Consider the following 144,179-nt stretch of genomic DNA (forward strand, 5'->3'; position numbering starts at 1 on the left):
TTTTGTAAAACCAACTCTTAGTTTTATTTATTAATTCAATAGGTTTTTTTACTTTCAATTTTATTAATTTCTCCTTTTATTGAGATGATCATATGGTTTTTGTAAATTTGGTTATTGATATAGTCAAGTATGCTAATAGTTTTTCTAACATTGAACCAGCCCTGCATTCCTGGTACAAATCCTACTTGGTCATGGTGTATTATCCATGGTGTATCTGTAATGGTTTTGCTAGTATTTTATTTAAGATTTTTGCATCAATGTTCATTAGGGAGATTGGTCTATAATTTCTTTATCTGTTTTTGTCTTACCTGGTTTAGGTATCACTACCATATCTGTGTCATAAAAAGAATTTGGTAGGACTTCTTCAATCCCTAATTTTTCAAATAATTTATATAGCATTGAAGTTAATTGTTCTTTAAATGTTTGGTAGAATTCACATGTAAATCCATCTGGTCCTGGGGATTTTTTTCTTAAGGAGTTGATTAATAGCTTATTCTATTTCTTTTTCTAAAACAGGACTGTTTAACCAATTTGTTTCTTCCTCTGTTCATCTGGGCAAACTATGAAGGTATTCATCCATTTTATTTAAGTTATCGAATTTATTGGCATAAAGTTGGGCAAAGTAACTCCTTATTATTGCTCTAACTTCCTCTTCATTAGTGGAGAGTTCTCCCTTTTCATTTTTAAGAATATGATTCTTAAACAATTTGATTTTCCTCTTTCCTTTTTCTATTCAAATTTACCAAAGGTTTATCTATTTTGTTGGGGTTTTTTGTAAAACCAACTCTTAGTTTTATTTATTAATTCAATAGGTTTTTTTACTTTCAATTTTATTAATTTCTCCTTTTATTTTTAGAATTTCAAGTTTAGTATTTGATTGGGAGTTTTTAATTTGCTCTTTTTCTAGCTTTTTAAGGTGCAAGCCCAATTCATTGACCTCTCTATTTTATGCAAGTAGGCCTCTAGAGATATGAAATTTCCCCTTATTACCACTTTGGCCGCATCCCACAAATTTTGGTATGTTGTCTCATTATTGTCAATCTCTTGGGTGAAATTATTGTGTTTATGATTTGCTGTTTCATCCAATTATTCTTTAGGATAAGATTATTTAGTTTCCATTTACTTTTTGGTCTATTTTCCCCTGGCTTTTTGTTGAATGTAATTTTTATTGCATCGTGATCTGAAAAGAATGCATTTGCTATTTCTGCCTTTCTGCATTTAATTTTGAGGTCTTTATGTCCTAATATATGATCAATTTTTGTATAGGGTCCATGAACTGCTGAGAAGAAAGTGTACTCCTTTCTGTCTACATTCAGTTTTCTCCAAAGATCTATCATACCTAATTTTCTAATATTCTATTTAACTTCTTTCTTGTTTTGTGGTTTGATTTATCTAATTCTGAGAGTGAAAGATTGAGATCTATTATAGTTTTGCTGTCTATTTCTTCTTGCAACTCTCTTAACTTCTCATTTAGGAAGTTAGATGCTACACCACTTGGTGCATATATATTCAGTATATTGATATTGCTTCATTGTTTATGCTACTCTTTAGCAATAGTTTCCTTCCTTATCTCTTTTAATTTTTGCTTGATCTGAGATAAGGATGGCTAAATGTAGCCTTCTTTGTTCAAAGAACCTTATCCCCTATTATGGGTGTGTGAGAAAGAGAGAGGGAAGGAAGAAGGATGGAAAAGAGGGAAGGAGAGAGAGAGAGAGAGAGAGAGAGAGAGAGAGATGGATGTAAAGAGAGAAAAGGAGAACTGGGAAACTAGTTTCTTGCAACATGAAGATTTTCCATATTAATTAAACTTCAAAGTCCTCCATTGTTTCCAGAATTATGTTCTCAGTTTGACTTTTAAAGCTTTTTACTCTCCGATCTCAATCCATCTTCCCAACCTCATTGTATAATACTCTTCCTTCTACATTCCAACTTTCTCTCTGTTCCATCTCCCATTTCTGTGTCTTGGTAAACATTGTGATCTGTGGCTGGAATGTCTAAGAGAATTCCTTTCTTCTTTGAAGATGAAGCTCAAGTCCCATTCTTTACATTAAGTTTTTCTGATATCTCAAATTACGTTGCAGTTAACTTTATATTCATTCAGCTTATATTTATGTGTTGTTATCATAGCCATTAGAATACAATCTCCTTGAGGGTAAAGATTCTTTCATTGTATTTGTATGCCAAATGTATACCATGGTTTTTGTGCTTAATAGGTGCTTAATTTGGTGCATAGTAGGTGCTTAATACTTGGTTGATTGAAATAATGAAGAATGAACTATGTAGAACTAAAACAGCAACGTAAACAATAATATAATTGAAGGGACAATGACTTGAGTAACTGGAAAATCAATTGTAGTCCTATAGATGAAGGTATGAAGGAAGCAGGATATTTCTTTCTCAAGCAAGAATGGGGAAGACTTTTGGGGAAATGAATTCAGTTTGGGATATGTTGACTTTCATATGTCTATGAGACATAGTTTGAGGATTTCAAGCAGTTCAATGATTCCTAAATTATCTTTTTTTTTTTTTCAGGTCAGTTGTTAAAGCTATATCTTAAATTTTCTTTATTTCTTTGGTTTTTTGCCTTTACTATTTCATGCCTTTATGAAACATTGACTTCTATTTGGTCCATTTAAATCTTCATAAGACTTTGTTGCTTAGATGGATTTTGTACCTGCTAATTATATTTCCAATTCTTTTTTTCCATAGCTCTTATTTCTTTTCCACTCCCCCTCCCCATCCTTGCACTATTTCATTTATTTAAAAATTTAAAATTTTAAACTTTAAACATTTGCTTTATCTCTTTCAAGAATTCCAGTTGAACTTGTGCCTAAAATGTATTTTTCTTTTGAGACTTGGCTTGTGGTTGTTTTTGAATAATTCTCTTCCCAGGTTTGTGTTTTGAGTGATGGTCACAATAATTTACGGTGCAATTTTTTTTTTTTTTTTAATTGGCTCATTCTCCCAAACGACTTCCTAACTTTGTTAGGGTCAGGTTCTGTGCACTTCTAGAGAGAACGGACTGAGCTTGAGCTCTCTTTTGGTCCTGCTGTTTTCCTGGGATACAGATTATCACAGGTAGGTAATATTGCAGGATGTCAGACACAAATCAGAGACCTGGAAGCATTCAGTGTTCCCAAAGTGGTTTCATCCAGAGCCAAGCGCTACCCTTCTGAACTGTTCCAAAAAACCCTGATGTGTTTGGATCTGAGCAACACACCTGTAACACTACTTCCTCTTGAAATCCTTCAACAGGCTGCCCGCCAGAATGCACAGACCTCACGGGAGCACGCTTCATTCAGCAGACATCCGATTTTATCTACCACATCCCCAAGGTTAGCTGTGTGGGAAGCCGAGTCACAGGTCCAGCTGTCTTCCCATCTGCAAAGGCTGCCCAAGGTTCCCGGTACCACTGTCCATCTTACACCATGAAACCCCAAAGCTTCCTGGTGGAGGCAACTTGCAATGGGCTGGATCTGATCAGTGGATTTCTCCTGAAATTTCACATCGGTAAAATTCCAGCACACTTTGATCCATCTCCAGCCTTAATAAGGATAGCCTCCGAAAAGCCAAAATTCAGATGCCATATCTAACAGGATTCACCTTCTCCTCTGGGTAAGGAAGTGTGGGCTCCCACCTCCAGTCTGTGCAGGTAAACAGGTGGTCCGAGCCCTTCTCCTAAAGGAAGGTCAGATCTGTGCATGGTGACCAATCTCTCTTTCAGTTGGGCTGAGTGATAGCCTCCAGGCCCATGCCCAGGAACGGAGATCTTAGGAATCAGGACCGAAACGACCCTGTTGAAGCCCTGCTCTTGTCCCAGTTTCACATCTCTCCCTGCTTTGGGGATGGAGAAAGGAAGGGCTGAGCCGTGGCTTCCAGACTGGCGGGCCAGTGTCTGGCAGAGCCGCCTATCACTACTTCCTCCCATTCCACCACCTTGGCTGCTGGTCTCCCCCAGCATAATGCCTCTTCTGTGGTTATCTATTTACTTAATCCTGTTAATCCAGACTCCTGACTTCTTTACATTGATCTTTTATTGCTCAAGCATGATTTAAAATGCATAGAAAAGAAATAATGGAAAACCAGAAGGAAAAACAAACAGGATAGCTTTGAAAGTTACAGGTTGAATTTATTATACACTCAAAGGAAAAACAAGTGGTAATAAGTTTGTAGTTTCAAGTACAAGCTTCATTTACTGCTCTCCTTTATGTGGAAATGTTCAGTTTAAAGTGTTAAGTTCAGAATTAAAAAAAAAAAATCCAAAAATGGGGTATCTTTGACCTAGACAGGCTCATCTCCCTGCTTGTATTTTCACTCATGCCATTATCTTCCAGGTCCATTCCATTTCATTCAAGACTAAATTCACCAATTCTTTTCCTACTTTTCTAGAATTAAATCTTACTCTGTGATCTAGCAACAATGACTGTCTTGCACTTCTTTGCACAACACACTTCACCTCCTAACTCCAGGCATTTTCACCAGCTGTCCCCATGCCTGAAATTCTTATCCTCATCTACACTATCTTGGCTTCCCAATTAAAATCCTACCCTCTATCAGTCTTTTTCAATTCCCCTTAATACTAACTAGTGCTTTACATATAGTGGGTGTTTAATAAATGTTTGGCACCTATTCCCTTCTACACCCAAGCATCCCTTAATTAGCTGTAAGCCTTCTCCTACCTATCCTTTAACTTTATTCTATCTGTACCATCTTATCTACTCTTATACTTAATAACCTAGGTGATCTAAATTAATGATAGACATTTTTCCATAGGATTTGTAAAGTACTGAGGGCAGAGAGAGCATACACTAAATGCTTTCTTAAGTTACCATCTCTCGTGGTTACTCATTCTGGGGCAAAGGTTATTGTTACCTGCAATGCAATACAAAGTGAGAGACACAAATAAGACACTCATTGCTCTAAAAGTTTATATTCTAGTTAAAGAGATGACTCTGGCTAAGCCAATGAACATTCTGCAACTAGTTTCCCAACTCAAATAAACAATCACACTTCAAAGTAGAACGTAAAAATGCAATAAAATCACTTCCAAGGTCTCATCAACTTTACAATATAAGTATAAACATTATGTTCGAGAACAGAATAATTTATGCTTATCCTGAAAACCTAAATAATCAGGAAAAGACTAAATTGAGCTCAATACACTCTAAGTCAGGAAAATATGGAATACATTTTACAAATAACTACTCCCATATTTTTTTTAAAAAAATAAAAAAGGACATTTAAATCAGGGAAATTAATTGATGTGAACAGCTTATTCCCTGTTTGATAAATGTGCCATTACTATATTTTTATAACTTCATATTTAGCAAGTATGATCACTTTGATACCCATTCAAAAGTAACATTCTAAGTAGGCTGGTAATAAGCTGTCTCCCTTTATCCTCCCAACTGATAACAAACACTGACTGGCTAGTTTATGTGTCATATAACTGGGCCTTGGCAAAATATGACAGATATTCCCAGATGAGAAAAATCTGAGTTGACTTGACCAAAAAAAAAAAAATGTTTTAACAAAATAAATATCCATTTTGAGAGAACTACTTAAAATGTAGGTCTCAAAAATTCTGAGCTGACCAAAGGTTAACAGTTAAGATTCAATGCAGAAAATAAACAGTCACCTCATACCCAAACTAAACACCATGATATTAAAAAACAAGTGAAACTACTAGAGGTGGACAATGTCACGTACCAAGTTAGGACAGATACTCAGGTGATTATTACCCTAATAGACCAATTAGTCTAACCCATGAAGAAATCTTTGACACCACAGGTCCAAAGAAATGGATAAAGTACAGTCATTTTCTGAAAACAGGACACTAAATGTTACCACGATGACTCACAAGATTGTCAGTCAAGAAAATTCTTTAAGACACAGCAATCACAGAAAGATCCTTAGCAATAAACAACAAACACAAGTAGGTGCTGTTAAATATACAGTAGCAACATTTATTTCAACACTTGTATGTAAAAGATGTTTCTCCAGGCCAGATGATTTGATATAAAAATCAAACCCATCATACTCCCCCTCCCACACCTCCCCCCACCCCCAACAGTCCTTTCTACATCAAGTGCAATCAGAAATTTGTACAACATGAATATCTGCTTCTGAAACAAAGTTACAAATTAAGTGATAACAAAATACATAAAATCAACTGGACCCTAAATGAATTCTTAATGAATTCTTCTCCTGATCACCTGGAGCTTTTCTCTTCAGCCTCTTTCCGTTCTTTTTCTTTTTGCCTGGCCATGAATTTCTGTTTTAAAAAAAAAAAATTCATTAGAATTTCTTTCCCTTCCCCCTTGGAATCCATCCAAACAAAGATATATATATTTAAGCTTAGACCAACAACTTACACATATTACACAAAGCAGGCTAAATGTATGTGTGATCACTATATATGTCATTCCCCAAAATATTAAATGGTCAAAAGACATAAACAGTTCTCAGTAACGCACTACTAACAACCACATGAATGAATGCTCCCGATCATTAACAATATTAATGCCAACACTGGCAGGATTTGGGGAAGATACACACTATATAACATTCCTGTGGGAAACAATCAGCAGACTATTTTGAAAAGTAATTTTGAATTACTCAAATGTTCATGTTCATATCCTATGACCCAGAGATTACTAGGCCTATGCCCTATTATTAGTAGTAAGAAAGCCCTCATATATATCAAAATGCAAATAGAAGCACTTTCTTTTTGTTCCTTAGTTTTCTTTTATTCTTTTTTTTTTTTTTTTTAAATTTAGGCCTCTCCCCTTCCCTGAGATGGTAAGCAATCAGATATAGGTTATACATTTGCAATTACATGAAACATTTCCATAGTCATTAGACTCAAATAAAAGGAAAAAAAAAGGAAAGAAATAGCATGTTTTAAACTGTATTCAAATAATATCACTTCTTTCTCTGGAAGCAGATAGTATGTTTCTTCATTAGTCCTTTGGGATAGTCTTGGAACATTGTATTGCTGAGAAGAACTAAGTCATTCACATTCTTCACCAAATAATATGGCTGTTACTGTATGTTTTCCTTCTGTTCACTAAGCATCGATTCATAAGTCTGTCTAGGTTTTTCTAAAACCAGTTTGTCATTTTTGATAGCACAATAATATTCCATTACAATCCTTCACACCACAGCTTGTTTAGTTATTCCCCCTCCCAAAAAAATGATGGGCATCCCTTCAATTTCCAATTCTTAGCCACCACAAATATACACACACACATCCCAAAACATGCAGACCTAAGAAAGCAAATGTTGCAAAATTGCAAATAACAAAAGCAGGGTTCAAAATATGACGTATGAAAACATAGCTCTACCCAATGCCTTTGAAAACATGTAAAATCCATGATTACTACATATACTGGGCAGATTTTCAGACTTCCTATAGATTATTGTTATACAATAGAATTTTTAGACACTCATCAAATTTTTTTCCCCTTTCTTTTGCTGTCATCTGGGATGGCTTTCTGAGAGGGAGAAGATTTTGAAGAAAACTACAGTGAAGTTAAAAAGAAATTAATTTAAAACTTTTCCAAAAAATATGCAACTGTAAACCTCCCTCTCAGAGGTTACTGATTGTCAGTCTTGCCTAATCCCAGGCCTTCCGAGATCTCTGGCCACTGCCTTTTTGAGCAGTGGTTCTAGGATCAACAGAAGGCCCGAACACAGCGGCTTGTGAGCTTAGGTTTTTATTCCATGTGATGACATCCTGCACTTCTCCTGCACTCTCCCGTACTCCCTGGTCCCTACTACTTATATAGGGTCTATGAGGTCACATGCACAGCCAATAAGAGGAGACATCTCCCATTGATGCATTCTCAATGCGACCAGAATTCCCACTCACCAGCAATTTTTACTAGCTGCAGAGATCACACCCGGGGGCCTCAGGCATCAAAGCCTCTTCACTTCCTCTTATATTATGTAAGGTTCCTCTCCGACCCTTACAACTCTCTATGCTTGTTTAGTGGGGACCGCTCATCACATCAAACTAACTTTAACATCAACAATAGATTGCTTAATTAATGAGATTACAAGGTATATAAAAATAAAACAAAGGCAAACAAAAGTAAAGTTCTAAGAACTAGGTCCAACAGGGGCCAAAACCAAGAGAAGATAACATAGCGTTCAAACCACTAGTTTAAAGGCCTCATCTACAAGTGGAAAACAGGGCAAAACCTCTTCCCAGGCCACCATATGAATAGTGGGAGGCCGAGGGAGAAGCACCCAAGTCCATTGTCCAGTTCTGTCCGTCTCTAGGTGTCCGTGCATCAACCAGAGCAGTCCCAATTCAGCTGCTACACTGATGTTGTGTTCACTGTCTTTACTGGTGATTTGTTCACCATTTCCTACTGGTGTTTCATTCACCATTTTTATTGGTGGTGTGCTCACCGTTTTCACTGGTGTGTTCACCATTTCTATTGGTTTTGTGTTCACCGTCTTTACTGCTGTTTTGTTCACCTTCTTTTTTGGTGTTGTGTTCACCATCTTTACTGGTATTTTGTTCACTATCTTTACTGGTGTTTTGTTTACCGTCTTTACTGGTGTTTTCATTGTTTCTACTGGAGTTGTGTTCACCATTTTTACTGGTGTGTTCACCATCTTTACTGGTGTTTTCATTGTTTCTACTGGTGTGTTCACCGTTTTTACTGATGTTTTGTTCGTTTCTACTGGTGTGTTCACCATTTCTATTGGTATTGTGTTCACCGTTTTTACTGGTGTTGTGTTCATTGTTTCTACTGGTGTGTTCATCATTTCTACTGGTGTTGTGTTCACCGTTTTTGGTGTCATAGTCAGGAGGGACATGGCTTTTATCAGCGTCTCAAGAGCTGCTGACATCGGGCCTTTTTTTCTGGGCCATCGCTGATGCCTTCATCCGCTCTTTTTCTTTTTGATTCCCCAGGTCACAGATGTTCCTGGTTGGGCTCCCTTCCTCAGCCGTTGGATCTGCATCTGGAATGACAAGAGCATACCGGGGTCCCCAAACCCTGACCCAATCTGGGCTCTTCAAGAGACCATCTAAGCCCTTCCACATCACTGTGGAGAAAGGGCTATTGAGCCTGCGTGAGTCAGGTGGAGGGTTGTCCGAACCCCAACACACTCTTTTCTTGTTTAGACAGGAGCGTCTTTAGGGTATGAATAGCCAATAATGGCTTGACCTGTGGAGTTATATGAGATGCCAGTGGAATGGGCAATGCCAAATTCTAAGCAGAAGGACCAAAAGGCAGAAACTATATAAGCTGGTTCATTAACTGTCTTAAGTGCACTTAGGACTCTAGCAATGGAAAAACAATGATAGCTGATCACATGCCTGTTACCCCAGATTGTAGTTAAGCCATGAGGAATTGAGAATATGTATCCATGGTTACATGGATGCTCTGCCTCTTAACATGAGTAACGTCCATTTGCCAAATTTCATTGGGTCTCAAACCGTGAGGGTTCTTCCCTGTAGGAAGGGTAGGAGCGTAGAAAGGAAGGCAAGCTATACAGGCTTTTATCATGCTCCCAGTTTCCTCTTCTGTTATCCCAAATTGCACATGTAAAGCTCGAGCAGCTTGATAATAAAAAATAGGACCTGGGAGTCCACTATGAGAGTGGACATGCAAGATATAAATTTTACCTGGATGCTTTCTCACTTGCTCTTAAAGTTCCTTAAAGAGCTGATATATATTAAAAGCTATAAATTTTATTTGGGCTGTGGCAATTCTTTGTACCACACTTACTGAATAGACTGAATCAGATATTATATTTAATCTCCTAGATAATAAAAGCTATAATGATTACATACAATTCATTCTGCTGAGTGGACTGAAAAGGAATTCTGATTACTCTCTTTTTAGTTAAGTTACGAGCGTATACAGCACAAATATTTTCTTTGGATGCGTCTGTAAAGATAGTTGGTCCTTTAAGAGGAACCTTAGAAACCTTTTCTTCAAAAATCCATTGCCAATTATGTAATAGCCAGGTTATCTTTAATGGAGACCCATGTGTAAAATTTGGAACTGTGGCCAAAAAAATTTGTCACTCTGGGATGGTTTCACAGCACGCACTAGTATAAAAGGTGTACATTTTGTCAGGTCTTATCCCAGATAACTGTCCTAATCTCTTAATGACCTATAAGATTCTAGCCATAAACACTGGGTAAGGAGTAAGGCTTTGTTCTGGTTGTGCTGGGAAGTCCACCCACTCTATCACACAGGCTCCTTGATGAAGGACTGCTGTGGATGCCTCTTTTGTAGCAAAAACTTATTTCCAAGGCTTTTTGAATGACTGACTCAACCACATTGGATAAAGCCAGGTCAATTTCTCTCAAAGCCTCTTGAGCTTCTTTTGTAAACTGGTATGGTGAGTCCAAAGCATTGGCTCCCCTTAAAATGTCATACAAAGATTGTAAGCGATAGGTAGTTAAGCCCAATACTAGACATATCCATTGGATATCTCTTATGTTTTCTGAAAGTCATTTAAGGTGTCCAACTTCTCTGTTCTTAAAGAAAGTTTTTGTACTGTAAGTACCTTAGTGTATACTTCATACCCTAAATATAATAAGGAGAATACCCTTGAATTTTTTCTTGGGCTGTATACAATTGGTAGTTCCTTAATGTTTCTATGGTCTTTTGTAGATATGCTTCTAATATTTGCTCCTCAGGTGCACATCCCAATATATCATCCGTGTAATGTGACATTACTTTTGGAAATGCTTTTCTTACTGGAGTAAGGGCAGCATCCACATACAGTTGACACTTAGTAGGGCTATTTTTCACTCCCTGTGACAAAACTGTCCATTTATATATTTTATAAAGCTCAGCTAAATTAATGTTAGGCACTGAAAAGGCAAAGCTTTTCATATCCTCCTTATCTAGAGGAATAGAATAGAAACAATCCTTAATTCAAAGAGACCATTCCCTAGGCAACTGAGCAGAAGATAGAAGCCCAAACTGAAGAACTCCCATTGTCTCCACCTGTTCATTTACTTTTCTCAAATCAGTCAATATCCTCCATTTTCCAGATTTCTTTCTTACAACAAATACAGGGGAATTCCAAGGACTTAGAAAAGACTGTAAATGTCCTTTGTCAAATTGCTCTTGTACTATATCTAATGCCAGAATTTTTTGACTTTGTAAGATTTCTCTTCCCCAAATTGATGGGGATTTTTTTTTAAACTATAAAAGGAGTAAAAATTCCTGTTTCGCCTTCAAAAGTCCATCTCAAAGGGGTAGCACTAACTTCAGCTGCTATTGATTCTCTTACACCAGACATGTAGGTATCTGCCTTAATCTTGGGCCAGTGACTGGGCCAACTGGCACCTCTAATGACTGTACATTCTGCACCTGTACCTACCAACCTTTTCAATGGTAGGCCATTTACATAGACAAGTTAGCATATGTTGGTTAGCTGTAGCAGCTGCAGTTTAGAATATTCCTAGATTCTGTTGCTGAGAGTCCAAATCTGGATAAATATCACCAAATTGCATTTCAGGAGTGTAAATTAGTAAACCTGATGCTACTCCTCCTCCTGGGTCATAGATCACCCATTGTCTACCTATATTAGTAATGAGACAATAGCTACACATTCCTCAGTTTCCCAAATCAGTATATGGATAGATATTGTTTTGTAAGTACTCTCAGAAAATTAATTGGTCAAGCTGACTATGTGTGGAGGCAAAGGATCTATAGGCAGAACAGGAACAGATTTCAACTCTCCAGGAGATATCTCAATAGGTCCCAGCAGCATACAGCTCTACTCTCCCTAAATGCAATCCCCTTCCCCCACAGGTTTGCTTAAAGATTCTCTGGGTATATTAGCTGCCACCAAGCCACAAGTATTTTTTTATCTGAAACAGAGCTCCACCTCTTGTAATAAGGATATAGGGGGTGGGCAAAACTGCTTCATAGGTGGTACTGATGGTGTCATCACTTCTCCCACCCAATAGGCAGAATTGAGGGAGGAGAGTCAAGACAGAGAATATCCTAAGAGTGCATACTCTGTGGTAGGCAGAATTGGAACAGAAAGAGCTTTGCATGTGAAAAACACCAGACCCCTTCTCTTCTGCAAGGTTCTTGACACACCTAATTCTTTTTCTGTCTAGCTCACCATGGTAATTAAGATACTTAACTCTTATCGAGAAATGGCTAAACCTTGCAGATCTCCTAGAGCAGTAACAGGTAAAATAAATCAGTAAAATGCTAAAAAAGATTTCTTTAACTATGTTCCACATGCTGTACTCTCTGAGGCTACAGCCACCAACACTGTTTGCTTTTGTCCTGATACTTCCTTGTTTGGTTGCCCAAGTTAAAATCTTTCCTAGTTTTAAAACTTGTGGGATTTCTTTACCCATTGTATCCAGTTAGTTCTCCCATTATTAACTGCTGTAAAAAGTAGTTTTTTGCTCCTTCTCTGCCTCAGCCTGCAGGCCAAACTCTTGTACTTTTTATTCTAACTGCTGTAAAATAACTTTTCGTTTCTTCTCTAACTAAACCTGTAACTCTTGCACTTCTTGTTCTAATTATTGTAATCTTTTGTTTCTTCTCTTCCTCAGCCTGGAGGCAGAGTTCTTGTACTTTTAGTTCTAACTGCTGTAAAGTAACTTCTCGGTTCTTCTCTTTCTCTTGATTTTTTTCTCAATGGGTGTGGGAATAAACGCCTTGGAGCCCGGGAGCAGGCCCCCTACTCCTTCCTCATCAGCCATGTTCTCTGCTATAGAATCACCTACCTGGCTCTCTAACTTAATATACTTGAGCTGTGTGCACAGCTGTGTCATAGGGCATGTTCACAGGTAAACTTAAGACCCAGATCCATTATGCTTCTCTGCCTTCTCAGCTCTCGATGAGGCTGTTCAACCTTCGGGTCCTGACAACTCTGAAAGCGCTGCCCCCACATTGGCCTGCCACTTGTAGCCTCCCCCTCAGAGGTTACCGACTGTTAGTTTTGCCTAATCCCAGGCCTTCAGAAATCCCTGGCCATTGCCTCTTTGAGCAGTGATTCTTTACTGTTTACCTAGTCCTAGGTCTTTAGAGAACTCTGGCTACTTTCTCACAGTAGTGGTTCTCTCATCCAACAGAGCGCCCAGCATCTTGCAAGCTCAGATCTTTATTGTACAGGATCACATCCTGTATCACTCCTACACTCTCCTGCATTCCCACTCAACTCCACCTATTTCCTGGTCCCTAATACTAATATTGGGTCTATGAGGTCACAAGCACAGCCAATAAGAGAAGGAGGCATCTCCCATTGATGATGCCTTGCGACTTGAGTTCCCATGAGAGATGGTCCCTTTTAGCTGCAGAGATCACATCCGGGTGCCTCAGGCATCAAAGCTTCTTTACTTCCTCATTATATTATGCAAGGTTCCTCTTGGACATGCAACAGACAATGAGGTGATTCCAACAGACTTGTGATGCAAAATGCCATTCAAATCCAGAGAAAGAACTAAGGAGACTGAATGTGGATCGAAGCATAATATTTACACTTTTTGTTATTTGCTTGATTTCCCCCCCCTTTCTTGAGGGCTCCCCCTCCCCACACTTTAGTCTGCTCTTTTTTTGGGTGGGGCGCAGCATGACAAATGATGGAAATATGTTTAAAAGAATTACACATGTTTAACCTATATTAGTTTGCTTGTGGTATTGGAGAGGAAAGGAGAAAAATTTGTACAAAGTTTTGCAAAGGTGAATAAAAACTATCTTTGGAGGCAGCTAGATACAAAATTTCTCTCCTCTTGCTGGATTTTGCTGTTAAAATATAGTAATACTAATGATTTATATGGAGTTTTTTAATATCCTACAACTTTTCCAAAATTAATTGTCTTCAATTTCAAGTACTTTCTAGGGTTCTCTTACATAAACCATGGCTGAGTTTTGCATGACTATATATGTATAGCCTATATAAGATTGCATGTTATCTTGGGAAGAAGGAAGAGAAAAAGGGAGAAAAATTTGGAACCCAGAATCTTACAAAAATGAATGTTGAAAACAATCTTTATAAATGTTTTCTCCTTTTTCTTTTTTTGCTGAGGCAATTGGGGTTAAATGACTTGCAAAGAGTCCCACAGCTAGGAAATATTAACTGCCTGAGGCCAGATTTGAACTCAGGTCTTCCTGACTTCAGAGCTGGTGCTCTATCCACTGTGCCATCTAGCTGCCCATGTTTAGATATAATTGGAAAAAAAATAAAATATTGAGTGAAAAAAGAAAATGAGTATTTCTTCTTTACCTATGTTCATTCTACCAGTAACCTATTTGTCTTATTGCTATAGCTAGCAGTTCTAGTGCTACACTGAATAGTAATGATGATCAAAGACACTCTGGCTTTATTCCTAATCTCACTAGAAAGTTGGCTGTTTATCCTCATCTATTTATTCTCATTAGAGAGAATATTGCTTCTTGGTTTTATCAAAGTTATCAATCATATCATATATTATTCCTATGTTTTCTATCATTTCTTAATATTAAGTATCATAGCAAAAGTTTCTTCTCTATTGATAGAAATCATTTTTGTTGCTATTGCTATTAAAATACTGCCAATTGTGTTTATACCTTTCCTGATATTGAACCAGGTACAAATCAAGCACAGTAATATAATACAGTCTGTCATATATTACTAAAGTCTCCTTGATAACTGATATTTTTATACAGATATTTCTTAGGAGTGGTTGATAGTTTATTCCTTGGTTCAGTTATCAAGATCATACTTGTATCTTTTAGGAATTTGATAGAAAACCTTTCCTATTGTTCCTATTGGTTTTCCCCCAAACAATTTGAATAGTTCTTTAAATGTTTGATATAATATACTTGTAAATGCATAGGTCCTAGGTTCTTTTCCTTTTATGACTTTTTTCAGTTTTATTGTCATATAAATTGTGTGTAACAGTTCCTACTAATTTATTCCTCATTGGTTATGCTTTTATCAATTAGTGTAATGGACTGAGGCTCAAGTTGATGCACCAAGGCCCCAAGCACGTGAGGCTAAATAATAATTGGACCATACTCTATTAATATATATTTTTGGAGAAAGAATGGCCCCCACCTACTTTGTGTAAGTCCTGATGTGTTGTATAGGAAATGACGATTTTGGTGGGTGGAGGCAGGGGGGCGGAGAGGGAAGCTGAAAGAGAGACTGTTGGCTGGCATCTTGACACAGCTGCTCACATTGCTAATCCCCCTTCACCTCCACTAAGAATAAAGATTGACGATTTTCCCCTAACCTGAATTCCTGGTTCTGGCTGATTTTAAATACGCAGTCATCACAGATTAGGAATGTTCTGATTTCCCAAACAAAAGGCCAAAGAGATTGCTGTATTAAATCTTTTAAGGACATTGATTACACAGTGTCCCTAATCCATCAGGCAGGTAGACTCTGGATGAGGCCTCAAAGTTGACATATGTTGGAGGAAAGAGGGAATCACATAACGCATGAAGTGAAATGAAATTCTCATTAGATTTAGAGTGATAGTGTCCTTTTTCCATGGAGGCCTACGGAGATTAAATGATTTGACTAAAGTCACCCAGACAGTAAACAGCCCAGCTGGGGACTGAACTCTGTGACTTCTCAGTTTGCCATTCTTGTAATAATTCTATGCAACTCCACAAAGGAGCCCATCAACAGAATAGAAACTAAAGGGAAAGCACAAATCATAAGAACTTGAAACTAAGATATAATCTCAAAAAGGGACTGGGGGAGTGGATGAGAATGCTAAAAGACTCAAGGATGGATGAGCCAAAAAGTTACCTCTGTATTCTGCTTGTGGCGCGCACTCTTGCAATGATTTGCCATTGTTTTCTGATCGGAGTAGAAGAGGGAACAAATAGGACAGAAGAAACCGGCCTTCGGTATAAGAAAATCTAAATCTGGAAGACAAGACAACAAGGAAGACAGAAGATGTGTGTGTGCATACTGACTCTAATTTGACATTGTAATATTCCACAACCTTCACTGGGCACCAAGATGATCTGGCAGCCTGGTTATGATGCCTCCAGATAATTCGTAGAAAAGTTTAGGGTCTCAATATATTACGAAGGGCCAAGAAATTCTCCAACCTCATGAGGACTTCAACCTACTTGGAAATACAGCAGGTCACATGAAAAGCTGGATTTGTCATCAGTTATCTCCAGGGCTTAGCTTTGTCACTACCATGACAATGACCTTGAGGCCATGAGAAAACATGCCATCAAGTACCATACCACAGACTCTCATATATTTATGGTAAATATGGTATTTACTCCAAAGAGCAAAAGGAGAGAAGGGTATTCAAATGACAGTCCCATTAACAGTTCAACATCAAGAAAGGAATAAGGCTAATACTATTATAGTTGTACCCAGTCTAATAACCCACCTACTCCCCAAAAAGGGCAAATATTGAATTGTGGCACTTTCAACAACAATTCCAATATATTTCCTCAATTTTCTAGCCAAAATACTGTTGTGGCTGAAAAACTGTATATGATGAGAAAAGATTCATATGCTCTTTCTCCCCAAAGTATATTAGCAGATGACTTTGACTTCTGAGCTCACAAGGCTCTCTTATTGTCCCTCATGAGCTTCCATGTCATCAATTACTTGTATATATGCTATATATCCTTAGTATCATGCCAACAGCTGCACAAAGATTTGGATAAAATGTTTTGTTGTTGATGTTGGACTGGTCTGAAGTTACTTGCCTAATGAAGACTCTTCATCTTTCTTTCTCTTTTTCTCAGGTTCTGCATCTTCTGATCCAGATTCTTCAACTAAAATTACAATTGAGTTTAAAGAAAAACAAACAAACAAACAAACAAACTCCCCACCAGATCTAGAGGCAAGCATTTTTCCAATCTCCCAAATAGTGTTCTCCCCTAAAGACCCAAACATCTGAAATCTAAAGTCTGCCAAAGACCTTTTCTAATTCTCATTGCACTCTATTTTCTCATCAACAGACATCATGTTTTCTCCTATAATTATTAGGAAGTTTTTAAAGTAGACAATGCGCAGTGAAATAAAATTCATTTTTGACCCCTTTGTGGGACCTAGTAGCCCAGGGTTGGGATGACTAAGAAGTTGAATAAAAGAAGGTCAAATAATGATTTCTTTTCTATGATCTGTATGCTGGAATGATAGATAACATTTACTGCTTCTGTCTGTTGAAAGTTAAAAGTGTTAACACCCTGAGATAGCATAGCAGCACCTGCAGATTTACAGACCAGAAATTGGAGCTCTGAATTGGTACTGCCATAAGAACAAGTGGAGTATGAGGAAAACCTTGAAATTGTAAAATTTCCATTACAAGAGACTTCAAAATAAGAATTTTTAACTTCAGGGTCATAGATCCTTTTCAGCAATCTAGTGCAATCTAAGAAAGAGCTTGTTCTCAGAATATTTTTAAATGCTTTAAATAAAAAACCTAAGATTAACAAATTCTATGGAAATAGTTATAATTTTAAAAACAAGTCCACAGTTACCAGGTTAAGAACAAAACCCTGACAATTCCTCACCTACAATTTACCTTAACAAATATTCACAGGATCAAAGTCTAGAGTTGAAAAGGACCCCTGAGAACATCTTGCTCAAGCCCCAGTGCCCCTCTTTTTATAGGTACAGAAAATATAGAGCAATAAGAGAGCAAGACTAAACCCTGTGCACTAGTACTCAAACATCTGAAGACCATGAGTATGGCCTCTCTAGGCTGGGTGTTGTCAGGGACTCTGGGAAACCCCGGGCTCTCCTCTTACTGTCTTCCAGCTTGTCAACATCCTTGCTCCAAAATTATAAATGGTGGGACCAGGAGGCGCTGCCACATCTTTGCTTGTTAACTTCACTGCTGTCTAATCACCCTGATAAAATTTCTACTAGGTTTGCAGTTCATTAAAACTCCCGATCTCTTGCAAACAGATTAGCTATGGGCTGATCATGTTTCTTCCTTTCTGTTGTTATAAGAAGTTTATGTCTGGTAACTGTGTTAGGTTTCATGTTGATGTCTACTGAATTTTATCTTAAATTCAGTACAATGTCAGTTATCAATCTCTTTTTGGTCCTTCTTTATCATCTAGTATGCAGGGGCTTTGTCATCTGCAATTCAGACTATGATATCACCTATCCTTTTAACATTTTAATCTGTGAGTAGAACAAATCTTATACAGCCCTTTACAGCTTCCTGGAGCACTCCCCTAGCACACTAAAACTTCAAATTTCATCAGACATCTTATAGAAGTTAATTAGTCCTACTTGCTCACTCTTGATTTGTAAGCTATTTTTCTCTGGCTGTTGGTCAATTTAAGAAGTTTTGCAAATGAATGTGTTTTTTGGATGAAGTGATTAAATGACAACTTGAGGCTTCTCCTAAGCACCTCACTTCAAAGTTGTTGTTTCATTTTTACTGTTGGCTAAATATGAAAAGACCTTCTGAATATTTCTTTTTCGATGAATCAACTGGTCTAAGTTGTATGAATAGGTTTAGCTTGGAGGGAAGACTGGGCCAAGTGGAGGCACATGGACAGTTAGGTGAGCTGCCTCCTCAAGTTGCTGAAACACTGCCCCATGGAAGAAGGATGAGGCTTGTTGTCTGGTCCCACAAGAAAGAAGCAGCAGCAATAGAAATTAAAGTAAAGCAGATCTAGGTCTGATCCTAATTAAGTATTCAATTAGGAGAATGACTTGCCTAAGCTCGACTCCCTGAGAATCTTTAGCACTGAACCTGACTTGTTTGGCTGTGGCTCCCTTCTAACTTCTGACTAAGTTTGCCCCTGTACAAACTGGACCTTCACTTGCATAGAACCCAGCTTTACCTGTATTCAAGGCTTCTTCCAGTTTGGGCTGTTCTGAGGTATCAGATGTCTCAGAGGACGGCATTTTCTTGCTTCGACTCCTTTTAGCTGAAGTTTTAGCTTTAAAAAGAAGTGACAAAACGAATAAAACTCATGTTGTACTAGCAAATCCCTAGATTTCCAAAAGGAAGAAAATCTGATATGTATTATATATTGTTCCATTCAGTTCCAGAAACCCAAAGTGGACATTTTTCTTTCTTTCCTTTTTTTTTTTTTTCCTGTGTATGCACAGGGAATGGGGAAAGGTAAAGAAGAGAACATTGTTCAGGAAAAACTTCCTGATCCTGAAGGTGGATTGAGGGATGGAAGCATGGGAGAGACATGAGGGGGAAAAGAGGAGAAGGAGAAGAGAACAAAACAAAAAAGGAGAGTTGCCTTAGATGTATGAGAGAAAAGGGGTCTGGCCAAACAATTGTGGTTAATGAAAGACTACCATGCTATACAAGACAATTAAAGACGTTAAGACTTGGGAAACTGAATCTGATGCAGACAAACAGGAAGACAACCATGGGAACAAAGATTTTTAAGAAAAATCATTTTGAAAGACTGAAGAACTCTGATCAAACGAAGCAAGCATAAGGACACAGCCAATGTGTGAATTCAGTCATGAACATGACTGCACTTATCTAATCATTCAGATGGTTCTTTTTTATTCCTCCTTTTGGCTTTCGATGCCAAGAGGGTGAGAGAAGAGAACAAAGTAACAAGATTTATGGCAAAAAAACCAAAAGAAATCCATAGTAACTTCTTTAAAGACACAGAACAGGAGGGAAGAATGAAATGGTTAAAAAAGGAAGAATAGGAATGAGATAGAAAAAAGAAACGGTAGGAATGGAATACCAAAATCAGCGAGAAAAATAAATTGGTGCGAGTTTGTCATTGGCCCTGAAAGCGAAGCAGTTAAAGCCGTTTTACCTCAAAAATGGTTGAGGCAAAACTATATAATATGACAGTACCTCTGCACAAAGATTTGCCTGGGAATAGTGGCAAGGTAGGGGTGAGTGAGCCCCCAGAAAGGCCAGGCGTTTCTCAGGGATTGTTTTGGAATGGGTGGCAGACTGAAAAAGTAACACAAACTCCATTAGTACCTAACAGTGCTTCCTAGTTTACAAAGCATTTTACAGAAGTTATTTCGTTAAATGATGGAATTTGAGCAGTTATGGCCATGGAAGACAAATCAAATGTGCATTATGTCCCTGGCACAGGGAATTCAAAGACAAAACAAAACCAAAAAAACCCTTTGCTTCCTTTCTTCCAGGGAGATGTTAGCAGGCCAAGAGTGAACATTAACATCCCAGATAAGAGTAGTAAAGTAAGTCTTTACAAAGAAAGATACTAAGGCCCACAGAGCTGGATATGTCAATGGACCCATCTACCAAAAGAAGTCTTTTGGACAGTTATGAAAAAGAACTAAGAACTACATCTGGAGTCTTAGTTGTACTGGAACTACACTCCCAAGTTTCTGCTGGCCTGTCATGTCTTTGGATATTTGTTCTTTCTTTGTTGCTTACATGTATCTTGATAAATGGAGAGAAGGGACTGATAGGCTTTTTGTTCTAAGTCAAGTGAAAGGCTACTTCATTTTGCTCTAATTCCTACCTGTGTGTTCTTGCTTGGTCTCTGGCTTTATCCCCTTGTCTTGAGGTGAAGCAACATGGGACATGCTTTGCTCTGAAATTTAAGCAAATTGGAAGTATCTTTAATATATTTAATCAGGTCAGACAAATAACTCATGGTCTTCCTAGGCTCCTTTTACCACTTGGCCAAAATACTATTCAAATAGCATGCCAACACTTTTTTTTTTACTTAAATTTTTTTTTATTAAAATATTTTAAAAGTGTATTTGTTAAAATAGCAATTATACCTCAAACTCAAAGTTATTTTGAAATTATTAAAGATCTCTTCTGCCTAAAACAAATTCCAGTGCAGGGTGATGAATGAGATTTAATTTAAAAAGCTACAATTTACAAAAGAGACACAAAACTTCCAATTCAGAGACAAAATGGCAGAAATAACTTTTAGGAGATTCACTTCAGAGAATGTTATAACAGAAAAAAACGAGAGAACAAGCATTTAATTCACTGCTTTCTGTGACAAAATTTTTATCTTTAAAAAAGAGTAATGGAGTTGAGAGAGAGAGAGAGAGAGAGAGACAGACCCAGTGTTACTTAAGTTCCTACCTGCTAAATGTCGTTCAGCCATAGTTTTGGGGTCTTTTTCTACAATCTCCTCACTAATCTGGCCCATTTGATGCAAAGCTTTAGGCTTCTCCTGCTTGGTGATTATAGTTTTCTTCTTGATGCCTCCTGTTTTAGCCATAAGGCAAACATCTTTCCTAGTTGTCTCAATTTTTAAGTCATTCTCTCCCTCTTCCTCTTCTCCAACTTCATCCACAGTAACAAAATTCAGTTCCTCTTTAAGGTTGTTAAAGTCTGCCAAAGACTCTTCATCTTCTTCTGTCACTTCATCTAAAGTCACTAAATGAACATCACTGCTATCATCCTGTATTTCATCTACTGTGACTAAAGTAGTTGGGTCTTCGGGGACCTGAGAAGAGATAAAACCAATAGACTCCCTTACAGCTCTTTCTTCTTCCTTGGGATTTATAGGAGCAAAATTTATGTCTGCCGATTCATTTAAAGGTAGCTCTTCTACTTCCCCAATTTCATCCACAGTTACTAGAGGTTCTCTCTTCAAAAGATCCCGCTCTTCATCTACTGACAAAATAGTGACATCTTTAGGTTCCCCATGGGAAGTGCAATCATCTTGCTCAATTATCTCATCTAAAGTAAGAAGGGAATTTGCATTTTTCACCATTTCTTCCACATTTAGCTCCTCTTCATCATTAACTTCATCCACAGTGACCAGAGCTTTAGTTTCTAAGTTAGACTCTATGGTCAGGTGAGCAGCTGCATCTTCTTCTTCACCGATCTCATCCAAGGTCACAAAAGATAACTCACTCTCTGCAACACAGGACACTGAGCTTTTCCCCTTCCTTTTTTTTAAGTTCATTTCAGAGGAAGGAGGATTCTTAATAAGTTCTTTCTTTTTCCCTTTTGGTGTATTCTGCTTGACTTGAGAAGGATCCACCTCTTCTATAACTTCATCCACGGTAACAAACTCATCCAAATTAAATGGGAAAAGCTCTTCTTCCTAAAAAACCAAAAGTAAATAGTTATAAACTACAACTAGCTATTAATTGTGTGGGATACATTTGATTCCAATAAGAATAAATAGCTAACATTTATGTAGTGCTTTAAATATAATTTTATTTGATTTTCACAACAATAAATAACACATGCTTCTATTTATATCATTTCAAAATATAAACCTGGGGAGTTAAAGGCTTTCAGAGGATTGACAAAACAAGCTAACTGTAATTTATATTCCACTGATAAGGTATTTATAATGGCAATCTTGCTCCATGATTACCACTCCAATGAACCTTCCTATATATGATGAAAGGAATCTCATATTATAAAAACCTCTAATTCAGACAAAAAGCTGTTCAAAAAAGTCATCTATTATTTTATGTGGTTATAAAGTTGCAAGCCACATTGGACTAAATATATTAGCTAATTATTTTTAAAAGTTTTATACATAAAGCATCACTCAAAGATGCTTTTATGTACATCTTTAAGATCCTGCAATAAAATCAATTATCTCAATATGTTAACTATCAAAATTATTTCTGAATCAATATATTCAATTATGCCTAGAAAAATAAAATGACAAAAGATTTGAATCTTAACACTAATTACTGATTCAAAGGTTAAAACTTTACATTCAGAAATACAATGAATTTTTATAGTCTTTTTCCAAATAAAATTATCTAATTTAGGATTCAAGTAGCTGTGCTAAATGCCTACTTAGTATATGGAGGAAAGGCAATGTGTTAAGCATTATATGATACAAAGGTAGAAGGGGACTATCAGCACAGAATGTTGCAGATTGTTTGACATTGTGTGGCACACATTTCATTGTTGGAATTTTGCTCAAATTTTTGTCATAGGATTGGATTCAATGATGAGAGATTGTGACGTTTAAAAAAAAAATTAAGAGAAGTTGTTAAATGGTGAGAACCTAGTACCTGGCCTCAACAGATCATTCAATTGATAGACATGTGAATACAGGATAATGTGAATCTTAAGAGAACATTTAACAACTGAAGGAAAAGGCTGGGAGGAGGGGGGGACCCTAACCATATTTATTGGCAATTGAGCTGAGCCTTATTAATAAGCTCTAAGATGTGAAGGGGAGGAAGGAGAGCAGCCCATGGAAAGGCAAGAAGGCGAAATGTTCAGAGAACAGCTTAGTAGCCCATTTTAGCTGGCATACACAAGAGTAATAAAAAAGTTGTTAGAAGCTATATGATGAAGAGTTTTAAATAGACTAGCAAGAAACAAAAAATCAGAAAATACACTCCTCCCTCCCCTAACTCTACAATTGGGGGACTATAGTAAGGAATAGCATTTATATCAGGCACAGCTAACATTTTCACTGATTTTGCTGAACTGACTTTTACTTTTTCAATCTCTATTACTACAGATATCTACTGAGCAGGGAATGAGAGAGGGATCTTATCTAGAAATGAGGGTGATATGAAAACAATATAAATAAGAAAACAGTTTTAAAGAACAATGACACACAATTCATTTTCTTTGTAAATAAAGAGACAGTCTGAGGCATTTGTCCAGGAATTGACAAAAAGCCATACAGAGTTTTCATGAGGGAAGTTCCCTTTGTAAGCCTGCTTTAGCAATATTATTTTGGAAGCTCTATAAAGAAGGGATTCAAGGAGGAGAAAGCAGGTTCTCATTCCACAAGGGATTCCCTTGAATTACTGGTCCATTTAACAATGGCACTAGAACCTAACAAGTACTGTTACTGTCTCTTCCCTGGGGTGACATGTTCTGTCTTCCCCATCCTAAAACTTTAAGACTGACCAGGTCTGCTACAGTGGACAGAGAGGCAATGTGTCCTACAATGAACAAAATATTTCAAGTAAAGGGAACAGATTCTCAACCCCAATCTGCCACGAACTGGCTAGATTAACCATTCATGTCTCCCAATCTGTGTGTGAATTGAATTAAAAAATTTCCAAGGTCTCTCCTTATTCAAACTAAGCAAGATCTATATATTTGCTAAGAAGGGAGGTTTTAATGAAAAAAAAAAAAAGAAAAAATACAACTAAGTTACATTTAACTTAGATTTGTATTACTAAGTTAATTGGATGAATTGATTTTTCCTTGTTTTTTTTTTTAAAAGCCCCAAAATTTTCTTAGTCTGTACTTAATTTTAGATATTTATAATATCTATTTATTTATATCTAAAAATATTATATTTGTATTTTATACTTAAACCACTTTATATTTAAATCCTAAGTATCTCCCCACTTAAACCAACTCAATATTTAGTCCTTTAAAAAAAAGAACAAAGTGAAAGGAAATAGGCATAGGAAAATGTGCTTTAAATGATTAAAATACAGAACCTCAAAGTAAAAAGGTACATGAAGATAAGGAATTATCCTATGAAATTAAAATCACACTATAGTATTATTCATTAATTCCTATTATATGCAAATCAAAGGACATGAATGAAACTGATTTCTTTATAAGAAATCACCCTATCACCGATTCCACTCTATCTGCAGAGATAGCCATGTACCTCACACATTGTTTCACTTGTCCCTCTTCTACTCTTATAATAACACTTTTATACAGATTGTTCTGTTTGCCCTAAAATATATATATATATATATATATATATATATATATATATATATTTTTTCCCCCCTTCAAAACTACTAAAGATTATGCATGGTGTAATCCGGCTATCATCAGTCAACTGGAAGACCCCTGGCAGATAGCTCTCTTGAGCGCAGAAGTTCTAAGCTACCAAAATCATCTAAGCTAGTGTCTACACTAAGTCTGGCATCAATATGGTGAGCCCCCAGGAACAGGGACTTGCAAAAAATCCTAAGTAAAAACAGAAGAGACTAAAGCTTGCATGCTGATCACAGTGAGACTTGTATATCCTCTAAACTTCCAAGCTGGACAAGATAGGAAGACCACAACTTACTTTAATTTTTAAAGGGAGAGAAAAAAAGGATAAATCAGGAATAGCTCAATTAAATTGATTATACTTTCCTATGGTGTCATGGTCTTATTAAGACTGATAATAAGTAATTTAAGATTCATGATTCTTTCCTATGGTCCTCAAAAGGTCTGATTTAAGAGCGTTAAGCTACCAATGTAAGTCCAGTTCTCCTTATTCACAGTCCCTCCTGTTTTCCCCCACATAGTCTTTCACATAGAATCCTCCAAAGGAGGGAAAGGGGTGAGAGGGAAGGGTCAGTCCTTACCTCTCTAGGTTTGGCAGTTTTACCAGAGCTGCCTTTAGGGTTCTTAGTGTTCTGCCCAGCAGAAGTCTGAAAGATTAGACAAGGGATGAAGGAACACAGGACACACAGTCAGGCAGTGAATCTTCTTTAAAGATCCAAAACATTACATCAAGTGCAAGTAACATGGTCACAGTGGACTCAATTAATTGTCTAAATACTTAAAATGTATAAAACTAAGCCATCAATCACTTAATATGGACAAAGTCTCTGAAACAAAGTCATCATCAATATCAAATTAAAAATCTCTGCTTGAAACCAATCCCTGTCTAGAGTGATCAGTGATTTGATAAAAAAGAAAGCTACAATTGACACAAGGAGACAAAAACTGTTTTCCCCCCAATCAAGAGGCAAACTGGCAGAAATAACATTTAGGAAAGTCACTAGAATTTTTAAAAAAGAAAATGTGTCCTCTCTGACAGAACCTTATCCATATAATACTTTTCAAACCTGTTACTTCAATGATGTACCAAAGCTGTTAGGAACGCAAATGAACAAATTACCTGTTGTGCTGATAGTCCCATGCTGCTTTTGGCCTAAAACCAGCAATTCTGAAGGAAAAGGAATAGGAGCTTGGGGAAGGGAACGTGATAGCACATTTACACAGTCTACTCCATAGCTGGAGCAGCAGAGTTAGTTACTTGACAACTACACCGAGCCGGCCTTCCTGCCTTTTCTCACCTTATTGCCGCTGTCATCCCGTTTCATGGTGGAAGGTCTAGTCTCTGTTTCTTGAGACTGTTTTGCTAGAGCCCTGTAATCCTTGTCTTGTGGAACTGAGGTCCGCCCACTGCCTCCTCTGGCTACGCCGCTGGGGGAAGCTTTAGATTTGCTGCTTTCACCCAGGGAGGACCTGGCAATGGCAGGTCTAAGAGAGCCCATGTCTTTGGCCATGAGCTTCTTATCCATGCTTGCTTGGCTCTTGGGCAGAAGCTTTGAGCAAGTCCTCTGATCTTCCGTTTTTACTTCACTTTTCTGACCGGTCACCTTTGTCTTAAGTGTATTCGGGGTGGAAGCCCCAGGCCTGGAGCTCAGTTTGCTGCAGGAGGCATTTGACACCACCTGAACACTGGTTTTACTCGTTTCGTCGGGCTTACTAGCTTGGGTCACTCCTTTATTCACGTGTTCCCTGATCACAGTATTTTCCGCCATTTTCTCCCTTGTCACTATGACAATCCTTTCAGGCTTCTCCACACCCAATGCATCCTCGGCCGTGTTTCTGTCAGGCTCCTTCTCTGGTCCTATTTCCAGCGCAGTTTTCGGCTCAGTTCTAGCGTCCTTAAAGTCAATCACCTTGTCCTCCTTTTCCTCCAGGGTGTCTTTATCATAGATTCCCTCTTTGCTTACTGTCAACTTCTCACTCCCAGTGTAAACTCCCTGGGTTGTGACCATGGGAGAAATAGGAGGGACCACCTCTGAAGCAGCTTCAAGTAGTTCCATATCTCCTGCTGCCACTCCAACAGACCCTGAAAAAGCATTTCCAGCCTTCTCCACGCTGTGGGCATCTTCGGTCTCGGGGAAGCACTCTTCTACTTTTTGCTTATTGTCCCTTTCTTCTCTACCTGGCCCACTAGGGGGACCTGATGATAGATCAGCTTCCTTCTCCAGATCAATCACATTGTCCTGCGGAGCAAAAGTGGAATTCTCTGTGCTTTCTTGTGCTTCTTCTGTCTTGGCCAGGGCAGAGGTGCCATCAGGATTCTTCAACTCTGTCTCCTCCACCTGTTTTTCCACCTCCACCTTGCCAGGAGCCAAGTCAGAATCACACACTGCTCCTCTCTGAATTTCTCCCTTGGAAGTTTCTTCCTGCAATGTGGAAGGCTCCATTTGGAAGGCGGGATTTGGGATGGTCTCTTCCTTGATTTCACTAGGCTTAACTGAGGAACTATCAGCTGCTGTTTGCACCTCACTTTCATCAACTGGATTGTTTTTCAAGTCAGGGCTAAAGGTATTTAAAAACAAAAAACACAAACAAAAAACAAACAAAAATCAAACTATGATGAGAATTCAACCATTATAAATAACCCTCTTGACGCCAAAGGTTAAGATTTCCTAATGCATTAGTTAATTAGCATTGGGAAATCTAGCCTATCAGCGTTAAAATGGTTAAAAAATATTTGAGGCAAATCAGTGAACAACTTAATTAAAAAAAAAAAAAAGAAATCCTCCTTAGAACGGAAAGCTTCCTTATAATTCAAAGGAAATTACTTGTACAAGTAAGACTGTTCTGATCATTATTTTTGTTTTTTTAACAAGGGCTTTGACCCAGGAGCAATTTTTCCCCCCCAAGATCAAGTTGGCATCTGATTTTAGGAGGTTGGACACGTGTATAAGATAGGCGCATAAAACATTACCCTCCCCCTCCATCAAAAACATTTCAATTTACTATAAAGAGCCCATTTCCCCCAAAATGGCGACCTAAAGCTCTAGTTTCTCGACCAACCTTGCATAAAGAATGTGTCATTTGACTAGACCACATCTAAAAAGATACAACTGAAAACTGGTGAGAGGAGGGGAGAAAAGTGACATGTAATAAATACTCCTTCAGGCCCAAACATATCACCCTTCTTTCAAGGTGAGGGTGATCAGAATGACTGAGTTTCTATTCAGTTTTCAAGACTGTGAAGATAAAGAATTTTTTTTTGTTTTCTTCTTTGTTTTTAAAGAATATGTCAAAGAACACTTTCACTGGAAGTTAGATTTCCCTATAAAGACAGACAAGTGAAGACAAAAATTTGTGAAATATTAGATTACCATAATGTGAGAATAAAACAATGTAAACTGAAGGAAGAGTCTTCAGCTATATATGGGAAGGAAAATGGAAGGCAAAGACTTCCTTAAAATTCTATGAACCAGTATTTTCCTTTTTGCGTCAATGCTTTTTTAATGCCTTCTTCTCTGATTCTGTCTTGGAGATAAGAGATCCAATGAACTATCTTTTTATTAATATCCACAGATCATAGATTATCTTGTATACCCAACATGCTATGAAAAATATAGTGGTATGTATTCACATATCATTAAAAGCAGCAATCAGAGAAAATGTGTACCCAAAAGCAAAAAGTAGTCAGATGGGTATGATTATTAAGCAGAAAGGAACATTCCTTCCCTTCTAAGTTTAAAGAAAAGATGAAAGGATTTATGACGTACATCTCAGGCTTTTCAGAGAAGATTAAGTTGTCAAAGCTCCTGAAATTTCCATAGCTCAGGTAACAAACTACTTTCCCCAATATTTTCCTGAGGTAATGAAGCTGATAACCAAATGCTAATTAGGATTATCCTCCAAAAAACGTTTAGATACATCATAAAAAGCAAATGCTTACTGCTACCTGAGCATCCACTTGGTAGAACTGATGCATTGTCATCTTCTTCCCTAAAAGTGGCAGATTCAGACTTCAAAAAGAGACCAAGTTTCTTATGGATCAATGACCATATTCAAAAAAATCTTCTATTCTCTTGAAAAGCTGTAATGACCAATTAAGCTTTGGAAATTTAATTCCATGGTGCAAGTAGCATCTTGTTTATGTGTGAAACCCAGCTTTTTATCATTGGAAGAACAATTCAGCCCTTACAAACATCTGAGACTGAGGACAACAGCCCCAATTTGTGGAGACAAAGTCGCAATGAACTCATTTGCCAAGAAAAAATCCTGATAAAGTGGATGTCTGAAAACTAACTTTCTGAATTTATTTTCATTTTCAAATTGTGAGATTCACTTTTGTCATGGGTGCTCCATTCGATTTCTCATTTATAGGATTACATGTAAGCCCTAAGGAATTGGGGTAGGGGGAGGGAGGAAAGGAGAGAACTGCCTGTGGTTTACTGGATCCTATAGTCAGTGAAATACTGTTTTATTTCTTGATCCCAAGATCTTCTTTTATTTTCTTTCTCTATCTTCCAAGTTTTCATCTGTCATCTTTACAACACTGATAACCTTAAGCTCTACATTTTCAAAAGGGAAACACGGTTATACTATAAAAGCATATCAACCATTTGTGAAAATGGCCACCACCTTTCAATCTTTGTACTTAGATGTTGGGCTCCAAAGGTGCAAGTTTTCTTCCCAAAAATCAGACTGTTTCCAGTTTTCTGGGATACCTTAGGCATTTTAGGAGAAGTAGCTTCTTTAATGTTCCCAAAATATCTCAAAATCAATTGGTTTACAAAGGAAATCAAATTCCCATCTCTGTAACAATACAGTTCCAACAGCCTTGAATGTAGAAGAAAGTACAATAGGGTATCAAGAGTTCAGGTAGAAAAAAGCCAGGAGTACCCTATAGTAGTATACTGGCAGAGCACAGCAAGATGCCCCAAGAAGGACCTTGTTGGCAGCAACTCTTCACAGAATGCCACTGGCAGACCACCACTGCCTTCCCCCCCCACAGCCTTCCTGCAGTTCCTGCTAAGTCCAGCTTCTCAGGAAATAGTGCCTCACTTTCTCCCCATATTTAAACTTCACAACTGAATTCCCTTAAGAGCATGTGCCTATAGCAGAGTAAATGGGGAGCTTGAGCAAAGTCACAGCAGACACATCCCAAGTGGCTTTCAACTCAAATCTAACCTCTGATATTTTGGTCAACTCTCAAGTGACCCCAAAATATCATTAAGGAACTTTCAAGACTTGATCTTCCATCCTGCTTTGAAGTTTCAACCACACATGTCTAAGAAATCAGAAGAACGTGACTGATACTGAGTGGTAAAAAGTTGTGAAATTTTCTTTCTTCAGTTTGCAGCTATAATGATCAAATAGACCACATTCACACAGGTCCCTTGTTGTCAAAAGCGAAGATAATTCCAGCATTTCTTCAAGGTTAGCTCACTCAATCAAAAGCAAATTCAATCCACAATGGTCTCATCACATCCTCTGGCTCTCTTCTCCCATTCCTCAGCTTAGAAAACTCAATTGGGAATGGGAGGCAAAAAAGCTTGTTAACTAATGCAGGAAGAATTCCATGAAATCTAAGTTTATTTACTTGTAAATTTATTTCTAAAGCAGCTATAGCTGGGGGAAAGACAGAGGTGGAAGGGAGAACAGTCTAAGAAGCTAAGAAGAAAGATTACTCCAAACTCATGTCGGTAGCTCAGGCTGAAACGTGCAAAGAAATGTATTCACTTGTTTATCACTCACAGACCAAATGTGGACAAATTAACATTAACTGTGGCTCCTTCACTTTCCTTGGAACATTTTTGCTCTACAGTCTACCACTGTTTATTGCTCTCAACATTCAAAGATGCTGATGCTTTTCCTACTTTGACCTATTGGAGTGATTTTCAAAAGACAATGTATGACCCATATGGTATAGGAAATAAATTCAATTCTACTACTACTGGGCAGATAAAGTTCTCTTTGTATTTTCACTTAATTCACATCCACTAGTTCTAAACTATTGATTAAATTTTTTTCCCCCTAAAACATAAGAATTAAGAACCCATATAGTTTTCAGGGCTCCTCAAATTAGACAGTGGATCACCCAGGAGAATGAAGAATTGTCCATATTCTTAAAGAACATGTTCTCACTCCAAAACATGTATGATACTATAGAATAATTTAAATGTGAATGAATCACTGGAAAAATAAATACCTGATAAAAGACTAAGTCACAAACAGAATATGGCTTCCCATTGTATAAAATATAAAAACATCTTGGAATTATTCCCTTTGGTTTTTAATTAACTTCTGCCTACAAAATACAGATAGAAGTATCTAAAATTACACAAAGGTATTTGCCCTCTCAGCTTCTCTTCCCTTAGGGAAGGAAGAGATTTAAAAGCAATTGTCATTATAAAAATGAGTCATTAATACTAAGATTTTGTATTTTTTAATGTGTTTTAAATAACCAACCAAGATAAAGAAGTGACAAAATTTGGATAACTGATTGTTATTTTTGTTTGTTTTAAGCCAATGATAATAAAATAGATAAAAGTTATTGCTATTCTTAATTTGAAATATGTGTGGATATTTAAAGCATCAAAAGAACATATATATTAGACCACTGATTAAATTACTTTAAATCAATTTAGCAATATGTCATTTTAAACTAAGACACTATATTTGCATAGTTGAATTAAAGCATATCTATGCATTCATGTAATTTTAAAAAATAAATGTAAACAGCAAATTCGGAACAAAGAAAAGAGAACCATAGCAACTTGCACATACATTAATTAAGAAACCTCAAATCAGAGGTTAATGTCATTTCTGGCTACATATACACATCAGGTCTTTATGTTAAAAGGCAGAAGACTCTATGAATACATGTATATTGGAATAGTAATCAAATGTTAGACAACTAAAACATACCTCTCTTTTCCTGGTTCTGGATCTCTCTCAGTTTCAACCTGAAATATAATTTCATTCATTTAATTTGGAAGATCCTATATGATATCGCTTATGGTCCAGACAATTCTGTTATGCAGTCTTAAGTTGAATTAAATTATTTTCATTTAAAAACCAAGACAATTAAAATATAACCATACTTTAAATAGCAAAAAATTCTCAACAACTTGTGACTATACCTTAAATACCAAGTTCCATTAAAAGGATCTCTTATTCTTATTAGAAGAAAATCTGTGCCAGCTTAATAAGTGACACATCAATTATCAAAGAAAAAATAGAGTAAACAAAAATAGTTAATCCTATTAACCTAGGTTTCATGAACTATTTTTAAAACCTATTTTGATAACTGTTATTTTAATAGTATTGGTTTCCTTTGTGAACCTGTTTTATTATATGTATTTAAAAACACTGAGACTTTTGAGTAGAGGTTCACAGATGTCATTGTTCTGCCAAAGGGGCGCCAGCACACAGGAAAACATTTAAAAACTTTTAGTATAAAACAGCCATAAACTTTGGGATTTACAAGCAAAAATATAAAAATTGTTGTTGAAATGCCAGCATCTTCATCGTAAGAATAATTTAAAACACTCTTTGGGGCAGCAATATTACTTTCTAGTCAAAAAGCCAGATCTCTATCCAATACACTATTCAGTATTATACATAAGCCTAAATTTTAAAAGAGTAAACACTAAAACCAACAAGAAAATGAGAGTGATGAAATGGTACCAACATCTCTACAATGTAAAAACTATTATAAATAACAGAGTAAGATCCAACTGAACAAAAGATGTCACAATTATTAGTCTTAATATATTCTTTAAAAAGAGAAATATTAAAAAATATTTCCTCAGCAAAAAATTGAAGAGGAAAATTTCAAAATAAAAAGCAAATAAATCTATAAGGAAAGATTCTAGATCACTTTTATATTAATTGAATCAAGTTCTATCAATCTAGGACCTACTACAATAATTAGCACATTTTATATAAAAGTTTGGCACAGAAAATTATTCTTAGGTTAAAAGTGTGTACCAAAAGCTAAAACAGAATCTTTCAAATTAAGGAAATTTTGACCCTATCTGTGGACTTCCCCATAAACACATTTATTTGATCCCTTATCCCTTTCTGAAATCAAAACTTTTTTAAAAAATAATTTTTTAGTCACGCTGATTAAGAGTTATACGATGCTATTTTCTACATGTCTTACACACTGTTAATGATTTTTTTTTTCAGAAAGCCAAATGACCTGAAATTTCTAAGTCAAATACACCATCTGAATTACTATCTAAGATTTGAATCACTATTGAGGCTCTATCATACTCCTGTAAGTAGATCCATCAATCCCAGGTCCTGGGGGGAAAAAAAAAAAAGGTAGGTCTTAAAGTAATCAAACTCTTAGGAAATGAATTAATGTGTAACCAACTTGAAAATGAAATAATGTGTCACATAAAATTTGATTTCTGGAGTCAATAAAAGGATGGAACACCCTGTCTGGTGCAGTTGAACAACTGCTTTTATTCCTTTTAATTTTGTTACAAAAAGTTATCACTGCCATTAATTTAAAAAAAAAAAAAAAACACAAGTCAAGGTGTAAAGCTTTAAAAATTAAATACAAATTGCTTCTCCATCTGTTTTTCAGACATAGGCCCGTCCAGAGGCTCCCAGAGTGAGTGGCTTATATGACCATCCTCAAGAGGAGAGTGTTGGCTCCAAATTCTGCTCTCTCCAAGTCCAAGAATTATGCTTACAAACTTACCAGTACATACCTTTCAGATGGGCTAAAATTGTCATTTTCTTGTCAGAAAAGATCATGTCAAATGTTGGAAGGAATGTGGAAAAACAGGGACATTGATACATTATTGGTGGAATTATGAATGGATCCAACCACTCTGGAAAGCAGTTTGGAAGTATGCTCAAATTATCAAAAACGGTGCATACCCTTTGATCCAGCAGTGCCTCTCCTGGGCTTAAATCCGAAATAGATCTTAAAGAAGGGAAAGGGACCTGTATGTGTAAGAATGTTTGTAGCAGACCTCTTTGTAATGGCCAGAAATTGGAAACTGAGTGGATGTCCATCAGTTGGGGAATCACTGAATAAATTAAGGTATATGAATATCATGAAATATTCTTCTTCTGTAAGAAATGACCAACAGGATGATTTCAGAGAGGCCTGGAGAGACTTACATAAACTGATGCTGAGTGAAATCAGCAGAACCAGGAGATCATTGTACATGGCAACAAGATTATGTGATGATCAATTCTGATGGACGTGGCTCTCTTCAACAATGAGATGATTCACGCCAGTTTCAATGATCTCATGATGAAGAGAGCCAGAGAGGGGACTGTGGGAATTGAATGTGGATCACAACATAATATTCTCCTTTTTGTTGTTCATTTGCTTTTTGTTTTCTTACTCACTGTCTTTTCTTTTTGATTGTTCTTGTGCAAGAAGGTAATTATACAAATATGTTTACATATATTGGATTTAACATATATTTTAACATGTATTGGACACCTGCCATCTAGGGGAGGCGGTGGAGGGAAGAAGGGGAAAACTTGGAACACAAGGCTAAGCAAGGATCAATGTGGAAAAATTATCCTTACATGTTTTGAAAATAAAAGGCTTTAATAAAAATAATAATAAACAACAAACATAAAAACAAAACAAAAACCAAACTTCTGTCTTACCTCAGGTGGCTCTGTCTTCAGAGACAATGTACAGGTCAATATATTTTCACCCAGGTTAAAAGGATTTTGCTTTAAGAAGCTATGCATTTTCTGAGCAGATTCAGGAGTATCTAACTGAAGAATTACCTGTAGGGATGGGGAGAGTAAGAAAGAAATAAGGAAAAAAAAAAAAAGGGGGGGGGGGGGAAAGAGGGTGCAATCATTTTTACCCCATATTTGAAAGCTTATCTATTTTCTAAAGAAAAAAGAAAAAAATGAGGACACAGAAGAAAAACAAAAGAAGGGTATATTATGGAAAAGATAAAATTAATAGGGTCTTTTTTTTTTTTAAAGATTTAGAGAATTGGAATATAGATTAAACACTAAATTAGCTCCATTCAAAATAGCAATAATGATCTTATCAAAAATATTTACCCCAAAGTTCCAATCAAATTAATGTGCCTTTGCTTTAATATGGCTATTAGTGTTTCCCTAATTGTGGCACTCAAATTTCCTAATCGGTCTAAGACACAAAAGGCAGAGCCTCCAGAAACAAACACTATCCAAGAAGTAAACTTGGATAACAAAGAATGAAAATGTCTTTTGTTTTTTTTCCCTTCTCTTGCAATTATCAACTTGACAAGCATACTTTGGAGCTAGAAGCAATCCCAAGCCATCTTCTTTATACCTCTGATTTCACAGGATAGTCAAAGGGAATTTAAAGACTTGGCCCTCACTCAGGGGCTGAGAATCTAACAGAGGGAGGCTTCCATGCTCTCTGAAGATTCAACAAGGCCTCACCCTTTTCTTGTTATGCTCTCCTACAAAAGGACAGGTTGGTCACCTTGTAGAGGGTCTGTTACAAGAAATGTCCTAAGGTTTAGTTAGCTGTAGTTGGTTTCTCATAAAGATTCAGATCTACCTTCTTTCTCTCTTCTGACAAAGTAGTAACCTTTGATCCCACATGTAGACTGGCTACATTACAAATGAACATACTCACTCGTCCCCCGACCTGGGCCTTCACTGCTACGCATCCTAATTCCTACTTTCACTTCTCACAGAATTTGTTCCAAGTCTTTTCTCCCTATTCAGATACCTCCTCTCTTCTGCCTTCTCCTCCACTGAATTTTTACTTCTTACAAAAAAGCTGAGGTGAGCACCTTCTTTTCTTAACCCTGGGACAATACCTTTCCATCTCTCCCCATGCCCCTTTTTTCTCTCAGAGGCTAACATCCCTAACAAAGACACCTGATCCACCTCTACTCTTCATCTCTCCAGTTAAGTAATCCTCAATTGCCCCAAATTTTCAACCTCCACTTATCAATTGGTTTGCTCGCCAGTCTGAAACCCACCAAGCTTTTGTGCTGGCCTTCTCCCCTTCTCAGCCAAACTAGAAAAAGAACAATCTCTAGTCACATAATTCTACACTTCCTCGGCCCTCAAACCATTTTAATCTGGTTTGGGACCTCATCAATCACCCACGACCTCTGAACTGTCCAAAATAGACTATCCTTCCCCAGGGTCAGTGCTTCTCCAAGCTGTGGGCTCCATGTGGGCCCAAGTTGACTGGTCTCAGCTCCAGATGCTCTTCCCTTCCCTCTTCCTTTGGTCCCTTCTTCTCGGCCTCCTCATGCACTTCCAATGAAGACCGTTCCCTCAGTTTGTCCTCATGCCTCTTCTCTTCTCCCTCCAGACCCTTGAAACTGTTCGTGCAAACAGCTCCAGAGACCCTCCTTCCAGCCAGGGTCACTCCCCTTCTTCCCCATCCCCCAATTTATGGGACAAATCCTAAACTCAACTACTCTAAGATAGAGTTCATTACAGGCACAAGTACCACCAAAACACTCCTGGGGCCAGCCTCAGCATCTACCTCCCTTATGCTCCTATGAGCTCCAGATTCTCCCAAGTCTCCCTTCATAAGCTCTCTCCTGGCTATTAGCCCTTATCTGTAGCTCTCCTTCCAGTCCCTCTCCTGCATTCTAAGCGCTGACCATGTCATAACTCCCTCTAGTAAAACATCTTCCTGCTGTGTCTAAGATCCAACACAGCCTCCTCCTGTAAGGCCGGGATAGCAGAGTGCCTCCCAGCCCTCTCCAGCACCCCTGGGTACCCTCCCTCCCCCAATTCTCTGCAACAGTCAAACACGTTTCCTCCTTTCCTTAGAGGACACTAGCATCAGTTCCCTATGCTACCTACCCTATCTGCAACACATTCCTTGCTCACTAGGATCTCAGACTCTCTCCCTTCCCTTTAAGGGGCAGCTCAGACAGCTTCAGAAACTTTTCCTGATTTTTCAATTGCTGGTGTTATTCCTCCCAACTACTTTTTGCAGATTTTTTTATCCACTCTTATTTTATAGTCAATTGTTTTCTCCATAAGGCCCTAAGTTCCCTGGGAACAGGAGATGATTTCATCCTTTGTTCTTTTATCAAAAGGCTTTACTCAGCACAGGACCCAGCATATAGTAGATAGTCAATGACTGAAATAAACTTTATTAATATTTTGCGAGATTTTAAGACTAAACTATTAATTCTATTGAGAATCTAAAATTTTGAAAATAAATATTCACCTTGTTTCTATTATTTATGAACACATAGCGATCCACTTTTCCAAATTGAAGTCCAACACAAACTACCTCATGTTCAGTGTATCCATCCTCCGGTAAGTTGCCAAGATGTACAAAGTGACTGTGAATTGTATCTAGATTGGCCTGTAGACATATACATGTTTATTTTCAAAGAAAATAATAAAAGATGATAGCAAACATGGAATACAAATTAAGTTCCCAAGAACAAATGACATAGCCCAGACCAAACTCTCTTCCTAGAGTAGGAAAATAATGACCCCATCAAAATTTAAGTTCTTATGTTTAAAACAGAATAAATGAAATGCTACAAAGCTTCATGTAAAATGTAATCTCTTAACTACTAACAACCATTAAGTCTCAAAAGCCTTAACTGTGGCAATGACTCAATTTTAATAATTAATATATAGTCCAATCATGGAGAATTCATGATGAACTAATCTATTTCTTATATTTGTCATAAAGAGAAATTTCAGGCAGTCTCTAGTGACTCCAGAAGGTGTGTCCTAGATTTTATGAAACAAAAATAACAGTTTTCTGATCTATTAAGCAAACAGGGAAATGAACAAATTAAAAACCAAAACTCACCTCAGGGGAAGATTCTTTAATCAAAGATGTGAATATAGCTTCCTAAAAAAATAAAAGTTGGAAAGCTAAAGATATATCCTCTTAAAGAATTACATATTTACCTTGTGATTTATTAAATATACAGCTAAAGCAGTTTTTAAGACAGGCACCTCTATTCCCCCAAAATCTCTTAACCACAGTCATAGATTTTATGGTTGGAAAGGATCTCAGAACTCACATTGTTCTTTGCACCCTACTTTACATATGAGCAAACTGATATTCACCAAAGTTAGGTGACTTGCCCAAGGCCACATGACCAGTTGTCAGGGAGCAGCCCCCAAATGTGTTGGATCAGATCACAGACGCCGCCTTTCATTTCTTTTTTACCTGGTCAACAATAAAACTTGTTGAATATAACTCCCTGATTTTCAAATGTGGTCTTCCTCTACCTATCCAACCTTAGTTTCCATCACTCTTCTAGTACACGTAGTGGGAAGTAAGGTTGGATAGGCAGGGGGAGACTAGCTGCTGGAGGGCCTTGACAGCCAGGCAGAGGAGTCTGAACGGGAGTCGGTGGAAGCCACCCCAGGCTCTCTAGGAGGGATGCCAGCTAAGACCTTGTCGTAAGGCAGGGAGGACAGTGGCAAGGCAAAGCTGCAAGTCACGTGACATTTCCAAGGAGACTCAAGAGGGGACAACACTATGTTAAATATGAAGGAAAAGAAAGAAGCAACAGTAACTGCACACTTCCTAGTTTGAAAGATAAGAAGGTTGTATGTCCAAGAGAAATGGGGAAGATATTCTGTGGTATACATGCCCAGAACACAAGTGGAAATCACACTCAAACAAAAAATAAAACTAATGATGGAAATTTCTAACTGTACAATTACAAAACATTCACCCCCAATAACTAACAGAGAAATATCCTTTTTGGTATATTTAGAACCTATTTGTATTTAAGGATTATGGTTCTGCGTTTGAACAGAAAAGTTTCCTAGTATTTAAATTCAAAAGAAATGACAGTCCATTGCTTACCTCATCCTTTAGATTAATATTTTCAGGAGCCATATTTATCAAAAGTTGATTTCCATCCATTGACATTGGGAAGCAGGTATAAAATTTTACCATAGAGTCTGCAGATTTTCTATTTATTTCCATGTATGCCTTTTAAAGTAGAAATTATAATACAAATAAAAATTAGATGTTTACATAGCCATCATAAAAAAGCATAAAAAAAATCTTTTTTCCAAAAACAACCCAACCTTCAAAAGTATTTCCCACACTGTTCTATAGTGGGCTAAAGTTCATCAGGATGTAAAGAGAAAATATTAAATAGAAGGTGGAATTTATTGCATGCAGCAGTTTGAAGACCATAACAATGGATTTAATTTCCTCAATTCTGCTCCCATTGCCCTGGCAATTCTTCCAATCCCTTAAATGCTGCATCATATATCCCCTAAATTGCATGACCACCAGCATTTATAGGACAAATTTTTGAAGCAAAAATTGTTCAAAAGAAAAATTTGTTTGAAAAAATACTATATGAGGTTATAAAGTACACTCTTCTGGTTTTATAGCTTTTCAATGCAATTACAAAACAACGTTTAACATAATCCAAGGCAACATACACCCAATCAAGCCTTTACGGGTTCTCAATTGTCAATACTCAATTCTTACTCAATGTAAGTTCTCATTCCCCTTCAGTCAACTCAGCCCCTTTCAATGTAAGTTCTCATTCCCCTTCAGTCAACTCAGCACCTTTCCTCAGGGCACCACCTTATACATGAGCACCTTGCCCTACACGAGGTTACCACATGATGTCAAACCCATAAAACAGGCCCTGAAATTTCACAGCTAAAAAGCTTTCTCTCATGTTTTAGAATCCTGCAGAATTCACTGTAGTTGAAATAAATAACTTCTCCTTTAGTTATTATTCCAACTATGCTATACGTCTGCCTTATATAAAAGGCTCTACTCATTGTGTTATACTAAATCTATACTTTAATATCGCTCTACATTTATCTGTCCTAAAGGACAAAATCCCTAAGTTTAATGAACCAATTCAACAACTAGCAAAACAACACATAAATATTGTTGTAATTTTAATGCAGGCCATTGATTTGAGGAACTGCAAATAACAAAAAATTGTCCCCCGATGTAGACTGACCTATTGTCAGGGGAAACTTGGGCTCACTGGGAAGCGTTAGAGGTAGGCCTTAAGCTGAGTTGGTCCTGACTTCACTCTCCCACACCACCTCTCCAATTAATGCAATTGGTCATTGAAAATAAAAACAACTTTCCAATAAGGATGAGGAAGTAGCCTTCCTTTTGATCAACCTAATGCTTTAAAGTGACTTATTTATCTCACAGAAAATGACACGTTCCAGTTAATCACTATCCCAGATTCTTGAGAATAAATTCTACCCAAGTGACTTTGATGAAAACGTATTTTTCCCGACACAAAGTGGTATAGGTAGCCTGACATCTGCTGAACAATTCCATTCCTACACTGTTGTACTTTTCCTGTACTGCCTAATATGGTAGTGAGAAAGTACAGCACACCAGGTCTCCAGCCCCTGACCAGGCTGGAAATATAACTGACCAACTCCTGAGTAGAGGCATCCTATCCCTTGCCACTTTAGCCCTTCTCAGATAGCTTGGTGTGACACTGTGACCCTGGTGGAACAGCCAGAAGCTGATGTCAGACTTCGTTGTAGGCACTCACTTGGCTTAGCTCACAACAATTCAGGGGAGCCAAAGGCCATAGCCTCCCCAATCAAAACTCAAAATCAAAAATTTTATTGGGGGAAAAAAAAACAGCTTGTTCTTTATCGTTCCAAAAGCACGATGGCCTCAATGGACGATATTCGGCTTCAAGGTGAGAAGCTGCAGACTCAAACCCTGCTTGTGACACTATGTGACTCTGGGCCCATTATTTAATCTTTATGCATTTAAGCACTGTGATCTTCTTGAGCAGAGGGATTTCACATTAATAAAAAACACAGATCCTTCATACATTCATATACAATAAAAGGAATATAAGACCTAACTTCAGGTTCATTAAATGTGAGTATAAACAAGAAAATTAAATAAACCGTGGTGAATCAGGATCAGTAAATATGGATATATAAATATAAAAATACATACACATACACACTCCTAAAAGATATAATCTCTTAAAAGCTACCATTTGTGATCTCTCCACTGCCAGTCTACTGATGCAGCTCATAACTTTCTTACAGTTCCTCCGTGGCTGTCCTAATGAATTAATGCAAAACTCCAAAAGAAACAGATCTATAAGAATATACACAAAGTAACCATGTGATAATTACTTTTATCTGTTCTCCAAGAGATATGAATATACACTGACATGATGGTAGTTTAGCATTACAAGTAAGCTATTTATATTATTTTCCTGTTTAAGCACACTATTTCCAAGTATTTTATTTTTAAATTGTGATTTTTTTTCTTTTTTTTTTTTGCTCAGGCAATTGGGGTTAAGTGACTTGCCCAAGGTCACATAGCCAAGAAGTGTTAAGTGTCTTGAGACTAGATTTGAACTCAGGTCCTCCCGACTTCAGGGCTGTTGCTCTATCTACTGCGCCACTTAGCTGTCCCTTTAAATTTTCACCTAGCAAGCAGAAAATGCTTATTTCAATGGCTAGGTCTGACATTCTTTTGATCCGACAGTTAAAATTCCTCACTAACTTACAAGGATCCATAAGAAAAAAAAAAGTAAACCAATGCTAAGAAGAACTACCTAAACTAACAAAAGCTTTAAATAGGGCCTGTAATATTGTGTGACTGTAAAACTACATCTACTAATTCTCATCATGAAATTCCTAGAAAAACAATGTTCAGGGCAAGAATTTTTTTTTTTTTAAACCTCAAATCTCTGCATTCAACGAACTGCACAATTAATACTTTGTTCCATTACACAAGCATTTTTTGGTATATTACATTAGTAACAAATATTATTTGCGTTTACTAAAGACCAAATTTTTAAAAATTTTGTCTCATTTCTAAATAACTAAAGGAAATTAATTTAATATTTTAAATCTCTACCTCCTAATTAAGCAAGTTACAGAAGTTTTTTGTTTTTTTTTTTTTTTAAAGAGAACCTATATAATCAAAGCTTTCCATATTGCAAAAGAAAACTCTTACCTTTTTTTTTTTTTTGTTTGGTTTTTTAAAATAACTTTTTATTGACAGAACCCATGCCAGGGTAATTTTTTTACAGCATTATCCCTTGCACTCACTTCTGTTCCGATTTTTCCCCTCCCTCCCTCCACTCCCTCCTCCAGATGGCAAGTAATCCTTTATATGTTAAATAGGTTATAGTATATCCTAGATACATTATATGTGTGCAGAATCGAACAGTTCTCTTCTTGCACAGGGAGAATTGGATTGAGAAGGTATAAATAACCCGGGAAGAAAAACAAAAATGCAAGCAGTTTATATTCATTTCCCAGTGTTCTTTCTTTGGGTGTACCTGCTTCTGTCCATTCTTGATCAATTGAAACTGAAATTCTTACCTTTTTATGAGATGATAAAATTAAAATATCCTTGAAACCACCAAATGGTTTTGCCAGATTGGAAACTTCTTCTGTAGAATATCCTTTATTTGGCAAATTTGAAATGAGGACAATGCACATTTCTTCAGTTTCCTTTAAATCAAGATTATGATAGTTATTTTCTTTTAGCTTTCCTATTATTGATTATTCTTCAAATACTTGTTTTTAAACATTTTAAAGTCAGGAATTTTAATTCTATGCAAAGAAAGAGGTATATGGGTATGGACACACATAAATGTGGATTGCTTTAAAACCCCTTAACTCTTCTCACTATTAAATTTTTTGCTACATGGAATGGCTTGGTAAGTGGGGGAAAGAATGTTTTCAGAATTTTATGATATTAAAAACGCTAGCAATAAAAATACTTTGTAAAAATGTAAATGTTGGTGTAAATCAATAAACTGCTTACTTAAGATTTCTTACAAAATCCTTTTTTACACTATTTTTACAATGATAAAGGGACTAGACTAGGCAAAGACAAATTCTCCAAATCTAAACTTCCCAAAATTATACAGAAATTTGTCATCATGACTGATATACTAAATTGTCAAGGAAAAAGGAATAGATTTATGGTATTCGCAGCTCACACTACCACAATTTCAATATTACAATACAAATTTACATTAAAATTGCTTCAATTCAAATATTTAAACCAACCTTGCTAACTGAATCCTCATTTTCAGTGATCCCTGAAAGATTCATGGAGACAAAAAAAAATTTTTTTAAGTCACGTATACAAACATCTAACAGACACAACTACACAGTTAAACAAAGACTAAATTAATTTTAGCTGTTTAGAATGATCAGTTTTATTCTTTTTAAGGATAGTTTTACAATGATGATGAAATAGGGAGAAAGGAAAAACTCTTCAATTTATAATATTTCTACAAGCTTTAACTACAGAATGAAAACCATATCACATTCCATATTTTACTGGGTCATAAATAAGATATCTAATTTTATTTAGTCAAAGTCATCACTTTGTTTACATGAGTAAGATTTGTCTTTTCACCTACCTGAAGCATTTTCTTTAGCAGTACCCTCAATGGTTTTGGTTTCAGGAATGCTCTTGGTTTCTGAAATGCTTCTTATTTCAATGTTTTCTGCATGAAAATTTTCATTTTAAAGCATCACAAAAGCAGGCTAATCATGATAAATAGAATAAATTTAAATAAGCCTACAAAGAGCCTACTGCTTGCTTACCTTTGTCAATTAAAGTCTTGGTAGGTTGATCTGATTCAGTCAATAATGGTATAAGTTTTTCTTAAAAAAAAAAAAAGTGTATCATGTATACTTCAAACAGTTTTGATTTTTTGAAAGTAAATATTAAAATTGTAGTCCAAATTTACCTGGCATTGTCACAGTCTTACTAGAGTCCTTAATTTGGGGATCTATAGGTTTTTTGTTTTCTACTGTCTTCTTTCCACTAGGTTTTGCTGTTGGAAATAGATTTAAAACAATTATTCCAACATATATAGCACAGCTTATTTAATTATATAGTTTTCTTTTATTCCTAGGTATATCCCCCCCTTCTTTTATTTCCTAGAAAAATTTGGAATTCAGCTTTTCTCTGACATTTTTCTTTCCTATTCACTCATTGGTCTTTTTTTTTTCTCATTATTATCATTTGATTAGCAATGAGAATTAAATTTATGACTATCAATCTTTCAAAAATTATTTTTATGTAAAGTATTGGACCTCATTTCACAGAACTGAGACTTAAATGGTAGTCAAAGGCCATTCTTTCCACCTTCTGCCTTACTCTGCTGGCAGAATCACTCACAGATTTAGATTCTGTGGCAGCTAAAATACTTTGTTTACAATAATATTGAATCTGAAAAATAGTATATTCCAAACCAGTGGTTCTCAAACTTTTGTTTTCAGTATCTTTATTCTATTAAAAATTATTGAGGATCTCTCTAGAGTTTTTATTTATCTGGATTATATTTATAGACATTTACCATATTGGAAATAAAAACTATTTTTGAATTTGTAGACCCTCTAAAAGGGTTTCAGAGATCTCCAGGATTCTCTAGAGCATACTTTTGAGAACCACTGTTCTAAACAGTCATCTTCAACCTCAGAGATAATTCAAAAGAACCTTAAATTTTTGGCAAACATTTGTATTGTTTTAAAAGACACTCAAAAACTATACACAGCAAGGAGGACACTGACAGTCCTAGGTGACAAAATACTTGTTAATTGCTGATCCAGAATGGTCTTTACCTAATGATTTAGATCTTCACACAAAAGCCTTTGTTAATAAAGAAAGAAGAGGAAGGGAGAAAGGGAGGGAGGAAGGGAGGGAAGAAAAAAAGGGAGGAGGGAGGGAAGGTTCAAATCTGCCCAACTATCTAGGGCCAAACCTAATAGATTTTTAAAAGCTGAATGTATTTGAGGAATATCAAGAATTTCAAATTTGTTTCAGATAATGTTCTCTACAGAGTCATTACGAACAGATTAAAACCTGCTTTCTGTTTCCAGCAGTCTTACCTGATTTGTTAGAAGTTTTATTACTTTTAGCACTTCCGGAAATCACAGACTTTTTATTAACTGACTTTCCTAAATTACAGAAATTAAGAGTCAAGACTGGTTCATTTTTTAAAACAAAACTTTGTATTCAGCTATCATTCATTCATTAAAGCAAAATTAAATTACTACTTTCTTAAAATAAAATTCTATCATTTTTATGGCATAAGTTATTCATGTTAATAAAGGACAGCTGGACAAGAAAATAAAGAAAATATTATTAGAAAAAGTAACTTACCTACTTCTTGGGAAATGTCACATTGCCCCCCAAGAAGTTACAAGAGTCAGGATGTCTAGACTCTTGGAATGCCATCAATTATGCTTTTCTAAATAGAGAGTCCAGGCAGCTCAGGGTCCTAGCTAATTTAACAGAATTTTGGAAACAACTCTCAGTAGCCCCACACCACCATCCCACAGAAATACTGAGCTTTTCTGACTCTTCACAGTGTCCAGATACCACAGCCTGCCACTCTAAAAGGCTACTTGAAATGAAGGTGCTCCCCACAGAACTACGGCTGAGAACATGAGGGTCCCTGCGTGGTCTTCAGGATGCTTGAAGTCTGTGTCTTCCTGAGCACTAACAAGTAATGAATAAACAGAGAATACCAAGATACCTCTGAGTGAGGAGACACAAATTCTAAAAGGAATCCTGCCTCTCCTGAATCTATCCTGAGGTACACTTAACCTGTGAGTTCCCAGGTTGAATGACACCCAGAGACAACTGAGGGTGGAGCACGTACGGCACCGAGCCAAAACGCCCCTGGGGCTGGCAATTCCCCTGTTGTCCTCTCAGGCAGCCTGGGCACCCATGCGTTTCTCCTCATCTGCCTACTGACCAGAAGGCCACCGTTCCTCTTCCTTATGGAGCTGTCTCAGGATACACTTCCTGCAGAGAGTCTAACCCAAATGTCGAGATACCAGGTGTAAGCTAGAACAACTCAAAGGCGGAGAAAAAATCATTCCGATAAATTCCATGAGTGGCAGGATCCTCCTGGATCTAGTTTTATTCCTGAGAACAACAGAATGTAGATCAAGTGCACCAATTCACCTCTTCCTGGGTTACAAAAGATTAAGAGGTATGTCCTGAGATCCAGCAAGTGGAGAAGAATATTAGGGAAGAGGAGCAAAATACTGATGGCAACTTGGAGAGTATCTATGATGGGTGATTAATCCTATAGACAAACTGCAGAAGTCCTATCTTGCCAATTTTACTAAACTAATTATAAATATGATCTCAGTCATAGAAGGGGCTGAACATACACTTATTATGAAAATCTGCTTTTTCCAATCATCATGTTTGGACTCCTAGAATTTATTTGAGCAATTATGTGTAAAGAAAAAACATCACATACTCAAATCAACCACATTTTCTGCAATTTCTGGATGGTCATGTGAACTTACATTCTTCATCAATGAGCATCACCCTTCCTATCACATGAAAAATCCAATACCACACTCTACTGTGCAGACATATTTTTGAATTCTCTAACACACTGAATGCATTCACCTGATCCACAATACACCAACAGCCTGAATCACTTTGGCTTTGACATTCAGGTTTTTGTTAAGATGGCTGAAGTAGCAAGAGGTATCCTTAAGTCTCAAATCACAAGTGTAGTTTTAACAAATGCAACCGAACCAAATTAACATTAATGATTTTGAAGAGACAACAAGAAATTTATCATTGTTATAAAAATATTATCAAATCAATGGCTATTGATTTGATGGCTATTTCTGGTAGTTAAGGATTCTGAATTCTAACATAAACCCAATAAAATGAGTTTCCGACAAACCAAGTTAGTATTTGGAGAAATGATCTAACAATCAGACCACTCAAGTATGATTTGTTACTTGACATCAAGAGCAAAACTGGGATAATTCTGGATAACTCAGAGAAAAGTAAATTACTATCAATCCTCAGAACTTCCTGCCTTGTCATTCTCCTTACACCTTTAGTATTCCTACCAAACACTTCTGCTTTTTATAGACTAGTCTTTGTTCCAAAGCAACCACCACCGCCACTGCCTCCATGTTGATCAAGACACAGATTTATAGACTCCCATCTCTAAACCAGACAAATTCCTATGATTCTAACATACAATCTCTATGTGTCTGCTCCTCCTTTCCAGCCCTTTTTCCAGTGTTCAGAAGAAGATTCTCTTATATCCTATAACAGTAAAAAAATTTTATAAGCACAGCCCATCTTCTTCCACTCAAAATAATCACTTCTTCTCAATTTCCTTTATCTTTCATTACCAAAAACCTTGTAACTGAACTTTCAAAGAAAATTACACTGAGTTTTTGGTTTTTTTTTTCCTGTTTTCAAAAGCCAGCTTGTCTCAATTGTGAATGTAGTTCAAAAGGATGGAGAGAAGGTATAGTAAAGAAAGTGGACCAAAAGTGAGAAGCAGACCCGAGTAGATACTAAATTAGAAGGAGCAGGACCTAGAAAAGTTCTCAATTCTCCAGATCCTGTTACCGCTCATCTATAAAATGAGGAGACCAGAGGAACACCCCTGAAGTCTCCCACCAGAAGTGAAGTCCTCCTCAAGTCTCTGACCCCAGACCAGGGCTCTGTACAGCAAAGCCAGGCAAGCCTCCTGCTCTCTCTCATGGTACGTGCTCTAGGTTACTAATGAGATTCTCTACCAAGCAATCATCTTGCCCAGGTAGGTCTAGTCTGTGGCCCTGACTTAGGCCTTAGATACTAGCTGATACACTTTCAGCAAAAACATTCCCCTCTTACTTGCCTTCCCTGCACATTTTACTTCTGCCTGACTTCTAAAATTCCAACTCCATATCCTGCAAAAGTCATTATCTATTAGTGGCAAGGCTTTGCATGAGCACTCCGGGGTCAAAAAGGTTTTTCCTACCAACTCCAGCCCCACCTCTGCTGTTATGCCTGAACAGGCCCCTACTACTCTATCTAATTATAGGAACACCAGTATTTGGACAATACAATGGGGATGCAGTCACCAGGCCTAGGGTCAGCCAAGACCTATCAAAAAGGACAAAGACTTCACTTATTTAATTCTCCCTTTCTCCATCTGTAAAATAAAATGATACCTGTACTACTTACCACAGGAAAATGTTTTCAAAGCTGTCAATCCTCTAAATAGATATTAACTTACTTGTGTCAGGTTTGCATATAACATTAACATACCTTTGATATGCAAGTGAACAAGCAGCACTAATATTTTATATTAATTTACTTGGATATCATTTTTCTTTCTTTCTTTCTTGCTGAGGCAAATAGGGTTAAGTTGATTTGCCTAGGGTCATATAGCTAGAAAGTGTTAAATGTCTGAGATCAAATTTGAACTCAGGTCCTCCTGACTTCAGGAATGATGCTCTATCCATTGCACCAACTACTGCCTCCTATCTAAATACTATGTATTTTCTAAATACTATATATATATATATATACACACACACATACACACACACACATACATACATATATATATGTATATATATGCATATATGTATGTATGTATGTATGTATGTATGTATAAATATAAATTCTTTACCAAAAGAATACCATGTCAATCTTTTCTTGAAAACTCAGGTTTGCCAAGATCAATATACCACCATACAGAACAAACACTCTAAGGAACTGACTATTCTTAGGCAAAATGGCCTCAAGACGTCTAGGTTTTGGGTTCTCCTAGAAAGCTTTGACTGTCCAGAAACTTCACAGCTCTTCTGAAAGGGCTCAGGCTTTGGTTACTGGCAAGCCCACCCTATCCTTCTAAAGCTTTTTCACTTCTACAAGGTAGATCTATTTAAAGAGGTGACTGTTTGTTTGTTTATGGTTTATGTTGTATTAAACTGTACTGGTTTCTTTCTCACATGCTCACACATGTTGCTGTTTTCTCACAAATATATTTAGTCCAAGAATTTTAACTATTCTCCTTACTTGTTTGCCTCTACATGTCTAGAGTTAAAGTTAGGAGAAAAACAACCAACAACAAAAAAAAAGCCCTAGTGCAGAAAAATCGACTTACCAGTGGTAGCTGCCATTACAGATTCAGCCTTTGAAGCATCTGTATCTTTTCTACAGAAACAAAGTAGAAAAGTTCATAAAACCAAGGAAATTTCAAAATTAAAGATGAAAATTATTCTTAATTTTAAAGAATTGTGACACCTAACCATCAAAAAGCACAATAACATTTTAAGACATCTTGTTTTAGAGTAGGAAGATCTGCTTGAATTAAAGTGTGTCAAGAGAAAATGCAGCTAATCCCAAATAACTGTGACAAATAATATGGATACAATGGAAGGGAAGAAGGCTCCTCTCTCCTTTGAGTAGACAAATGATAGGCCAAGGCAAAGGACAATACACTGTTAAACTGTCATTGTGTCTGTTTCAGTTCAAAGTTTTTTTTTTTTTGTTTTAAAAGGAAGGTTAATAGAGTGATGGGGAGGGGGAGGAGAAGAAATATTTTTAAAATAGCTTTTGTTAGAAATGAAAGGCATCAGGGCAGCTAGGTGGCACAGTGGATAGAGCACCAGCCCTGAAGTTGAGGACCTGAGTTTAAATCTGTAAAAAGCCGAACTCTGGAGAAGTATACTTGAAAAAGTGTTAACTCAGTGGAATTGATGAGAGATGATGGTTCTCTAGTTTCCATATATACTTAGTACTTAGCATGGTGATGTAATGGTTCTCTAGTTCACATATATTCAGTATGCTGTAATAATGTAATTATAATAGGGTATTTAAAATGAGGACAAAGTCAGATTGAAAGGGGAGACTGCTTGAGACTGGCAGACTGCTAGAGGAGACTAGGTCAGACTATGACAGATACAGATCTGTGTAAGAAATAATGAAGATTTGGGACTCTATTCTTGTCCATTCTCATGGTGTCTATCCTGATGAGACCGAGGCCCTTCTGGAGGATTTCCAGAAAGCTAGCCTGAACATTATATAAATCTGACCTCAGACACTTGATACTTTCTAGCTCGGTGACCCTGGGCAAGTCACTTAACCCCAATTGCCTTAATGCCCCCCCCCAAAAAAAAACCCATCAAATATTTTAAATTTAAAAGTAGGTTTTCCACAGTAAAATGAGCAACTCTTTAGAAGAAAGTCCCTTAGCTTAATATCCCACTCCCAAAACATAATCATAAGAACACTTACTTTGAAGTCGATGGTTTCTTTGTTTCTGAAACTATTTTTTTCCCATCTTTGTTCTAAAAATAAAAGGGATCCACTTTAAAATACCCAACTAACAGACTTAAGTCAAGTTACTATACAAAGAAAGATTTCAACAGTACTATTATTGATCGAATACCTTGTCTGGTATTGACCCAAAACCTCAGTTTGACAATCTATATCCAATAAATAAATTCCAGATAGGCTTCCTTAGGGCTGTGCCTGTGTTTCTCTCTCCCATGAGATACTATCCCCTCCTTTCACTAGAACTGGCCATCTCATCACTTACTATAACTCTTCTCTCCTTAGCCAGGATTTTTAAAAGTTATCTACACTCACTGCTGTCAAATTCCCTCCTCTCATTCACTCCCCAAGTGGGGTGATCTGGCTTCTGACACTATCACACAATTCAAACTGTTTTAACCCAGTTAGCAGGGATTCCAAAAGCCAAATTTGGTGCTCTTTTCTCGATCTTCTTCATTCTTAATTCATCTTTTGCATTTGACCTGGTGATGATCCTCTTCTGGAGACTCTCCTCTCTGAATTTTCATGACATCAACTATACCTAGTTTGCCTCCTATCTAACTCAGTACTCCTTTATCTCTCTTGCTGGTTCATCACATCCACAGCATAACTCCCACCTGTTGCTATTTCACCCCAAGGTAATTTCCTGGACTACATCCTTTCTCAATATTCTCTGTCTCTCTGTAACACCAATTCTCATGGGTTTAACTATCTACAGATCCTAGATTTACATATTCACCCTCAGTTTCTCTTTTGGGCTTCAATCACACATTATCAATTGTCGATTGGTAGGCATTTCTGATTGATATCCAAAAGATTTATTCTACTCTCTGTCTAAAACTCAGCCTAGACCCTCTTCCCCCTGTCCCCCCAACAACAGAGCTCATAGTCCCTAGACCAGGGATTCTCAACCAGATGTCAGGGAAATGGACTTAGAAATATAGAGGCAAGACATTTCAATATAATTGATTTTCTCTGTAACCTTAAACATTTCAAAACATAATTCTGAGAAGGGAAGGAAACTATAGGAATCACCTGGCTGCCAAAAGGATGGCCCATGGTTTCAGAATATCAAAAAAAATCCTTAGTCTAGAAATTGTTTTTAGGCAAAGTGCCTTACGTCAGCAGCTTTAATTCTATGATCATAACCTTTATTACCATCCTGAAGAGTAATTTATGAACCAAAAGACGAAATAACCTTTAAATGTTGATCCTCTAAGAAAATCAGCGCTTATGTTATTAATAACATAATTTTTTATGTTTTAGCCTTTCAGCCCCATTATATAAGAGCCTCTGATCCCTACTTTTAGTTTTAGGAAGTATATTTCAGGCACAATGGAAGATTTAAAATATCACTTTAAATTTTGTAACAAGTTTGAGGGGTGATGAATTGATTGTTGTGCAACACTGCTAGACGATGGGAATATAAATACAAAGAATGGAAACAGTCCCTACTTGCAGGTGAATTTATATTCTAATGGAGAGTATCTATAAAAATAGTGTCCCAAAACTCTTAAGTGCCATTTCAGCTTTAGTAGCTCAAATATTTAACTGCTGCTAAAGTTTGAAACAGCACTAAGATTTTTGAGACATATTGGAAATGAATATGAAATTAAATAATTTTTTATGCATCGGGCACACAAACATAAAATAGTTAAATACGAGGTACTATGGTGTGGTGTTTTTCTTCTTTAAAATAATAATGGTTCTCTCTGGGAGCAGGTTTCTTGGGAAGGTTTTCTGGAGGCAGCCTTAGTTTCAATTAAAAGTAATGATCACCCAAATGCAGCCAGGTGTTAAAACTTCTGATCTTTTATTGTCTCCAATATAGCCCGGTTAGTTTTCTTGGTGGCCTATCTCTCTGCTTGGTTCCAATAGCTCCCCCTCTGAATGTCTCCAAATCAAAGGTTTATCCTTCAGCCTCCAGCCAGCCAGATGGAAAATGGAATGAATCTCTCTTGCCTCCTTCACTTGGGGATCAGCTAGCTTTCTGGAGAGCCTTTCAGACCAGTTTGGTCTCAGTGGGGGAAGTGCAGAAGCCCAGCCACTACAGTGGTGTGAAGTGAATCTGGTTGAGCCTCCGAGAGAGGGCTTCTCCTGAACTGACTTGACGCTCCCCTCTCACGTCTTTTCAGCTGAACTCTCCCAGAGAGGCTCTGTCTGTTTCTTATATATGATCTCCTCTGAGAGAGAGTGGGATTATGGGTTTCTTCCAGAGTGCTCTCTGGCCCTGAGAGCTTCAAGGGAGGTGTGAATTCGAATATCTCACACTAAACCCTGAAATCTCCCAAACGTGTGAACTCCAATAAGTAAAGGTATGAACACAAACATTATTGTCTATCAGTTCTACTTAGTACTTTGTTTCTTCTGGCCTATAACATCTCCTTGTAGGATCAGATCAATAATACTGAACCATGCTAAATTAGATAATTATTGTCTCTATCAACTCTAATGACTTAACAGTTTGTAAAGATTCCAACACTATGGGAGGGAATCTATTAGCAGGTAGGGGAGCCAAGAAAAAACTCATGATGATTTAAGGACAGGAGGGATTTTATGAGCCAGAAATAGAGAAGAAGTATGTTTCAGACATGGGAGTCTGCTAATAAAAAAGCAAGAAAATGCAGTGTTGACAGTGAGAAGTAGAGAGAGCGCAAAAATGTGAGAATCATCTAATAAACATTTTTAATGTGCCAGGCACTGTGCTAAGCACTACTGGCAACATAAAGAAAGGAAGTAAAGCTCTCAAGGGACTATGAGCTCTGTACTCATTCATTCCTAGATTATAGATCATCTGCATGAGCAGCACAATGTGAAAATTAAAATGCTCAAGGACAGTATAATCCTTAGAAAACAGAATACTAAAACAGCAACAGTTCCAATAATGATTTTTCATCTTTTAAAAAACTTCAGAAACTTCTGGACTTGTAGACTTTGGAAAGCTGCATGGCCACAGTGAGATACTCAAGTTTGATGAGGAAGGAGTGGATGAACTTACCTGGACAGTGCTTGGTAATTTCTTTTTTCCCGCGGCGCTGATCTTCACCCTCTTCCCTTTCACCTGCACGGGGGTTGTTTCACAGTACTTCACAGCAGCAGCCACGGCCTCTTTAAACTTCATTTCCAAGTAGGCCTAGAAGAAATGGCAAGTTTATGCCTCATCTCCTTCAGATTTGTCCCTACTTAAGGTATCAGACATATAAATGGACTGCATGCTTCCCTCAGCGCTCTCTTCTCCTTGGCCCATTTTTCCTTTGATGCAGAGGGTGTCTAGGCCCTCTTCCCAAGCTCTCCACCTTGAATGCCCACAAGCTCTCTCTTAGCAGGTGGTTATGGGCACTCTACCTCCAGTTTGGGAAGCTGACTGAAGGCCCATCAAGTAGTCACCTCTGGAAAAAGTGGCCAAGCTGAGGCATCCCGTGGAAGAGATGGCTGAGAGTGGGCACAGCAGCAACATGAATCAACACAGAAGGGGCCTGTCTACAGACAGCATTATGGAGACTACTAGAGGTGGATATTCCTTCTTTATCTAGCCTGAATTTCATGATCGGCTCACATCAATGGGATGCTTCCTTCTTTTGTTGTTCAAAATAACAAGGAATCACTTCAGAAGTGAAAATTTACCCCACATCATGCTATAAAGACCTTGAATTAAAGTTTGTCTCACTGACTTCCTTTAGGTGTGGGGCTGCTCCCAGGCTCTGACTCCTCATCTGAAAAATGATGTTCATGACCACCGTATTCACAGAGTTTTTAGAATCAAACGAGAATACACGTTCTGTAAGTAGTATTCTGGAAACAGTTACTAGCCACGTCTACCTAGTGATACTAAAAAAGACCCAGCTGACGCTCAGAGACCTATTTTCAAACTGCATCAATTTAACAGAAAAATGCTGTATTCTTTCTTTGAATATGGCATTACATTATATTCATTCACAAATAATCAGTTATCCATACTTAAAAACAAAATCTTCAAAATTAAACAGCTGGCTTTAAAAACACATACAATTGGACAAAACTCTACCCATGGCAAATCCTGCCATTTAGCAATGATCCTGACTGCCTGAAGTCCAGATGGAAAAGAGCAGATGAGCAGGTCCTCATCTTCTCCTTCCTTCTGCTGGGGTGGGAAGGGAGAATGGAGAGCCAGGACTAGCAAGTCAGAATATGCAGCAAGTTAGTTGGTCAGTTGGTCACATGGAATGCATGAGTTGCAGGAGAATTTCTTACTGATTCATGGACTGAAGCTGTAGGATCAGACATTGCTTATTTTCAAATCTTATAAAATATCTTTGTCAAAACTAAGCTTTTCATAAGTGTTCTAATACATATAGATGGAAGCTTAAGACAGGCTCCTTTAGAAATCTCTTAAATCCCATTATCATTTCATTCAAGACTGAAATTCATCCAATCAAAATAAAAGGTAAGATCAGAGGCCACTTATGAGAGAAAAGAGGAAAACTGCTATATAAATCACAGCATAGAGATCCTAGCCAAGGGAAGGCAAAGTGCAGCAAATGAACAGAATAGAATCAGAAAATGCCCTTAGTATGTTTAAAATGTGATCTCAGTTTAAGAACTCCTATGAAAGCTAAAGATTCACTCACCTCTCAGGGAGGTTGGAGGAAGGCTGAGTTTGATGACAGTCCTACCCCCAGCTCTAGAGTATACAATTTTGTTTGAATCAACTTAACTCTTGACAACATTTGCCAGGTTTTTAGGTTTCATAACAAGAAGCTACCTGCCTTAACACAACTTCTACACTTAATTGCAAAATATTAAAAGTGTGTACTGAACAAGAAACCTAACACTATTTCCCAAAAACGCACAACCAATTGTAAAAGTAAAACTACACAAAAAAACACCATAAAGGAACAAGGACACATAAAGGAGAAAAGCCACGCAGTATACAAGCTGGAGAGAAGCAATCTTGGAAGGAGGAAGACCCATTTCTATAACCTACTGGCTGTGTGACCTGGGGGGGTGGGGGGTAAGTCACTTAACGTCGGACCGTCCCTGACAACTCCCTACACTATCAAAGTGCCAAACAGGTACTGAGCCAAGCTGTCTACATTAATGAAATTATAGGTCTGGTTTATAGTGGGATTGGGAGATAATGGATATAAGGGGATGGCCCAGGATACCTAGTAAAAATCAGTCATTTCTGAATTTGAAAAAGAAAAAAAAGCCAGTCATTTCCCATAAAATTATATCTCCTTCAAAAGTGCTGATTGAATTGCTTACCTCATTTCTAGATGGAACAATCAAGAGATCACTAACTTTTCCAAATGGTTGAACTATTTTTATAATATCTTGCTCAGTGTAGCCATCAGTTGGTAACTCTGATACATGAATAATTGTATCACAACGCAAGGATTCATCTTCCCACAGCTGTATGGGAGGAGGAAAAAAGTTATTTGGATTTCTAGCAATCCAAATAAGTCACTACACCCTCAAATTAACAATATTTCTAAAATTAAAGGAAAAAACACACTAACAAATCATGAATGTTTCAATTACCATGCTTATAATCAGTGTCCAAATTTTAGTGTACCAGACGCTGAAAAGCACTTTTAAAATGACACAAAGATATCGTATACTGTTCTTTGTAAACAAGAGGGACACAAGTAAATCACAATTATTAACACAAGTGCTTTGTTTTCCTTCCCTTAGTAATAGTGTTAACTTTTCAGTGGGCCAATCATACTTTCATATGGTATTCAATTTTACTCAAAGTAAGGGTTTGAAAATCAACCCAGCATGGCAGACAAACACATTGGTACACTGTTGATGAAGTTATGAGTTGGTTCAGCCATTTTGGAAAACAATTTGAAACCAAAACTAAAACTGAGCCTGCACTGTGACCCATTGGTGACACTATTGGGTCTATATTCCAAAGAGATTAAAAAAAAAAAAAAAAAAAAAAAAAAGGTCCAATAATGTGTAAAAATATTTATAGCAGATCTTTTTTTATTGTAGAAAATAAAAGAAAAAAACAACAAAAACAAATAAAAGAATGTGCTCATCAACTGGGGAATGGCTGAACAAATAATTTTTGAACATAATGTAGTATTGTTGCACTGTAAAAAAAATGATAAAGGGAAAGTTTCTAAGAAACAGGAAGACATTGTGTGAAGCAATGCAAATTAAAGTGAGCAAAATCAGGAAAACTGGTATGCAACAACACTGTAAAGAAAAACAATTCTGATAGACTTCAGAATGCTTAATCAATAAAAAGATTAATACTGATAACGAAGCTTTCTGACCACCCCTTGGATAGGAATTGCCATTTCTAGCTCCACCTTTGACCCCTTTTTTGCAATCACACAGCTACCAATTTAACTGAGACCTCATCAGCTCATACCTATGTCATTGTAAAAGACGAAAAATTTGGACTCCTGGCCTCAGGTCTCAATCCCAACCTGAGAGAACAAAGTGATTTTCCTTAAAGTAGCTCTTCTCCAATCCTAGTTACTCCTGAGGTCCTCCAGCTTGTAAATTCCTTCATGATTTAGGTCCCCCCTCCATCGTACTTCATTCTGCCTTCTAACCACTAGTGTGCCACCTCCCTAGACATCACAGTTTTTTTTTCTTTATGTATGTCTCTTCATTAAATTAAGTTTTCCTTCAGAGAATGTTTTATTTTACAGTTTCCATTTGTATCCCCAAGACCTCGAATACAGCAGGTTTTTTATAAATGTTACAGCACTTAACCTTATGGTGGAGACTTTGAGAGTGTCATTCACAAACTGGAGCAGCACCGAGAGAATCTCATAGCATTCTCATGAAAACACAAGCAGACAGCTTCCACAACAATGCTCTACTTTAGGGCATACATACACACTCCTGCCTCATCTGGATTGATGAGAGTTCCATGGCATTCTCTGTTGCGTCTTTCAAGAAACCTGGCATAATTTTAGAATAAGCACTCTTCAATTAAGTACGTGATCATATTTTCTTCTGCCTTTCCAACAACTGCAGCCCCCTACAAACAGGAGTCTGCTAAAATAAAAATATCATTTGCAAAAGCTTGCCTATCTCCAATTCCATCAAAATGCCTCTTCCTTAGTAAATATAAGTAAATATTCTTTTGTACCAGTTTTAAAAAAAAAGCTAAACAGAGGAACTGATATTTGATTCAAGACAACAGGGAGTCAATGAAAACTGAGTAGAAGAATGACATTGCTTGATTTTAAGAAAAATCCATTTAGTGGCTCTATATGAAAGATATAGCAAAACAAGTGACATGGAGAGAACTCCCTTTCTCCCCAGTCCTTCAGTTTGTAGTGTAACAACTGTCCTGTGAGGGGTGGGCACTTTTATGGACAAAAGGGGTACATACTCCAGAAAATAAACAGGAGTAAAGAGGTTCCATCTGCACCCCAGCTCTAGATACTTAATCTTCTAGCCTCCAACTGCCCTTCTTTCTAACTTTGTATTGTGGAGCCTTAAGCATCTACTAGGTTGTTAAGCTTGACCCTATCCAGCTATTCTAACTTTTGTTCACACCAGATATTCCATCAGTTATTCAATCTTGTTTCTCTTCCCAAACATCTCTTAAAATCTTTCTCCTTTTCTCTACAACTGGAAAGTTACCACCATTTGCATTCAAGCCATCACCTCGGGCTTGAAGCATTGCTATGACCACAACTGGTCTCCCTGTCAAAAGCCTCTTCCCATTACAGTTTCTTCTGTACACATTACAGGTGTGATCACACTCAATCCAGAGCACCTTCCCCTTCTAATGCCAAGAGTTCCCTATTCTCACCCTGGCATTTATAATTCTTCACACAGCCTCAGACAGTTAACACTTCCTAACTGTGTGACCCTAGGCAAGTCTTTTAATCCCAATTGCCTCAGTAAAAAAATAAAATAAAATTCTTCACAACTGTTCCCATTCTTTTACTCTTCTTCCACTTAAAAACACAATGAAAATCCTCAAATGTGAAGAGGTACTTTAAGCATATTTATAACTTTAAACATAACCAAAGTAAATGAAAAGTATTGCTTTTGAAAACTTTCTGCTGAATTGAAATCAATTCATTAGGCTGTCTATATCCTGTATGGTGACAAATTATAACCACAGAAACAAGACTCCAGTTATGACCTATTTAGGTGGCACAATGGAAAGAGTACAATGGGTCCAGAATCAAGAATGCTGCTACACTCATTAGCCGTATGACCTTGGACAACTCACTTAACCATTGTCTGCTTCAGTTTCCCCATCTATAATATGGGGATAACAGCAGGGTTGTTGTAAAGATCAAATCAGATAATAATTGTAAAGCACTTAGCACAGTGCTTGACCTACACAATACATAATTCTATATATGTTAGTTATTGTTATAAAAATATTAAGAAAAAAATCTTTTAAAAATTTGGTCAACTATAATGACCAAGTTAGTTGAATAATTACTAATAATTATTATTTACAAATACAACCTGCTCCCTAGGACATATATACAGGGCATTAAAAAATAATAATAATAATGCTTAATTCAAATACACTGTGAATTAAAGCCAAGACAAAGAAGTATAATGTTAATGAACTTTTAAAACATTATGATCACATTGATAAATTTAAAATGTCTGTCCTATAATATACCTAACATATTTATTGTAGAGTAATAATATATCCACAAAATGGAGCAGTTAAACGGTGCAGTGGGCAGAGCACTGGACCTGAAATCAGAAAGACCCAGGCAAGTCATTTAACCCTGTTTACCTCAGATTCTTCATCTGTAAAATTAGCTGGAGAAGGAAATGGTGAAACCCTCCAGCATCTTTGTCCCCTCCCCCCACCAAAAAAAAGCCCAAATTGGGATCATGAGAGTTGGGTTAGAGTTTAAACAATTATATATATATATGGAAAATACACATATTTTGAGGTTATGTAATAAAATGTTATTTTGCTGAGGGGGCATTATCCGTCCAGTCACCATCATCTAATGGACACCAGAGCAGGCTACTTGCTTCCTAAATGAGTTTAGTTTGCTTGGTTAAATTTATGTTTTAACTCTACCACCATTTTCATATATGAGGCCTTCATAAATACCTAGAATGATCTGACAATACAATTCATCAACTACCAGGACCTACATTTTCAAACTCTAAGCCAACTAGAGAAAGGGTCACTAGTGAGCTAATTGTGCTACTCTCTAAATGCTGAAAATTCCTCTCTTAATTCTTTCTCACTCCTAAAACTGTTACTTTCTTGATGCTATGCAATCACTCTTTCCTATTCTATGAATCCCTTATTCCCACTATGGCTTCCAAATATACAGGAGAGCTAATATTTGCTAAATACTACTGGAAAAAACAAGAAAACAGGAAGGGGGTGGAGGCAAAATAGAGGAGAGTAGACAGGTCTTTATTTGAGTTCTTCCTGGTGTCCCTCAGAACACTAGATCAAGCCTCTGAACTAGTTTTGGAGTGACAGAACCTATTTGGAGTGCAACAAATTTCCAGCAGAACATATTTTAGAAGAAGTTCAGAAAAAGTGTGTTTCAACTGGTGGGGGAGGAGGACGCAGTAGAGAGGAGTGGGTGGCCCAACGCAGTGTGGCTTCCACATGTAGATTCTACTGGGAGGCTCTCAGCCAAAATACAGCAGCATTGGCTATCAGCAAATCAGCTCTGAGACATCCAATGTAAATAGAAAAAGCAAACAGAATAACACAGGACTTAGCCATGCCCACCCAACACTGGAGGGAAATCAGCATTGACCCAGGGAAGCTGCTGTCCTGGTGAGGAAGCTGGAGACAATCTCCCCTTTGCCCTAACAGCAGACCTCAACCTTTAACAAGTGAGCAAAAACAGCAAAAAGAGCTCTGACCCTAGATAGCTTTTATAGAGACAGAGAAGAAGAGACCTCAAATCCTGAGGACACATAAGGCAAATTGTCTCCAGATGAAGTCCCAAAGATTGATATGAGTTGGTTTCCATCTCACAAAACTCTCTTGGAAGAATTCAAAAAGGATCTTAAAAGAGAATTAGAAGAAAAACTAGAAAACAGTCTGTTGGCAATTACAAATATAGATCAATATTTTATATGATATACCATGATAAATTCCAAATGGCTACATGAACTAAATATAAAAGGTCATATCATGAACAAATTAGAAGAGGAAAAAAGAAAATACTTTTCAGATCTATGGATAAGGAAGAGTGACAGAAGACATAAAAGAAAATATAATGAATAATTTTAGTTGCCTAAAATTCATGGAGGGGAGCACACAAATAAAACCAATGGAGTTAAAATTAGAAGGAAAACAATGGGGAACATTTTTTCTCTGATAAAGGTCTTATTTCTTAGATATGTAAGGAACCAAATTCATCATTGTAAAGCCATTCCCCAATATGTAAAAAGATATACAAGGTGCTTCAAAGGAAGAAATCAAAGCTATTTACACCCATATAAAAAAAAGCTCAAAAACTCTAAAAATCAGAGAATTGTAAATTAAAGCAAATTTAGGGTTTTACTCATAATCACTATATTAGCAAAGATAAAAGAGGAAAATGACAAATACTTAAGGGATTTTGGGAAATCAGAAACATGAGTATACTAAGAACAGAGCTATGAACTGGTTCAGTCATTATGAAAAACTATTTGATACTATGCCCAAAAAGGTTAATAAATTGTGATTCATCGATACTACTACTAGGCGTATTCCTAGAAGTGATTGAAGAAAAGACGCATAAGTACAAAATATTTTTAACAGCTTTTTTCATAGTAGCAAAGAATTGAAAACTAAGGAAGAAAGAATTGAAAACTGGGAAATGACAAAACAAATTATAGTTTATGAATGTAATGGAATATGACAGTTCTATAAGAAACAATTTAAAAGAAAATCAAAAAACTTCTACAAAGTGATACAGGAAATCAATTACAAAACATCATTAAAGTTAGAAAGAAAAACAACTTCAAAAGACTTTAGAATACTGATCAATGTAGTAACAAACCATGATTCCAGAAAACTGAAGCAAATTAGCCACTTCCTGACAGGAAAGTGATGGATTTCAAATGCAGAACAATACCTATATTTTTGGACAAGACTAAAAGGAAACCTGCCTCACTTGACTATGAATATTTGTTAGAAGGATTTTGTTTTCACTTTTTTGTTAATTGCTGTATGCTGAAGGAAAAGACTTGAAATTAAATTACTAAAAATACGAATTGACAAGATTATAGATCAAAAAAAAAAAAAAAAAGACAAATTCAAATTTGGAAAAAAAAAACCTATCCCAATATGATAAAATTCAGAATCAAAGTTTAAAAAACAATAAACCACAAATAACACTACAGTCATTCTCAAATAGATAAGAAATTAAACAAATCCTCTATCATCCTACAAACAACAATAATGTCAACAAGGGCCATGAGAAGACAGATAACCTAATTGAACTGCCTATCACAAAATAAAATAAATCCACAAGCTCAATAAAGAAAAACAAATGATGCTCTTGGTAAAAATAGACAAAAGATATTTCTTGCCTCAAAGCAAAAAAGGAAGACAGCCAGGACACAATAGTATGTATGCTGTCACCTTTGGTCACTGTATCATGAATTTTTGACCTTTTTGGTCCCTATAAGAAAGTATTACATTTAGAGGTTGTGGGTGTTTTTTTCTTTTTTCTTTAAAAATGATGGTTATTTAAGGAAAAATATATGTAAATATTTTAACTACAAACTGACTAAATTAGGGAAAAAAACGACATTCAGAATTACCCAAAAGAACTCTGCAGATTCAACTCACATCCAGTAAACTGGCAAAGATGACAAAATAAGGGAAGAGTCAATGCTGCAAGGGATGGTGTCAACACAGGCACACAATGATATATTTTTGGTGGATCTGCAAAATGTCACAATTCTTCTACAGAGCAAGTGGAATTATGCCAAGAAAGGCATATAACCTAGAGTCCAGGGTTAGACTCACAAGTCAATGATATCGATCACTTTTTTTTTTGCAGAAGAAACACAGTAAATGCCCACCATTTAGGAATAACTAAACAAGCTGAGATAATGTGAACAAAATGGGAGTATGACTGTGCTCTAAGAGAAAATGAGCAAGATGAGATGAATTCTAAGAAATATGTAAATGAACAGATGCAAAGCACTGCTGGGAAAACATTAACGTGAATGGATAAAGGAACAATGAGGATAACAACACAATCAATCTTGAATATTACATGACCAAGCTCTGCTCCAGAGAAGTGGCAAGTGTAGAATACTATCCAAGATGTACAACTTAAATATGCTGATGAGTTTTAATTTTTTTCTTTTCTGGCTCTTTAAAAAACAATAAATTCTAAGCAATGGCTCTCTGGGAAGCATGCATATAATAAGATGATATAAAAGAAATAGTAAAGACATTTAATAAGTCCTTAAATCACATAAATCCTTAGAATCTTTTCTGATTATATCAATGTCCAATCTCTATTGCAATCCATCTGTTCTCTTGAAGTTTCCACACTCTGCTCACTCCTTATAATACTTCCAGCTTCAGCAGAAAACCCTCAAACATTGGCGGTCCCTTTTAGACTTAGAACCTCTTATGATTCAATAATCAGCCGGACGCCCCCACTAGCAAAGGGGATTTCTCGCTAGATGGTTAACTATTTCTAATTCATCTTTTGAGATTTTGATTCTTCAAAGTGTAAGAGAGAAGCGTAACTGTATTGTGAGCATGCTCACCAGCAGAACAGGCTCTGCACTGTGAGTGTTAGAGTCTCTAACCTTTCTTTGAGGAACACTTTCCTCCAGCATCTGTGACGAGCAGGCGTCTTCAGGATTCTTGGCCTTATGGCGAGCAGAGTGACTGGCTGAAGAGAGCTCACTTTTGGCTGAGCCTGCATTCTTACAAGGTAGTTTTGAACCGCTGCTGAGAGTCTTCTGGCTTGAGGATCTTCCCTTCCCACCTACTTCAAAGTGCTTCTGCTTACTGAACTCTGCAGGAAAACCATGTCCTAGACTCTGTACCACAGCTTCCAATGAGCTTCTTTTATCTGGGCATAAAAAAGCACAGAGTGAGTCTCAAAGACTTTGAGCTGTCAGTGACCATACCATCATAAGAACTAGGGCAGGGCAATCCCTTCACTGCTTTGGGCCACCAAAAAGGCATGCTGAGGACACAGGGCTATAAGCTTTCAGGATTCTTTTATAAGCCCAGAGCCTATTATCAGGTCAATTCTTTTGTGCTAAGGATCCTTACAAAGCATTCAAAATTAGTCTTTATTATTCTTAAGAACACTTAATGAAAATGTAATAGCTGATATAGAATACTCTTATAAACAAAATAATTAATTCTATTTGAAAGACATTTGTTTTTCCAGTAGATAAATGAATATGAACTTTCAAGGAATAAACTCAATTTTGCTTCACATAATTTAAACCAAGCAGAACACAAAGCTAAGACTTAAATTTTTTCATTCTTCACCTTACCAAAATAAAAAATAACAAAAAATAAGAAAGTTGAATGGTAATGTATAAAAAGGATTAGTGTATTTATGACTATTGCTTTTTCACTTACTATAATTCACCCCCTCCCCCCAAAAAGCTAAAAGCTCTAATTTTAAGATATGCCAAGCACTTTACATATTGGAATGAGAACTCAAAATAGGTCTCCTGACTCTGAATTTACCATTTTTTTCTACTAGTTGTGTTCTCAAATGCTTGATATGCATTTTTGAGCATTTAAAGAATAGATTTAGAGTATGTAGTCATGCTTTTCCAATCTCTGTTACTGTTGGGCAAAATAAACTAGGGAACTGAGCTACTATAGCAAATTTTTTTTTTATTTAAAAAAAAAAAAACTGAGAGCACTTCAATTAAGCAGAGAGAATAATTAAGATAAACTGATTTTTAACATGCACAGTGACTACTGGTGTACCTGGTGACCTGGGCCGTCTCCTTGATGTCCACTCAGAGCTAGCAGATCTTGGGGGCTTAGGACTGCCCCGGAGGGGATTTCTAGACCTATGTGGTGACCGAGACCGGTGTCGAGGACTGAAACGATGTGAACATCTTGGACTTCGACTTCTTGGTCTGTTTTGCATGTAACGTCCAGGGCTTCTAGACCGAGATCGCCGTAACTTGTGACCAAAGCTTGGTCCCCTAGACCGGCGGGGACTAGCACTAGATGAGTGAGTACGTCTCCTTGGAGTCTGATTTTCTTTTCTATTGCCCTCATCTCTGTGAAATAAAATGAAGAGAATAGATTTAAACAAATCCCCACTTAATTTCATTTTTTTCAGAAGTAAGCTAATTTAAAATTTTTAAATTTTCAGAAAGGATGTGCATGCATACTCCAACTCTAATAGCTTTTTAAATGAGATTTATTTGAATATATATTTAATATTTTAGTTTTCCCAGTTAGCTGTAAAATAAAATTTTACATCTGTTTTTAAAACTTGAGTTTCAGATTCTCTTACTTCCTTCCCTCTCTTTCCCTTCCTCCCCCTATGGAAAATGTGCGTGTGAAGTTAAGTAAAGCATGAACACACATTTTTGGTAAATAACTGGTTTATCCCACAAATGCTTTTCTTCCTGACAGCCTCAAAGATTGATTTGAGGTTTTTTAAAGACTACAAAAAATTCAGAAATTTTATTTGAATAACTACAATGAATATTATGCATATTCTCAAAAGTATACACTATAGAGCAGTAGTGTCAAGAGTAATAGGGGACTGCTAAAATATACTTAAATCTCCCTGCAGGCTGCATAGTGACTTAGAAAACCACATGTTAATGTTTGAAGTAGTCCTTTGTGTACTGGCAAAAAACTAAAAATTGAATAGATGCCCCATCAGTTGGGGAATAAATTATCGTATATGAATGGAATGGAATATTATTGTACTATAAGAAATGAACAGGCTTGATTTCAAAAAAGTCTAGAAAGACTTACATGAACTGATGCTAAATGAAGTGAGCAGAACCAAGAGAAGAACACTGTACACAATAAAATTATGACTATCAATTGTGGTGGACTTCTCTCTTATTCAACTATGTGGCAATTCAAAGCAATTCCAATAGACTTGTGATAGAAAGTGCCATTCACATCCACAAAATGAATATGGATCAAAGAATAGTATGTTTGCTCTTTTTTTTGATGGTGGTTGTTCATTTGCTTGTTTTTTTTTTTCCCTTTTGATGTGTGTGTGTATGTGTGTGCGCGTGCAGCATGATGAACATGGAAATATGATTACAACAATTGCACATGTCTACCTATGTCAGATTGCTTGCTGTCTTGGGGAGGAGGCAGGCGGGAGAAAAGGAAGAAAAATTTGGAACTCATGATTTTGCAAAGGTGAATATTAAAAATTATTTAAATTGTTAAAAAAAATCCACATCAATACCATCTTGTTCTACTGTATTTTTATTTATTGTTAAATATGTCTCAATTACATTTTATCTGACTCAGCCTTTTGAAGTGTCTGGATTACTAAGGACTTTTTCACCTGTGCTACAGAAGAAAGCCAAAATATGGTCAAGGCAAGGAAAAAAATTATTTTAAATTTTAGGGAGCGATTTATGGAAACATAACAAAGACCCTGCTCATGTTCTTATACTGCCTCTGATGTCTTTTTGGGAAAATCAACTCATCAATACATATTAAGAAGCCTCTCATATAAGTACTAGGTTCAAAGGACATAAAACCAAAATGAATTATTTTCCCACCCAAGTGGCTGATTTTGAGAGAAAATATACTTCTTAAATTGAATCAAGAATACAAAACAAATATAAAAAATGATGAGTTTGCAATTAAAGTCATAAGCTTTATGAGTAGAGAAAAGACATTTGAGAGACACAATGCAACAGCAGGCGAAACGTGTGCTGAGTATGACTACCAAGGTCACACAGACCTAAATAAGCAGGGCAATAGTTGCATACTGTACAGTTACAGGGAGGTTTGAAAGAGATGTGTGTATGAGGAAAGGTAATGAGGCCATCATCAGTTTGAGATGTGAAGATATCCGAGGGGACATGCCATTGAATTCATGTGAGGTGATTATCAAGAGATTATCAAGAGAGTATAAAAAGGGAAAAGTCATCCTAGGACCCAGTAGCACCTCTGATGAGGGCACGCCATGATGAGCAGGCCAGTATCCCCCTTGTCTCACATCTCCAAAGTTCTTAAGGGAGACCTTGAGAGTATCTTGGTATTGTTTTTTCTGACCACCCTCTGAGCACTTGTTTTCTATGAGTTTTTTATTAAATAGTCTTTTAGCAAACATATATTTGGTATTGAAACAATGTGACCAGCCAACCAACTGGCTTTTCTCTTTTCACTCCAGTCACTCTTTCTTGTGCTCACTACCCCTTTGACCTCACTGCTATTTCCTGGCTGCCTCTACCATCACAACAACTCAAATCCTTTGAGATTCATGTTGTACAACCAGTACTGGACAGGGTAGCCAGGGGTCCTTTAAAAGGAGCCATTTTCAGTGAATGACAGGATACAAGAGTAGTCAGAAAAGGATTAAGAAGAAAGCTGTTTTGGAGGGTTTTCCCTGCAGGCATTCAAATAAAAGCTGATGAACCATTTGGGAGGACATGCAGTAGATGAAAATCAAGTTACTGGCTAGATTCTATCAACTAAGTAGTATTTCTTAAATCCTAGCATTCAGGGGGAAAAAAAATCCATAATGGGAAAGACAACAAGTACATATAAAACTATACAGTATAAATGCAAATTTAATATATACATCTAAAGTATTTTGGGAAGTTGGAAATCAGTAGCAGGAGGAATTAGGAAAGGCTTCACACAGAAGATATTATTTAAGCTACATCTTCAAAGATGAGGATTCTATCAGTCAGGATAAGAATGGAATAGAGGTAGGAGGGTAGAAAAGCAGAGTCAGGAGATGGGAGTTGAGGAAGTGAAGAAAAAGCTAGTTTGTTTTTTTTTTTTAATTTAATAACTTTTTATTGACAGAACCCATGCCAGGGTAATTTTTTACAACATTATCCCTTGCACTCGCTTCTGTTCCGATTTTCCCCCTCTCTCCCTCCACCCCCTCCTCCAGATGGCAAGCAGTCCTATACATGTTGAATAGGTTACAGTATATCTTAGATACAATATATGTGTGCAGAACCGAACAGTTCTCTTGTTGCACAGGGAGAATTGGATTCAAAAGATAGAAATAACCCGGGAAGAAAAACAGAAATGCAAGCAGTTTACATTCATTTCCCAGTGTTCTTTCTTTGGGTGTAGCTGCTTCTGTCCATCCTTGATCAATTGAAACTGAGTTAGATCTCTTTGTCGAAGAAATCCACTTCCATCAGAATACATACTAATACAGTATCGTTGTTGAAGTGTATAATGATCTCCTGGTTCTGCTCATTTCACTCAACATCAGTTCGTGTAAGTCTCTCCAAGCCTCTCTATATTCATCCTGCTGATCATTTCTTACAGAACAATAATATTCCATAACATTCATATACCACAGTTTACCCAACCATTCTCCAATTGATGGGCATCCCTTCATTTTCCATCTTCAAGTCACTACAAACAAGGCTGCCACAAACATCTTGGCACATACAGGTCCCTTTCCCTTCTTTAGTATCTCTTTGGGGTATAAGCCCAGTAGAAACACTGATGGATCAAAGGATATGCACAGTTTGATAACTTTCTGAGCATAGTTCCAAATTGCTCTCCAGAATGGCTGGATGTGTTCACAATTCCACCAACAATGCATCAGTGTCCCTGTTTTCCCACATCTCCTCCAACATTCCGCCTTATCTTTCCCTGTCATTCTAGCCAATCTGACAGGTGTGTAGTGGTATCTCAGAGTTGTCTTAATTTGCATTTCTCTGATTAATAATGACTTGGAGCATCTTTTCATACGAGTAGAAATAGTTTCAATTTCTTCATCTGAGAATTGTCTGTTCATATCCTTTGACCATTTATCAATTGGAGAATGGCTTGATTTTTTATAGAGTTAATTCTCTATATATTTTGGAAATGAGGCCTTTATTGACTTTAAAAATGTTTTCCCAGTTCATTGTTTCCCTTCTAATCTTGTCTGCTTTAGTTTTGTTTGTACAAAAACTTTTCAATTTGATATAATCAAAATTTTCTATTTTGTAGTCAATAGTGATTTCTAGTTCTTCTTTGGTCATAAATCCCTTCCTCTTCTACAGGTCTGAGAGGTAAACTATCTTATGCTCTTCTAATTTATTTATCATCTCATTCGTTATGTCTAGGGTCATGAACCCATTTTGACCTTATCTTGGTGTACGGTGTTAAATATGGGTCAATGCCCAGTTTCTGCCATACTAATTTCCAATTTTTCCAGCAATTTTTGTCAAATAATGCGTTCTTATCCCAAAAACTGAGGTCTTTGGGTTTGTCAAACACTAGATTATTAATTGGCTTTTTTCTCTGAAAAAGCAGTTTTAACAATGTGTGCACAAGAAGGGGAAAGAATGTCCAATGAAGTTGGAAAGGTAGGTCAGCAGCAGGATGATTTCAGAAAGGCCTGGAGAGACTTACATGAACTGATGCTGAGTGAAATGAGCAGGACCAGGAGATCATTATATACTTCAACAACAATACCTTTTGATAACAAATTCTGATGGACATGGCCATCTCCATCAATGAGATGAACCAAATTGGTTCCAATAGAGCAGTAATGAATTGAACTACACCCAGCGAAATAACTCTGGGAGATGACTATGAACCATTACATAGAATTCCCAATCCCTGTATTTTTGTCTGCCTGCATTTTTTATTTCCTTCACAGGCTAATTGTACACTATTTCAAAGTCCGATTCTTTTTGTACAGCAAAATAACTGTTAGGACATGTATACTTATATTGTATTTAATTTATACTTTAACATATTTAACATGTATTGGTCAACCTGCCATGGGGATTTGGAGGGGGGCGGGGAAGGAAGGGATAGGGGGAAGACTGGAACAAAAGGTTTGGCAATTGTCAATGCTGTAAAATTACCCATACATATAACTTGTAAATAAAAAGCTATAATAAAAAAATATATAGTTGAATAAAATGATAAATTTAAAAAAAAGAAAAGAAAAGAAAAGAAAGATAGGTCAATACCAGGTTGTATAAGGTTTTAAAAGCTAAACAAGATCTTCTATTTGCTCTAGAGACAAAGGCACTAAAAATTGGCTAAGTAGTGTCACACAGATCTAAACTTAAAATTACTCCAGCAGCTACATGTAGAACGGATTGGAATAGTTTAAGACTTGAGGGAAACAGATCAACCAGGAGACTGCTCCACCAACTCCAACATGATACTGCATAAAAAAGTGATCCAAGTACTATCTATTACAAATAAAAGCAAAAGATTGCTAGACTACTAGCAATGAATTTTTTTTTTTTAAAGTCCTGGGGTAGCTAGGTGGTGCAGCGGATAGAGCACCAGCCCTGAAGTCAGGAAGACCCGAGTTCAAATTTGCTTTCAGACACTTAACATTTCCTAGCTGTGACCCTGGGCAAATTACGTAAACTCAATTGCCTCAGGGGAAAAAAAAATTATATTGTTTTTTTAAATCAAAATAACTTCTTCCTTTGTTAAAAGACTGAAGGCAAAACCAATGGCAATATCTAACTGCATAGATTACAATCCACACATGCAAGTGCAATGCCACCATCCTCTGATCCATGCCCACTCTACTGACAGAGGGGGGAATGTTTCATCTCTGATTCTCCATAACTCAGATTGTTCTTTGCAATCTGAGTTCCAATTCAAAACAAATTATACATTTATCAAGCTATCATTTTAACATAGAATCTTTAATCACCAATCAAGAGTGGACCAATTTTTTTTTTTTAAATACTAACAGCATCTTATTTTTCAAAATACAAAAATAGTTTTCAACCTCTGCAAAACCTTGTGTTCCAAATTTCCCTCTCTTCCCATCCTCCCACTCCCCTAGACAGCAAGTAATATAGGTTAAACAAGAAAGAAAACAAAAGGCAAGCAAACAATAAAAAAGGGGAAAATATTATGTATTTTCCATAGTAAAAGTAGATATTTTTGCAAAGGGTACTTTTTGCTGACTACTTAATCTATCTGAAGACTATTACTTAGCAAGATAGCATTGCAGATAGCAACGGCAACCATGAACTTTAAGAGATGCTTGCTCCTTGGAAGGAAAGCTCTGCCAAAAACTGGACAGCATACTAAAAAATAGAGCTATAACGTTGCTGTCACAAAGGTATGTAAAAGTCAAAGTTATGATTTTTTTCCAGGAGTAATGTATGGTTGTGAGAGATGCACTATATGGAAAGCTGAGCACCACAGAATCAACACTTTCAAACTGTGATGCTGGAAAAGACTTTTGAGAGTTCCTTGGAGAGCAAAGAGATCAATCAGTCAATGCTTAAATTAATTCAAAGTATTCATTGGAAGGACAAATATTACTAAAGCTAAAATACTTTGGCTATATGAGGAAAAGACCAGACACACTGGGAAAAAGACCTTGATATTGATAAAGACTAAAGGCAAAAGGTAAAGAGGATGGAAAAGGATGAAAGGGATAGAAAGAATCAGGAAAGCAATGAACCGGAAATCAGACAGACTTCAAGAGATAACAAAAGAGGCATCTAAGGTCCATGGGGTCATAAAAAGCTCAAGAGGACTAAATAACAATAACAGCTTAGCAAAAATTATTACCTCCTGGAAGACAGGATCTCAGGATTCCAATCGGGATATCTGTTTTTAGGGGGGGAAATGACATTAACGAATATAATTAGATTGTCAATATGATACTTTAAAAAAAAAAAAAAGAAAGAAAGAAATATTATAGAAGCCCAATGTCTTTTTGTTTCTAACTACAATAAAAAACGTGGATTGTTCCAAAACATCCCAAGTTTACAAGAATAATTTCCACTTTTAAAAAACAATTCCACTATGCTACTTGTATTAGACATTCACCTGTAACTTCTGACTAAATATGTTCTTAATTTAGACAAAGACTAAGTACAGGTTATAATTCAATTTTTTAAAGTAAAAATGTTCCTACCACAGAAATCACAAACTAAAAGATGATGGAAAGAATTTTGTTAAGCCAAGGTCATGTATCAAAGTGGTATGGAAAATTTCAGACAGAATAACAGAGGATTAGGTAATAGAGCAAAGGTACAGGTCACGGTATCAAAGAATTATATACTTTATACGATAACTTTCTTTAACTTAAAAATGTGTTATATTTCTTTTAGAAAAAACTAATTGTTTAAATACTTTTCATGAAATTAGGGTTCTTTAAAATACCTTTAAGTGACATCTATTCTATTTAACTTGTTTGTACTGATCTTTCCCCATTAGAATGTAAACGTCTTGAAAGAGGACTATTTTTGCTTTATATCCCTATCATATTTGGAAAATATACAAGAACTTAATCAATGATCCCTGATTAAGTTTATGTTCTGTATATAACCTTTGTTAAGTCTCAAATTCTTATAGGCAACATTGAAACTTTAACTAGCAGATATAAGAACTATGAAATTAATTAACTACAAGGTTTATTCAACTTTATCAAAAGACTAATTTATAGAAGATAACAATATAACTTTAGGTACTATAACAAATGGTCTGGTCTGGTGGGATTTCCTCTATCACCAGTCACGACTGGGGAAAAAAACTTTGGACTATGACACAATAAATAACTGACCCCATCAATCAAGAAAAGATTCTAGCCCCTTGAAAGAAGTCTTCCACTTAAAGAGACCAGTTTTCAAACTCAACTTATTCCATTTATTTAAAGCATGAAATGAATGTGTTAAAAACTTTCTATAAGAGACCTCAGCACAAGAGATTAAAAGACTGTGATTACTACAGTCATTACTACAGCAACCTGAAATAATGAATAGTGAACTTAAGACTTTGGAAAAGTTCAAATATTTACTACCTATGTGACCTGGGGGAAGAATTTAACCTCTCTCAGACTCAGAGGGAAATCAGGATACCTCTTGGGAGACCACAGATCTATGCCAATGTGCATGTATGCAAGAAGCCAGTAGATATGGAATTGAGGACCCATGCATACAAGTTCTATACCAATAAAGTCTATTTTCTTATTATGGTACAATTTTTTTTAAAAAGCACACAGCAATTCTCTGGAACAAGTTGGATAATAAAACAGCTCCTCCAACTATCCATACTTTGTTGACAAAGGGGAAATAGGACTTCTATTATTGTCTTTGTTTCCCCAGCACCAAACTATTGCACATCAAGAGTGCTTCTTTGCACATCAAGAGTGCTTCTTAATATATGGCTAATGAATGAATCTTAAAATACAAAGAAAAATAAACAAACAAAAAAAGAACTACTTTTCCAAAGTAGGTTTTTCCTGAAGGAACAAAGAAACCAAAAAAGATTTACTTTTAAAATATCAGCGTATTGAGAGAAACAACTCAATGATTTGTGCCCAGAGAGTAGTGTAATAAACCAAACAAAAATCATTAGACAGTTTTTCATTTCCTAATTCAAAATATTCTTCCTACCAATAAATGAACCAAATACTATATGTTTGTAAAATTAACAAAAGCTACATGAAAATACCTTAAATATTTTCCAAAAAAGTTATCAGATTGAAAGTTACCAACAGGCATCCTAAAAGTCTTTTATCTAGCCAAGAAAAAATAAATTTCCTTACTGTTGACGTAACTGCCGGCAGCTCTCAATGTGGGCAGGTGTATTCTGATGCTGAATCCAATTCTATTAGAAAAGGGGGAAAAGTGCTTAAGTTAGAATATGCCATACCATGACATGTCCACTATAATTATTTATTCTTAAGAGTCAATTATTAAGCATTTTTTTCCATTTTCCCCCCAATTGTTTCAGTAATTAAACTGATCTCCAAAAACTAAAATACACAGTTATAAATAGCGTATCAAAATTTATATTTAATAAACTTGACAAAAATAAAGCCCCAAATCAACATCAACTTACTGATGTTGCTGAAAAATTAAACTACAACAAAAATTGTGTTTACCTTCTTTCATTTTATAGGCAAGACTTTGAATCTAAATTGCACACATCTCAAAAAAGAACTCATTAAAAAATTTTTTTAACAAAACCCTAAAGGATAAGTGTTCCATTTTTAATCAAAAGAAAACAAATGCCAGAGACCACCTATGTTTTAAAGAAAATGGTCTTTATGGCATGTGGCCTACAAATACATGTAAATGGTTGGTAATATAAATCCAAGTTATGAAATCCTGTCATTCATGAGATATATATTTTCAAAAAGAGATCACCATTAAATCTATACAAGGATATGGTTCCACATACTCTAAAAATACAGTTCAAGTTTTAAAGCTTACTTTCATTTAAAAATTATAACAAGTTACATATGTATAATAAAAATTAAATATTGGGCATTACTCAGTGCCCTCAAGTCACAAATGCATCTCATCAGCTCCTGAAGCACAAAAAAAAAGACAGTACAATTCTTTAAGTGAACCAGAAAAACTACCTGAAAACAAAACATACTGTTTAATGTAGTTTTGTTTTTCCAACATGAACCAAAAAACTATCTTACATAGCAAGCCCCGCAAAAAGTAAGAGTACACAATTCCCTTGTTTCAAATATTAGTTTGCTGCTAATATCACTGCTGAGGGTACACAAGTCAAGCCATCAATAGCTACTAACTGCAGAATTTATCTTAAAGCAGAAAGAGGCAAAGCTATTCCAAATGGCTGCCCCTGCACCAACAGTCATTTAGGGGTGTAACCAGATGGACTTTTAAAAATCTTTCCAGGAAATGCTGACTAGAAAATAAAAGTGGGAAATTTTAACAAAACTTCTTGCAAACAAAAGAAGGGAATGGTAACATTACCTACAGATTGACAGTGCTTCCTCCAATGTCTAAAATAAGAAATCTTCAACAATGGCATCTAAATTATGAAAATGTCCAGAAGGCAATTTTCCTCTCTCAGAGATAAAGGGAAACGTTGAAGTGATAGGATGTAAGAAGACCCAGAATAGTACTGTTTGTAAATCTTCTAATGATTTTAATCATTTCTTCATTTGCTCCCCTAAATTTTCTGAATTTGACCAACTTTTGCCCCTAACATAGACTACCCTTAACATAATCTGGTCAACATTGTCAATTTAAAATTTTAAGGGACCCAATCCCATTTTACAGGTGAGGAAACGCAGACCCAGAAAAGTTAAAGGACTTGTCCACATAGGTAATAAAAGGCAGAGATGGAATCCGAACCTAAACCAGTTCCAAATCAGTCTCCCTTATGGATTAAAAGTCTACCTGTGAACTACTGATCAAATATACAATAACTTTTTTACATTACATTTCCTTATCCAAGTATATTTTGTATAGAAGCCCCTAATGCTTTTTAAAAAGTAATTTTTCCTGAGCTACAAGTATTTAAACATTCTGTCATATGAAAATTTTATCACAGTGAAGTGTCCAATAACTAGAAGTGGAGGCAATTTTGTAATCCTGCAAGAAGACAAATTTAATGCTAAAGAAACATGAGAAGGAAAATAAAATTCTGCCTTTAAATAGAAAGAAGTAAACATAAAACCGGAAGAGACCTTAAAGGTCATCTAATTCAATTCTTCCACCTAAGCAGACTCCTCTATAGAATCCCTGGCCAGACTGCTTAAACACTTTCAAAGATAGAGAAATTAGGTTTCAAAGTAACCAATTCCAAATTGGATACCTCTCATAGAAACTGAAATCTACTTCCATGAACAACATTAAAAAATCATCCCAAAGTGGAAATGAAATTTATACGTTCATACAAAACTCTATCCTGAATACATACATAACATGAGAATCTGACATGAGTTTCCTCACATGCTCTGATTTTCACCTCAATCTCTATTGTAACAATCCTCTAGTCTCTCCAGGCTCAGAAAATAAAAATCACTTGACATTTTTTCCCTAAAACAGACTATGAACTGTTTCTAAAGGAGCTAAAACTAAAAGAATATGGTGACAACCCCAAGACATTTTACCTCTACAGTGGTCGTCTTAGGTCAACTGACCCAGCTCCAGAAAAGAGCACCAAAGGCTGATCATTAGTAAGTAAAGAATGTCGTTAAAGGAAGAGAAGATAAGGCTTTAGACTAAATAAGAATAAGATGACAGGAAGACTCATAATCTTGGGCTTGGGCAAAAGTTGATGGGTTTCAAAAACAATGGTTAAGTTACAAAGCAAAAAGGGTCTTTTATATAAACCTGCTCCTATAAAAAGGATTTTCCCCCCTCATTTTTTGAGCCCAAGGATCTAGACTACAAATTACAAAAAAATTTAGCAGAAAATAATTTACACAAGCATATCATAAGTAAACAAACTATAAAGCATTTCATCCTGAACTCGACATATTTATTGTAAAAAATATGTATATACCACATTACATCAAAAATCTTACTTTTCGCACTCTTTAAAACCTCTATAATATTACCATGTGACAATACTACACTAACCATTAAGTATCTAAACCTAATGAATTTACATTTATATTTCTCCATATTCTGCCATCATTTTACAGTCTCTTAAAAAAAATGTGCTAAGCATTAAAAAAGCCTCAGTAAATTACTAATTCTATTTATGAAGAGGCAATATATCCCAATTTTGCGTATTTCTCAAAGAAAAATCTAAACCATAGAGTCTTAGTGTAGGACTTGTAAAAGCTGTTTTAAAAATTTTGATAAATGTATTTCAATCTTAGTTTCCTTTTTATGTATTTTACTTTATAAATGCAAAAACATTGAGTTGTCTATTAGTTTCACCAGAATTCCAAAGGAGTGCAAGATACAAAAGAAGCTAAGAATCCCTGAACTAGTCAACATGAAAACAAGTTTTGTTTAAAGAGGCAATATACTCAATGAGTGTTAATATTGCTTAACTTATTTGACATATTCTCATCTTGGAAAACTTAGTTTGTTTAGAGTCTTCTATTTCTTCACTTCTAAGTATTAAAAGTTATCTGGCCCATGTTGCCCAATAACACACTTAAATCAGCTTTAAATGTCACTAGCCCTGAACACACAGCTATGTGCAAGGCTATTGAGGATCTCCAAAGGATGTACCAAAGATAAATGCAACATATCAACTTTTTACATGATCCATAGGATTAAGTTCTCATCCAAGTAGAGAAATACCACAATCTTATTCAGATAATCTGTGATTTAAAATCTTCAAAAATTTATAGTTTACATAAAGCTCAGACTTAATTGACTGTCAGTTTCTTAATTTCCAATAAATACCAGAACACATCAGAATGTAGAATATAATTTACTCAGGCGCTGAGAATTATACAGTGATCTTTAGAAACCACTCACCTTCAAATGACTACACTCTACGTTACATAGAGAACACATATGTGGAAATATTCTTGGAGATGCAGCATAATAATCATTCATCATAGAAGGAGTTGGAAGTCTCTTCATCTTCTGGGCACCTGCCTGTGAAAACTTGGGCAGCCAAGATGCTTTTACAATTCCAAACGGAGATTGAATAGGAGCATCAGGTTCTGATGAGTAATTTTTTTTCCCACCTCCAGACCCAATATGCATGTTAGATGAATTAATCACAGGTTCATGCGAAATCCTCTCCTGTTGGCTTACAGGTGTAATTAACTCAGCTGAAAAGGACTGCTGGCTCATAGGAGGTGGTATCAGAGATTGGCTCATTGAAGAAATAAGTGACTGGCTCATTGCTTGACTAATAGATTGGCTCACAGAGTTCACTGGTTCAAGGACTGATTGTCCTGTCATGCTTAAATTTGACATCTTGTTTGTACTATCAACTGGGAAAAATGACTGATTATTGGAGGACTCACTTTGGAAACCCATCTGTCTGATCAAATCTTCAACTGGAAACATTGTATTACATATCACATTTGGAGCAGACACAGAAATATTCTGCTGGGACTGAAATTCATTCTTATTTTCTTCAGTCGGTTCTTCAGGGTCATAAATTCGTACTTCCAATGGATCTTCTGTGTAACCATATTTACTGGCATGTCCATAATCAATCACATTACTTGAAACTGTCTCACCACCAAGGGTTTCTTTACCACTTCTCTGGGAAGGTAAATTAGGTAACCAGCGCCCCATTTTACGCATTCTTATATCCCTTAGTATCAATGGCATGTTTTCTGGAGTTAATTGTTCATCTGGATATCGACTGAGTTCCTCTAGGTCTTCATTGGATAATCCAAAACTTGCTAAAATACTTGATGCACTTTCCTTTGTATAGCGACTATGTACTTTAGGACTCTGGTCTGTAATGTGTGTTGCAGAACCACGTTTCAGTCCTGTTGTTCCAGATGGACGAGGACTATCATCCCACTGACCAACATGAGGTTTTCCCTTCTTTTGCTGAGCTTCATGAAAATCCATTTTTTCTTTGGCCAATCTTGGGTCAGTTCGGTGTTGCATCATCTGAACATTTGTCCTATGGGGGCCCATGCTCTGGTAAGACTCATGGCCCCCAAATCTTTGTGCAATTCCATGGGGTCTTCCCGATGGGTGTAATCTTGGTATACCCATTGTTTCAGTTCTCATATATCCTCCATGAGGCTTCATCCCAGAAGGGTTAGGTGCTTGTGGCCTTTGACCTGGAAAGTGTCCTCGAGGAGTAAACCTTGGTCTCGACATGGCTATTTTCAAGAATGATTGATTTAATAAAGAATAAGGTGATGCTGAACCATGTGAAGCAACTGCATTCAGCTGTTGTAGAGCCAACTGTGTCTTAATCTGAGCAAACTGCAAAGGAGATGGGCCCAACAGAAGTGGGTTTGCAATGCCCAGGTTCAAGGAATTCACAAGTGGTGCGAAATTTTCCAAGAATAACACAAAGCTGAAAGTTAAAACACAAATATTAGATCATTTTAACTCAAACTATTTTATGAAGTGGATTCTATAGCCAGTGAAAAACATTATGAAATGTTAAATCATGAAATCAAGCTAAATTTCAAATGCCTTTAGAATGAAGCTTCACGAAAAATTTTAAATCAATAATCCCAGTGCATTTTCCTTCTTGTTCTTAAAAACAAATACTTTCGACATAGTAGTAATTGGACATTCCCCATCTTCTACCAAGGAGTAACAAGAGCTGTCCAAGGTGCTGGGCAATGACTTCCAATGGTTTTTAAAACTTTAATTTTTTTCCCCCAAAATTGGGATATTTCAGGCCACTGTAATGTTACAAATATATGTAGGCAAAAAAAAAAAAATTATATGTTTAACACTTTAGACTGATAAATTCATAAAAATTTTAAATTCTCAATTATAAAATAGCATGCCCACAGAATAGTAAAACTTAACATTTTTAAGAGACATATTCAAGTCACATATAGCAAGTAAACTGGTTCATTAACTACTCCTATGCAATGAAAAGTAACACAACTACAGAATTTTCTTTCAGTATCAATTTAACATAACTGGAGAAACAATTTCCATAAATAATTATACTGGAAGTCCCAATAATAAACAAGTGTGCATTAACAATGAATTCTAGGTTAATACAGGGTTTGGTTTGGTTTTTCTTAAGTTGGCACAAACTTTGTGGAAATTTTCTCTCCGAGGAGAGAAAACATATAAGATCAAAATGAACAAAACTCCTTGAAGATATGTTAAGTGAAAAGGTACTGCTATCATCTTGTTCCATCTCCCCCTCCCCCACCCCAATCAGGAGCCACCTGACCCAGCATATGGCAGGCAGGCAATATTAGGCTTCAAAGAGCTTCTAGTCAACTATTCCTTATGCCTAACACCACAGCATGGGTGACCAAGTACAGATAATGCATTGGTGCCTGTCTTCACATCACGTAGTCTGTTTAAGTATAGTCAGTTAAAATTTCTTAGTTCAGACTACAAATTTATCCATATCTTCTATATTTTTATGCATGTTATCTTGTACACTGGAGAATAATATTAAGCTAGTTAATCCCTTCTATAATCCAGTCTAAATGTAGTCATCTAATTAGTCTTCTATAATAATTTTTTCATCATTATAACCAGCCTTTTCAAATTCTTTAATGGCTCCTCACTGCCTCTAATAGTGATAATTCTTTATAGACAATGTCAAGGTCCTACACAATATTTTTCACTTTATTACTTCAACTTGATTATGCATTTATTCCCTACACAAACTTTAGACTGTGACCAGATTAGTCCATTCCAAATCTAATCCACCTTGTAAAAGCACAAATCAGTATGTTTTTTTTTTTTTTCTTTTCTTAAGGACCTAAGGCATCAATAAACAGGTGAGAGATTTTGTGGTACAAGGAGGCTCTGAAATTACACAAGATCTATTATAAGACAATTCCTGAAGTGAAATAGGATTTAGTCATGTTAGTCTATGAAATCAGCAAAAAGCCAAGGTCCTGAATTTTGAGTTGTGTTCTGAAGCTATCCCTTCTGTTCTCTGGGAGAAGAAAAACATGAAACTTCTTGTGGGACTTGTTATGGTTAATCTGAAAATGCCCAGCCCTAAATCAGTTCTCTTGATCTCTTCTTCCAAAAGCAACAGCTGAAATTCCCTCCACTTTCCTAGTTCTACTCCAAGACATATATACACCTATATATATACATATATATGTGTGTGTGTGTGTGTGTGTGTGTGTGTGTGTCAGTGTATTATATTTTAGTTCCTATTTAATTATATCCATACCTTAAAACAATCCCTAGCTTATTTCTTAAAATAATTCCTACATTTCTACCTCTAACCATGAATTTTCTTACAAAATAATATATTGGAATGAAATTTCTATTGTCAGTAAACAAGTATTTGTTTAAACTAGTAATAACTAGTACTGGCTATAAGTATACTCTTGATTGTCTGTTAAGCTATCCACAGATTATCTGTCCTGTAGCCAGAATGGTACTGACCATGTGTAATGCTTAACACATGCTTTTTGAAATGAAAGCAATGGTCTGGTAGTGGTTTTTATCGGCTCAACATCTACTCTTAATTCCCATAATGGAAAATGATCCTTATTATGACTCTTTCTATAGGACTAGATTGAGAGCTTTTCTTTGTCATTTCTAAAACAAAAGCTGATGATTACTCAAGTATCTTTACAAATTAGAAAATGTTTATATTTATATATTTCAAATCATAGTAATACTTAATTTGAGTTTTATAATCAACATATTGATAATTTGAAAACTTTTCCCCATTATCCTTCAACACCAACTTTCAGTCCTTTTCTATCTCTTTTGTTCTTCCTTGATTATATAGACTTCTTAGCTCTAAGTCACCCTCCCAAGGCTAAAAAGCAGTGGCCCCAAGTACTCAGAATATGTGAAAAGTGTGTTCTCTAAAAATAAGATTGAAATAAGGTTTGCTGTCTCAAAACAAAATAGAATTTAAGGAGTAAGAATCTCCCTAAAATGTTTCCTTTTCATTTTTCTTGGGCAAAGTGGATTGTAATCTTTTTTCTTTTTCCTGAAGCAAACAGCGTTCAAGAACAATCTTTCACATTAAAATACGGATAAGGACTTAGACTTGTGATCACTGATATAGGAACCTATTTGGTAAGGAAACTTCTTATATCAAGCCCAAGTGACATTATATCTGCCTTTTGGAGTGTCAACATTGCCTCAATCACTGAGAACACTAAATTAACTTGTCCAGGACCACAAGGCCAGGATGTGTTGAAGATGGAGGAGCATAAAAGTATTTCTTGAAGTATTCCAAAGATATATCGAACTTTGTGATAAAATCTGTTCAACATAAAACACAAAGCATTCCCTTCAAATATCAACCTAACTTTGATTGTCATTAAATCTTAAGAGAATATTTGTGCTTCAACTCTCACAAAACATGAAGATAAACATTTTTAACGTATATATTAGGTACAGAGCACTGTGTTATACAGGAAAATTACAAGATTTAGGCAGAAAGTCTCTGTACTAATAAAGTTTTTATCCTCTATTTGGGGGATTAGACATCCAGACAGATAGCTACATTTAATACATAAGTATACCAAAATTACAAAATAAAATGTTAGTTAAAGCCTGAGAAAGACCAGAAAAGGTTAATATGACATTTCAGAATGGAGAATCCTTTTAAATTGTCCCTTCTAGCCTGCTGCGAATCAATATGCAAACAAATGAACTACACATCATAATGAGGAACCAAAACTCCCAAGTTGTGAAGCAGAATGACAAGTAATGGGAATCCCAGACAAAATGTCAATGTTCTTAAACAAGTTTGTGAGCATATGTTTTTCATTTACTTCTGTGCTTTTTTACAGTGTTGGTGTGGCTTTAGCTCAACATCTGCCTTTCTGAAATTCACTGAAATAGATTAAATGTTAATACTTTCTTATCTTCTCAGATCCTTCAACTATTTTGTGTTTGTCTTTAACTATATCACAAGCATTTAGTAAATAAACATTACTATATTTCAAGAGACTTTGCTAAAAATGGCTGTTTTCTCATTGGATATTTAACTGTCTGATTTTTATTTCTTCACTCACTATAGCTAAATTTCCAAACTATTTAAGTGGAGAAATAATTATTAAGAGAACCTAAGTGCTAATAATTGGTTTTAAACAGCACTCAACTTTATATCCACTTTGTTGAACAAGTTACTTATTGAAAAAAAAATTCACCAACTCCCCCCCAAAAAAAACTCTCAATAGTTTATATGAATCATAGTAGAAAGTTACACAAAGATAGAAAAAGTAATAATAGCTAGCATTTACATAGCTCTTTTAAGGTTTGCAAAGGAATATATGCTCTCTCATTGGGATCTCACAATGATCCTGTAAAGTAAGTGCTATTATCACTATTTTACGAATGAAGAAACTGAGGCTGAGAGAGGTCACATGGCTTGTTAAGTTATACAACCATTAAATGTACAGGGCAGGTATACAGTCAGTCATTCTTGACTCCCAAGTTCAATACTACCTATTACACCAGGTATCAAATGCAAATAATAAGTATGTAAGGATCTCTGCAGTATGAGCTACAAAGTAACACTTAAAATGTAATTTTAATTATAGTTCAATACAATTTTATCTGATTTGTTAAATATTTCTCAATTACACTTTAAGCTGGTTCAGGCTGCAGATGTTGCAAGGACCATTTGTTTGACATCTCTGCTACACCACCTAAAATTAGAAGCCATCACCAACTTTTTAAAGTGTTAAATTGGTTTCCTATAGGGGAAAAAAAGGGGGGGGAGGGACACCCCAGAAGGGATAGAGGAAGAATGTTATTTCCAAACCATAACAATGTAAATATATAATAATTAGAAAAAAGCCACGCTTTTTTTTAGAAATTCAAAGAAGTTTCACATTTTGCATATTTATGAATACAACACCACACAACTTGGGTATTCAATCACTAAAGTAAAATCCAGTTATTTATGCTCTATACTTGAGACAATTAGTAGTTATGTGGAAATTATCCATAAATGAGACTCTTGGCCAAAAGAATTTTCTGGATAATTGAGGGTTTAATGCTTCACATTTGGAATGTTTTATTTTATCCATTTTTTGGTAGAAATGATTGATGTAAAAATCAAAAGAATTTTAAAAATGTGTTAACATAAACAAGCAGTAGTCTTTAACAGTATTTGCTAATCTTGTGATCCAAGATGTTTTTTCCCTTAATTAGTCATCTAGAATTGAGAACAAACTTTGTCATTGACTTGTAATGAGCATTTCCATTCCATCTTCTTCATACTGCTTTCTCTATCATATCACTCTTACTTATCTTCCATTTTATCTACTGGCTATGTCCCTACTGCTCACACAGATGACTAGACTCCTCCATTTTTGATCTAACCATCCTAGAGCTTACACCCTTTTCCCCCTCACTGTCTTAATTCTGCAATTTGGTTCCCCAAGTTGCTAACAATCTCTACCATATTTAGACTTTTCTCAATCTGGAAGGGACAAATTCCATAAATATTATTCTTTTTATAGATGCGTCATTTCAACAAGTAGTTTATAAATTGTTTACAAAGACAATGCCTTGTACTTCTTTAAAGTTTAAAGCTCACTGCTACCTAAAACAAATGTAAAAACTGAACATAAAACGTCTAAGGATGATGATGACTTAGGAATTGAAAGCACAGCTTCAACTCTGAACCAAGTCCCTATACTTGAAACACATCTCCATGTTGAATGAACTACATTATGCATCATTCCATTTCACAACCTATATTTCACAATATGTATGTATGGTAAATAAAAGTTTTCAGTCATAGCTAAATTTTACAATACTAGATCTGAAATCTTGCACAGAACCAAAAATAATTATTCAGTAATGTTCATTATGAAAATATGTTTAATGGGAACTGGCATTTACAGAGCCCCTTTAAGATTTGTCAGATGCTTCACACATTTAACTCATTTGGTTGTTCCAATAATTCTGTAAGGTGTCCTTATATCCCTTCTTTACAAAAAAGAACTTTGAGTTCAGGACAGCTAAAGTTTCTTGCCCAGGCACACACCTACTAAGTGTCTGAGGCAGTATCTAAACTGTTCTTCTGAAAGATAAGTTCTGCACTCTAGTCACAGTACTACTCTGCTCCAAATTTCTTGATTCTTCCTTTATCCATTGATATTCCAGTGAAAATATATTTCAAGCCCATGATCAAACAGGTCAGACATGCTGGACAATTTCAGATGACAGGAGAAGCCAAGTGGCAACAATGCAAAGCAGCAACAATGCAAAATGCTAAATGATCTTAGAATCAGAAGAAATAGGTCTGCATTCCATTTCAGACACTTACTGCTACCTGTTCAAGACCTCCCATTCCATTATCTCTGTCACATAGTTGTGATTAAAGTGCTTTATAAATCTAAAATCACCTAAGAAATAATAAACCTGAACCCAGCAGCCTTAGAGAGTGATTTCAGAAGTTTTATTAGGAAATAGTCTTACAGGAGCCAGACAAAGCAAAGGCCATCGTAACTTGTTAGGATTCTTCTGTGGGCCAGTAACAAAGACATGAGCTTCCTGCTATCCCATTCCAGCATTGAGGAAGAGATACATTTGAGATCTTCAATTTACCAGGAACCTGAGTTCAGATAGTCAATCAGTAAGATCCAGGAATTATTCCACTCACAAGCTCAATACTCAAGAGGCCCAATTCCCATTTTGCAAGGCAAACTCAAAAAGGATCGCTTTTTATTCATTCTACTTTACTCAAGTAAACTCAGAAATTCAGCAAGAGACCTAGTATCTGCTCAATTCCAGGGATTTTAAACTTTGGGCCAAAATCATTTACTGTATCTAGCAGAATTTTGGAGTTTTTTTTAATATTAGGCCATCCAAAAAAATATGACATACAGTACAAAGCAACTAGTGTGCCCACAAAAACTTTTTAAAAACTTAAAACAGAAACAAGTCTTAGTTGGCAAAGTTTTGTACTGTTTCTCCCACATCTTTTAAGATTAAACTAATCTCCTTATTCCAATACCACCCTAAGTATGTCAGAAGGGAAATCCAAACAGCATTGGCACCTGAACAGCAGTTCCCCAAATATACCTTCAAGTCATTGGTTCTTTTCAGGGTGGTGCAAAGTTTAATGATCAGTAATTATATATAATAGAAAATAACAAAAAGTCTACTTCTAGAAACTTGGTTACATGTATTAAGAGTATGGCTACTATAACAAAGAGCTTGGACTGTAGTGAAGAGGGGATGGGGTTTTAGAACAAGGAAAGAAAGTTTTTGGCATAAAGAGTACAGCAAGCACTAAGTTAGTCTCACATTCTCTTCTCAAAATTTACTAGTCAAAAAAAAAAAAACTACACAAAAGTTCACTATCCCTTACGAAGTGGGGATTCCCAGCAGGAGGTTGCAAAAGCAAACAATCTGGAAGAGTATTCTCAAAAACTACCAATATGACAGCAAGGAATATACAGTATGGAAAGGGTTCTTAAGTAGCTATCAATGGGTGTCCCCTTGGGGTCCCCAAAGGGGCCCATGAATTTTAAAGACATAGTAAAAATTGTATTTAATAAACCAACAATAATAGTTAACTTAGCAATATATCCTATCTGCATTTAAAAACATTATTTTAGAGTGCAAAGGCTTTACCAAGAATGACAAAGGAGTTCAAATACACCAAAAAATGTTAATCCCTATTATGTCTACTCTAATTCAACTTTCCTTTGTATAATGTTAAATTTAAAACACAAAAGTGTCTTCTGTTTTTTCCAAACCTGTTCAAAGAGATTCACATTAAATGAGTCAGTCAAGCCATTATCAGTGCATTATATGCCAGAATAACTAAAACTTTGAAATAAACTATATAATTAGAACATTCCTTGTATAAGGCTAAATCAAGACAACAGTAGTAAAGATGTCAATATGCTGCATATTGATATTCTCAAACTTCCAATAGGTTACACTTTATGAAAACAAAAAGATTTATCACCTAGAAAAATAAGCAAGTTGTCAAAAGGATCCAGAAAAAACAAAACGATAAAAGGCAGCCTTGCCAAGTTTCAAAATATCTTCCAATTATGAATTATCCAGATTAATTCATGATCGCAAATATTTATATAAAACTTTAAAATTCTGAAGTGATTTACACATCATCAAAACTATCCCCCATCAAGATGGACAATGTAAATATCACTCCTACTTTGCAATTGAGAAAATCACAATTCAAGAGAGATTTTTAAGAGATTCATTTATGTCACAGAGCAAAAGGCAGCACAGAACCCCCAAATTCTATATGCACAATTTAGTACTGTATCTACTGTGCTGCCTCGCTGGCTCATTGAAAAATGGAGGAAAACACAGATTAGAACAAAGCAGAAAACTCTAGAAGAGAAGAAAATCAAGATTCATTCATTAAAGCAATGGAAAAATTAGGTAGCAGCATAAAAAAGTCTATGTTGAGCACAGAAATGCAAAGGGATCTGGAAAATATCATTCAGTCCAAATGCCTTTCCTGCTTTTACAATGAGGTCCAAAGAGGGGAAGTTATTTTCCCCAAAATATAGAATGAGGAAGTTGCATCACTAGGATTAGAACTCAGGTTCTGAGCACACACCGAACAATTGTAAATTATCGTTAAACATCCAACTCGACCTTTATTAAACCAAAAATGTTACGCTACAGAAAATAATATATCCAAAATAAACATGTTAGGAAATCTTTATGGTAAACTTATCAATTAAAAAAATAATCTGATATTAGAAGCTATTAGAAGTAATTAATCCCTATTATTCCCAACTCAAAACAAATATTAACAAGGAAATTAGCCATTAGTCACTTGAAAAACTGTCCAAACTCAAGAAACAAATTAAAACCTCAATTTTGTAAAAATAGCAAATATATGCATATATATGTATACGTTCAATATTGGGATGGATAATTAACATCCATTTTATAGATCAGGAAACAAACTCAGAAGTAAAAGGACTCACCTGTAATCAAGTAACTATGAAATATCAGAGGCAATATTTGGAATGTAATTTTCTTCCAACTTTGATCTTACTGGTGTTACATATAAAACTTTTGATCTAATATAATTATCAATTACAAAATATTTAAAGCCTTGTGTGTCAGAATGACCCTGACCCTTCAAAACTTTCACATTTAATGTTATGAAAAAGAACATAAAAGACAGAGGTGCTTTACTTGAAACAGTGAAAAACTACAAACAATCTACATGTTCATAATATCTACAATCTTCAATTAGGATTCCCTCTAACGTTTGTTACTGTCAGTCCTTATGACAGCTAGATAGTCAATTAATATGCCATAATATCCAAAATTAAGTTGGGAAAATTTCCACATGAAATTTCAGGTAACCCTTCTTATTAGGGATGTTGAGATATAATTCATCACCCGTAGTATACTGAATACTATAATATGGCTTACTTAAATGAAATATCTTTAAAAGAAGAAAAAAGGAGCTCTTTGCAGTTATCAAGACTAGTGTAATACAACGTAGGATTATTGAAAGATACTAAAATGCTGAGCTCTTGTTCTGCTCTATTATTTCCCAAGCCTGGAGGGAAGGAAGAGGTTCCCATGGAGCAGGGCTCCATCCTGGGCCTTCTCTTCTGCCTCTATACTATTTTATTTGTGATGATAATGAGCCAATCATCTCTGTGCTGATATTCATAGATCGATTATAGCCTGATGCTGTCACCACTCTGATATTGGCTTTGATCATCTTACACCTGAACTACTGCAATAGTCAGCTGGTGAGTCTGCCTGGCTCAAATCTCTTCCTTCCTCAATCCAACCTCCAAAGGTGTCAAATTAATCTTCCTTAAACATAAATCACAAGTATGTCAGTAAACTCCAATAGCTCCCTATCATCTCCAGGACAAAACATAAAATCATCTGTTTAGAATTCAAATCTGGTTCCTTCCTATCTTCCAATCTTCCTGCATCTCCCTACAATCCCCTCTTTAGGAGTACTCTGTGGTTCAGTAACATTGGCCTCCATCCCTCCAACAGCACACTCTATTTCCCAAATCCCAAATGCATGGAATTCTCTCCCTTCCTCTCTGCCTCTTGGCTTCAAGTCCCAACTAAAACCCCACTTTCTAGAAGCCTTTCCTCATCCCCTTAGTGTTTAGTGCCTTTTCTGGTGATCATCTCCAATTCATCCTTTTCCTCCTGTTGGGATTTAATTGTTTACAAGCTGTCCCACTATTAGGTTGCAAGCTCCCTGAGAACAGAACCTGACTTGTTATGTCTCTCCAGAGCTTTACGTAGTGCCAGGCATAGAAAGGACATTGACCCTGGGATCTTTGCCTCAGTAGAATGCTCATGACATAGGGGGTAGAACAGGATGTGATGAGGGAGGGAGAAGCAGCTATTTATGTACTGATAGGGAAAACAGGCAGTTAATGGTAATGGAAAAGGGTTTAAAAAAAAAATCAGAAAGACCAGAGTCAAGCATCAAAGCAAAACGAGCATTGTGAATTTAGTTCTACACTTAAGGGGATCTTTAGAAGTGACAAACAATATCTTAGACTCATGGATCGTACATGTGGGTCTGTTCTTGGCCTCCCCCCCACTCTTTGATTCCTTCCCTTTTTGTGAGAATCAAACTGCTGAGATCTACGGTATACTTCAATTGATAAAGCACTTTTCACATCTATGTCAGCTGGATGTAGCAGAGAGCTGGGTTCAAATTCTTTTCTCTGACACTGGGAGAGACAAAAAGCAAATCACATAATATCTGTGAGACTGGGCTTTCTCACCTGAAAATGGGACTTCTATAATTATTGGCACTGCTGCCTCACAGGACCAACTGAAGTCCTTCAGCACTCCCTTAGCTGCCACTAATGCCCCAAGGCTCCATTCTCTGAAAGCCAATAGTGGATGGGCAACACACAAAGCCAGGATCAATGTGTTCCGACCTCACGTAAGTCACTTGACTTCTTTCAGCCTCACAATCCTCTTCTGTAAAATGGGAATAACGCGTACCCTACTCATTTTAGAAGTCCCTGACAGCACTGCCAACATAAATGCATGAGGCAGTCTTCACTTGATTCTCACTACCTTGTATACTAAATGGAACAACTACTATTATCCCCTTTTTACAGCTGAGAAAATGAGGTGCAAGGAAACTAGAGGACTTGCCCATGATTCTCAAAGAGAAAACACTGCTCATTTTTCTTTGAGATCCCTTTCAGTCTGGAGGTCTCTCAACTGCTATCTCATATGCTTATATGCTATTATATTCTGAGAAAAAGATATTAAAATGATAGATTAATGAGTTATGTTTATTTCCCAGCAAAATCTCATCTTCATTACTACCTATTATTTTAAATGGATTCACTATTTCTTACTTAGTTACTCAAATTTATAACATTAACTGTCTCCTATTCAGAGTACTAGGCCAGGAAAGCATGAAAATGCCAAGATGACCCACAACTAACATTCCAGTAGGAGAATATGATAAGGAAATAGCTGAATTAAAAAATAATAATAATATAATCCAATTTTATTTAACAAACATTTATTAATCACATATCAAGGGCAAGACTGAAAACAAAGGACTTCAAGGGAAGAATGACTTGAAGAACCAAACTCCATGAATTGATGCAGCATATTTATCCACAAGTCAAAAAAAATAAATATTAGGATGAAATGTTTACTTCCAAGTGAAGTGGCGTCTGAGTACCCCTGGTCCATCTAGCATGCAGGATATGCTGGAGACACAAGAGGTACAAAAACTATTGTATGCCAAACCTAGGCAAGTTCTAGAGAAAAATGGTTACTATTGAGAAGGAATCAAAGAAAACTTCATGAAACAAAACATCACGTGAGCTGGATTTTGAAGATGAGGAGCCAGATTTCTATGGGCAAGGATAGCTAAGGAGAGAACCTCTGACAGACACTAGAATGAAGAAGGCAAAAATGGATGACTGGACATAAACCAGGCATCTCCACTATGTCCAGGCTGACATGGCTTGGGTGGAGCACCCACCAAAGGAGCATGCTCAGAGGGGAGGGATGCAATCCAGCCAAGAGTTTATAGAATGTAGACCTGGAAGAACCTGCAAAGAGAGGATCATGATGGACCTTAGAACTAACTAGCACAATCTTCAGGCTGTACTGATGAACAAAGAAGACAGCCAGGTGAGTAAACACACTCCCACCCACCCCAACCTTCCACTTAACTCTCAATCCAACATACTTTCCATTCAATGGCAGTGCCTCCCAGACCCCTCTTTATCTGCTCAGAATTACACATAGGTGATAGCTATCAGAGCTGAGATTCAAATTTACTATCTTTTGATGGCTCTTTAAGAATTAGATTCTGATAAGGGCCCATAAGCATTAGCAGAGCAGGAATGATAACAAGGAAAGAAGAGATCGCTAACAGGTATAAAAAAAAAAAATCAGGAATTGACATGGATAAGAGAAATGAGAAAACCACCAAAGGTAATAAATTGCATTTATTTGTAAGGCTCTTTATAAATACGATTTTGTATGATCTTAACAGTCCTGTGAGATAGGTGATACGATTACTTCCATTTAGCAGATGAAGAAACTGAGATAGTGTGTGTGAAGTAGCTTGCCCAGGGTCACAAATCACTAAGTCTAAGGTAGAATTTGAAATGAGTCTTCTTGACTCCAGGGTGTACACCCTGCCCACCTGGCTGCTTTTGGTCTATTAAGCCCTGGTAAAAACATTACGTGACAGGGATGAATGATAAAGATAGCTAAGTAGCACAGTGGCTAGAATGTCCGGCCTGGAGTTGGAAAGACCTGAATTCATAAATGGCCTTAGACACTTTACTAGAGTTGTGACTCTGGGTCACTCACTTAACCTGTCTGCCTCAGTTTCTTCAACTATATAATGGGAGGAAAAAAGCCAACCTCCTTGGTTGTTGTAAAGATAAAATGAGCTATCTGCAAAATGCTTGGCATGAAGCAGGCACTTAATAAACACATTTGTTTCCTTCCTTCTTAGCAGGAGGAAAAGTGTAAAAAGCAATCCCAATAGACTTTGGACAGAAAATGTCATCTGCATCCAGAAAATGAACTAAGGAGACTGAATGTAAATTAACACATGCTAAGTTCACTTTTTTCCATTTTTTTATCTCTTACATGGTTTTTCTCTTTTGCTCTGATTTTTCTCTCCCAACATGATTCATAAAGCAATGTGTATTAAAAATAAATAAATTTACTAGGAAAAAAAAGGAGGAAAAGTCAAGAGAGTTGGTAAAGCTTGAAACAATCATCTGCTTGAGATATATTGGGTTTGGGGAGTCACTGGAAGATGTGTTAGATGGTAAACTTGTAATGGGGTGGGGGAAGGAGGGAGGGAGAATAGCAGACATGAGAGGCCTGAAACTCAGGGACAAAGTTGGGGTTGCAAATACAGATTTGGGAGCAATAGGCATAAAGCAGATTTACTCCATGGGAGAATGGTGAAAGATTGGCAAGAGAAAGAAGAGGATAAAGAACCATGCTGATGTTTAGTGGTTGGAGAGAGAAGCATGAGAGAAAACAGATTCTAAGGAACAAAGAGAAAGAACTACCCTAACTTTGCTGAGGCGTCACACTAGTACTCATCAAATTCTGTGGGACAAATGAGTTAAGTACCAACAAATGGTAGAGGAGAGGCTGACAGGTCATTCTAATCTAGGGAGAGGGAAGAAGAGAGCCTGAACTGGAGAGTGTAAGAGAAGGAAGTAGGGCTGGAAAATAAGCCTGGAGTTAGTCTTCGACCATGGGGACACAGAAAAGGAGGAATAAATCAGGAATAAGGAAATCACCTGAGTAACCCCAAAGAAGAAGGCAACCTTGAGAGCCACTGTGATCTGAGCCTGCATTCAGCCTCCAATACTCATCCACTGTTTTCAGGGGCTTCTCAGCCTCAAGTGACCTCGTCTGCAAAATGAGGTGGGATTCCTTGACTCCTAAAGAAGCCACTCCAGTTCTCCATCTAGGAGCCTATAAAAAGCCAAGTATGCAATGTAGAACATCTTGACCAAAAAGGTGTCATGGAGGAAAAAGAGGAATAGATGGCTGATTGGAACAGAAGAGCTGACATCTACAGGACTGGAGAGTTTTATTTTAAAAGGAGATAACAAAGAGGTGATCAAAATTAGATTACAGATTTAAATATCTAGCTTATAACTCAGCCTCTGGCACTGAGCCATCACCAAATCTTTTATGAAGTGCAAAGTGCCATGGCACATAAAAGCAGCTGGCTGACTCCAGGTAATCACCCAGACTTAGTTCAGATTTCATCTTAGATACCTACTTGCCTCAATTTTCTCAAGTGGAAACCGCTAAGGGCACAATGAAGAGAAAATTCGAGATATTTACAAAATGCTAATGGCGTGCCTGCTTGCTTAATAAAGGCTCTACTCCTACCTTCCAAGGCAGGAGGTCAGGTCATCTGTGTGACCTTGGACAAGAAACCTGGCCGCAAGCAGTTTCTGGACCAGTCGTGGCCCAGTGGTGAGGGCCATTAAGAATGTGAGCCTCCTAGGGGGCTTCAGTTAGAGAGAGCATCTGAAGGGATAAAGACTGGAGCTTTTCTATCATTATGTAACCACCACAAATTCAGATCACACCCTGGAGTTCCCAAGAGAAAAATTCTTTAAACCAACAATGAAATGAAAAGTGATGACACTGTTTGGAAGAGACTCATCCTCCAATGATGTTAAAACCAAACCATCTGCGGCCGCCTCCCCTAGAAGTCCAGGCCTCGACCAGAGCGAAGCCTGAGAGCCCGAAGATCCCCGACGGCTCCGCCTTGACCCACCCTCCCCCCTCGTGCCTGCTTCTCCCCGGGACTCCCCGCCGCTCCCTCCTCCCCGTTCCGACCCCACTCCCGATGACAGCCCCAGGCGCACGCCCCTGAGAGGTTTCTCTCACCCGGGTCCTCCAGGACAAGAACACCCCCCCCTCCCCCTTCGGATACGTCTTCTTGGGTCTGAGGTGGGGGCGGGAGTGATTAGCCGCACGCCAGGAGCTCAGGAGGAACCTCGAGGAAGGGACCCCCTGAGCACCGTGGGCTGCTCGCCACCACTGAAGCGAGACCCGTTAGTTTCTCTAACCCGACCTCGGCCTAGCCCCCGGATCACCTCCGCCGCCAGGCACCCGTCCCCCTCCGTCAGACACCCCCCTAGGGCAGAAAGCAGTGGGGGAGGGGCGCGGGTACGCGCACGTTCACCCGGGCCCGGCTCGGCGCCTCCTGCGCAAGCGCAGAGCCCACAGGCCGCGCTCCAGCCACGGACCCTGGGGAGGGGGCCCGGACATGAGGGGGAGGGGCGCTCGCGCAGCTCGGGGGTGGCCACGGCGGCGGGAGGGGACCCCGCCGGCCTCCCTCAGGGCGTCCGCCCCCCCGCGCCGCCGCCATCTTAGGCGCCGGCCTCCGCCACCGCCGCCGCTGCGACAACGCACACAATAGCCGGCCCCACAACCAACCTGTCGGCAAACGGCCCAGGGCCCTTAGCCACGGCCGGACTCGGCCCATGCCAGCGCCGCCTCCCGCCCTCGCCCGGCCCCGTGGACTTCGTCCTACCTAGGCCAAGCAGACCGACGGCCCCGGCCCGCTCACCCCCACAGCCTCTTCAACTCCCTTCGCTGGGAGCCCCCGCCGCAGCTACCGCTCCCGCGGCCGTCTCGCCGCGCATGCGCGCCTATCCGCGCTGTCGCTGCGCTGCCCTACCCCCCTCGGCTTTCCAGCCGCGGGAGCGCTTGCGCACTGCCCCAATGCGCCAATGAGAAGCGGGCCCCAGGGAGGCGGAGACAAGACGGCGTTCTGAGGCTCCAAGAGCCCGGGTCGGGCCGATCCCGGGAGGCGGCCGGAGCGCGCATGCGTGCTGCCCCGCGCCGTCCCCTCCCGGCTCGGCACTGTCTTTCTCACAGCTCCCCGAGACTTGCACCTGCTAGTCCCGGGGAGTTCGGGATCCGCACGGGCTCGCACGATGCACGCGAGCTCAGCCCACTTGGGCTGCGGAGGCTCTGCCCGGAGCGGCCGTGTCCCCCCGACGTCGAGTTCTGGGCCTTGCCTCCCTCTCCCCAGCGCCGGCCAGCAGCGGTCCCGTCTCATCTACGCACCTTTGCCCTGCCTATGCCCGCCTCAAGGCTCTCTCGCTCCACCTGCCAGCTGGCCTTCGAATCTGCAGAACGGACAGTGGTTTCACTGAAATGAGTTCATTCCCTACTTGTTCTTCTGTGTAACCTGAAAGGAGGAAAGAGCTGCTAGGGGGTATAGGGGCCCAGACTCGTACCCGGAACGAGGGAGGGCGAGGCCCTCCTGCAGTCTCCCGGGGAGCTGTCTGATCAATCTCTGCCCGCGGGCACACCTGTCCTAGGGGGTCCCTCTAAACCCTGCGTCTAGATTGATCCATTATCTCATTTACGGAATAAACAGTCTGCAGCAGTATAATGAAAAGTAACTTTTTCTGTTGGAATCCTGCTAACTAATTAGAGTTGATCTAATCTTAGAAGAAGATTTTGGGCAGAACCTGAAACAAGGTACTAAGTAGAACTAATTAAGACAAGGCTTGTGTTCCCACCTTTACTCATTGGAGTCCACAAGTATGCCAGCTTCACAAAGTAAACTTTCTAACTTCAAGGGAGTTCACACCTCCCTTAAAGCTCTTTGGGCCAGAGAGTACTATGGGAGAAAACCCATAATCCCATTCTCTCAGAAGATTCACATATAAGGCGAGACAGCCATTCCAGAATAAATTTTTTCCACTTGGCTGGCTGGTGGCAGACGAAGAGCTTTCAGAGGATAAAGCTACGAGTGAGAGTTCAGTGGACAACCAGATTCATCTTCATCTCACACCACTGTGAAAGCAGAGGCAGAGGATAACTTGGATTTGGAGATATTCGGAGGGCCCTAAGCTAAACCGGCTGTGTTTTGAGAAGAACAAGAACTCGAACATTTGAACTCTGCTCGAATTAACTTTAATCGGCCTTTAAAAAGCTCTTCGCTCACCAGGGATTCTTCTAACCTGTAACAAACCTGGAATTTTCTTTATTCTATTTCCTCAATCAATCAACAAGCATCTTTTTTTTTTTTTTCCCCCTCTGCGTACCAGGCACTAGGAATGAAGAAGGAAAGAATGGGACTCTCCCAGAAAGCACTAAGAGGGGATGGAGGGTACCTGGAAGTGGCTCCAGGAGAGGGGAGGGAGCACTCCTCCCTAGGAAGGAAGGTTCTAAAGCCATGAAAAGAATCTCAGACCTAATTAATGCTGAAAAAAGACTACTCTGAAGGACTTGAAAAATGCTATCCATAACCAGAGAAAGAATTGCTTGTGTCTATATACAGAGTGAAGCATACTTTTTAAATTTTATTTTTCTTAAGGTTGTTTTTCTTGGGAGGGGGAAGATCTATATATTTTTTTAACATGACATTTATGGAAATGTTTTGTATTCACATGTACCTTCTCATGGTGGGGAGGGGGTGAAAGGAAGAAAAAATCTGGTACTCAAAGTTTTAAAAACAAATATAAAACATTTTTTACATGTAACTGGAAAATAAAATATATAAAAATTAAAAAGCTGAATGGAGATAAAATAAATAAATGACAAGGGAATATTAATAGGGGAACCAATATAATTTGCTAAGGAGAAAAAGTGATGGGGCCAGACACAATTCCGGAATATCACTTGGACGTTTGTGTAGAGAGTGGACTGAAAAGGGAAGAGACAAGAGGCTCAGGGACCCATTAGGAGGCGACTGGGAGGCTGATGATGGTGCAGCTCTGCCTCCTTTAAATCCAATTCACTAGAAAGTCAAGACCTCACTTTCTGCTTGTCACTGGGCCTCTGAGAACTAAGGATGAGGTAGAGAAGCCTGGAAGTTGCCTAAACTTTCTAGTTTCCTTCTGAAACAACCTGAATCCAAACCTCTGAACAGATTTTGGAGCAATAGAAGCTACAAAGAGACAGAATAAAACATGTTTTTTTCAGAGGGAAACTAGTCTCCCTTGGGTGAAAAGGGAGCAAAGCCCAGCACAGATGGCATCAAGGCAAACCTGTGTGAGGGGCTTAGCCACAGCACAGACCAGCAAGCAACACCTCTCAGTCCTAGGGCAACTGGAAAATACCATAGCAGACCAGTGGTAGAGCCGCCATCCCAATGCAGAAGTCAAATTGCCAGCCCTGGAAACCAGAAAACAAAAGGCAAGACTAAATCTGGCTCCCTTGGCTCAGAAAGCAAATCACGAAGCATTTGAAGCCCCAGCATTCAAAGCCAAAGAAACCTCAAAGGAAGATATGAATTGCTCTCAAGCCCAAAGAGCCTTCTTAGAAAAGCTCAGGTTTTAAAAGTCAAATAAAAGGGGTTAAAGAAAAATTGGGGAAAGGAATGGAAAATCTGCAAGAGAGAGTCAACAAGCTTAGATTTTCTAAGGCCAAAAAGTTGACTGAAGGAAACAACATCTTTAAAAATAGAATTAGCTAAATGGAAGACAGGTACAAAAGGTAACTGAAGAAAATCACCATTAAAAACTAGAATTAGGCAAATGAAAGCTAATGACTGTGACATTGAAAACTAAACTAAAAAAAAGTTTTAATGTTTTGACTAAAAAGTCAAACTAAAAAGGATGAAAAAATAGAAAAAATGTAAAATACCTCATTGGGGGGGAAAAAAAAAAGACCTGGAAAATAGGTCCAGGAGAGATAAGATAAGAATTATTGGACTACCAGAAAGCCATTATCAAAAAAAGAGAGAAGGCTGGATAACATTTTTTCAAAAAATCAAAGAAAAGTGCTCCTAGAATCAGAGGACAAAATAGCCATTGTATGAATCCACTGATCATCCCAGAATGGGAAAAACTCGAAAAAATATTGTAGCTAAATTCCAGAATTATAAGGCTAAGATGAAAATACTGCAAGCTGACCAAAAGAAAAATTCAAATATAGAAAGTCCACAATGAAGATCACCCAGGACTTAGCAGCTCCTATATTAAAGGCTTGGAATCCAAGCAAACAAACTTGGACTACAATCAAGAAGGACACCAATGAAATAGATGATTTTCAATCATTTCTGATTAAAAAACAAGAACTAAACAAAATTCAGTCTTCAAATAGAAGACTCAAGAGAGCATAAAAAAAGCAAACAGGAAAGAAAAAAATACTGTTACAGGTTAAACTGGGAAGATGATGGTACTTGTAACTCTTGAGAACATTTATTAGAGCAGTTAGAAGAGGTATATATGCAGAGAGAGGGTGGATATAAATTGACTGGACTGATGATGACATTAGAAAAAAGGCATTATGGGATGAAAAAAGAATTATACTGGGAAAAGAGAAAAGGGGAGATAAAATGGAGTAAATGAGATCATCATGAAGAGACACAAAAGACCTATTATAGTAGAGGAAAAGAAGGGAAGGAGGATGAGCATTGTCTAAAACTTAATCTCATCAGATTTGGCATAAAAATGGAATAACATACATATTTATGAACCTAATAACTAATAAAATAAATACCTAAATTTATCTCAATCTATAAAGAAGAGGAGAAATGGAAATGAAAAGGAAAGGGTTTGAAAGGGAGGGCAAAAACAATACAGAAAAAGGCTGAGAGAAAGGAGGGAGTTGGTCAGTAACAAAACACTAGTAAGGAGGGACAGAGTACAAAGAGAAAAAAGTATATAGAGGAGAGAAAATAGGATGGAGAAAGATACACAGCTGATGATCATAACTTAATATGAATGGGATGAGTTCTCCCATAAAACCTAAGTGGATAACAGAGTAGATTAAAAAGCAGAATCCTACAATATGTTCTTTTACAAGAAACACATCTGAAGCAGATAGATACACAGAGTAAAAGTTAAAAAGAGCAGAATATGAAGTAAAAAAAAAAAAAAAAAAAAAAAAAAAAAGGCAGGGATAGCAATCCCGATCTCAAACCAAAAGGACAAAGATATAATTTAAAAAGACAAGGAAGAAAACTACATCTCACTAAAAGGTACCCTTGACAATGAAATAATATCAATATTAAACATATATTACTAAGTGGTACAGCATCCAAATTCTTACAAAAGAAGCTTAGTTATGGGAAGAAATAGACAACAAAACTTTAATTTCCTCCTCTCAGAATTAGATAAATCTAACCACAAAATTTAAAAAGTTGAGGAGGTGAATAGAATCTTAGAAAATTTAGATATGATAGATCTCTAGAGAAAACTGAATGGGGAAAAAAAGGAATATATCTTTTCTCAGCAACACATGGCACTTACACAAAAACTGACCATTTATGGCATAAAAACCTCAAAATCAAATGTAGAAAGGCAGAAATAGAAAATGCATCTTTTTCAGATCATAGTGCAATAAAAATTACATGTAATAAAAGACCAGAGGAAAAGAGGCCAAAAATTACTTGGAAACTAAATAATCTAATTCTAAAGAATAAGTGCATGAAGGATGCTTACTTGAATAAAATAGAGAAAGAGGAGATCAATGAATTGGGCATGCAACTAAAAAAGCTAGGGGGAAAAAACAATTTTAACCAATTAAATACCAAATTTGAAACTCTGAAAATAAAAGGAAAGATTAATAAAATGGAAAGTAAGAAATCTACTGAACTAATAAAACTAAAAATTGGTTTTATGAAAAAAAAAAGCAAAATAGATAAACCTTTTGGTTAATTTGATTAGAAAAAAGTCAAGGAGAAAACCAAATGGTTAATATCAAAAGTGAAAAGGGAGAACTTTTCACCAATGAAGAGGAAATTAAAGTAATAACTAGGTGCTATTTTGCCCAATTGTAAGCCAATAAATCTGATCATCTAAATGAAATGGATGAATACTAACAAAAACATAGATTGTACAGATTAACAGAGGAATAAAGAAATTACTTACATAGTCCCATCTTAGAAAAAAAATTGAACAAGCTATTAATGAACTCTCTAAGAAAAAAATCTCCAGGACCAGATGAATTTACAAGGGAATGCTACCAAACATTTAAAGAACAATTAATTCCAGTACTATAAAAACTATTTGGGAAAATGGGGGAAGAAGGAGTATTACCAAATCCCTTTTATGACACAGATATGGTGTTGATACCTAAACCAAGTAGAGTCAAAATAGAAAAAGAAAATTATACAACAATTTCCCTAATGAATATTAAAGCAAAAATCTTAAAATAAAATATTAGCAAAGAGATTACAGCAATTTATCACCAGGATAATACACTGTGACCAAGTAGGGCTAGTTCAATATAAGGAAAACTATTAGCATAACTGACTTATCAATAACCAAATTAACAGAAATCATATGATTATATCAATAGACACAGAAAACAATTTCATCCAAGGGAATGACAATAATGAGACAACATACCAAAACTTATGGGATACAACCAAAGCAGTTCATATGGGAAATTTTATCTCTCTAAATGATTACATGAATAAAATAAAAAAGAGTAGATCAATGTATTGGAAATGCACCTAAAAAAAAAGCCAGAAAAGAACAAGTTTAAAACCCAATTAAAGAACAAATTAGAAATTCTAAAAACCAAAGAAGAGATTAATAAAACAAAATTTTTGAACACAATAAAATTATGATATGGCTTTAGGAAAAAACCAGTAAGATAAATAAACTTTTAGTTAATTTGATTAGAAAAAGAAAAGAAAAACAAATTGCCAGCATCAAAAAATGAAAAGGATGATCTTCCCACCAATGAGGAAATAAATCTAACACGGATGAAATGGATGAAACAGATGAAAATTTACAAAAAATATAAATTAGCCAGATTAACAGATGGGGAATAAAATATTTAAATAACTTCATTTTGAAAGAGAAATTAAATAAACCATAATGAACATTTAAATAAAACATTTTAAAAACAATTTCAATACCATATGACTATTTAGAAAAAGAGATGAGGGAGTCTTGCTACATTCCTTTACTGACACAAATATGGTGCTGATACCCAAACCAAGAAGAGCCAAAACAGACGAAGAAAATCATAGACCAGTCTCTCTAATAAATATTGGTGCAAAATTTTTAAATAAAATAAGCAAACAGATTACAGCAATTTAGCACCAGGATAAAATACTATGACCAAGTAAAATTTTTAGCAAGAATGCAGGGCAGGTTCAATATTAGGAAAACCATCAATGTAATTGACCATATCAATAAGAAAACTAATAAATCATTATCTCAAAAGATGCTGGGAAATCTTCCTTCCATTCCTATTAAAAACATTACAGAGCATAGGAATTAAGAGAAATTAAAATAAGCAACATCTATCTAAAACCATCAGTGAGCATTATATGTAATGGGAATAAGCTAGAATCATTCCCAATAAGATCAGAGATGAAATAAGGATGCCCATTATCACCACTATTATTCAATGTTGTAATAGAAATATTAGCATTAGCAATAAAGGAAGAAAAAGAAATTGAAGGAATTTGGGTAGTCAATGAGGAAATAAAACTATCACTCTTTGCAGATAGAATAGTATACTTAGAGAATCCTAGCAAATCAACTAAAAAACTACTTGAAACAACAAACAACTTTAGCAAAGTTGCAGAATATAAAATAAATCCACATAAATTATGGGCATTTCTACTTCCAAGGAAGCCCAACAGCAAGAGATAAAAAGAAAAATCTCATTTAAAGTAACTACAGACAACATAAAATATGTGGAAGTCTACCTGACAAGACAAACCCAGGAACTATATGAACACAATTACAAAACATTTTTCACACAAAGTCAGATCTAACAAGTGGGAAAATATCAATTGTTCATGGGTAGGTCAAAGTAATATAATAAAAATGACAATTTTACTTAATCTACTTATTCAGTGCCATACCAATCAAAATGCCAAAAATTTTGTAGAGCTAGAAAAAATAACAAAATTCATCTGGAAGAACAAAATGCCGAAAATATCAAGGAAATTAGTGGGGGTAAAATGGAAAGGAAGATGGCCTAGTTGTACCAGACCTAAAACTGTATTATAAAATGCCAGTCATCAAAATAATTTGCTACTAGCTAAGAAATAGAGGGATGGATCAGTGAAATAGGTTAAGTATACAAGACACAATAGTCAATGACTATATTAACTTAATGTTTGATAAATCCAATAGTATGGAAAAAACTAGGCATAGACCAACATTTCACCTGCTATAACAAGAGAAGGTTGAAATGGGTTCATGATTAAGATATAAAAGGTGATACTATAAGCAAATTAGGAGAACAAGGAATGGTTTACCAGTCAGATCTTTAGAGAATGGAGGAATTTATGACCAAACAAGAAATAGAGAACAGTATGAAATGCAAAATGGATAATTTTGATTATATTAAATTAAAAAGGGTTTGCACAAACAAGACCAATATGGTCAAGGTTAGAGGAGAAAAATTGATAAATGGTCAAAGGATATGAACAGACAATTTTCAGAGGATGAAATTGAAACTATTACCACTCATATGAAAGAGTGTTCCAAATCATTATTGATCAGAGAAATGCAAATTAAGACAACTCTGAGATACCACTACACACCTGTCAGATTGGCTAAGATGACAGGAAAAAATAATGATGACTGTTGGAGGGGATGCGGGAAAACTGGGACACTAATGCATTGTTGGTGGAGTTGTGAACGAATCCAACCATTCTGGAGAGCAATCTGGAATTATGCCCAAAAAATTATCAAATTGTGCATACCCTTTGATCCAGCAGTGTTTCTATTGGGCTTATATCCCAAAGAAATACTAAAGAAGGGAAAGGGACCTGTATGTGCCAAAATGTTTGTAGCAGCCCTGTTTGTAGTGGCTAGAAACTGGAAAATGAATGGATGCCCATCAATTGGAGAATGGCTGGGTAAATTGTGGTATATGAATGTTATGGAATATTATTGTTCTGTAAGAAATGACCAGCAGAATGAATACAGAGAAGACTGGCGAGACTTGAAGCGAGACTGATGCTTCAAGCCATCATAAATGAATGGAAATTAAAGACAATTGTTCTACCCCAAAAAAAAAAAAAAAAAAAAAAAAAAAAAAAGGTTAGAGGAGAAAAACTATATGATGATCGATTCTGATGGACATGGCTCTCTTCAACAATGAGATGAACCAAATCTGTTCCATTTGTTCAATAATGAATAAGAACCAGCTACACCCAGCGAAAGAATCTGGGAAATGAGTGTGAACCACTACATAGCATTTCCAATTCCTCTGTTTTTGTCCACCTGCATTTTTTATTTCTTTCACAGGTTAATTGTACATTATTTCAATGTCCGATTCTTCTTGTGCAGCAAAAAAACTGTATGGATATGTATACATACATTGTATTTAACATGTATTTGTCTACCTGCCGTCTGGGGATGAAGGGAGGGGGAAGAAAGGGAAAAATTGGAACAAAAGGTTTTGCAATTGTCAATGCTGAAAAATTACCCATGAATATACATCTTGTAAATAAAAAGCTATAATAAAAAAAAAGATTAGAGGAGAAGCAGAAAACTAGGAAACAATCTTTTTAGCAAGTCTCTGATAAAAGCCTTCTTTTAAAAATAGTTTTTATTTTTTCAAATATATGCAAAGATAGTTTTCAACATTTGTAATGTTTGTAAACTTTATGTTCCAAATTTTTTTCCCTTCCTCTTTCCCTCTCCCTCTTCTCAAGCAGGAAGCAATCTAACATAAGTTAAACATGTGCAATTCTTTTAAATATATTTCCATATTAGTCATACTACATAAAAAATAGATCAAAAAGGGAAAAACACAAGAAAGAAAAAACAACAAAAAAAGTGAAAAGTGAAAATAATATGCGCTTTGATCCACATTCAGTCTCTATGATTCTCCCTCTGGATGTGGATGGCTCTTTCCATCACAAGTCTATTGGAATTGCCTTGAATCACCACATTGTTCAGAAGACCCAAGTCCATCCCAGTTGATCATCATATAATCTTATTGCTGTGTTCAATGTTCTTTTGGTTCTGTTCACTTCATTTGCATCACTTCATGTAAGTCTCTCCAAGCCTCTCTGAAACAATCTGCTGGTCGTTTCTTAAAGAACAATAATATTCCATAACATTTATATACTAGAACTTTTTCAGCCATTCTCCAACTGATGGGCATCCACCCAGTTTCTAGTTCTTTGCCACTACAAAAAAAGGCTGTTATAAACATTTTTGCACATGTGGGCTCTTTTCCCTTTTTTATGATCTGTTTGGAATACAGACCTAATAGTGACACTGCTGGATCAAAGAGTATATACAGTTTGATAGCCATTTGATCATCGTTTGAAATTGCCTTCCAGAAAGGATGGATCAGTTCACAACTCCACTAATAATGCATTAGTGCCTCAATTTTCCCACATCCCCTCCAACATTTATCATTATCTTTTCCTGTCATCTTAAAAGGTCTCATTTCTAAAATATACAGGGAACTAAAGGCCTGGAAAGATTTACATGAACTGATGCTAAGTGAAGTGAGTAGACGCAAGAGAACATTGTATACAGCAACAAGATTTATGTGAAAATCAACTGTGATAGGCTTGGCTCTTCTCAACAATGCTGTGATTCAAAGCAAGGAAAATACCACCCTTACCCAGAGAGAGTAACCTTTTTCTTTGCTTTTTCTTTCTTGTGATTTTTCTCTTTTGTTCTTAATTTTCTTTCCTAATGTCATTAATACGGAAATATGTTAAAATGACCTTATATCATATTGTTTCTGGGAGGAGGGAGAAAACACTTGTAACTTCAAAATCTTACAAAAACAAATGTTGAAAAGTATCTTTAAATGTGTTTGAAAAATAAAATACTATTGAAATAAAACCATAATTTGTCACAACCACCACAAAAAAAGGAACTAAGCTAAACAGCAGACAACAACAAAAGAAGGGGATGACTGAAGTCCAAAGGAATGATCCATGTCCTTGACTGTGCTCAATGGTGGGTAACAAAAGTGTGGCCAGAATAGGTTAAGAACATCCATAGTACATGTTTTAAAAGTACAAAGAAAAGAACTTTAATTCACAAGGACATATGTTAAGTGGATAATTTTGAAACTGACACACTGCATATATTTATATATACAGGATATTGAAAAAAGTTACATTCAATTGAGCTTCATGGTTTTATGGACAATATTTTTCTGTTCATCTTTGAATATGAAAATGTTCAAATTCAGAATAATAAAAAAAATTTTTAAATGGTTCAGGTGAGGGTTGAGAAGGGCCTGAACAAGGGTAGAGGCTACACAAGTAGAGAAAAGGGGAAATTTAACCTCTTTGAGTACTAATTTAAGCAAGAGATTCCTGCTTCTCATACTAGATGAAAGCTGTGTTAATGATGCCAAATGGGAAGAGTATTCTTCTGAACTGCTTAATTTCATAGCATATTCTTTCCCTTAGAAGCACACACCTAGCCAGTCTCACTGGGAAGGGTCTGGGGCAGGATGCTGGGTCTCCACATTCTCAAACCCATCCTCAGAGGGTGGAGAGTCACAATCTTTTATTATTGTGTGCCTATTTGGAAAGAGCTGCAACAAATGACTCCAAAGAAATGCTCCCTCCCTACAAAAGGAGGATATGCATTCATAGCCTAAATAGAAACAGTATAAAAAAGACAAGTAAAAATAAAAAAGCAGAAATACGACATTAAATTTATATTTTTAACATTTAAGCCTCTTAACTTGCTATTTCATTGCATATTTTTGGTCCTTACAAGCATGTTATTTAGAATTATAGCATGTGAGAGCTGGAAAGTACTAAGAAACATCTCATACTGTCCTGCCTTTTGGGGGATGCAATCAATCAAATTCAGTGAGGGAGAAATGGTTCAGCCCAGCACTGGCACCCTAGTCTCCACTTTTCTTGTGCCTCTCTCTTCATGAAATTAATAGGAAAAATCAGGGGAGCAAAATTAGAAGAGGCTGACATGAGAAATCAGAAATCAACCACATCCGTACCCCAAAAATTCCTTCCAACTCAAAATCCCTCCTCCCGTTCCAATAGCTCACAGAATATTCAAACTAAACATCTTATATTAAAAGTGTTGCATATTTTCCTCCAAATTATATGAACAACAATTTAGCAAGCAGACAAGCCATTTTCTCTGATCTTCATAACCTCTCAAACTTCCCCCAAACAGAAACTACGTGCTAAAGACAAAACAACTTCAATTATTTCCATGATCTAGGGCAACAAGAATGCCAAAGAAGATTAAAAAATAAGGACAAATATCCAGGAATTGTTGATTACTCCCCCCACCCCCCACTACTGGCAGTGAGGCTATACTAGCAGATCCAAGGACACCACGGAGCTACATCAAAACTCATAGCTCCATCCCAGCCCTGACCTGCCACAGCCTGGGAAAGCAGGCTCTGAACTGCTGGTGCTGGGCCAGAGGGAGTGGGAACCAGGGCAGGACCCAGTGCATGCAGGGAGCAGCCTCATGAGGGAAGAATACAGTATCCAGTTGGGGCTGGTTCTGATCACCCAGAAATTGGCGGGGCAGAAACATAAGCTGGCGATCTGTGAATTGCCCATTGTAGAAGGCTGAGATGCTGTGAGATGTGGCCCCTCAAGCGAACCTTAATTGGGAGAAGGAGTCAGAAGTGAGAAGAAAATAAAGGGATGGGAAGGAGAGAATTAAAAGTACCAAAGATTCTAAAAAGAAATCTCAAACGTCAAACAGGTTAATCCACAGGAAAAATACACTTAAATCAGGAAAACTGTAGTCTCCAAGTCTAGTAAACAAGTCTAGTCATCTATGAATAATTATCAGAAAACAATGGATATTAATTGTTTCTGAGTGGTTGAAGAGAGAAATGATCATCATGACTCCTGCTTATGTCAACAAGATAGAAAAAGAAAAGATGAATGGGGCATGCAACTAAAAAAAAATTTGAAGAACAACAAATTAAAAACCCCCAATTTAGAATTGGAAATCTTGAAAATCAAAGGTTAATAAGAATGAAAGTTAAAAAACTATTGAGCTAATAAATAAATCTAGGAGCTGATTTTATGGGAGGGAAACAAAAAGATAAATCGTTGTCTAATTTTTTTTAAAAGACTAAAACAAAATAGCCAGTTTCAAAAATAAAAAGGATGAAATCACCATCAACAAAGAAGAAATTAAAGCAATCATTAGGAAATAGTTTGCCCAATTATGTGCCAATAAACCTGCCGATCTGAGCAAAATTGATGACTATATACAAAAATATAAATTATCTAGATGAACAGATCAGGAAATAGAGACTCTAAATAACATCTTCTTAGAAAAAAGAAATTCAACACGTCATTAATGCATCCTCAGAGAGTCAGATTTACAAGTAAATTCTACCAAATGTGTAAAGAATAATTAACTCCAATACTAAACAATCTATTTGGAAAAACAGGCTAAGAAGAAGCTCCACCCTTATTTCTTATAGATTTTGGAGGATATTATATTTTTCATGGCATATATATTGTGTTGCCTATTTAACCCATTTTTGATATGAGTAGGTTTTCAGAATTAGAGCCCTCCTCTACTCAAATACCTATTTTTCCTGCACCTCATTTGTATAACATAATTACTCTTTTTACCTTTTCTTAGACAGTTTTAATTTTTAAGATCAAATGAAACTCAATTCTGCCAAAGTCTTCCCCCCATCCCCCGGCTACCTAATTGCTGATGTCAATCTTAAATAGGGTATGTAGTTCCATGTAAAAAACATAAAACAATTTGTCCAAGTTAATAAGTTCCTTGAAACCAATCTTTGGCTCTTATTTTCAATTTTCTATTGAGCTCTTGTTTGGTTGGAAAAAAAAAGTCCCGAACTATGGCCAAAAGGGCTATCAAACTATGCATACCCTTTGATCTAGCAGTGTCTCTACTGTATCTGTATCCCAAAGAGACCATAAAAAAAGGGAAAATATGACCAAAAATATAGCAACCCTTTTTGTAGTGGCAAAGAATTGCAAAGTGAATGATTATGCATCAACTCAAGAATGGCTAAGTTATGATGTATGAATGTTATGGAATATTATTGTTCTACAAGAAATGATCAGCAGGAGGATTTCAGAAAGACCTGGGGAGACTTAACAGGCATTGATGCTAAGTAAAATAAAAAAAAGAACACTGGACACAGCAACAAGAAGATTATACAAAGATCACTTCTGATGGATGAGGTTCTTTTCAACAATGAAGTGATCCAGGACAATTGAGAGAACCATCTTCATCCAGAGAGAAACTGAAAGTGGATCACAACACAGTATTTTCACCTTTTTTTGTGGTTCCTTGCTTGCTTTTTTTCTCTCATTTTTCCCCCTTTTTGAGCTGACTTTTCTTGTGTAGCATGAAAAATGTAGAAACAGGTATAAAAGAACTGTACATGATTAATATATATTAGATTACTTGTTCTCTCAGGCAGGAGATGGGAAGAAGAGAGGGAGAAAAATTTGGAACACAAGATTTTGCAAGGGTGAACATTGAAAACTATCTTGGCATATATTTTGTAAATAAAAAGCTATTATTAAAAAAAGAAAGAAAAGTCTTGAAATTCTGCAAGTTCGTTGAATATTCATTTTTATTCAACATTATAGATAATTTTGCTGGATATATTATTGGCCCCAGGACTAGTTCTTTTGATTGCTGGTATATATAATTCCAAGGGCTGTAGTCTTTTATTGTGATTGCTAAGTCCTGTACTATTCTAATTGTATCTCTAGTGTATTTGAATTATTTTTTTCTTATTTCCTGTAAAATTTGGCAATAATATTCCCATGTGTTTTCCACAAAGGATATTTTTGAGGTGGCGATTGGTAGATTTTTGTCTATTTCTATTTTCCCTCATGTTCTATCACTCCAGGATATTTCTTGGATTATATCTAGCATTGTTGTGTCAAGGTTCTTTTTTTGGTTACAGCTTTCAGGTCAGTCCAATTAGTCTTCTATTTTCTCTTCTTAATCTGTTCTCCAAGTTGTTTTTTTTAAATGTTGCACTTCCTATTTCTATTTTTTAATTCTTTATATTTTGTTTTGTTATTTCTTGTTCTCTTCATTGGCTTCCTCTTGTCCAATTTTAATTTTCAAAGAATTATTTTTTCTTTAAGACTATGTATCTCCTTTTCTACTTCATTAACTTTTTTTTTTTTAATAATCTTGTTTTTCTTGGATGGTTTTTACTTTCATTTTTTAGTTTTTCCTCAATGTCTCATTTGATTTTAGAATTTTTTTTTTTTTTTAGTTCTATAAATTCTCTCTGAGCAGGGAACCATTTAACCTTATTCTTTACAAGAAGCTTTTTTTATTTCAGTGTCCTCCTCTGAAAATGAACCTGATCTTCCCTCTTCCCAAGGTAAATTTCTATGTTAGGGTTCTTTTTTCCCCCAGGGTAAGCATCTTTAATTGTGGGGAGATGGTGCCTCTAGTTTCATTTCAGCTCTCCCCTCTGACTTGGAACTCCAAACCAAGAGCTCCAGCAGCCTGTAAGTGCTGGTCCCACTGCTTCTGCCCTCCCAGGGTGCTAGGACCGGGTCTCTGCAGCACAGCTAGCCTGGAGCTCCTATTAGCTGAGGCTGCCTCAGTCTTCCCAGACTCAGACGCAACTGTGCCGGTAAAGCAGGAAGTGAAAGTTTCTGGGGTTTCTGCTGAGACTCCAGTCAAACCCAGCTGACCCCAGGAGTCCACACTACCTAGCCTGGGGGTGTTTGCACTTCACACTGGTTAATCCCTGGCCTGGGATCTTTCTTCATTTCCTCCTGGGTAGCACCAGGAGGACCCTAGTTTTGCCCAAAGTCTTGTTGATTTTTCACCAGTCTGTTTGCCCTGAAGCGCAAATTTGCCTGTTTGTGGGGGAAATCTGGAGAGCTTGAAATTTACTGACCTATACTCCCCCATCTTCCCAGAATCCTCCCTCTTAAAGCCCTATGGCCAGGTGGGATTTATACCAGGAATTCAGGGCCAATTCAAATATTAGGAAAACCATCAGCATAATTGGCCATATCAAAAAAAAAAAAAAAAAACTAACAAATCATATGATTATCTCAGTATAAATGCTGAAAAATCTTTCAACGAAATACAGCACCCATTCGGTTAAAAATACTAGAGAGTATAGGAATATAGACATTATTCCATAAAATTATAAGCAGTAGCTATTCAAAACCATCAGAAAGTATTATCTGTAATGGGGACAAGCTAGAAGCCTCAATACAATCAGGGATGAAACAAGAATGCCTGTTATTCCATATAGTACTAGAAATGTTAACTTTAGCAATAAAAGAAGAAAAAGAAATCAAAGAAATTTGAATATGCAATGAGAGAACAAAACTATCCCCTTTTGCAGATGACATAATGGTATACTTAGAGAACCCTAGATCATCAACTAATTTTTTAGTTATTTAAATTATTAATAAATTAATTAAATTTTTCTGGAAATAATTAACCTTTGTAAAGTTACAGGATATAGATTAAACCCACATAAATCATCAGCATTTCTTTATATGACCAACAAAGCCCAGCAGCAAGAGAAAGAAATTCTGTTTAAAACAATTGTAAACCATATAAAATAATTAGGAGTCTTATCTGCCAAGATAAGTCTTATCTGCCAGGAACGATATGAACCCAATTACAAACAGTTTTCATACAAATGAAGTCAGATCTAAATAACTGGGAAAATGTCAATTGCTCGTGGTTAGGCTGAGTCAATACAATAAAAATTACAATTCTGCCTACATTTATTTACCTAAACCCTGCGATACCAATCAGTCCGGAATGGGTTCCAGCATGCCCCTGTTTGTAGTTAGGAGAGGGGAAGAAAAAGAAACTATTGCCCACTTAAAGCAGGGGCAGGGTGGGTTGGGTTGTGGTAAACAGGACATGTTTAACCATACACAAGCCCTCGGAGATTGGGTGGAAACTTGGATCTGCTGTGTTTCTATTTCTTGTTTTTCCTCAAAATTTGGCCAATGGTTAAGAAGTAAACGGCTTCCTGAAGAGGGTCTGACCAATGAGCAGAGGGCAAACCCTCCCCCCCATACCTTTCCCTATAAAATACCCAGCCTGCAGGGCCCCCTCGGCCCAACCAGTCCCCTGAGGCTGCTTGATCCCATCCTGCGTTATACAACAATAAAGCCTTTTCCTTTGAGACATCAGTCTGGGGTTCAGGGAATTCTCCCACGGCACTATCTATAGTCCGGAGGAGCTAAAGGTCCCTTGGACCCCTTCCTCCTTGCCCAGCTTTCTCTAGGAGTCACCTCCCACCGGGATCCGTAAGCTCCTTCCCTCCCGCGGTGTTTCTCGGGCCCCTCCCTCTCTCGGCTCCTCGGACTTGGGAGTCCCTGCTCCAGGACGCCTGGGCAGCGGCTTTTAGGGCTTGAACCTCATGGCGCCCTCCCCCTGTGCAGTACATCTCGAGGCAGGTCTGAGGAGGGTCTGGCCCCAGTAGGAAATCGGACCCGTGGCCTAACAGGGCTCTCAGGCACCCTTGGGGGGCCCTTCCTTCCCCCCTCCCCCTGCGCCAGGGTCCCAAGGCGGGCTCACTTTTTGCATTCCCTCCCCCTCTCTGCTGTTACTCCCAGACCCCCCCCACTTATTCCCGTACAGTCTCCAGCCGGACCGGCCCCCAAGGCTGGAGCCGGGCAGAGCCCCAGCGGCCCCTTCTTGTCCCACGGAGCCCCTCTCCAAGACCCTCCCTGACCCAGCCCGACGCCCCACTCACCCCCAGGGCTTCGGGCTTCCCTCCTGTAGCCTCCTTGCCAGCACCCCGACAGAGGGTCCCCAGAGGTCCCGCTGGTGGGAAGCACTGGAAGGGCCCGCACCTGCACTGGGGACAGCTCCGGGAGCAGCAGGGGCTCCCCAACATAATCCCTCCAGGCAGGGTGCGAGGTCTGGAGCTGCAAGCAAAGTGCCTCCTGCTGGGGAGGCTAGAAACAGCACAGGCCCCCCCAGGGAGGCGGGGCAAACTGAAGGCCCGCCCACATCCCCAGCGGGAGGGGGCAGGAGAGAGGCCAATGATGGGAACCCACATTACATATTCAGCGGAATGATTCCATGTAGCAAACAAAGGAAAGCAAGGAGTCTGAAAAAGGGGGTTCGAAGACTAGAAAAGAGAAACGGGAAAGGGCTGAGAAAAGAACGCCGAAGGCAGTAACAGCCCAGCTTTTCAAACCACAAGAGCTAGGGAAAATGAAAGAAGGCTTAAGTGTGCTGAGAAGGTGTGAGGAAGTTACAGAAAGCCAGGAGAAGCCCGAGAAGCGCCGGCTCCCGAGACTGCAGAAGCCATGGCGGACTACATCGTGGGCTACTCTTGTGTGCCGAGTCCTGCTGCCTGTCGGATCTTTGGCAGGGGATTGGCTACAAGAGCGAAGTCCAGGATAGGAAACGCTCAGAACAAACAGCCCTTGTGTAAAATATAATACTAAATAACTCCAATCATAATTGAGATTCCCATTTGGAAAATAGGGCCAGTGTCGACCTATTGTGGTCTGTGCCATTGGGGATTAAGACATATTGGAAAATGGATGGATGGGGAACTTGTTAGCTGCGAGATCTTAAGACTAACTAGAATCCTGGGACCCCATGGTCAAGTTAACCGGCCTAAATCCTGAATCCCATTCCAGGGGCCATAGTCCTGGCCATGCGTTTTATTTATTTGTTTGATTGTTTGTTTTATTTTTTACACTTTTTTATTATAGCTTTTTATATACAAAACATATACGTGGGTAATTTTTCAACATTGATCCTTGCAAAAACTTCCGTTTCAACTTTTCCCCTCCTTCCCTCTACCCCCTCCCCCAGATGGCAGGTAGTCCCATACATGTTAAATATGTTAAACTATATATTAGATACAATATATGTATAGATATTTATACAGTTATCTTGCTGCACAAAAAAGATCGGATTTAGAAAGAAGGTAAAAATAACCTGAGAAGAAAAAACAAAAATCATGCATTTTATTTTAAATTCAGCTCCAGACATTTGTCAGAAATCCAAAAACTTGAGAAGGGTCCCCAAATCTCCCTTTGGGAATTGCTTGATAAGGCCTTTGATAACAGGGACAAGGCACAGGCGGAGAGGTGGATGGGAGGGAAGGATGGGAGGATTAGACAAAAGGCTCCGGCTTTGGCCCCTCTTTAGTAGCAGCCACTGACCAAGAACCATGGCTACCACCTCACTCACTTGCTTTAGATATATGAAGGATGGGATTGGTCCCGAGACTGTCCTCAAGTCCTTGGGTTGATGGCAACCTCCTGGACCTTGCCCCCCTGTTACTGATAGGGACACTGGAAACCCCACCTCCCCAGGGTCAATGTGCAGGAGGGAAGAACCCGGCTTCTTCTCAGACCGCCACCCCAGACCCTCAAGATATGTACTGAGGGGGCTCCCTCCTTGAACATCTCTCTGGCTGAACCGAGGATGGCTTTGGACACTGAGGATTCTATCCCCTTCTTGACTGACACTGAAAACAGTTACTCCGTTCTCATGTCCTATCCTGCCCCTCAACCCCTTGGATACTGATGGCAAACCCACACTGGGAAATACACAGGATCTCCTTTTGTCCGTCTGTTTTGGTCCTCCCCTAAGCCCCTGTCTCCTGCTTGGCCAAGCCCTTCTGTCTAAGCGTGGTTCTACTTTTATGTCATTCTCCCAGCTGGCATTCTTTGCCACCACCTGCCTCTCCTTTCCAAAAACTTGTGGCCCCTGAATTTTGAGAAGATGCTGGGAAGGGCCAAGGGCATGCTGCGAAGGGCCAAGGCCCCGCCCCTCCTGATAAGCAGATTCCCCTCACAGTCACTAAGAGTCTTTCCTTGGCTGGCTGGGTACTGCTGGCTCTGGACACCCTCTTTTAGCTCCATTGCCACGGCTCTCTGTGAAGCCACCCTGTGGACTTTGTGACTTGCCCAAGGTTTAAGTGTCTGAGGTCAAATTTGAACCCAGGTCCTCCTGACTTCAGGGCTAGTACTCTATCCACTGCAGCACCTAGCTGCCCCTCAAATTTTCAAATTGCAGGGCCTATATTTCACATATTTTTAAATACTGAGAAAGAAGCCTGTAAAAAATGTTTTATGAGACAAACTACTTTTTACTAAACAAGGATAAGACAAAAGAAAATTGTAGGCCAAGATCATTAATGGAAATTGGCTCCAAATTTTAAACAAGATTTCATCAAAAAAAAAAAAAATAACAGTGATTTATCCAAGAAATTATTCATAATGATCAAATAGGATTTATACTACACATGCAAGTATGGTTCAACATTAGGAAAACTATCAACATAACATATTTTAACCATACTAAAAACCAAAATATCTAAAACCACATGATTCCTAATAGATGCAGAAAACACACTCTTTTATGTTAAAAATCCTAAAACATGTAGGCATAGAGGAACTTTTTTTAATATATGAAAATTATCTATCATTATTTTAACATGTAATTGGGGGGAGGGAATAAAATATATTTAAATGAAAAAAAAGATATGAAAAGCATTTATCTAAAACCAAAAGCAAGTATCATATGAAATGGGAATACACTAGAACCTTTTCCAACAAATTCAGGAGCGAAGCAAGGATGCCTTCTTTCCCAATTATTTGATATAATTCTGAAAATGTTAGCAGCAACAATAAAACAAGATAACAGAATTATGAGAATAAAGATAAGTAAGGAGGAAATAAAACTATCTTTATCTGTTGACGATATGATGACTTACTTGAAAAACACCAGGAAATCAGCAAAGATATTGAGACAATAGCTTGTACAAAGTTTCATTTAAAAAAATCCTCAAAAATCAATAGCATCTTTTTATTTTATTTTATTGTGCTGAGGCAATTGGGGTTAAGTGACTTGCCCAGGGTCACACAGTCAGGAAATGTTAAGTATCTAGGTCAGATTTGAACTCAGGTCTTCCTGACTTCAACTACTTGCCCCAATAGCATCTTTTTAAATAATAAAACATAAGAAGCAGTACTTAGAAAGGGCAATCTCATTCCACAACTAACTACAAAATGCATAAATTATCTCAGAACCAACTTGCCAAAGCATACAACAGAATAGATCCAATTACAAAGCACTCCTTACAGAATTAAGAACCACTACGTAGCTGGAGCAATACTCAATGGTCATAACAAGGCTGTGTCAATAGGATTAAAAAACCCAATGCTACCCAAATTAACTTACACTTTTAATTCTATACCAATCAAATCACCAAGAGATTAGAGCTTGAGTAATTTGGGGTGGGGGGGGAATCAAAGTGGATTCTGGGCAGAAGGCAGAATAGGAAATATCAGGCTTTCTAAAATTCTACTACAAACAAGATGAACTATCTCCTCAAATGAACTTGGAGCAGAAGAAATCATTAAAAGTCAGTCTAAAGCAATTGTCTTCCTAAGACAACTTGAGAGGGCTTAGGAAAGACCTGACCTCCTGGGGCCGAGATTTTCCAGAGAAAAAGCTGGCAGCTGATGTGGGCAGCAGTCTTGTGCTAAGGAGCTTTCACTTCTCAGATCTGCTGGGGAAGGGGGTCTGGCTGATTATACACTGCTGAGGCTATGGGCGAGAAGCAAACACATATCCAAAGAGAGGAATGGCAGAGGGGCACTTGAAGGAGAGCAGAGGAGGATCAGCATCAGAGGAGAGAGCTGAAATTCGCTTCTGGGTGGGACCCCAGGGAGCAAGATCATTTGCATTTCCAGAACAACACTTGGGGAGGGGGCTGGCCTGCCTGTGAGTTGGAGCAGAGGGAGATGCCCGAAGTCATGCTCCCAGAGAGGGAGCTCAGATAATAACCATGAGAAAGACCTGAGACCTTGGTCACTATTCCCCACATCTAGGGACTAGAACTGACAATAATAAACCACTAAAAATGATTATGATAATAATAATAATAATGAGTAAGCAAAGGAGAAAACCTGACCATAGATAGTTACAATGGGGATAGAGAAGATCTGGGTTCCTACTCAGAAAAGGATAGTGAAATTTAAAAAAAAAACACTCTAACTTCAAAGAAAAATGTCAAATGGTCACAAGCCCCCCAAAAATTCTTGGTAGAATCTTAAAAATGAAGAGGTTGGAGGAGCTTTTAAAATCAGAGAGGTGGAGGGAAAATTACAGAGAAAAAAAATAAGAGCAAAGAAAATCAAATAAATTTTGAAAAGAAAGTCAACCAACTGGAAAAGATTTAAAAACTCAAGGAAGAAATTAACTCCTTAAAAACTAGAATTGGGCAGGGGAAAACTAATGACATAAAACACCAAGAAATAATAATACAATGAAAACAGAAGAGAATGTAAAATATCTTTTTAGAAAAACAACTGATCTGGAGAACAGATGGAAGAAAGAGAATATAAGAACTATTGTGTGAGAAATACTTCCATTGGACTTGGGAGGGGTAAAATTCAAAATCTTGAATTACACAACTGCAGGGGTGGGTGTCTATGAAATAGGAATACTTGGAATCAATACTTGTCCTTTTTTTTTATATCCAAAGTTCAAGTCCCACCCTGATGCTCCATTGACTGAGTACCAGAGGTCACAATCCATCAGGAGTGAATAATCTTCCGCCTTGAGTGTGAATCTCCACCCCTGATTCCATCATTACTCCTCCCTTGGCAATCACTTTATTTGGTCCCAGTTCAGTCTTTTCCCTCATTCCCTATTATTTGAGTACTACCCTTTCTAAAGAGTCTAATTTTCCCACTTGAGTGTAAATCTCTTCCTCTGATCTCCCATTGTTACATATGGCCTTCTTCCCTAATTATATCTAAATTTGATTTTAAATCTTTACCTGCTTTTATTCTAAATCTCTACCCTTGATTACTTTCTCTTTTTGTTTTCAAATCCAAATCCCCCACCCCATGACAGTCTCTTTCCTAACCTCCATTTCTTGGGTTTCGATTTTATTTTCTAATTTAAATTTCATTTCTCTTTAGTTCTCTAATTCAATTTTCAAAAGTCAATGGAAATTAAACTCCCATCAAATTCTCACAGTTAAACTACTTTAAAGTTATTACTTAAAAAAAAAAGTCTGGATACAATACTACAAGAAATTATTAAGGAAATTTGCTCTAAAGTTTTAGAACAAGAAGGTAAAATAGAAAAAAAGCTACTGGTCACCATGTGAAGGAAATCCCAAGATGAAAACTCAAAGGGACATCATAGCCAAGTTTCAATATTCCCAGTTCAAGGAGAAAATACTACAAGCAATGAGGAAAACAAACAAACAAACACAAAATGATTTAAATACTGTGGAGCTATTGTCAAATTAACACAAAATCTAACAGCTTCTACATTAAAAGATCAAAGGGCTTGTAACATTATTTTGAAGAGCAAAGAAGCCTGGCTTGCAACTAAAAATAACTTACTCAACAAAGCTGACTGTAATCCTAAATTAAAAAAAAAAAAAAAAAGAAAAAATGTAATGAATTGAAAATCTTTCAGGCATTTGTAACAAAAAGGATCAGAACTCAACGGAAAAATCTGACATTAGATCCAAAAGAAACAAAGTAAATAAAGACCAATTATAAGGGTCTCAGAAAGGTTAATTATTTATTTTTTATATATCTGCACCCTTACGAATATTATCATTATTTGGAAAGTTTAAAAGAGCATATATAAATAGAAGACTTGTAGTTAAGATGTGTAAGATAGGATGATTTTAAAAAATAAAATTGAATAGAGATGGGTAAAATGGAGCAATTATCTCATACAAACAAGGTGTGAATGCAAGAACTGGTACAACAGAAACAGATTGGGATGGAGTGCTGGTAATGCCAGAACTTTATTCTCATCAGAACTGGTTTAAGGAAGAACAAATCTAGAAGGGCAGAAACATGTTAACTTGATAGATAAATAGAAGAGAGGGGGCATGGGATAAGGGAGGGACTTTCAGCTAGAACAAGAAGGGTGGGGGAGAGGATAAGCGAGTGTGTGCAGGCCATGCTGACTGGACCAGGAGATTCTTAGAGAGATGAACAGTGTTATCAGTGAGTCCGTGGAACCCTGCAAGTTGGGGAGAGACCCGGACTACCCACGGCTTCCCCAGGTGCAAGCTGGTCCAAGAGCACTCACAACCAGCACTTTTAGAAGCGATTCTCATGAGGAGCAGTGTTGGAATACATGGGAGCCACCTGGCAGTGACTGCTGGAGATCCTATCCAGAATGGACCTCCTCGTGTGAGAGGATGATACAAGGAGACTGACAGGCAGTTGCTCTGCCTCCGCACTGAAAGGCCATTGCATTGTCTGACCTCTGACCTCTCTCCTCTTCCCTCTGCCTCCAATTTATCTCATTCCCAGTCCCCAACACCTGTGTCAACAAAGGCTGCCCCACAACTCCCTCAGATGCTCTGATCCATAGCTGTGGAGGCTCTCGGAGAATGGACCTGTCCCTTAACAGAGCAGACGTGCTTGCTGGGAAGATACACACCAAACACAGAAGTGGAGAAGCTTTTTATATTGGTCCAGCTCCTTACCCTTCTCTTCAAGGTTTGGATTGGCTGGATTTACAATCTGAGTTAGTTACTATTGGTCGATTTAGAATTCGAATTACAGTTTGGTCAGATTTATCATCCTCTTCACTTGTCCATTCCATGTCAAAAGACTTGTGCCCTGTCCTAGAACCTAGACAGTCTGGACCATTTTAAGCCTGGGCTCCTTTCTCAGGACCTTTGTTGTTTGGCCCATTTCTTGACTCACTGGGTAACTGGTTGAAAATCTCTGTGTCTCTCTCTCTGTGTCTCTCTCTCTGTGTCTCTCTGTGTCTCTCTCTGTCTGTCTGTCTGTCTCTCTCTCTCTCTCTTTCTCTCTCCCTCTCTCTGAGATCTCTTAACAAGAAACTTCACCCCTCCCTTTATCCTGTTTTGATAATGTCTGCAGAAGTCTAACTTCTCATCCTCCTCACAGTAGATTCATAAGTAGGAAGGCAAGGAAAGAAAATCAAAGTGGGGTTCTTTAAAAGGGTACAAATTAGGGAGATAAGTATGAGGAGGGATAGAGTAAAAAGAGAAAGGGTGATAAGGATACAGAGAGGCAAATATACAACTAGTTATTATAACTTTGAATGTGACCAGGATGAACTCACCCATAAAACAGAAATGGATAGCAGACTGATTAAAAATCAAAATCTCAACATATTATTTACAAGGAATACATTTTAAAATGACAAATACACGTAGAGTTAAAATAATGGTTTAGAATAGAATTTATTATTCTGAAGCTGAGATAAAAACAAAAAAAGTAGAAGCAGCAATCATGATCTCAAAGTTAAAACTAAAACAGACTTAATTAAAAAGGTAAACAGAGAAATTACATTATGATAAAAGGTACTATAGACTATAGAAAAATACTAAACCTGCAGCTAAATTTTAAAAGGGAAAGTAAAATAAAATAAGGCTGGAAATAGATTATAATACTGATAGGGTGCAGCTTTGGGGAGAAATAGAACAATAATCCTGAGAAGCTTAGACTTTAGGAGGGCTATTGTTCTAATGTTTGTCAGTGATCTCCTGGCTTCAGGAATACTACCCTATAATCCAACAAACATTGCTGACTGACAGATAACAATCTGTTGATCAGTGATAATAGGGTTTCTGAGACAAATAGTGAAATGCTACTCCTCAACCTTACTTCTAAATCACAAAATTCAATATTGAGGTGCAAATCAGACCAAACTTTTGGGGTCTCCTTTTGAACCTCAACAACTTTAACTTTTCTCATTTAGAATTATGATTGGCTCTGGATAAGATAGCTCCTGAAGGGAAAGTCAGGCTGTGACCTTGCACAGCAATGCGTTGCTTCAATACAATTCCCTTACATGTCATGGCGTCACCACCCTGATGTCAAGGTGCTCTTCAAGAATGAAGGACAAACAACAATGATAATAATTTTTAAAGTAAATCCACCTTTAGAAAAAGCATTAATTGGTTACATGGAAATGGGAGGGGTGGCTGAAGGGATCCATTGGTTTTCAAAACTACAGAAAGGCATGCAGGCCCTCCAGTCTGCAGGCTCAGTCTGAGAGAGGAAGGCCAAAGCAGTCACTGGAGGATCATTAAAAGGTGGGCCACCCTGATCCAAAGAAGAAAAAGTCACTGTCCTTCTTCCGGGCTGTCACAGAGACACGTCCTCCTGTGTGCCCACAGAAAGGACCAGGCCGCGTTTTCCAGAAGCTGATCCATCCCAAGTCTCCTCCCACTGGAGATGTCAGCAGAAGCCCCTGAAGACCTTTTCCTAGCTCTGCTCCTACTTCCAAGCTTTGATCCGTCCAAAAGGACAGTGTCCAGTCCCATGAGAGCAGTCGCTGCAGATCAATTACTGAATGGCTCGTTGAAGTCCCAAGAATCTCTTTCCTCAAGAGCAAAGTGAGAATGACAAGGCTAACTCGTAGTGTCATGGTGGGCTTCCTCTCACTTAGTGAAGCGAGCTGGATGGCCACAGGGGACTTAGCCCTTCGGCAGGCCCCGAAGGTGACCCCCAGCAGCCTTAGCATCAGCCCCCTTCTCCCTAGAGGAACCTGAACAGAACTCCGGCTCCCCCGTGCCAGCAGCCAGCCTCCGTCCTGCTGCAGGGCCACCTCCTGCAGCGGGTGCCTGACACCCCACAAGCACCTTCTGTTCCCTTTGCATGTATTCTTGGCCCCTTTGCTTTCAGTGGCAAGCCGTAAGCTCTCCTAAGTTGGGGCCTAACTGGCACTGTGTGGCTAACCTTGACTGTGTCCACCGTGGACACGGCTCATTTTGTGGAGGCTGTGATCCCCTGTGGGGTTTCCTTGGCAGAGATGCTGGAGCCATTTGCCATTTCCTCCTCCAGATCATTTGACAGATGAGGAAACTGAGGCAAGCAGGGTGAGGTGACTAGGCCAGGGTCACACAGCTAGGCAGTGTCTGAGGCTAGATTTGAACTTGGGCATCCTACCTCATAGCCTCATGATTTTATTCTCCTTCTCTGAAGGCATCAGTGGAGTGCTCAGGTTCTGCACCTGTCATCTCTCACCCTCACCATGGGAACAGCCCATCTCTTCCTTTGATAATTTCCTTTATTCCATTCTTCCAAGTCCCTCATCTGTCATGCAGACACAATTCCACCAACAATGTATCAGTGTCCCAGTTTCCCCGCATCCCCTCCAACATTCCTCATTATCTTTTCCTGCCATCTTAGCCAATCTGAGAGGTGTGGTGGTATTTCAGAATTGTCTTAATTTGCATCTCTTTAATCAACAGTGATCTGGGCCTTTTTTTTTCATTTATAATATATAATATATATAAATTTCTTCTTCAAAGCAGTGATTTTTCATTGACTATGATGACCGTTTATTTGATTGTATTACATATCTTTCTTTAAATTTGTCTTTAGGAAAAGGACCCACATGTGCAAAAATGAAGCACATTTCCTGGTAGCAAAGAACTAAAAACTGAGTGGATGCCCATCAGTTGGGGAATAGCTGAATAAGTTATGGTATGTGAATATTATGGAGTGTTATTGCTGTGTAAGAAACAATCTGAAGGATGATTTTAGAAAGGTCAGGAGAGATTTATATAAGTGATTCACTGATATATTCACTGATGCTAAGTGAAGTGAGTAGAACCAAGAGAACATGGTACACAGCAATAACAAGATTACACGATAATCAACTCTGATGGACGGGGGCTCTTTTCAACAATGAAGTGATTCACGACAGTTCCAATAGATTTGGAATGGAGAGAGCCATCTGCACCCAGAGAGAGGATCATGGGGACTGAATGAGCATCACAACATAGTATTTTCACTTTTTCTATTTTTGTTTGCTTGCTTTTTGTTTTCTTTCTCGTTTTTTTCCTTTTTGATTTGATTTTTCTTGTGCAGCATAATAAATGTGGAAAAATATGTATAAAAGAATTATAAATTGGATTTTTGCTGTCTAAGAGAGGTGGTAATGGGGAAGGGAGGGAGAAAAATCTGAATCACAAGATTTTGCAAGGATAAATATTAAAAATGATTTTGCATATATTTTGAAAATAAAAACTTATTAGGAAAAAAGAATAAAATAAATAAAATAAAAATTTATCTTCAAAAAAATAAAGGAAGGAAGAAAAAGAGGGAAGGAGAGAAAGAAGAAAGAAGAGAAATTGAGCTGGTTGGCTAGTATCCAGATATAGAAGAACTGCTATTATTTACAAATCTGCCTTATGCCCTTGGGTATACAAAGGGATTTTTTTCATAATTAATGAGAACGATATGATACCATTGCTCTAGAGAGCAATAAGAGATTTTTATTCTGATTCATAAAATAAGCTGTTTTGCTTTCTCCTTCCTTCATCTCTTCTAAGTTTCCTCATTATAAAGTGAACAGTTGTGACTGGTCACCTCATCATGTCTGCAATAGAATACCTGTGTGACAAGTCACCTAGTTTTATGTCTGCTCTTCTTCCTCACTCTAAAGTTTAAATGCATGATAATCTGAGGCATTTCATTCATCCTCCTCTGAAATATAGGACTTAAATGTAGTTTCAGCTAATCAACATTTACTAAACATGTTCCATGTGCTCAGCGCTGGAGATGCAAAAAACCCCAACCAAACCAAACCAAAACATTTGTCTTCCCAAGGAACTCAGTTTATGTTCCTACAGAAACAAACCCACACCAACAACTCTGTACAAACAAGTTCTATATGGGAAAAATAGGAAATAATCACTATAAGGAAAGCCTAGAATTAAGAGGAATCGGGAAAGGAGGGATTTTAGCTGGAATTTGAAGCTAGGAGGCAACAGTCAGGAAAGTGTTCCCCATACAGAGGACTGCTGGTGGAAATGCTTTGAGTTGGGATACAGGAGTGTCTTGTTTGAAGAACATAAAGGAGGTCAGTGTTACTGGATTGAGGGGTATTTGGTAAAATGTAGGTACAGGAGGTTGGAAAGGCCAGGGAAGATTATAAAAGGCTTGTATTTGACCCTGAATAGAAGCCACCAGAATCGAGGGAGTAGGTCTGACATGATCAGACCTGTGCCTTAGGAAGGATGCTTGGAATGGCCCGAAGTGGGGGAGCCCCCCAGCAGTTACTGCCACAGTCCAGGTGTGACGGGCTGAGGGTCTGCATCAGCTAGAGCAGTGTCAGAGGAGAGATGGGGGGAGCTGACGAGGACGGTCAGACGATCATGGAGGAGATGGTGGAAGTCCCAAGGGAGGTGGGTAGGATCGGGGTGGGGGAGATGTCATGGCTTCTCTGCTAAACGTCCATCAATCATGTCTCGCTGACACATCTTCCATTTTGCCAGGAATCAACATGAAGTTCATCCTCTGGTAGCCGGAAAAATCCGTCTGCCCTGTTTTCAAGAGCGGGGCTCTTCCCCAGCTCTAGGCTGCCATGCTCGGTGTGCTGAACATCCATTCCCTGCAGCTGGATGAACTTCTCCGGGTGTGGAGACAAGAACTCCTGCCTGACATTTCCTCGCTTATCTTGCATGTCACAGTCCCTGTGGATTATTGGTGCTCCGGCCTTCCAAGGACGAAGAGGGTTCTCTCTGGCAGCCAAAAGAAGCACAGGAATTGAACGACTGTGCTTTTTCTCAGATGCCCCTTCTCATTGTCTAGTTCACACCGAGCTGTGTTCTCTCCTTTCCTTGATATTCTTCTTGCCCCTAAAATAAGTTCCTTTCAGCAGTCACAGTCAACCTCAGCTTTTTGATTCTGACCCTGACCCAAGATATCCTTTTGTCCTTCCCTGTTACTATTTTAAATACGTCTCCTTAACAACAAAGCTGCTCAAAGAGTTTTCCTGTGCAACCACATCAATTTTTTGGACAGCTGTCTTTTTCTTCCTTATCACTCACTGCATTCAGGTCCTCTGAGCTTCAAGGCATCCTCAACAATAACAGAATTATACTTTTATAACTTAGAGGTTTTCGGAGCACTTTTCCTTTGTTAAATTTTCAGATCCTCAAATCAACCCTGTGGGGTAGGTGCTATAATTACCCGCAGTTTACAAAAGAGGAAACAAAAGAGGGTAGTTTAGCAACTAGAGCTTCCCTAGAGTCCCACAACTAACAAGTGTCTGAGGATTTCAGCTCAGATGTTCCGGACTCCAAGGCCCACACTCCACCCAATGGGCTTCTTAGCTGTCCTGGGTTTGAGGAAAAAAATAGCACAAGGAGGTGTGTTTGTGCTGCTCACCCCGAGAAACGGCTGTCCCAGCAGTCACTGCCCCGGGGCACGGCGCCCATCTACAGCAGGGCCCCTGCCTGCAGCCAAGGGCGACTTGGGTGGTGGGACCCATCTGCTAGGGCTGGGGAGACTTTCCCCATCTGCCCAGCTACTGATGCTAATACCCAGGAAGTAATTAAGTGACATGGGTATTTTGTAAAGGAACGGCCTGATTTCAGGGAGAGAGGCGCAGGAAGACTGATCTTTCCTCCCGGCTCAGAACGCTGATCAAGGACGGGCACCTCCATGTCTGTGAGGCGCACAAAGTACTGACGCAGGGGCCCAGTCAGCATTCTGGAGCATGAGCTGTGGCAATCTGGGAGGCACACACCAGGGAAGAGGAGGCCCGAGACTGATTCGTGTTCCTTAGGACAGGGATGGGGAACTTTCCAAGGGGGGAGATCCTGGAAAAGTGGGCTCTCCACTTCACTTCTGTTCCTGAAGTGCTGCTTTCCCACAGACACACCACTGACTGGAACTGCATCGAGCAGAAGCATATGGCCCCGAAACAAACTTTGTAAATGCCACAAACTTTTAAAAATCCCAGGGGAGAGGGCCAGACAGCCAAGTCCTCCCCTGGATTTTTCCTGGTGTGGGACCCGAGGGGCGAGTCACAGAAGCGGCTAGTGCCCTGGGCCACTGCTGGACAAAGAAGATGGTCAGAGGCCTTGCTGGGGGGGGGGGGGGAGGTGGGAGGCTTCCTGTTCCAGTGAAAGCCCCGGTCCAGTTCCTATCATTGTAGGGAAAATAAATGAATTTATTCATCAGACCTTTTCTGGAGGCTAGAAAGAGATGAAGGGGGTGGGAGGGAGCTCTGAGCAGAAGGGACCACCAGCCAGGCTGCTGGGCAGGAGGGCTGGGGAGCCGGGCCCCACTGTGAAGGTTCCAGAGGCAGCCACAGGATGGGAGGCTCAGCACCCAGGGGACCCCGTGGTCTTGGCAATGAGGAACAGGGGCAGGCCTGATGAGTCAGGCCCTGGGTGTGTGTCCGGCCCTCTGGCTGCCCATGCTTCTACTTCAGCCTCTGCCTGGGATCTGAAGCAGTTCTCGTGGGGCAGAGAGTCATCCAGGGTGCCTCCCCAGCTCTTCTAAGGGCCCAGATCTGTGCCCAAGGTTTAGGCAGCATAGCCTGTTGTGGCCACCCGTGAGGACGGTGAAGATCCCAATGAGCGAGCTCTGACCCTGACTCTGGACAGTTCTCAGAGCTCCCCAAGCCTCAGGTCCCAGTCCCTATCCCAGGCACTTAATAATGCTGGATGTGCTTAGTCTTCAGGGCTTTTGTGAGAAATGCATGTAAAGCTCTGGACAAAAACCTGGCTACAAATACAGCCTCAGACACTCACCAGCTGTGTAATCTCGGGCAAGTCACAGCCTCTGCCTGCCTCAGTTTACTCATCTGCAGCACTGCACTAAACCTCAGGGGCAGAGCCCAGAAGCCATTCCTGTCACCCCCAGAAGTTACCGGGGACCAGAGATAATGACCACAGAAATGCAAATTGTCCAGTCCAGACCCCATCGACAGGGAAGGAGTCAAAGAGCAAGCAAGAGGGGAATATAAAGGGGAAAAAAAGGGACTTGAAATTCTCAAAGGATCTTGGGAGGAAGAAAATTCAGCAAAAGACCCTGAATATAAGCAGATAAACCATTAAAGAATACATCTGTAACAGAAGGCAATATGTCCTCCAAACTGACAGACTTTGGCATCTATGAATAAATACTGTAAAACAAAGGAGAAGGAATCAACATCTGATGAGGGAAAGGATCCTGTAGATTCCCAAGAGAGCATGCAACCAGAGCAGACTGTTCCTAATTGGCTTTTAAAAGAAAGAAGAATTGTGAAAGCAAAAAGTATGCACAGGAGAAATAACTAACAGAAAAGAAAACTAGAAATTCAAGATGGCAAGCCTTACCAAAAATAAATAAATAAATACATAAACAAATAAAAATAAAGGAGAATAATGTATTGGGGATACAAATACACAGATGTGAAGGACAATATTCTTCTCTCAGTTTTAGTGAAGTCTAACAGAAAGATAAAATACAGAATTTAAAAAGCTGTCAGAGAAAGTAAAGTGAAAAGGTTTATGATCTTCTAAATGGGACTGCAAAAGAATATATATATTTCTCAGCATCATAATACGATGTTTATAAAAACTAACCATTCTTTAAGGCACAAAGATGGTACAAATGTAGAAAGGCAGAAATAGCAAACACATCCTTTACACAATGAAAAGTTATCAATTTAGGACATTTGAACGAACAACATAAATCTAAATGTAGACTTAAGAGTGTGTCAAAGAACAATCATAGAGAAAAAATAGGTAAAAGAGAACGATGATGAAATGATGAATATCATCCCCAAATTAATAGAATGCAGCTACATCAGTACCAAGGGAGGAAATCATATCCCTACAAACATATATAAGCAAAAAAGAAAAGGAGAGGATTAAAGAAATATGGATTTTTAAAAATTAGAAAGTCCACAAAGTAACAAATCCAAAATAAGTACAAAAGTGTAAAGATTACAGATTAAAGAAGAGATGGCTAAAATAGAATAATAGCAAAGATAAAGGGGGCCCTGCTTAACAGGGGTGCATTTACCTTAGAAGAATCTCAGTCAGAGTTAACAGCAGGAAATTGGGACCATCTCATCCACACCACGCTTCTCCCCAAAAAAGCCTTTCTCCCCACTGTTGTTCATAAGCATGAAGCAAAATTTTGCTTTTTCAAAATCATCGGTATTACTTTGAAGAGCAACAGCTGAATGTACTTAGTGTAATGAATCAGCTGGTTTAAGTGATGGGGTAAAGAGTAACCAGATATTCCCACAGGGGCTCTCCAGCAAAAAAAAAAAAAAAAAAAAAAAAAAAAAACTCTTTTTAGGACAACATAGAAACAAGGTTCTTGGTGAGGTTACAAGCATGGTGGCCAAAAAGACCCCCGGCTCTAGCAGACCTCTGGAAAACAGCATCGAAATGGGATTGAAAATTCCGACCCATAACTTCTAGGGGGCATTCTGTTGCCCAAAGGTTCCCTTCCTCTTTTAGCTAACTCTTGTCTCATCTCTGAGATCCTCCGCTAGACTACTCCAAATATATCACTGCCAGCGAACCGCCCAAGAGCCTTGGCTTCCATGTTAACAATGAATCATGTTTAAATGCTAAGAACTTGTAATCCTTCCCCACATCAACAGCTTTAAGCCAATACTGAGGGCCAGGAACCGGAGCAAAGCTTTCCCCAGTCCCTTCCCCTTTAGGCTGTTAGGCTGTGTATAAACCAAGGGTACAAGCTGACATGGTCCCACCTAACTCCAAGGAAATGGTCTTTCTGGAAAACCCTGTTGGCAGGACTCTCTGCCCCGAATTTGGGGATGCTGAAGCAGCTTTCCCCTTTAGAAAAAAGTTTGTACCTTTCAGAGGAAAGAGTATTTCTTCTTAAGGATCCCCATGAAAAGTGGGTGACAGTGAGGGCCCCCTTAGTGTGACTGATGAATTCAGGGAGCTCCCCGAACTGGTCCTGTGTACTCGAATTTGCGCTATTCGAAGTTATAATTATGTAAAACGTGGCATTTGGTTCTGGCCCAATGGATATAAAGGTCAAATTCAAATAATGAGACTGCTGGGGAGGGGGCTTATTATTCACAGGAATTCCCAGCTAGCAGCAAAAGGTTCTTTTTAAAGATTCACTTTTGACAAGAGATTATGCCCAATGGAAGACAAGAGAGACTCCAAGGAGCAGGAGCAGGAGCTGGAGCTGAAACAGGTGCTAGAGCTGGAGCAGGAATAGGAGCAGGGGCAGGGAGCAGAAGCTGAAGCTGGTACTAGAGCTGGAACAGGAACAAGGGCAGGGAGCAGAAGCTGGAGCTGAAGCAGATGCTGGAGCAGGGGCAGGGAGCTGAAGCTGGAACTGAAGCAGGTGCTGGAGCTGGAACCGGAGCAGGAAAAGGAACAAGGGCAGGGACAGGGAGCAGAAGCTGGAGCTGGAGCTGAAGCAGGTGCTGGAGTAGGAACAGGAGCAGAAGCTGGAGCTGAAGCAGGTGCTGGAGCAGGAACAGGAGCTGAAGCTGGACCTGAAGCAGATGCTAGAGCAGGGGCAGGGAGCTGAAGCTGGAGCTGGAACAGGCAGGGAGCAGAAGCTGGAACTGAAGCAAGTGCTGGAGCTGGAACCGGAGCAGGAAAAGAAACAAGGGCAGGGGCAGGGAGCAGAAGCTGGAGCTGGAGCTGAAGCAGGTGCTGGAGCAGGAACAGGAGCAGGGGCAGGGAGCAGAAGCTGGAGCTGGAGCTGAAGCAGGTGCTGGAACAGGAACAGGAGCAGGGGCAGGGAGCAGAAGCTGGAGCTGGAGCTGGAGCTGAAGCAGGTGCTGGAACAGGAACAGGAGCAGGGGCAGGGAGCAGAAGCTGGAGCTGAAGCAGGTGCTGGAGCAGGGGCAGGGAGCAGAAGCTGGAGCTGAAGCAGGTGCTGGAGCAGGAATAGAAGCAGGAGTTGGAGCAGGAACAGGAACAGGGAGCAAGAAGCTGGAGCTGAAGCAGGTGCTGGAGCAGGAACAGGAGCAGAAGCTGGAGCTGAAGCAGATGCTAAAGCTGGAACAGGAAGAGGGACAGGGAGCTGAAGCTGAAGCAGGTGCTAGAGCAGGAACAGGAGCAGAAGCTGGAGCTGAAGTGGGTGCTGGAGCTAGAGCAGGAGCAGGGGAAGGGGCAGGGAGCAGAAGCTGGAGCTGAAACAGGTTCTGGAGCAGGAGTTGGAGCTGGGGCAGGAACAGGAGCTGGAGCTGGAGCAGAGAACAAGAAGCAGAAACTAGAGTAGGAGTAGGAGCAGGAGCAGGCCACCTCTCCCCTCTCCCTTGCTGGATTTGAACCTGGCTGCACTGGCCCTACACATTCCCAACTCAAGGCTCCTGGGAGAGTTTCCAGGAGGTGAGCCCCTGTCAGAGGGGCAGCAAAGGCTTAGGTGCTGTATAAAATGAACTGGGCCATCTCCCAGGGAGCTCTGGCCTTCAAGCATCTGCTGTGGCCCAGGGGATACATCGGGAGGACTGCCAACCTCCATTCTGGGTCCCTGTGGGGATCCCTCCCCAGGCAGAACGAGGTGAGGGAAAGGAAGGGACAGAAGAAGGCAGGGAGGCAGAAGGGAACAGGGAAAGGAGAGGGGGGGGGAAAGGAAGGAAGGGAGGAAGGGAGAGAGGCAGGAAAGAAGGAAGAGTAGGGAGAGAGGGAAGAGAAGAGAAGGTGGGAGGAGAAGAAAGGGAGAGAGGCAGGGAGGGAACAGGGAATGGAAGAAGGAAGGGAGGAAAGGAAGGAGTAAAGGAAGAGAGGGAGGGAAGAAAGGGAGGGAGGGAGGAAAGAAGGGAGGGAAAAGGGGAGGGAGGGAGGGAGGAAAGAGGGAAGGAAGGGAGAGAAGAAAGAAGAGAGGGAGGGAAAGCAGCAAGAAGAAGGGAGGAAGGAAGGGAGAGAATAAAGGAAGAAAGGGAAGGTGAGAGGGAGAGGAGAGAAAGAAGAGAAAATGACGGAATTCCATTCCCAGTAAGCTCCTTGCTCCCCAGGGAAACCTGGCCATTCTCTTCTCTGAGGCTCAGCCACATGCCCCCTTACAACGGGAGGGCCCCAGCAGCCCATCTCCTCTCTGGGAGTCCCCGGGTCACTGCCCAGCGGCTTCGTCTCGCCTCCAGGCAGTTTCTTTGCAGCTTTGCTAAGGGGAGCCTGGGAATGATTTGTTAGGATCCAGGAGAGGAAGCCTGACTCAGAACAAAGGCGGCCCAGTGAATGGAGAGCAGAGCCTGGAGAAGGGGCCCAAGAGTCCTGGGGGCCCCAGAGGCTGCCCAAGAGCTGGCATCTGCATCGGTAAAGAGAGGCTTCTCACAGGAAGTTCCCCACACCAAAGAAACCACCTGGTTCTGCTGGGCACAGGCCTGGGCCTCCCTCTGCTGCCTTCCTTCTCTGCTTCCTCCCCCCTCCCCCGTTCTCCCCCCCTTTCTCCCCCTCCCCCGTTCTCCTCCCCTTTCTCCCCCTCCCCCGTTCTCCTCCCCTTTCTCCCCCTCCCCCCATCCCCTCCCCCGTTCTCCTCCCCTTTCTCCCCCTGCCCCGTTCTCCTCCCCTTTCTCCCCCTCCCCCGTTCTCCTCCCCTTTCTCCCTCTCTTCCTTTTCCCCTTCTTTTCCTCTTTCCCCCCCTCGCCCCCTCCCCTGTTCTCCCCTCCTCTCTTTCCATCCTCGGTCTCCTCCCCCCTCCCAGGGCAGAGACTGCAGGTCGCCCAAGGCCCGGCAGATGGCAGCAGAGAGCAGCCGCTGGCGCCGGGGCCCAGCCGGGTCCATCCTCGCACCGAGGGGCTGCGCCGGGGACACCAGAGGGCGCGGGAGCCGCCGCCCCAGGCTCCGCCCCTGACGTCCGGGCTCAGGCGGGCCCCGCACGCCCCCGCCCTGGCAGCAGCGCCGGGCGCGCTCCGTGCGGGGGACCCCGGGGGCCCGGAGAGCGCGCGGGGCCTTTCTCACCCTTGGTCCTGGAGCACCTGGGAGCCGGTGCAGGCTGCAGAGGGAGGCGGGGCGCGCTCGGCCGGGGTCTAGGGCGGCCCGGGGGAGGCTGGGGGTGGCCCAAATCCAGCCTGGGGCCGCGGAGGTCCTAGGCACGGGCCGGGGTATCCCCGGGATGCTGCCAGCTTGGGTCCTTCACAAACACCGGTACGGAGGAGACCCCGGCAAGGGGCAATTGGCCCCCGCGGCCCCGCAGGGACTTGGGAAGGGGCCTTGGAGGTGAGAGGTCATCCTTTCCAAGAGCCCCCTCGGGCTAGCTGGTGCCTGAAGCCCCCGCACACGCATGCACATACACGCACATCACAGAACCCTCGCAATTAGCCCCTGGCCGTGTCCCACAAGCCCCCCAAGAGGGGTCTCCTGGGGTGGAGGAGGCGATCCTAGGTGAGCTGCATGGGCAGCGTGGGCTCCGGCCATCCCTGTTCGGCCAGGAGGGGCAGGGGAAGGGAACCGCAGTAACTGCTGGGCACCCAGTGCGTTCTGCTCCCACCCGGGGCCCCACTGCCCCTTCCTCAGGAGCACACAGTGCCGGGTACAGTGATGTTCCTTTCACTGTCTCCTCCAGGAAGCCTTTCTTGACCCCCTCATCACTGACCCTCCTCCCCCACTAGGTTCTAGTTTTCTGTATTACAAATCTGGCAAACAAACAAAAAAGGCCTTGGATATGTGCTGGGACCCAGCAGCAGCGCCTGTGGCCCCAGCCTGGCCTGCCTCACAGCTCTGGCTCTTCCTCGAGTCCGTGTGTCTGCACCATATTTACCCTATTGTGCTCTAAGCTCCAAAGGGGCTGTGGCTCCCAGTGACATCCAGCCTCAGGCACTTCCTAGCTGTGCCATTCTGCTTCCCTCAGTTTCCTCATCTGTAAAATGGGCATGAGAATAGGGCCAATCTCCCAGGGTTGTTGTGGGGATGGGACGAGGTCTTACTTAGCACAGTGCCGGACACACAGGATCTCGTAAATGTTGGCTCTCATTTCGGCATTATTAGTATTATTTTCACTTTTATGCCTTTCAGAATCTTGCTCAATATTGTCCCCTTCCTGTGTTCTAGGCATCGTGCCAAGAACTGGGATACAAATACAAGCAGAAACACAGATCCCGCCTTCAAGGGGCTTCTGCTCTAGGGAAAGATGTCACAAGAACAGGAAGATGAAAAGATGGAGGAAGAACGAGGAGATGGAGGGATCGGAGACAGAAGCAGGGAAGAAAAGGCTGGGAGGGCCAGGAGTGCAGGCTGGCCTGGCTGGGCCTTCCATCCATCAGAGGCAGAGACCCCGTCCAAGGTGTGACGTGCAGGGATGGAACCGGAGGCCTCTGGGGCAGCTTTGCTGGTGAAGATGCATTTGAGCCACTCCCTGCTGCCTCCACTCCACCATTCCCGAGGCCCACCAACTCAGGGACCCGGATGGATGCTAATGGGGCCCAATAGGGGGAGCACTGAAAGAACTGGTTAGTGCTGAGCCAGTCCCTGATAGATGACAAATCCGGAAAATGGAGGCGTATGGGAGGCATGGAGAAGGGCCAATACCGTCCCAAACTTCAGAAAACAGGCTGCGAACTACTAGTCATTAGTGGTTAGTGCTTCAATGTCACTTCCATGGAAAGGATCTCCTCGGGATTGCCTTTGGAGAGAGCACTTCCATTAGAGAATCACTTCCTCTCTGCATAACTGAATCTCAAAAGGCAGGATGGGGGGGGGGGGGGAGGCGGGGGGAGGAGACAAACTCCCAATTACTTCCAGATGTCAATGCTACAAACCAGGTATGACGATGATGAGCTACAGACTAAGTGACATCGCTGGATCATGTGATGAAGCCTACTATCCACCTCCAGACAAAGAACGGATATTATTTGAATACAGACTGAATAATACTAATTTTCATTTTTTCTTTTATTCAAATTTTTTAATATAAAATGACTAAGGTGGAAATCTTTTATATAATTGCACGTATATAGTCTACATCTGATTGCTGACTACCTTAGGGTGAAGGGAGATGAGAGAGGGTTATAATTTGGAGGCTCAACACTGTAAAAAAATATTAAAGACTGCTTTCATATAGTTGGGAGAAAATGTTAAATGACTGAAATAAAATATTACGAAGATCCGATTCAATGAGGAAAGAGATGAGCCCACATTTGGGATGCCCCTGCCAGGTCTGCCCAAGTGTTAGGTCTTGCCAAGTAGGAAAGATTGCAAGTGTGGAGCTGGCGAGAGGTCTGTCAATTTATCAATGGAGAGGCTACCTATTAAGATGGCTCCAGGGCCATTCAGTTTTCAGCCAATAATAATAATAGAGGTGTTAGGATCTATGCTAGTAGAAAGGACATCTATTGGACAAAAGCTCCTAGGGGTTTTTAACACAAGATTTATGGATTGGAATCTGGGGAGAGATGTCAGAGGATCTATGAACATGAATGATGAAAAATTCCCTTTTTAGTTTCATGACCTCTACTTGAAAGTTGGTGTTTCTTTTAAGTATTAAATTGTTCTGAAAAGACTGCCAAAGGACTCTGGAACCAGAAAAAGTTAAGATCCCCTTCTGGAATTATTATCGTAACTGTCCTCACCACTCATTTTTAAATTGAAAAATTTAAGAAGCAATCGCTGCCATGACAAAAAGACCCCGCCCCGTTTTGAGGTCCCATCACAACCGCGTCCTTTAAGAAGAAAGCTGGCCTCTTCCTGCCAGTAAACACTCCACTGCCAAGCCTGGTGCCCCTCTGCCAGTCCTTCCAGCCTGGCCAGTGTCCGCATCACAAAGCCTGGTCACAGTGTAACTTGGCTGGTAAAGGCCTATTCAAACCTTCCCAAACTGACCTAGTTCTCACAATTTGTAAAGATATTTCCTGCTCCCTGCGGTCTTCTCTCCAAATAAATTTTGTCTTCATGAAATCTTTGAATTTTTCTTGTGATCATCAAAGAACATTATTTCACATTTATCTGTGCAAGTCATTGTATAGAAGCCCTGACAAAGCAAATCCAACCTATTCCTTGTACCAGAGGAGCTTAAATCCCAAGAAAACCGGTGTGAATGGAAGAGAAACATAAAGACCAACCATACGGAGGCTGATAAACAGGACATTTTATTACTTTCAACAGACATTTATGGAACACCTACTGTGCGCAGGAAATTGAGAGGCCCCATTGAGTAGGTCCATTGGAAGATAAAATATTCATGTATAAGTGTAAATTTAAAGTGATTTGAAAAGAAAAAGAACAAAAATAGCATGGGGAGGGGGCAGTAAAAGGTGGGGAAGAAGAGAAAACATCACTGTAAACAGTTCCAGCAGACTAGGTTTGGGAGAACAGCCTGCAGAAAGGAATGGTCTGAGAATCAGAAGATCGGGCTGCTGGAGCACAGGGAGGGCAAAAGAGAACACCCCCAAGGAAGCCGGGATTGGTGAAGTCGAATCCGGGAAGCCGGGATCAGTTAGGCCGAATCCGGTTGGGGAGGCCCTAGGAGGCCAGGGCAGCGAGATGGCAGATGGACTAAGGAGGGGGGAGAATGGAACAAGACATCACACAAGCCACGGGAAGTAAGGGTCCAAACTAGACTGAAGTGTGGTTCTGGGAAGAACCTGAGTGTCCTTCTGGTCCAATCTCTATCCCAGAGAAGCCCCACTAGAAAGGGGGAAATGTTTCGGCTTTGTTTGAAGACCCCCCCCCCCAGGAAGGAGGAATTCACCACTTCCTGAGAGAGCTGTTCCACTTTCATTTAGCTTTATCACTCCCCACGCTGGACCCCCTTGGATTTCATGATCCCTAGATCCCATGATCTGTGAGCTGAAATCAGCTCTGAATCTTTCCCCTGCCCAGCAGCCCCTGTCCTGGAGACCTTCCATCTACCCTTCTAGTTGGAGAGAAGAGGGCATCTTTGCACTCCTTCAAGACCCTCTTTTTGAGCATCATTTCCCAGAACCCAGCTGTGAGATAGGTTCTCACCCCCTCAGATCCTTTCCTACTCCAGCTACAGAACTTCATCATGCCCCCCCCATCCCTTTTGAGCTTTTTATGTATTTCCCCTCCCGTCTTAGACCTTTCTTTGTACTCTCAGTACTTTGCTTAGTGCCTGGTACACAGTAGTGCCTAGTAAATGTTAACTACCTCACTCTAAAGTTTAGGAGTTTATTACACAAAGATCGAATTGGCTAGGGACACAGCCAAGGTGGCAGAGACCCTGGAAGTGACCCAGTGATCTCTTCTCCCTAAACTTCTTAGAGATCTAGAAAATAAACCAGACTGAATTTTGATGAATTTAGAAAATGCCACAGGGAGTCCTTTGTCTGACCCAGTTTGGCAGGGGAAACAAGCAAGGGGACACCTGAAGACAGGCGGAGTTGGGGGCACCAGCACTAAGAGGGACGTTCAGACCAGCAAAGAAGGGCTCACACCCAGACAGGTGTGGAAACGGGCGCCAGCTGGCAACTCTGTCACCCACTCTCAGCCCCAGCTCTCAGGTCCAAGGTGCCCTGAGGCGGGGTCCAGCTTGGGTGAGGGGAGGACACAACAGGCCCACAGAGAAGGTTCAGATTCTGGGACAGCATTTCAGGTCCAGAGTTTGGTCCTCGCTGGAGGCTGCAGAGGAATGACCACTGCAGGAATCCTAAATCAAAGAGAAGCCTAAAGTTTGGTCCCCCTGAGCAGCAGCTGGCTGAGAGGGCCTGAGTCCCAGGCGCAATCCCCGCTGCCCATCAGGAGCTTGCAGGGCTCACGCTAGAGCTACAGGAAGCAGTCTCTGCCCTAGATCTGAGGAATAAGCAAAAAGGGAATGTGCATTTATTAAGCATTTACTATAGGGAAGGAGACAGAGGGAATGTGCACTGATTGAGCACTTACTATGAGCTAGATACTGTGCTTGAACAAATATCTCATTTAAAAGCTCGCAGATCCCCAACCTGAGCTGTCTCCGAGATCCTGGAATAAACCAATGCTCAACAGACTCAAGCAATAATAGGTCTTGCCCAGACCTTCCTGTGCAGAATTAAGTCAAAAGTCAGCAAAAAAGCAATCTCAACCCCCAAAACGATATCATGGTGAAAGGGATGCTCAAGACACAAACCCAATGACTTCAAAACATCTACATACAGAGCCTCAAAGAAAAACACAATTTGGGCACGGATTCAACAGATAATCATTTGAATTAACAGCTTGATCTAAACCAAAACAGAAAACTTTTGCTTAAGCAACAATTTTTTTGGAACTCAGAATGGACCAAACAGATACCAAAGATTCTATGAGACAAGAAATATTAAAAACAAAGTCAAAAGACTACAAAAAAGAGAAGCTAAAATGTAAGATACTTCATATCAAAAAACAACCTGGAGAATAGATCAGGGAGACCAAATTTAAGCATTATTGAACCACGTTGACAAAAAAAAGCCTGATAAATTATTACAAGAACTCTTAAACTTTCCTCAGTCTCTTAGAACCAGAAGACAAAAAAGAAATAGAAAGGCTACAACTCTCAAGAACATTACAGTCCAAAGAACTCGGCACGGAGGAGCCACAGCCAAGATCATACGTGATTTAGCAAGTGCCAGAAGAAGAAGCTGACGGTTTGGAATCTGATATTCCAGAAGACATAGGAAATGAGCTTCCAGCCAAGATAACTTGCCCAGAAAAACTCAGCAAGACCCTTCAAGGGAAAATGGGTCAGCAGTGAAACTGAGGACTTCCAGGCATTCCTGAAGGAAAGAGCGGAGCTGCATAGAAACTTTGAAGTCCAAACCCAGGAGGGAAGAGAAGTTAAAAGGTGACTGCCACGGGACTAAACAATGATCAACTGTTCCATTCCAGTATGGGGAGATGATCCGTGTGTCTCCTCTCTATCCCACGGCACCTGGGGTCATAGAAAGATTCTAAGATCTGGGAATGGATCTGCGATAGTTTGATGATCATGAAAGAGGTCTGGAAAGAGGGGAAAAGGAATGTATTGGGGGGTTGGGAAAGGGAAAGGAAGGTTGGCATCACACAGCGAACAAGTGGCAGTGGATACAAACAGGGAGGAAGCAGGCGGCATTAACACTTGAAGCTCACTGCCATCTGAACCTTCAAGACAGGGAGAAATGGACCTAGGCAGGTACAGAAAAACATTTCACTCATTAGGGAAATAAGAGAGAAAAGGGAAAGGAGATGGGGAAGAAAAAGGGGGAATTGATGGGAGGATTCCTCTTAAAACAAACCACAGCCAAGGAGATACAAACATTTAGTTTCTTTCAAATTGGCAAAGAAGGGGATCTGAAGAGACATCCACCAGCTGGGAATGGCTAAACAAGTTGGGAAATACGTCTGTAATCCCATTGAAAGGAGAAGCCTGGGAGACTTAAAGTGATCAGAAACTCACACAGAGACAATATTGTAAAGACAATTTTGAACTCGATCACAATAATGGCCAACCATGATGTCAGCAGAAATCAATGGGACATGCTACTCTTCCCCTCCCAGAATGAGACATTTGGTGGGGGCATTTTTGTGGGAGATATATTTGTGATGGGGAGGTCTGAGGTCAAAGTGAGACAAGGCAGTTTTTTTGCTGATTAAAATAAAACTTCCCCCAAAAAAAATTTTATGAGAAAGTTTCTAAAGGTTTTGACCATATTCACTAACCCTCAATTTCATTCAGAGGTAGTCCATTTCCCCATCCCAACCAATGAGCATTCCTTCCCTGATAACAATCCATTGGTATTCCACCTCTCCCTCTGCTCAGCTTCCTTCCAGGTTCTCTGGAAGACACCCTCACTCATGTCCTTTCCTCCCTCTGGACCCCTTGGGGATCCTGTTCAAGTCCATGCCTTCTTGGGCCTCCTCACCACATTGCCGATTGTAGCCAGTCCAGCTTCAGCCTTGAACCACCCCTCCAGAAGACCCAGGAGGACAGGAAGGATGTCATCACCCGCACTGGTGACCCTCCCCGGCTCTTGTGAAAATCCTTGCCCCTCCCTGACCATCTCATGGCTTGCTTTCCCCTTTTCCATCCCCTGCCTCGAAGGCCAGGCTCACCCCGGATGACGAAGACTCCAGCCATCCTCACCAGCATGGACCACCCTTTGGCCCACGGGAGTGCCCCCCCCAACACTTCCAGTCCCCACCCTCACACTGCTGGTCAGGAGTCTCTGAGGTCCAATCACCCCCACCTTCCAAAGTCCTGGCAGCTGCTGATCCCCACTCTCCAGGGCGTCCTCCTTCCTCAAGGGATCTAATCCCCCGTGGGGGCTGGAACGTACATACTGTGACATCCCTCTAACCTCAGTGGGTTTTCCGTGGTCTAGGTCACCTGGTCTTCCCATGGCCTGCCCTGGGCTTTGTCCACACCGGGCCCCCCAATTCTACTCCAGACTAAGCATTGCCCTCCGCCTCTCTCCTGCTGCTGCCTTTATCCTCCACAGGCACCTGGAAATGCTGCTGGAGAAGAGCCCAGATGTGCAGACCGGGTCCCCCACAACTTCCTGGGCCTTCAGGCTACCGGGCCCTACACACTCTCCCGGCTCCCTCTGGCCCCTCTCTCCCATCCCAGAGTCTCATGGGTTACCAAAAACTCAAAGCCATTTCCCAAGAGCCCCCCCCATTCCACGCCCTCTCCTCTGGGGGATGTCCCTCTGCCAGCCTCCCCCCATGCCCATGTCTCCCCCTCTAAAGCCCTCCCTGCTCTTCCTTTTTGTGGCTAAGCTCTGTGAGGCCACGTCCAACTGCTGTCTGCCCTTCCTTCCCTCTTCTTAACCTTGTGCTGGCTGCCTGCTGATCCCCCATTCCAGCTCAGCTGCTCCCTCCCAAGTTACCAAGGGCCTGTGCTGGTCCAACCCAGTGGCCTTTCCTCGTTCCTCGTGCTTCTAGGCCCCTGTAGCCGCTGACACCATGGACCCCTTGCCCCCATCCATCTCGTACCCCTCATTCCTCCTGTACCCCATCCCTCGGAGCTTCTCCATTTACTCTCCCTTCCTTTCACCCACCCTGGGGATCCCCAGAACTTGGTCCAGGGTCCTCTTCTCTCTCTGGCGAGGGTGGATTCAGTGACCATCATGGTGCTGCTGAGCCTCGAAGCCATCGACCCCCCCAGCTTTCCCTGACTTCCCATCTCTGATCTTTAGCTGCCTCACAAATGCTCCGACCTGCACAGACTGCAGCCAGCTTTGACTCGGCAGAGCCACAAGGGAGTTCAGCATCTTCCCCCAAAGCCCCTGTTCCTGGTTCCCAGCCTCCGAGGCCCACAGCACCCCCTTCCATGGCAAGGTGCTGTCTTCTCCCCCCCCCTTCTCTGGACCCCATCCCCCCAGCTGGGACTACGGCAAGAGCCGGCTGCAGGTTGTCCTGCATCCTCCTCAGTGCATCCTCAGCTGCCTAACGCAGGTGTGTCCCCGACACTGCCCCTCCCTCACCTCTGGGGGGGGCCCTGTCACTGCTGCATCCCCACTACTCCTCCCCCTTTCCCACCGACTTCTGCTTTATGGCCCCCTCCCCATGCTGGAGGGCTGGGGCCACGGCCTCCTGCTGGCTCTCCCCCTCCCAGTGGAAGGCTCCCTCCCCTCTCTGCCTCCCGGGGCTCCTAAGCCCTTCCCGGCCCTCCCCATGGTGTCCTCGTGTGCCTCGGGGAGGCCCTGCCTTCTGCACGGGCCCAGGGGGGAGCCTCAGAGTTTGCTAACAAACATGGCTCCTGGCACAGAGCGGGGTCGCCCCGTGGGGATCCATGGGAAGTCTGAGGGGGGACGGGCTTTTGGGATGAGAGCCTTTGGTGGTGGCCCCTTGGGGTTTTTCTGGCCAAGATTCTGCTCCTCCAGTTCACTTCACAGATGAGGAAACTGAGGCGCACAGAGTGACGTGACTGTCCAGGGTCCGTGGAGAGGGTCTGAAGCTGGATTTGGACTCGGGCCATTTCCCCCCTCCCGCCCCCCCCCCCCGGGCGGTGAGGTAATTAGGGAAGCAGCAAGGGGAGCCCCAGGTGCCTGGAGGTGCGGAACATGGATTTCTAGTGGCCAGGACAGCATCAAGGTTTCCTGATTTTCTCCCCTTTGTCCTCAGTGTGCCCACAGGAGCAGACAGCGGGGGCAGGGATGGGGCACCAGCGGTGACAGAAGGGGGCACGGGACTCAAGGAGCCAAGTGTCGGTTTGGACAGGCTCACCGCGCGTCAGGAAGGGGAAAGAGGATGAGGCCCTCGGGATGGCCTGGAAGAGCCCTGAGGGGCCCAAGGTGGACAAGCCTTTGGTCTGGGAAGCCCCGGGAGCAGATGATTATCAGGGAAGGGGCTCTCAGGGCCCTTGAACATGCAAGTGGGGCCTCTGGGAGGGCGCGGAGAAGGAGCAGCCTGAAGTGAGGGGTTTGGGGAGTCACTGCCTGTGCTACGGTTCCCTAGGGGGATGGGAGGGGCTGATGAGAGGGGCCCTGAGCTTGAGAAGGAAGGGAGGGAGCCTTGTGGAGGATGCAGAGAACAGCTACTGTGATCCTGACAGGATTACCCACCTTATGGCCTGGGGGGAGCACCTGGGAGTCCAGGAGGAGTGCTGGCCAGGCTGGCACCAGGAGGGAGCCGGGTCTGGGTGAGGATGTCATCATTAGTCTCTAGGGACTTTCCAGGCTCCCACCGGCCTCCACCCTCTCCCCGTACTGCCCACAAACAAGGCCTACCATCCCCAATAAACACATACAAACAGCGATATTTATAATCATACACACATACATATGTATACACACACACATATACACATACATGTATACATACATACAAACACACATCCCCCCTTCCCGTATCTCTCCTTCCCTTAGTAGCTCATCATTCCAGGGAAACGCCCTTCCCCACTGCATCTAAGGGCCTTTCCTCAAACAGGCCAACCCCCTCGGGCTTCCAGTTCTCCTCCTCTGGGTGACCGCCTCTTCCCAGGCTCCCCGTGCTCCAGGCCGGCCCTGCTCACCTCGGAGCTGCTTCCAGTCCCTCGACAGAATTCCACTGGACGCCTCGTCAGCTGCCAGGAACTCCATCATCATCTCTAGAAGATGACCCTCAGACTTGCTAATCCATCTCTAGCCTCTCTCCCAACTCCAGGGTCAGAGCTGCCAGGTTTTGTCCAACACCACGAGCCAGACATCCCACAAACAAGTCGACACGTCCAAACTGGGCCCTGCATCTTGTCCCAAAGCCGCCCCTCCTCCTAACTTCCTCACTACTACCAAGGCCCACCATCTTGCAGCCCGGCTCTCAGGCCAGTCTCCCCTGCCCCCCTATCCAGCTGTGAGCCAAGTCCTGCCATCCCCATCATTAGGTATCTGCCGTGGGTGCCCTCTGCTCTGGCACTGCCATCTCCTGCGGGCTCTCGCAGCTTCATTTCTGAGCTCCTGCAATGTCCTTCTGGGGGCCTCTCCCCGCCCAGCCCGTCCTCCACCCAGCTGTCAAAGGCACCTCCTCCAAAGCTCAACTCTGACCAGGTCGCTCCCCTCGCCAGTCAGCTTCCGATACCTCCAGCATCAAATGTAAAATCCCGTTTGATTTGGAAAGCCGAGATCAATGGAAACAATCCATTTCTACGTCCAGAAAGCCCATATAAGAAACACTCCACATGGTATTCCGAGCCGTCCAGCTTTTCTTTGCTGCCCTTTGTCCTCTGCTGCACTCTTTACTTTGTTCTTTTTCCCCCCTTTCCCCAAGAAGGCTACAATTAAGCAGATATATTTACACATATACAAAGAGATATTTATAATCATACACACATATATATGCATACACACATACATACATACAGATCTCTATAATCCTATACATGCTTATACCCATATATAAACACATAGACACACATACATAGATCTCAATAATCAGACACACATACATATGTATACACAAACACACACACGTATACATACATACAGACATACAGTTATCTATAATCACACACACATACATATGTGTATACACAAACACACACAGATATCAAAACCATACACACATGTACCATGTATACAAACACATATACACATACATATATACCTACAATCACACACATACACATGGATACACAAATATACACACACATATCTACAATTATACACACATACAAACACACATACAGTTATCTATAATCTTACACATATACATATGTATACAAACACATACATGGATATCTAGTCACACACATATATGCATACACAAACACATACACACATACAGATATCTATAATCCTATACATACTTATATACCTACAATCACACACACATATGGATACACAAACATATGTATACATATGGGTATCTATAATCATGCACAAACATGTATACACAGACATATTTATAACCATACAATATATAGATATAGATACACATACATACATTCATGTACACGTTTGCCCTCTGTTCTCTGAAGGTTGATAACATCAGCTTTCATATGTCCAAGTCTTGCTCTATTTTTCTAAATCCACCAACTCTTCATTCCCTACACCACAGGAACATTTCAACCTTACACTATTTTAATTAGCCTAAAACTATATTGATTAATATGGCTGACATACAGTGTAGTTCCCTATTTTCTTGATTCAGTCTATTTTAGCTTTAATTTTGTCTGAGGTCAGTGGTTATTACCCTCCTTTTTTCCTAATAAATTCTGTTCCTGATCATTACTATGATGTTGGTGTGTATCTCTTGTTTGCTGTCTGCTGACTTTTTAGATTTGTTTCCACTCTCTACCTTGCCCTCCTACCCTTTCCCCTCCAAGGGATCACTCCCCTTATGCTGTCCCCCACCTTTCCCCTCCCTCTTTATCCCATTCCCATTAATCTACACAGCCTTTATATCCTCTCTTGCCCTAATCCTTCTCCCCATTAATTTCTTTATACACATAGGAGACTGAGACCCTTCTAGGTGTGTGTGTGTGAGTGTGCGGGTGAGTGTATGTGTAAGTGTGTGTGTATGTGTCTGAGTGTATGAGTGAGTGTGTGTGAGTGTGAGTGTATATGAGAGAGTTTGTGAGTGTGTGTGTGTGTATGTGTGTGAGTGCATGTGAGTGTGTGTGAGAGAGTGTATGTGTGTGTGGGTGTATGTGTATGAAAGTGTGTGGGTGTATGTGTAAGTGTGTGAGAGAGTGAGTGTGTGTGAGAGAGAGTGTGCGAGTGTATGAGTGTGTATGTGTGAGTATGTGTGAGTGTGTGTGTTTATGTGTAAGTGTGTGTGAGTGTGTGTACGTGTGAGTGTGAGTATGTGTGTATGTGTGAGTGTGTGTACATGTGTGTGTGTGTGTAAGTGTGTGAGTGTGTGTGTGAGTGTATGTGTGAGTATGTGTGTGTGTATATGAGTATATGTGTGAGTGTGTGTGAGTGTATTGTGAGAGTGTGTAAGAGTGTGTGTATGTGTGTGTGTGTGTGTGTGTGTGTGCGTGTGTGTGTGTGTGTATGGCTCCCTCTCTCACCCCTTCCCAATAAGTGCCGGGTTCCACAGCTATCAGCCCTGGTCGGTCCCCGATCTGATTCCTCTGCGTCAGTTCTCGATCTCCTTCCCAGACTTCCAACATCTTTCTCTCTCTCTCTGCATCCATTCCACAGTTCCATTTGCTGAGCCCTTTTCCCAGAGCTCTCTCTCATCCTCCCCTTTGGCTTTCTTGGATTTTTCCAGGTCTCAATAAAAGTCCTACTGTGTGCACGAAGCCTTGCCCAGACCTCCTGACTCTGTGAGACTATCTAGCCCCAATTTAGCCTTGGGTGATCTCTTTTTATTTAAGTTTGCCTTCTCTTCCTTAATCTGTGAACTCCCAAAGAGGCCGATTGGGGCTTGGAGTTTGGGTTTGCTTGTTTTTGGTTTTCTTGTATTCCCAGGACTTAGCCCAATGCCTGGCTTGCAGTCGGCACTCACTAAATGCTGGTAAAATGACTGGTTTCCTAGGATTGACTCACAATCCTGACCTGGAGCCCTCCTTTAGATGCTGTTTCCCTTCCCTTCATTAGAAGGTATGTTCCTAAAGAGCAGAAGGAGCTCGTTTCTTGTCCTCCCAACACCTAATGCAGGGCCTGGCACACATTAAGTGCCTGACAAATGCCTTTTCATTCTTTCAATCCATGAGTGTTTCTTACGTACCGATGACACGGAGGACGCTAGAGACACATGCAGTAAAGCCACCGTGCACTCCAGGAGCTTCTGCCCGCTGCATGTCCCGGGAGAGGGACCAGAGCCGCCCTGCCCACTGCTTGGGGCCCCAAGACAGAAGGCTCAACATGGAGGACCCGACTCGGGAGGGAAGGACAATTCCAGCTCTGGGATTCCCTCTAGGCTTTAGGAGCTCCTCCTCTTCTCAACAACACAAGAAATACTCAGTCTCCAGCCTCTGTCTTGTGTTGTTTTTCCCTAAACCCGGAGAAAACTGTCCTGTGCTGAGGATGGCAGTAAAACAGATGCCAGGGACACAAACCCAGAGCTGTCTGGTAAGCGCCCTTCCCCACCCCATCCCCTTTCTCTTAACTGATCTTGAGAAAAACCCCGTTTAAACACAAGGCCTCTGAATTGAGTAACAAGATTTGCCAACTGGCACAAGGTATTTAAAAATTCTGAAACTCACTTTGCGGCCCGGCGCACTAGGAGGTGCCAGAGTGGAGCGCCCCTGTGTCCATCTGTAACCCACAAGTGAGCTATGGGGCGGGAGGGCCCACAGGATTCGGGTACTCCCAGAACCCCCCCTTTGGCTGATGAGAAGCTCCATCTCAGTGCCCTTCATTCTCAGACAGGATTAATGACCTTTACTTGGAAAGTTCTTTTACGTTCTTAGAAGAAAGTCGTTCTGTTAGTGATGTTCTGTGTGGTGAAACTGGGCAGACACTGAACCTGGGGGAGGCAGAAAAGGGCCGCGGCTCCCGCAGAATAACTCAGCGGCTTCGCATTCCTGAAAACTAGAAAGTCCTTTTCAATATCACTACTATTTCCATGGCTCAGTCTGGGGGTTTGGGGAAAACGGCTTCTGCGGGGTCATAAGCTCCTCACAGAGGCAACACAAGGCAGGCGATTGAGGCGGCAGGGGCAGCAGCGGGCGTCAAAGCCAGGGGGAGGGTGGCGCTGCCAGGAGGAGGGGAGCACAAAGCAGCCCTTCACCGGCCTGAGACATCTGTTACCAAACCCAGAAACTCCAGCCAGTCACGAGAGCGGGCGCAAGGACCGGCGCGGGCCGAATCCTGGGCTCGGCCCAGGCGCTCCCAGAGAGCGGGCCAGTCCCGGGGGCAGGCTCGCTGGGAAAGCCCCGTGTGCCCGGAAGGCCGTGCCGGGGCATCGTGCGAGCACGGGGCCGCGGGTGCGGGCAGGAATTCTTGGCAGATGAGGCTGGCAGTTTGGCATTTATTTGCCATGTTCTGAGGTCCCCAGATGAACAAGCAGGGGCTTTCATTTCACTGCCCAGAGGAGTCATTTTGAAACTGGGAAGAGAGCTCCGGGAGAAGGACCCACACAAGCTTATCGTGACCACCACCCAAGGTTGGACAGGTTGACCTGGAGCCTGGGGGAAGATGACGTTTCGCCTTTCCCTTCACACATCGCCCTTTGAGCCGCTTCTATGTATCCTCTCAGTACCACTGGCTAATGGAAAAGCCCAGTCAGTCAACAAAGAGCCTCTTCTTCTCCTGCCCCCATTCTAACTACCACTTCTGTCACCCTCCTGCTACTAAGAACCAGCACGAGTATTGGGGACCTCTGCTCCTAGTCCTTCTACCTTCATTTAAATGAAGCAGTTGCAGAGACTAGATATTCTCTCTTTTGAAGATGAAAAGGCTCCTCAAAAAACAGATCTTGGGGTGAGAGATTAAGTAATGAAGTTCATACTTCATTTTCATCCTTTATGGTGACCTGTGTAGGTATCATCAAGCCTTGTCTCACCAAAACGACCTGATTAAGACTATTTTAGGGGTAATTCCCACCAGTTCTTAAAGAGGCAGAATGGGTTAGTGGAAAGAATAGTAACAGGATCAGATGACTTGGGATTTCATACTTTGTAGGTTTGCATAGAGCCTCAGTTTCCTTATTCTTAAAATGATATAAAATTCCTGGATTCCCTGCCTTAAAAGCTTATTGAGAAAAAAACAAAATTCTATATAAATATGAGGTTTTTTTATTATTATTATTTTTTACTCAGAAACACTCCCTGGGGGAAGGAATCACTCACGGAGCTCATCTCACATGGCAGACAGTAATTAGTTTTTTGGGCATCACCCTTCCCTGTTACTACCCTCCTCCTGGTGCACACAGCAGACAACGGGCAAAGCCAAGGACAATTCCCTAACGCTCAGGAGACAAAGAGCTAAGATTTCTCTGTGGAGAGAAATAGCCCCAAACTGGGAATCACCAGAGCAGATTGCCACTCCCAGCTGAAAAGCAATCCATCCCCATGTGAGCTGTAGAAAGGCCAGCTTTGGGAAGCCCTCTGATCCCCCCACTTCAGCCACAAGCATGGAGGCCCGAGCCAAGCTGGCCCTTCTGGGATGGCCCTAACTCACTGCGGGACAAGGGCGACTTTCTGCACCACCACCCCAGGCACAGATTCACCACATTTTTTAACTGGTAGAGATCTTTGTGACCAGGGAC

General features: G+C 39.4%; 1 protein-coding gene across 3 annotated transcripts; it reads right to left on the reverse strand.

The window, feature by feature from the left end:
- Nucleotides 1-5,940: 5,940 nt before the first annotated feature.
- ZNF638 (zinc finger protein 638) lies at nt 5,941-92,688 on the reverse strand. Of its 3 annotated transcripts, XM_051974310.1 has the most exons (29): nt 92,596-92,688; nt 75,939-77,460; nt 72,278-72,339; nt 70,297-70,335; nt 63,541-63,842; nt 62,388-62,656; nt 54,897-55,043; nt 52,651-52,785; nt 49,614-49,666; nt 48,481-48,530; nt 44,438-44,506; nt 43,294-43,380; nt 43,148-43,207; nt 42,961-43,047; nt 42,602-42,633; nt 41,906-42,037; nt 38,406-38,534; nt 37,392-37,433; nt 36,789-36,929; nt 34,241-34,366; nt 31,520-31,557; nt 25,900-27,160; nt 25,183-25,248; nt 20,999-21,971; nt 20,418-20,489; nt 18,780-18,878; nt 16,680-16,748; nt 15,751-15,869; nt 5,941-6,274 (listed from the first exon to the last, which is right to left on the reverse strand). In XM_051974310.1, the coding sequence occupies exons 2-29, from the start codon at nt 77,256-77,258 to the stop codon at nt 6,212-6,214; spliced, it is 6,042 nt and encodes a 2,013-aa protein (XP_051830270.1). In that variant the 5' UTR covers nt 77,259-77,460; nt 92,596-92,688; the 3' UTR covers nt 5,941-6,211. The 3 variants fall into 3 exon arrangements, with proteins under 3 accessions (XP_051830270.1, XP_051830268.1, XP_051830269.1); XM_051974308.1 differs by lacking the exon at nt 54,897-55,043; XM_051974309.1 differs by lacking the exons at nt 25,183-25,248; nt 54,897-55,043.
- Nucleotides 92,689-144,179: the final 51,491 nt, after the last annotated feature.

This window comes from Antechinus flavipes, chromosome 2, assembly GCF_016432865.1.
Source record: "Antechinus flavipes isolate AdamAnt ecotype Samford, QLD, Australia chromosome 2, AdamAnt_v2, whole genome shotgun sequence".
NCBI classification, from domain to species: Eukaryota; Metazoa; Chordata; class Mammalia; order Dasyuromorphia; family Dasyuridae; genus Antechinus; species Antechinus flavipes.

What these genes read in the sequence shown, in the direction of transcription:
- ZNF638 (XM_051974310.1), bottom strand. Translation starts at nt 77,258, where the DNA reads ATGTCGAGACCAAGGTTTACTCCTCGAGGACACTTTCCAGGTCAAAGG. An exon ending in GACCAAGCAAGAACACACAG is followed by an intron (nt 18,879 to 20,417) that starts GTAGGAATTAGA and finishes TTCTTTTTAAAG; the next exon opens with CTAAAACTTCAGCTAAAAGG. An exon ending in AGATGAAGAGTCTTCATTAG is followed by an intron (nt 15,870 to 16,679) that starts GCAAGTAACTTC and finishes CTTGTCTTCCAG; the next exon opens with ATTTAGATTTTCTTATACCG.